The following is a 144,179-nucleotide window of genomic DNA, read 5'->3' on the forward strand; positions in this document are numbered from 1 at the left end:
TTTCTCACTTCTCAGGAGCTCTCACCAAGATCACTGACCACGTTAGGAAGTCACTTGCTTTCTGCTTTCCTTATCAGTCAGCATGGCTCAAACCCAGGCTCTCAAGAGCAATCTGGTAGCCCCAAGCCTAGGCCAAGGTTTCTGCTGGATGGTCTCACACAAGACCCTGTGCTTCTTTGCAGCCTTTTATATCCGCTCACAAAAAGGCTGCAGGGGGTCTTCTTGTAAAGCACTTAGGGTCTATCAAGAAAAAAATCTATTGTAAAGAAAGCTATTAGAAGAAAAGTAACATTTCTCTTTTAGCCAAGAAAAGACCCTGTTCTCACTGGAGGTGCAAAGCAATATTCCTAACACATCCTGAGGTGTGAATACCAAGGGAATCCAGACAGGGATGCTCTAGTTTATCTTTGTGGCTGAGGATGAACCACCCCCTGCCCAGGAGCCAGAGAGCTGCAGCATCGCGGGAGCGACATCAGCCCCTCGCATGTAAAATGAACATGGTGCTCAGCCTGCCCAGTGCAGTGGTTGATGTAATGAACCTCATGAGCAATCTACATCAACCTCCACTTTGCAGTGTGAAAGCCCGACAGGAGCAACTTTTCACTTGAATCATTTCCCCTGGCCGAATCCCTGCAGGCAGTCACCGTCGGCGCTCCCGGCTGCGCCTCAGGAGGGCCGCGTGCCATCCAGGGCCAGTAACCCCGCTCAGCACGCGTGCCACTGCCCGGGCTCCAGCAGTGACTCCTGCCACTCGACGGGGGGAGCAAGCAAACCACGAAAAGAGCGATGCGGGCTCCAACAAGCGCCCAGGCTGCTCCTGTCTGCTCATGCAGCCCTGAAGGCTGCTCACAAGCTGTTTTAGGTGCTATCTTTATACTCTCTCTCTGTCTGTGCAAACCACTGAAAGGCTTTCGGCTGTGATGTGGTGTTTTTCCAGGCTTACTTTAACTTGAACCAGAAAAAACAAGCGGTGCTGTGCTGATCACTGTAAGCCGCAGAGCCTCCTTGAATGGCAGGATTTAGACGTGGTGCTGGGCTGTGTTGGAGGGAGATTTAAGGCTGGTAGACGTTAAGGGAAGTACTGCTGGCAAACTGGATCAGAAGAAAAACAGAAGATAGAAATGGAAGACGGGAAAACAAACAAGAAAAGAAAATGAAAGCACAAGACACATTTTGCCCTAATAACATTCAAAGCAGTCAGCTGGAGAGAGCCTTCAGTGGACTTCGGTACAGGGAGCCTTTGCCCACAGAGCCATAGCTTCAATAAAACAAGAAATACCTGAAGCACCTTGACGTTCCCTTCCGTCCGGAGCGCAGCACAGGCTGCGCCGCGCTGCGGGGGTGACTGGAAAGCCTGTTTTCTGCATCCAAACACCGTGTCAGCCTGAAACGCAACCCAGGCGGCTCCCGCTTAACGAGCCCCCCGGGACGGCCGTACCTCGGAGGCACCATGTCCCGCACCAGCAGCAAGGTTATTTGTTTTGAAGCTTGTGAATAGCCCTGAGACTTCATTTCCAGCACCGCAGGCAGCGCTGTGACTCAAAGCCTGCTGGTCTTGCAGAAGGGCGCAACTGACTACGGTTTTTCCATGCAGTTTCCGGGCACCCTGTGAGGGATTAGTAGATACTTAATTTTATTAACTTTTATTCTCTTTTATGAAAGAACAGCTTTGTTATGGCTTGAATTCCTTCATGTTTGTGACATACTTTCTTAGTGTCCTATCAGTGAAGTCTCTAGGGAAACAAGTAGAGATAGTTAAAGAAAAAAACAATGGAGTGAAAACTAAGTGTCCACTCGGTTTCAGGTGATTTTCAATCTACATTCAGCCACTGGGAGAACTGTAGCATGAAAGCCAACTTCAGACCCGTGACAAGCCAGTTCTAGACAGCATCTCTAGTTCCTCCTATTTAAAAATGACCCATTGCTATGCAGCATTTTGTACCCGTCTCTTGAAGGGTCTGGTATGTTCCCCTAGGACGCTTCACTGGGGAGCCAACATTTTTCTACCAGATCGTTATAGCACCAGACTTACCTGCAAGCAACTAAAATGATAGCCAGGTATAGCAGCAATATTGCCAGATTGAAAATAGAGCCTGGAAAATAGAGCTAATAATTCTAAATGGGTCATTTAATGCTGGAGGTTGAGCCTCATTCAATTTACAAAACACAAAGCTTTAAGATTAAAACCCCAGAGGCAAAAAGAACCCTCCACTATCCTGGCTGCATTGGAATTAACACTTGTTAACAGTGTTAAACCAGGAGTAGAAAGGATAGGCACTACATAAAGCTGCCAGCCTGTCAGAAGCTGGGAATATTTCAGGCACACTCAGTTTATCCCATGTTCTCCCTCCTGCCGTGAAGGGCCTTTCCTACTAGAGCAGAGCACTGTTTCTGTCCCTAGCAGACTGTTCAGAAAACAAGAGCAAAGAGACTGAACTCCACTAAACTAGACCCTTGTTCAGAGCACAGAGCATTTGATGTATTGTTCTGGAGAAGGAATAAAAAGGAGCTGGAACGGTTGAAGGAATTTGCAGTGGGATCCAGGGACACCTCGATCCTGGAGGAATCCTGGAATGTCAGATCAGAGCATTTACTGTTTCACAGCAAGAAAACCTTCCAGTCCTTGGCCAGGAGCCTGGGCTCTCCCCACCACGCAGCTCGTGCACCTTTCTGCTGCACAGGAGGCTGCGGCTGTGTTTGCTCACCACGAAAGTCTTCGCACACAGTTTTTTCCACACACTGTTCTGGAGTCATTCAGTGACTCCATCACCACACACACACACACACAAAGTGCAACTCCTGAGTGGCTTATTTTTGTCTAAGCACTATGATGACAATAATGCAACGGGGTATCAGGTAGGGGGTAGTAACTATTCCTAAGACCAGGTTATTTAAGTAGAGTGGAATGAAATGAGAGAAATGTCTAGATTTATTTATTTTTTTAATCTTTATAAAAAGTTTCAAGTGTTAGGGTAGGTTAAACTGCAGATATAGGAAAGTGAAATCCTGCACAAGGAAACCAGGGACTAAAAGATGATAAAATTACCTCATGTATTTTAAAAACTTAAAATTTTAAAAGGAGCTACTCCTGGTCACCTTTTAACCCCTTTTGGCCTCCTAATCCTAACAAAAAAAAAAAGCCTATGTCTTCTGCCAGTCCATAGCTCACTGAACGGTATTTTTAGCCTTATTTTTACAAACCTGTTGTCAGAAGCAAAAACAATTGGAGGGAATCCACCCTTTTCGATGCCCTTTTGCGCAGCGCGTGGCCTGGCTGCCCGCTCAGCTGCAGGCAGGGAGAGGAAACCGAACAGGAAAGGTGGGAGGTGGTTGGGATGGGATTGGAAATAGCACTGCAGAGCTGTATAGCTCAACTCTGCGCTATGTTTAGCACAAATCCCAACATATAGGTTAGGCATCAAATTTTCTAGCCTTCCAAGAGATCATGATACCATCGAAGCTTGTTGAACACATCCTCCTCCATTAAAAGGCCCCCAAACGTGCAGTCTAATTCTGGGATTTTCCCTACGTCCCATGAGCAAAATGGAGACGGCTGCAGGAAGTATGTGGAGAGGTGGCTGCGAGAGCAGAGAGGCAGTTCATAGGTAGGAGGAAAAGCGAGTCCCCTGCACAGCACAGAGCTGTCGGACTGAGAAGCAAGAGCAAGAGGATTTGTAGAGAACGTGGCTGGAAAACAGCTTGGGTGAGGGTCACACAGGGTAGTTCCAGGTTTCCTTTAATCGTAGTCTGTCCCTAGCAAAATTCAGAGGGACAACAGAACAGGCAGGGCTGCGTTCAGTGGCTGCAAACTAGCTTTTGATGTTAAGTTATTGTACAGCAGCGTAGACATGGATCTGGCTGATACAGTAGGCTGATTAGTACAGCACTGTGCTCCAAGTAATGGCATTAAAGATGCAGTATGAATCTCAGGGAATTAATCATAGTGATGACCTCTTTTCAATGATGATGCACTGCTTGTTTTTTATAGCAGATTAAATGAACTGCTTTTACTATTCGTTACTACAACCAAGTGCATTAACTACACTCAGGAAGAAATACTTCTACTCCCTTCCTACAGATATTCTCTGGACTCACATGCTATTACTTTTTCCTCTCCTCCTTGCAACAGACAGTAGAGATATTAGAGCAGGAACAGCGTAATTAGCTTTCCCTCATGAAACCTGAGTAGCTTTTCCCCGAATAAAGCACAGGAACCTGCGTGCAATGGGGGAGATTAAGACCAGGTGGTAAATTACAGTTGAGCACAATGGATGCACGTGTATGGAAACATTGTGTGTCACTGCCAGGAAAGCAAAGCATCTGGCAGCCTTCTCTCTCCCCCTCTCCTCACATCCTTCCCCTCCTTGGAAAGGGGATACCTGGTTCTTTAATCTGGCCTGGGGATATATCCATCCCATTTGTAAAGCCTGTGGAGCTCCTGGAAGATGCACATGGGGATCCCATTGCCACAGCTGAGCTAATGCCCGAGCCCAGATGCTGCGAGACAGCCTCTGCGCCCCACGGGCTGGGCAGTAACCAGGCAGAGAGGAACTAAGGGAATTCCGTGCCCTCACAGTGCACACACCCGATACCAGGTAGGAAGGGAAGGGAGAACACCCAGGCAGTGGAACCCGCGCAGGTGGTGGCCTGGGGCTCATCGGCTGGAGGTGAGGGAGAAGCAGAGGCAGGTGGCAGCTGCGAGACCGCGCGCTCCTTCCTTACCTGCTCTGGGGCTTCTGCTGCTGCAGCCCTTGGCTGTGCTGCTCCAGCAGCCACTCGTGCTTCTTTCCTCACGAACGGTTCAAAAAGTCCCTTCTTGGGCCATTGCCCCAGAACTGCTGCAGTGATTCCTTGTGGGCCCGGACAGGTTCCTGCTCACCGCAAAGGCCTTCCAGGCCTCCCGAGAGCCCCGCGGCGCCGGGACTCGGCCGCGACGCAGCGGAGGCGCCGGCCGCTTCGCAGAGGCAGCGCGGGGCGGCGGAGGCGCCGGCCGCCACCGGCTGCAGGCCAGGCCCAGCTCGCGCCTGCTCCGACTGCCAGCGAGCTGGGATTGTACAGAGAGCGTCAGGAATCTGATGGACACGCCGCAAGCTACAAAATAAACATGCACTTCGCTACAAAATAAACACACATTTCAAATGAAATGGCTAGGACTTGGACACTTCTTAAAATATACATTTTATTGTTTTCTGGTGCTTGCTATGAAGGTTTCATTCAAATTGTGAAGGTACACAGCCTTTACAAACTTCTGGAGTTAAAGGATTTTGTTGTTTCTATGTTCAGTTTCTGTCACGGCAGAGGAAAGTACACAGGCTATAAAATGTTGAAATTTATTAGATGTTTAGTATTACCTCTTCATATATGCTGTGGAATGCTTTGTAGAAATACTATATAAAATAAGGCAGACTTTGACAGGGATTTTAATCATAAAATTTCATGGGGGAAAACAAAAAAATCTGACAATTTCTTTTTAGCCAAGGGAAGATCAGGTGGTCACCACTGGTTTGTGAGAGAATTACTGCCCTTCTGGTGCTCAGACAGTATACATTTCTTGTTTATTTTACTATTCTCAAATGAGACCTTTTCAATAAAACTTATTTTAATTAACATAAATCAGACAATATTTAAACATACACATCTATCCTTACAGTGCAATAAAAATGTATCATTGTATAGTATTTTGTATTTGCATTATGAAAATAAAAGGTCTGTACATCAATTAAATGTATATTAATGAGTATGAATCATGTAAATTTGTAATGCATCTAAAGTTGGCTTTGGCTTTTAAGTATTTATAAATTCATAGAAAATATTGAACATCTAACAAAATAAATAAAACATTTTAATCATAGATGCTAACGATCAACCTCAAAAAATCTTGTGTTATTTTTTACATTTGCTACTAAATTTCTTAAAGAGAACTCACTTTCAGTAGTGCTCAGAAGTGAATGATTGCACCTTCTGTGATGTGAAAAAATAGAGTACATCTATTTTTCATAGATCAAAAATTCCTTCATGGAGACTTGCATTTTCAATGTCTGATTGTTCTACGTAACTGTCTTAAGTGCTTATAAAAAGCATGTAGCTTTCCAATAAAAGCTGTGAGTCACTATTAATAGATATTTCTTTATTTCTCTTGCAGAATTGAGGATTAAGCAAAATCTTCTAATGAATGTCCTTCTTATGAGGATTCTTCAAGGTCTTCCAGCTTCACATACTGGTACAGAGAGAATGCAAAAATATGTTCACTAACAGACCCTCTTCAGTACAAGTACTGCAGCATCCAGTGTAATTCCACTCGACAGGTCAGTTTTGGTGGAGTCCACACACGTCGTCTGGGGGAGTCAATTGCTGACCTCGTGTTCGCTCAAATTTGAAAGCTCCCCCTGTGCATAGGCTCTAGCCTTACTGTAATACTGAAGAGACCAAAACAAATCTGAAATCACATGAACAGAAGTGAGCTTGAATAAATATGCATCGGGTTAGTAAATTACACACCATGGCCTAATTGCTATTCTGGTGGTGGTCGAAGGCTCCGCAGCTTCCTTTCATCTAGTCCTTTCCAGTATTTAAAGTTATTATCCAGATGCTGCATCAAATTTGGCAGGTCTGCAAATGCTAGGGAAGAAAGGGCAAAGCGTATTTAGTTTGCAGAATTGAAACAGTCATATGATTCTGCCTGCTGAAATATCACTTGAAATGTCTGGGCAACTGTGCTAAGTAGGAACACTCGAGTCTGACATCCTGATAGTTGAAAATGGTTCTGGCTTTATAGCTCTCATCAGTCATGCATCTTCCCAGGCTATGGAGCCAGTTCTCTGAGTCTACTTAATACTGGTATTGCAATACTAGCAAAGGGACCCAGTTTTCCAGGAGAGGCATAACTAATTATGCTTGTAATGATTCTATTTCATCCAATCTCCATCACATGTCACGATCCAGCATTCAGGGGAGTCACATTTCTGACCACTTTTACCACAGAGGCAGCGCTCGGGAGGAAATAGCTGCTCCCCCAAGCAGTTTCCAGACTGTAGAAATTTGTTTTGCAGAATAACTCATGTTAACATGGACAAAACGACTATGTGCAGTGTGGTATCAAAGCGAATGTGGTCTGTTCTCCAATTAGAGAGAAGCCAGCTTAAAAAAAAGTTAAAACATTGCCTGAAACTCATTTAGAAGAGAAGCCCTGGGAATCGTTCATAGCAATATCAAAATACTTCTATTTTAACACTATTATAATGCTATAATGAGGCTATTAGATGTACTTAAACTGCAGAAATTTTCCACTTTATTCACCTGTTCTTTTAGGAGTCATAAGAGAACAATTTCATATCACGGTAGTTTCAAATGCTTGCAAAATACTTATTGATAGGAAACATCTTTGCTTACCATCCCAGGCATCAAACATATCGGTGATGAAGTAATCAATAAATGATATTTGGGATTTGGGGATGCTACAAGTATTTCTGTCAAAAACTGGCATCACGACAGGTAAGCCTTGCCTCTTTTCTTCATCAGTCTGCAAAGAACAGTCATGGGGTTATTCATCTGAGATGCATTCCCTTACTCAGCTGCTTTTAAGCAACAGATTTTTTGGCACTGACCAAGGTGTGCAACTGCTAAACAAACAGAGGAATGAGAATAAATCTGAAGAACAAACAAGTAAATCCTAAGTACCTAATAGTGCAGGTTTCAGCCAAACAGCAGATAGCACTGAACCTTCCCGTGTTTCCCACAAAGCGAGGCAGTTATTTTCTGCATGTACACACAATTGGTCCTGAGGTACTTGACAAGTTACTGATTTAATTTATGGCTGCTTTGGAGCTCAAAGATGCTCCACCACTCCATCTCCAACAGCAGTGGCATTTTGTGCATACTAGAGGGGTGAAATATCTTTTTTTTTTTTTTTTTTTTTTAAATCCTCCTTTCCCACTTAGAGGTACAAAGGCCCAAATTCAGTATTTGGTCCATCATCTGTGAGGAAGACCCTGCCCTGGCCTTCCCTCCGGCTCTTCAGGCCCTCCTTCCATGCAGCCTGCTGGGAGACTTGCAGCAGGGCCGGGAGCCAGCGCTGTTCCCAGCTGGCAGCTGGGGATGCTCTTCTGCAGGCAGCACCAGGACGTGGGGACGCGGGCAGCCCCCTGCCCTGCGTCTCGTGATGGCAACGTGCTTGGCTAAGGGCCAAACTGAAAGCTTAAGTTTTTCAAAAACTGCACTGTAGAAGCCGTCAGTTTCCTTTTGTGTGAAGGCATCTAGTCCTGCAATGGCATGAGTAATAGCCCAACATGAAAAAAATTAAATCCTATTTTTACATGGTGTAACACAGCTTTAAATTTTCTGAGACGTAGACAGAGGCTGACAGTATATAAGCAGCCTTCTCTTGCCTTTAAAGGAAATGCTCGCCTGGAATTTAAGCAGCCCTTTGTAGGTACCTTACCTGCGCAAAGTACTCCTCAGAGATGCGTCCAGCCCACTCGATGCACTGCTGTAAGGGTCTGCAGGGATTGGAAATGTCCGCACACTTTATCAACATACGTTTGATGAGGATGCGGTTTTCGGGAGATGTGAGAACGTTTTTGACTGAGTCTCCATCACCGTTATTCTGTAACATTCAACAGAATTAAAAACAATCCATCAGCAAGATCTCTACACGCTTACTCAAAAGCTTTGTGCTTTGGGAATGTTTCTGCAAAGGAACAAGGCCTGCCTCAATGACAAGAAGAATTTAGAGCTGAACTTACAGGGAAATACAGAGCTTAGCTACAGCTCTGAACTAGCACTGACCTCTCTAGTTTCTGGATTCGTTCACTGTCTTTGTGACAGATCTCTTGCACATCTTTGGGCAAGTCACCTAATCCCTCTGTGCCTTATTCGCCTCCTTAAGAGCATGTTGAGGAGGTGTTCATCCCCGAGCACATAGTGATGAGTACTGTGAAGGCTGAAATCTGAGATTAATGGGCTTTTATATTAAAAGTGGAGTATCTGCTAAGAAAAGTGGAGTGCCCCAGGACGCACAGTCACCCTCTGCGCTCAAACCTGCTCAGCATAACATGGATCACGCCGGCAGCAGGCGGGCTCCACGCTGCCCCGGCCTGCGCCTCCTTCCCGGCCCCGGAGCCGCAGTCTGCCCCGAGCGGGAACTGCGCTTCCTGGGAGCTCATCCCTGCTGAGGGACGTTCCGAACATGCCCCCGGGCAGCCGCGTCTTGCTAGGAAAGGTTTCAGCCCACACGTGGCCTGTGCTGGGTTCCAGGCTGCCCTTGCTGCCGTGTGAACTGTACTGGGAGCTAACGCAAGGGAAGGCTCCGGGGATCCAGGGCAGAAGCTGTTTTTTTACAGAGCTCTGATGAAAAGTTTCCAAAGAGAAGGATCTGTGATTAAAAAAGCCTAAAAAAAACTCACTCATAGGGACCTCATTATTACTTGAATCTTTACCTGGATGGATGCAGACAGATTTATTACATAGTCTCTTATTCTCTACCTGCATTAGAAACTCTCTGATGCAAGGAATATACTACAGGAATATACCTACCAAGGCCTGGCTCTGTATTTGATGCAGCAAAAGAAGTACTAGGAATAACAGTAGTAATAATAATAATGCCAGCAGTTCCTGCAGTACTTTGTATCTAGAGGTAGATATTAGTGAGCCTCTACAAAGAAGCGGAAAGCCTGATCTTTCATTTGGACACGCTTTTCATTATGTGGAAGAAAGTTCTCTTCTGAAGGAAGAAACTGAATATTTATTAATCTAAAAATTATTAGGTGGTGGTTTCCTGGCTCAGAAGCAACAGCTCAACAGTTTCCACCAAAATGAGCCTATGGAACCAGTTCTTCCCCCATTTTTAATTATACAGCAGGGAAAATGCAAAGGAAAGCTGAATATATCCCCAGTTGCACAAAAGAAGCTGATTAGCGATCACTCGGCTAAGGAGGGCAGATAACATCCTACTAGGTAAATCACCAGGAATCAAGAAAGGATGTTTACTTCCGGGATCCATTCAAACCAAGAGCGCAGTCCTGCTTGCTGGATGCGGATGTCTTGGGAATAAAATGTGCTAACTGTGCTTAGTCCTGGCATCCTGCTCAGAGTGCAGAGGTGTCTCTGCATGTCAGATGTTGGCTTCCTGTCGAGGCTGAGGTGACATCATGAAGGGAAATGGGAGGATAAAGGATGCTGGAGCTGGAATGGATTTTTTTCAGTTTATGAAACAAAAGAAGAAAGGAAACAAACAGCAGCTTCTCAGCATGGCTCTTCGAAAAAATATGTATAAAAATAATAAATACAAAAAAATAAGCGGAGCTGTCCCATTTGGAACACACGGTTGGCAGCACAACCTGCAAACATCACACTGAGTCACAGCCATGCCTGGAAACGAGTCCAGGAAACACTTTGCCGCTGCAGCCAGACACACGGCCGGGCTCGGGAGAGGATCTGCCAGCGTCGTCCTGCGAGCAACGCGCACCGCAGATGGTGGCTTTGACCCCCTCAAGCATCACGGGCCTTTTAGTAGGAACCTGTGAACTGGGAAACTCATAACTAAGAGAAGGAAAACATTTTCCTTCCTGATCTGCATGAAGACCTAACCGTTGTTCCTAGCCATTTTTCAGGACTGCTGCAGTCTCCTGACTCCTGCTTTGGCCAGTTGGCTAGATGCACCCTTGGAGTTCAGCACTGCCCTCCTCGCTGGGACTCTGTGCTGCACCCGCCGTCCTCAGGTTCTGCAGCTCCTCTTAGTCCTCCTTTCTCCTCGCGACATCCATCGTTTCCTCCTTGCTTCTGTCAGACGTGCCCATTTCTCATTCTCCTTTCTTCCTCCAGCAGAGAGGCGTCCCTCCCTCCCACCCCTTTCTTTCCTAGCTGGACAGCCCTTCAGCGTGCCCGGGCACCAGCCCACACGGGGCAAAGCAGCTGCCCTCACACAGCTCCCTCGCCCGGAGGGCAGAGCAGGGACAGAGCCTCTGCCCGGCCCCGCAGCGCCATCAGGGCTCCCAGGAATCGCTCCCGCTTGCCCTTTTCTTGACTATTGCATTCAAGAAATTGAGCAGAAGTGTTTACCCTCACAATTTTCTATCCATTTTGCCAGCCTTATGTTTCTATTATAATCTTCTGAAACAAAAATGTCCATCAGGCATTCAAGTAAGTCTAATTATTATTATTATTCGCAAGCAAAATCTGGTTCTAGGAAATAAAATCACTCCATAATCATAAACTAATACAAATATATGTTTTGAAAAAAAGCATAAATCTGAATGAAAAAGTCTAATCATCTACAGCTATGGTTGTAGGCTGTCCCGGAGGCTGATACTTCATATTAAAAGATCTTGTTTAATACTGTTCCTAACTGACAATTTCAATTGTTTGGTTGAAGTTTCCCCACCAGGTCTCTGCCTCAGGCAAAGATTTTTTTTTTTTCCTGTGAAAATTGCAGTTAAAAATGTTTTTGTGCCGTCTAAAAATAAGGTTAGAGGAAATAAGCAGGTCGTGCTGATAACAAAAAATATTGCTGCTTCTTTCTTTTCTAGCACCTGCACACCTTTATGAGTGAGGAGTTGGAATTTAGTTGCACGTATAGTTTTGGGGTCAGGCAATCAGCCCTGTGCAAATCTGCTGGATGAGTTTCAAGCTTTGGAAAAAGAAACGTGTGGTTTGTGCAGCCTGGGGAGGGACTGCTGGAGCCTGCGTCTGCGCAGGGCTCTCCCTGGAGCTGCTCTTGGCTGTGCTGGACCAGGCATTAGCCAGGCCCGGGTTTTGTAACTAAGAACAGGGAGCCCGTCAGGGCCGCCTGACGGCAGCAGCATGGAAGAGGAGGTTGTTGTCTGATTTGAATGCAAAAAAGGAAATGAGAAGTAGGAGAGTGGCTCAAAGATCCTGGGAATGGTGAAGGAGATGGAGCAGCCTGGCAAGCAAGCAGAATGGGGCGAGGGGAGGAAGGCTGGAAGAGGAGGGGGAAGAGATGGAGCCGGTGGGAAGCCAAGGAGTAGCGTGGCGGGGGAGACTGGCAGGGGGCAGAGAAGAGGCTCTGAAAGCACAGAAGTGCCTGTGAAAACCAGAATCTGATGATACTTATATCTGACTGCATCGTTACATGCATGTATGAATGGAGCCTGTACGTTGAGGAGATGGTGTTTGCTCTGTCATTTACTAAGCTTTGAAGACGACTTTACAGTTAGAACATGTTTCTGACCAGCCTTTGGCAATAGGTAGGAGACCACCTGTGGTAACATCTAACTTATAAACAATCCATCCAAGAATCATGGATACTGAAACTAGTTGTTGTCTTCTCCAGGTTCTGGCAGCAGTGGACAGGCACTCGTTAAAAGGGGGAGATGTGTCCTGGGCAGAGAACTTCATCATTATATAAGATCCAATGCAACACCCGTAGGAATTAGTGTTACTCTCTCTGTGACTTTAAGCCACGTTCTGCAACGTGAGGCTGTCTGGGAAAATTACTTCAGAGCCGCAGACTTAGCCTTTCTCCTAGTTTAGTCAGTAAAACAGTATCCTACTGGGACTTTGGCTTCATATTCACATACTTCCCAATAGCATCACTGGGTGCCAAGAACAAGGCTAATTCTAGCATATGTTCCTATGGACAGAGATATTCTCCATGTAGCTCCAGTCTGCTTCTGAGGGGTGAGGAATGAGATCTCTGCCTCTGCTACCCTCTGACGACAGAAAAGCTGCTCTCCCCCGTTACACCCAGCATTCAAATATGTGGCTTTCTGAAAACACGGTAAGTAAACACAGAAAACCATTACAGCTCCTACAGGATGTCGCCACCAATGCAAACTTGGTTGAAAATCTTATTTGTAAAAACCATTCCAACAAAATTATACACTGCTCTTACTGGCAACAAAACTGCTGGTTGAAGCTGTTATTGAAGCTGGTGTGGTTTTTCAGAATGAGCTCCTAACAGGCAATTTCATTGTGTCCATGGAGTTCCAGATGGCTATTGATTATGTCTATATGATACCTAATGTCACCATCATCTATTTTAAAGATTAACAGAGAAAGCAGACAGAAAACGCATGGCTGCTGCAGGCAGTGCTGAAAGCCGAGGTCCCCACACTCTCACTTCCAGAGTGTCATCTGGCACTCAGTATCCCAACCCGGGGCTACGCCACCAGCAGTGATTTGGTTGTTACAGGATCCATGGCATTTTTAGCAGGAAAACACATGCCAAGCTTCTGGCCCCAAGTACATGCCTGGTTCTCATAAAAAATCACAGCGCTGCAACATTAATAGGATCCAAGTGTCTCCCACTCATCTTCAATTGTGTGATGACCATGTTAAGCAGAAGGGCATTCAGACCTGGAGGTTAAAGACATTTCTAATCCCTCTCCATGTTTCTAAGGAACTTTCTTGGAATACTACCTAGCAATTTCCTATTGCCAAGGGTTCCCAGGCCATCCCTCGTCATTTAGAGAAGACGTGCAGCGTTGCTTACCCCATTTTCTTCTAGCGCTGCCAAGGGTTTATTAATGCTGTTGACAAACTTGTTGACATGCTCAAAGTGCTTCGTCATTTCTGTTGCTAAGACCATGTCAATAATGGCTTGGCGAAGGGTTCGATACTCATTCCTGCATAAAGAAGGAAACCAGTAAGAATGCTTGCTGGTTCACAAAGGGTCACTTGCTGAAGGAGTCTAACAAAAATACTATAGACCATTTTGTTGCAGAGAGGTGCTGAGGAAAGAAGTAACAGCAAAAAATGCAGGGGAAGCTGCATCCCTGCTGGCTAGGGTACCCGCCGGTGTGCGGGGATGTGTGTGCTGGAGGCGTCCCTGGATCTTGAGCAGAGACAGTGCGAGAGCTGGGCAGCAGCAGAGGCACCAGCTGCGCAGCAGGGCTGCCAGGACTGTCACACGGGCACGTTCCCAAGCGTCCAGCACAGACACTGAAGCAGCGGCTCACGCTCCAGCCAAGGTTTCAGTAATGCTTTTCTGCTGTGTTGAGAATGCCAAGGCAATGGTCACATCCTCCTGCTAAAATGCCTTTCCAGAGCTGGAAGGCGAGCAACAGGTCCTTACATTATCCATTGCAATTAAGCTTTTAATTTTTTAGTGACGCTCCCCCAGTTTTCCATCCTACTCAGCAAACACCTATCCATCAGCCACAGCTTGTCCTCTGGGTCATGATACAAAATTATTCCCCTAGACTTGCTAACCCGAGAATCACATGGTCAGTTCCTTAGGCAAGGTCTGTCTTTCCATCCACAGGAGAAACCCAAGCTACAGGAGGACTCTGTACTCTTAGAAGCAAAAATTTCTGCAAAGGCTATATACAGTTGTCCACAAGGCACTGCCCTCCTCCAGGATGCTTGTGTTACACAGAACAAAGTGGGAAGTGTTAGGGGGTGGACAAGCACACGGGTTTTGAGCTTACCTTTCCATGTTTTTAAATATATTGCATTTGTCCTCCCGTGTGGTGAGCTGGAAAGCCAGGGCGGCGTGATGGCTCTCCAGCACCGCGGTGTCGTTGTAGAGAATTGCTAGCTCGCTGCCAGCATTGCACAGGAAGGAATTTGTTCTTCCTGGGTGATCCACGTCATGGACTGTGGCAGCGATGAGAGCAGCGACCTCGTCAATTGGATCCAAAGTTTGCTGAAAATAGAAGGATGCTTAGTTTTCCTGGCAGACTCTTTTGAAACCCTACTCTGTCCATAAAGGTTAAGCCAAGTTCCTGAGGGACGAAAGCCAGAATTCTGGAGATCATTGAGGGTCAGATGTTCTAGACAGAGCAATGGAAAAATCATTATGAGCTTCGCTGAACATTGCATGACATTTTTGGCCATTTTGTGCCCATTGAATTGTGCCTTCATCACGCCTTTGACAAAGTGCATCATATTAAACAAGTAGAAAATACCAGCCTGCCTTACGTTTTTTATAAGCACAATAAACCACCTTCAAAATTAGGGTATTTGGCTTGGAATAAGGACCAATACTGCTAAAAATTATTCTGTTTCCATCAGACATCTTCATTTCTTCTGGAAACTTAATGTGTTTTAATCACATTTCACTTCCATGTTTGGCTAGGTTTGTGATTTGTAAAGAATATTTCACATATATCCAGTTCTATAATAATAGTGTCCAGGAGTCACTGCTAGTATGACTTCTATGAAGAATTCTTGATGGTTTATATCCACAGAAAAATTACATGACATTCTGTTCTCTTCTGTTCTTTCTATATCAGATTCTAACTCTTCTAGCATGCTGTACTCTATGTCTAGTATATTTGTCATTGCCTTATGTCTACTTATACTATAATGAAATATAGAATTGTCTTTTAAGTTTTTATACTGTAAGTTTTAGTACAGCATTAAAAGCACAAAGGAGAAAAGGCATCCAGCCTCTCAGAAAGCTGCTGTATAACCTGGGAGGTTTCTCGGTTACTACGCTGGCTCATTCGGTTCCCTTCCAGCAGCAGCCGCAGCCGCAGCAGGGGGTTTTGCTGGCCCTGCGCTGCAGGAGCTGCCCCGTTGTCCCCGGGAAGGGCTCCCCTTCCCCCGGGCCCGGCGCGGCTGTCCGTGCTCCGGGGAGGCAGGATGCAGCACAGCGACCCCCGCGCTGCCCGCCCGGACGGCAGCCGAGGCAGCAGGGGAGCTGGGGGAAGGTCCTGCTGCTTGCTCCAATCCCGCTGTGCCTGCTGCTACCTTCTCTTCTCAGGGAGCAACACCAACAGAAATGCCAGGATTTGGCCTTAAACATTAGCTGCTAGAATAGTGCATAGTCTTATATACTCCTATACAACACCCTGAATACCCAACAGAGAATGAATCTTCCTGAAGAAACCTGTGCTGAGTTAGTCATGGTTCTGTTGACGGCTACATGCCCAGAGTACAACAAATCTGGAGCGCAGGCTTGTAAGTGCTGCTTTTGTTAAACAGATATTGCTTTAAAGGCTTGACTAACACTGCAGTGCTGGTGGCGTCAAAATAAAAACAAATTTTGAAATATTAGCTGTAATATGTGAAACTCCATTATAAATGTCTCATATGAATGAATCGGCATGTGCTGCCAGTGCAAACAGAAAGCCTCACTTGCACCCTCCTGGATCCATGGTAGGAGGCCCTCAGGCTACGTGTATCCTCCTTCTCCAAGGGTGTGTGGCTGCCTTTAACAACCAGGTAGTCAGGACTAAGAACGAGTGCCCAGGGCTGGGTATGATCATGTCATCCTGACAGCTCTTGTCTTCCTGCAGGGGAGCAAACCCACTTGGAGCAGCAGTCTGCAGCCTGCCTGAGAAAGCCCCGTGCCGATGGGAAGTGACCAGAAGCTGGAGACTATCTGACCTGTTGGATCACAGCAATGCGTCCCAGGCTCATTTCCTGAGTGTGACATTGCAAACATTGAAGGGATTTACATTTCCTTTTCCTCCAACTTCAGGTTAAGTATTTTAACTTTGTCAGCTTAAGTCCTACAGCACAGGAGTAGAAATGCTTCTGAGAACATTGCTTCACTTTCAGGGCAAGAAGCTTTCCCAGAAAAGAACTGAGTTCAGTTTACTGAAAATTTCTCATTGTAAACCTGGGTGCAGAATCTGCTCTCATGTATTTAGGTTAAGTTGAACTGTGGACAACAGAAGCACCTGGGCAGAAACATTGAGAAGGCAGAGAGAGAATCTTGAACTTTGATTTTGCTCCTTCCTCTGTTGCAACTCTTTATTTTCCTTTGCCTACAGAGGAATGGAAATAATATTCTGGGAGGGAGGAGGCAATCGTGCTTCTGTGGCATTGAAATGATTCCAGATCTTGTCTGTTTTTCATTGATACTCTTGGGAAGACCAGCTAAGCCTCTAGCAAACATAGGACTGAAAATACCCAGTGAAGTTCCTCTCCCACTTGGCATATAATATCTGCGCATCAGCCACTGGAGAACACACTAATGAGCTGCAGCTCCGGGTTAAGGGACTTACTATACTTTTAATGAGCTGTCAGAAGCTTGTTTACAGTCACAAATGTCTCAGCCAGGTGCCCATCACAAACCCTATCCTTTGACAGGCCAAATCAGGGCAGGAATTTGTATCCAGAAATGCCAGGCAGAAATAAATACTGCCACTCTACTACAGACACATGCGAGCACTGTTTTAATTCCCCTTCTCACAGCGCAGTCTGCCCTCTGGGAGCGTGAGAACAAAGGTTGCTCCAATTTGTTCTGGTTGTCAGTGGCTCTAACGAACCAAGGAGCACTGTGGTACAAGTAACCTCAACAAATCATCTGTTTAATGCTCTCCTCCAGCCCTTCTCCTCTTTAAGCATCCCCTCCGCTGGGTGACAGCTTTGGGAGCACCAAATCTTCGCTATGGCCCACACAGTCCTGGCAGTATTATGCAAAACCACCATCACAGAGTGGAAGACATGGCCATTTATTTGTCCAAGTCTGAGGGGTAGCTCACAAAATAACTGTGTGATTAGTTGCTCCATCTCACTAAGATCATCTATGCCAGAAAGAGCTCTGTTTTTCTTTCGAATTATTTGTTAAAATTTATTTATTTTTAAAAGGAAACTTTGATTCTCCCTTAGCTCAATTCCAATAGTACCAGTCAGTATCTGTCATTGATCTCACATTTGCTACAGTGGTTGGCACTAGGTACGTCCTTGGCATCTTTCCCAAGACATCCCACCCCCACCTGTACTTCCAACCCAGTGTGTTTCATGGAAATATGGACTCACCTTTACTCTTTCTTTAGACAAGAAATAAGCAGTGGCATGTAGCACATCGGCAGAATGCGTAGAATTATGGTAGGAGTTGGAGGAATGGTAGTTAGCTTCAATAAGTTGTAACCACGACCTCAGAGTTGATTCTGGACAGTTTAGGAATTCACAGATTCCAAAGCGAGCAAATATTTTGAGACCCAGATAAACCAAAGGTCTGCAGAGAAAAATAAACACAAATATTTAAAACAATGGAGGTTGAAAGAATATTAGATACTGTAAATAGTATGGATCTATACGGCATTTTTAACAGCATGTTGGATTGGGTATAAGCATTTAATTGCTACAGAATTATAGTCCAAATCCACCAAAAACTTTTAGCTAACTACAACCTGCTCGTAGTCAGCACCTGCCGGCTCCTGCTACTTCCAGGAATACTCACCAGGCTCCATATGCTGCTGCAGCACCCGCAGCAGCACGCGGGGAGCCGGGCAGACGGCAGTGGGGATAAATTATCACGGGCTGAGCTCTGTGTATGAGCGGAGGCGCTGACCTGCCCGGCTGGCCCGGGCCGGCCCGGCTCGCGCGCAGCCCACGGGCGCGTGTCCGCGCTGGCCGCCGCCGCGGCCCCTCCGCGCGCAGAGCCGCCTCCGGCCGTTCCCGGCTCCCGTTCCCCGCGGGGACCGAGGCGCTTCCTGCTCCCACCCAGATTCACTGGATGGGGTTAGAGCCACCCAGCACGACCACGCAAAGGGTCCCCAGGTTTCTGCGTCGGGGAATGGTCACATCTACTGCCCTGGGCTTAGATTTAATGAATTATCTTGGCCTGACTCCCCTACGTCTATGTCTACATGGATGAAAAGTAATTGCTAAGAACATATTCATAGTGGTGATTCATGCAAGATCACCTTAATTCCTTTAGTAAATGAATTGCCTTTATTTAAACACAGCAGGAAGCAATCTTGCAACCAAAGCAGGATTTTAGGCAATTAAAAGGTATTAATTATAATACTTTTAATAAGATAGGTGACAAAATACTTTTTTGTCCCTCTGTTGTCTCTCCAAATCAATAAGAACAGAGAAACCTGTCTGGTCATCTCATGCATGTTGACTGAGATAATCAATTCTTAAGCTATTGCAATCTGAGTATTAAATGCTACAAATACTGTTTTTTTGGGGTTTTTTTTGTTGTTGTTTTTAAAGAGTAACTATCTATAGCACTCACTCCATTGGCAATGAGAATGTAGCAAAGGAAAAAAAATAAAGTGATTAAATGTACATCTCTTCACTTACAATAACATCTAAAATTACATCACTATAAGGAAGAACAAAAACCTGAATGTCTCCAACTTGGTTCATAAAACTGAGATCTAAAGTAGAAGTGAATACGTGCAAATTAAATGCCTTGATACCTTGCTTAGACTCAGTTTTTGGTACACTGTACTTTAAAACCATAAATATTCCTTCAGATGTAATCTTATACATAAAATGTAGCCTTCTAAGATTTAGAATACAGACCTTCCTCCAATCTCAGAAGGCAGCAATGAGAATTCTGCCAAAAAGCCATATATGAAGATTTAAGAGTAAAAAATATTATTTGGAGAGAAAGTAAAGCATAATCTGCAAAAGTGATCGAATTAATAACAACATGGTGACTGTGCAAAGTTGGACATAATTTGAACTTAGATCCCCACAGATTTGATAAGTTTTCGATTATAAAGAACAGAAAAATAAGGCGTTTAAAATGGTGTGGCTTTGTTATTATACTTTATCAAAGATATCTAGTGTTCCCTGGCATCTACTGGAAATAGCAGCAAGTAGTGTGTTATGAAACAGAAGGTATTTAATTGGTTCTTGCATAAAAAGAAATGAGAACAAAGAGATGACAGAGAATTTCAGACAAGTTCCTTTGAAATTAAAAGTAATTTCAAATTGAAAAACAGGGGTAGAGAATTGAAGAGTCGATTACAGGATGACATTTAAGTCAATTTGCAGCAACTTCATGAGCCTTCCAGTTTACTGACCTTTTATGGGTGGCAGCCTCAAGTTCAAAGATATCAAAATCCCAGTGTTCTTCATTTTCCATTGCCTGTGTTATCCGGGGGGGTATGTCATGGAGGGAGATTGGAGAGATCAAACTGCTAGGAACCTGATGAGATTCTGTTGGGGAATACATTTGCAGATCCCTATTAATAATCCCAAGGTACACTAAATGTACGTGTTTTCTTTTCTGTAATGATGCCTGGCAGTAATGCTGTAGAACAATACTTATGAATAAATAATTTATGTAAATAATATATTTATTTAAAAGTTAACATTGTTTACTAAGAACAACATCTGATCACACTTTCCATGTTAAATTTTTACCACTTTTTAACATCTTAGTAACTTCCAAATTAAAACTTACGTTTTGCTGACAGTAAGTATTCGTTCCCTGATAACCGCCGTAAACCATCCTGTTCAATAAAAGGTGAGAGTTAAATACAGGGTATTGAAAAAGAAAATCTGTAAGAACAAGACAGGCACAATCTGGAATTGCTCAGGTGCAAATCGAGGTCTGCAAATCCGGCCTCACGTCCACCTTTGCTTGTGCAACACAGGCCCGGGCCTGGGTGTGTGCCGAAATCCTGGCGCTACAGGTCTGCCCGCTTCCCATCAGCAAGGTGGAAGGTGGAGGGAATGGATGGAAATGCTCTTGCGTTCTCCTCCTGCCTCAGCAGGAGCCTGGGGTTTGTTGCTGGGATTGCAGAGCAACAAATTACCAGGTTACTCTGGGACCTCCTGTCAATCCGAGAAGGACGTATGCTTGTGTATTCTCCAACTTGGGGCCTCCAAGGCTCAGTTTTGGCATGATGCCTGGATGTGCAGACTGAGCCTAAGAATTAAGACTAACAGAATGCTACACTTAATATTTACCTTTCAATTCATCACTCTAAAATCTGTGGCCCAAATCCTGCTTGCTCTTTTGATGTGCCCACTGCTAGTTACTGTGCATTATGTTTTAAAAAAAAGCTATTTGAAAAACAATCAAAAAAGCATTCATAATGCATTCTTCTACCTTGCTCACAATGTTTCTTGGCCAAAGAATAAAGAAGCAAATGTGGATGCTGTATTGGAACCATCATGAAATGATATTAGCCCAGAGACATCCCTGACATCTTATGAGCCTTTTGCATCCAACACATTGTCAAAATCCTTTTCCTGAACTGGCCATTTAGATCCAACCTACTACTGACTGGCACACGTATCCCTAGGGCACAGGTAACATTCAGCCAAGTTCATCTAGTTACCATCAGAACAGCCAGGTTCCAGATTTTGAAGGTTTAGGTTCAGTTCTTTCCTTTGCTACATGCCCTTTGTTCAGCTTCAGGTCTATCACTTTTTCTTTCAATGTCTCTGTTCCTTTTTTAAAAAGGTAATAACACTTTATTCAGTCTTCTTCTTGTCTTGTATATTTAAATAATAAGTTCTGTAGAGCATGATTGTGTTTTAATACGTGGACGTAGAATCATAGAATGCTTAAGGTTGGAAGGGACCTCTGGAGGTCATCTAGTCCAACCCCCCTGCACACGCAGGGTCACTTAGAGCACGTGGCACAGGACTGCGTCCAAGCGGGTTTTGAAGATCTCCAGAGAAGGAGACTCCACAACCTCTCTTGGCAGCTTGTTCCAGTGCTCTGTCACCCTCACTGTTAAATTTTTCCTTAAGTTCCTGTGGAAATTTTGGTGCTTCAGTTTGGGGCCGTTTCCTCTAGTTCTGTCAGCGGCCACCACTGAAAAGAGGCCAGCACCATCCTCCTCACTGCCTCCATTGAGGTACTTATAGACACTGCTCAGGTCTCCTCTCAGCCTTCTCTTCTCCAGGCTGAACAGGCCCAGCTCCCTCAGCCTCTCCTCACAGGGCAGATGTTCCAGGCCCCTGATCATCCTTGTAGCCCTGCGCTGGACTCTCTCCAGCAGCTCCACATCCCTCTTGCACTGGGGAGCCCAGAACTGGACACAGTTCTCCAGATGTGGCTTCACCAGGGCTGAGTAGAGGGGCAGGATCCCCTCCCTTGACATTCACGTTCCTAGCTCAAAGGACCTTTCTAGTCTCCAAATACTAATATCATGCAATGAAGTAAGAAAAGTATATTTGGCATTCTTTTGAAAATGCAGTCTCTTTATAAACTGAAAAGCACCAACACACGCTGTTCTAACACTAATGAATATGTTTAAACATCTAGTTGTCTTTTTATTTTCTCCCTCTCCCATCTATATCATCCTGAAATGAATTATATTGAAAAAAAGAAGTGCTTTTCCTTCCCTGTTCTAGTGAAACTAAAGTTTCAAGTGGACTGGCCAATTTCCTTCTATTTTCAGAGATACTTTAATAGCATGGAAGAAAAGCAAACAAAAATAAGTCTGCAATTTTTAATGAAAATTTGGCATTTAGATGCAAATTTAGATGCATCTATGCCAGATGATACAGACCAAGTAACTGGGAAAACTTGACCACTATGGAATATTAAGCAAAAGCTGTTTGTGGCAGTATGTACTTACTGTCATTAACCCTCCAACGAGGTCACTTGTATGTGGATCTTCATCTTTTGTCCCCAGTTGTGGAGAGTACAGCTCAGTGGTTCTTAAAATCTCCAAAACTCGGTCTAAAGCTTCTGCAACGGGCACAGGACTGCTTTCTTGTGCAGCATTGATGATGTTTATTACCTAGGTTAACAGACATGTTTCCAATTAGAAGTGATTAGAAGTGATTTAAGAAAGGACAGGGACTTTAATCAGCTATTATGGAAAACCCATAACAACTAAATGAGATCTACAGCTTTAACTCATGTGTGCGAAAATCAAAGTGAAATCTCTAAAGGGACATTAATAGCATTGATGTTTGCTACTGACTTTTGGAACAGGATCATGGCCTTAAAGACAGTAATTTTATTAGTTTCTTTCTGTCCTGATTGTGGCATAACCTCAGAATGCCTCCAGATGGATATAATACTACCTTCTTGTATCTCCTCTGTCAGTTTATTAGAGCTGACTCCTGCCGTGCCATGGTTTCAGGAAGAGCTTGCAGTGCGGAAGTGAAGAGGAAGAGCCCTATCCTTACAGGGGTCCTGAAAAGGCGTCAGGCCACGGCTCGCCCTGGGGAGGGCCCTCTGCAAGGCAGGAATACGAGCGGGATGGGAGCGGAACGGCACGGGAGAGGGAGCTGCCGCGGAGGCAGGAATATGGGTGGGATGGGAGCGGAAGGGCACGAGAGAGGGAGCTGCCGCGGAGGCAGGAATACGGGTGGGATGGGAGCGGAACGGCACGGGAGAGGGAGCTGCCGCGGAGCGCGGCGCCTCCTTCCTCGAGGCCGGAGCCTCGGCAGGGCCCAGGGCCGGCCTGCAGGGCCGGAGCAGCCGCGTTACCTTGGTGATGGGCGCTTCGATAGTCATGGAATGGATCCTGGCCATGGAGGAGTGCCGGCGCTGCGAGCTGCCTGCGGGGAGAGCAGAGCACAAGGAGCATCCCCGCGACAACGCACAGCGCAACCAGTCAGCCCAGAGCCGTGGGCTGATCCGCACACGCCGCGGGGCTTTTCAGAGGTGACACACGGCAGAACGTACACGCGCCAGCTACGCTGGGAACACACGTGCAAAGGATTCCTGGGGAGACATTGCTATTCCAGAATAGAGATACGCAGCTGAAACAGCCTGGCAAAATCATGGCTTTGTTTTTGTATTTGAAATAAAACATTTAATGAAATATTCATGTAAAGACTATGCAAGAATATGTGTGTGCATATGTGTATCTGTAAGCTGGCAGGCACATATATATATATATATATAACAGTTATACTTCATTTTTTGTAGGATATATACAATTTTGCTAGATAATGCACCAACATGACAAGTCATAAGTGAGTCACCTTCTAGGCTGAGGTAAATCAGTGAAGATCCTTTGAAGTGACACAGCTATGCCAATTAAAACAGCAGCGGTTCTAGCCTATTATTTGTTGGAAATTGAAAAACAAACATTTTGCATCATTTAGCAATTTAGTTTTTGTACAGGAAAAGCCAATGGATTTTTCTGAACAGCTATGTTCAGACACATCTCTCTCACTCCTGCTTTTGTCATACTTGGAGACAACTATTGCTACAGACCCATTTCTGCTTTGCACCAGTGCCTGCTGCCTAGACTGTACTGAGCTATGCTTTAACAAAACCATGCAAGTATTGACAGAAGTTTCCCATATGCAACTCATCTGTCTAGTTTGGGATGATGAAAGGAAGCACAATACAACACAGTGAAAAGAGAACAAACACGGTAAGAAAATTAACTTGAAATCCTTATTGAGAAAAGAAAGTGTTAAAGAATGTAATATTTTGTCAGGATTAAAACCTGCCATTTCTACTTGATACTTGTATTTGATACTTTCAAGTATGAAGTATCTCATGAAAGTTGAATCTCATGAAATGACCCATGCAGGATACTAGCTGATGTCTTCTACCCTTTGCTATTTGAAAAAAAAAATCCAATTTCATGAGATACAATGGGGTTGTTCCAGAAATGTAAAGTCATCCATGGACTGGAGACTTGAAATTACAGCAGCATATGTATATATACACACACACACGTACTTAATCTTATAGATATATATATACACACATGTGCATATGTACGTATACATATAAATAATAACAACTAAACTACTAATTTAACATACCATCACTCCCTCGAGAGGTTGTGGATCTGACATCTAGTGATCCTTTCCTCCTGTCTTTATGTCTGCAAGTCTGAATATCTGTGGAGAAATGATATTGTACAATGACATAACCCCAGCCTAATGGGAATGTTAAAGGAGACAGTCAGAGAAAGGCTGGCAGCCGCTGAGGGACATTCCCCACAGCACTTCAGCAAATGAGAGCCAGTGAAGGCTCCTTCTGAAATTCTTGCCCACTGACACTGTCACAAACCCGTTGATAATCTCTGGCAAAGACAACCAAAGCGTTGCTTTTTTTTCCTTTTTTCCCCAGAGGGGAGCAAATAGAGTCCTCATTTCTTTCCCCAGGCACATATCCCACAGTACTGTTACAACCAGTGCAAATATACCTGCTACTAGCTATAGACCAGCTTTGACAACATTCTTAATAGATGGTGTGCTTAATATTTTTAATTTTATCGCAAGGATCCATTATGTACAACTGAACTGTGACACTGAACCCAGCACAATATGAACTCAGAGCCCTAGCACTGCATTTTCAAGATTCAGTTGTTTTATATCACTCACTTCTAAAACAAATCAAGAGAACTTGCATCTATTTTGCTGCCTTCCAAACTGGATTCCTAGTTTATTGCTAACTATTATTTTCTGAGTGTCTGGAGCAACCAGTGGTTTTCAGCCAGATCACTAGCAACTGGCTTCATCTTTCTGTGGGCATGCTCTCCACTTCTTATGACCAAAGAGATGTGCATTACCTGTCTGAGATTCAGCCTGAACGCGTTCACATGTTTTTTCTGCCTACAAATCAGTATGAGAAATTCAGTTAGTTAGAATTTTCCCATTACTTTGTAATATTTAGGGCTCAAACTAAAAGAAGTGTATCATTATGTTCACTTACCTTATTGTTGTCATTGCACAGTCTACTAATTGACACATAGTGTCTAATCTTTCTGTAGGCAAAAAAACAATGTGTTAATTCCCATTTAAATCCCAGCTCTGATTCAGTGCTGATACACAAAACGGGGGATAACAACAAATCAATACAGGACAAACCCTGTTCTGGCAGGAAGGCTCAATAGGGAATGAAAAAAAACAAATAACCTCCCTGCCCAAACAACAAAAACACACAGTTCTGCTACACAGGATGGGGAATACAGAATTGGAAGTTTGGGTATTTTTTGGCAAAGACTGTTCCTTCCTCTTTCTTCACCCCTTCCATCCCTCCGTCTTCTCCTGGGCTACTCAAGGATGTTTCAGGATTTCAGGTATGATATAACTGAGAAATATGCAACAGTGCAGAGTGAATAGTCAAAACCTTCAACAGGGTTTAATGACAGAGCAGTCAGATTGCAAACTGCAGCCTTGATCACCAGAAAACTTTCTAAGTCAGCTTCAAATGGACTTAGATTTCTCCCCAAGCAACAATGCATGTAATACATACTGCTCTTACTAGTTTGGCATCTTAAGTTAAAAATATGTTTTCACTATACTAATGGAGAGTAGAGAACATGAGTTCCTTCCAAGGGATTAAATCAACTTAAAACACCACACTTCTGCTAATTAAAAACTGCATTCCCTCCTCTTAAAGTATGTAAACAGCCACATTCAGCTCTTCCCTCGTGATACGACACCTTTCTAAACAAACGTTGCAGCAGAGGAACATACACTGTAGAGGGGATTCTGGAAGATAAAGGGCAGTTCTTTTAATTAATGCATGTGTTGCCTTCGAGGGTTTTGGAACTCCAACTGCATGCAAGCTGATCCACTCTCTTTCAGGAGGTCTTATTATAAATCTACCCATAACTAATGTATTCCAGTGTGCTCTAAATGCTCTATTCAGGGGCCAAGTGAAAACTGCACAAAAATCAATACATGCTTAAATAGGATGAGATCTTTGCAGATGAATTTTGACAAGGATGAAAGCACCTAGTAACCTCATCACAGAAAGAGACAACAGCCTTGAGTAGGGCCCCATTGCAGGGCAACAGTGGGGCAGGACACAGGTTGATATGATGGTGAAGAACAGAATTAGAAGAATAGTAGTCATGGGTGAGCACCTCTATATCTTTGGCTTCCTTTTTGAAGCAGATTAGCAGAATTCCTTGGAAACAGCATGTACAGTTGATTTTGTCCCAAGGAATTAAATCCAGAGGTCTAAGTCTCCCTTCTTTGCATAAAATTTCCTTAAACTCAGTAACAGGATAATGCAATGCCTGCTGAAAGCAGCTGAACCAAACTGAGCCTTGAATCAAATCTAGGTCACAGCTTTAGCTCTCGCACTTACCCGCCCTGTCCGATGACAGGGATTATCTTCACATTTTGCTGTACGCTGTCTCCGTTTTTCTTTTTCACATAGTACATTCCTTGCCATTCCTGCAAAAGAAATACAAGAGGAAGGAAGTTCAAAACGCAATCAACAAACTCAGCATGGGTTTCTATACGTTCTTCATTTGGCATCCTCAGAATGGTCAGATAAAACAGAAATAAAATTGCAGCTTGCTATGTTTTTTCTTTGAACATTGCTTTATGATACAAAATCTAACATTTACCCTTAAGGGTCTCAAAGGCAAGGAACATATCAGAGGACCACATGATAAAAAACAGCAATGCAGTGAAGGTGATGCTGGTGCAGGTGTTACCTCAATGCAATTAGAGATCTCTACAGACTTCTTCAGAAATGTCTTCCTCCTAACCTGGCATTTTATTTATAAAACCAAATCATTTAAACTCCAAACACTCTACAAGGAGCAGCAGAACATTTGAGAAATGCACCGTTGTTCTTGCACAGAGCGGTTGTCCTTCCAGTTGCGGGTGCGACAGGCGCCGGGCTGCGTTCCCGAGCGGCAGCGCTGCCGGCCGCGTGGGGAAGGGGGGACTGTGGCAGCACGGGAGAGGGTTGGGACCGCGTAAACGGTGCTAATGCTCAGACTGCGCCCTTGCAACGAGGGGACTAGTTAGTGATGGTTAACTGTCATGTTGCTGATGCTAAGCCAGGAGCACCCTGGGCATGCAGAGCGCGGTCAGGAGCCGCCCCGCTACGGGACACCCCGGGGGAGGCGCCTTTGGGAAGCCTCCCTAGGTCGCCTCGTTGCATTCCCGGCCGCCTGTGGCCTCCCCACCGAGCTGCTCTCTGCACCCTCAGCCTGGCCTGCACAGATCTCCATCCCTAAAGATGCAGAGTTGTGGGGGTGCTTTTCAAATGGCTGCAGATTTTGATCTGAGCATCTAGTAAGCACCAAATGATTAATAATTAATTGATGCTATATTACATACACACTTAATGCAAAGTTTAACCAAGTAAATTATTGTCTTTCAGTTGAGTTCAGCGAGCTTTGGATGAGAACTTTTAGCACATGTGAAAACACCTTCTTGAGGCACATGCCAGAGATACGTCTGTGCCAGACTGACAGATCTCACAGTCAAGCAGGCGAAAGCACGGGTACAGAGGGAACAGGTTTGCATTTATTCCAATGGAGCCAACAAACAAAGACTGCAGCCCACAAAGAGCTGTGTGGTGACAGGCTGTGCAGAAAAAAATATGGAAGGCTTTTCCAAGGATCTGTCAGAGGAAAGGGCTGTGCATAGCAAATTCAGAAACAGACATAACATCTCCTCCAGTGAGCTGCATGAGGAATATAAATGAGGACAAAGCAAACATCACAAATTCCGATGCTCTCATAATTAAAAACACGCGTATCAATAGTTTCCTGCTACCCAGGATGAGGCAGAGATGAGTAATCGATCTCTGCAGGCAGGTGATAAATGGGGGTCATGCACCCAGGCATGAAGTCCTAAGGTGGTGCTGGATAATTCCAGCGCTGGAGGTGCATCCTGCTCAAGGCAGGTTGCAGCTATTCACTGATGCCTTCCCAGAGTCAACAGACAGACTTCTCAACTTGTGAATTTCTAAAACCTGTGAAACTGTGGCAGGAAATGTGTGAGGAAAAAGGTCAGCAGAATTCGAGAAAACAGGAGGCCCAAGCCAAACTCCTGCTGGTATATAAAGTTCTCACAGGGACATTACTTAAACGTATTTTAAGAACACCATATGCTCTCTCACAGAGCCTTGTCAGAAACCCAGCAGAGACAAGCTACCTCGCAAGACATGTCTTCACTCAAGCTCATTTTTATGACTAAATTGCAGCCACACACAAAAGTGCTCAGGCTCTTCTACATGAGCTGGTATGCTAGGATCAAACGCAGATTGAGAACCATGCACAGACAGTAAAATAAAACCTTCCAGGCTTTATACAGCATCCCAGAAATTAACACTGAGGTTAAAGACTTCGCTCAGCAGCCTGTGGCATTCATCTACCCACTGGCGTGATCCATTTGCGCAGAGTAAGGAACACCCCAGTTCAGCCTTCCTTGGAGATCTGGGGCTTCTTGCACTAGACAGCAAAGTCCAGCGAGCTACTTCCAGACAACAGAGCAAATGAAGAGAGATAGAGCACGTCAGGGAGACAATCTCACAGAAAGGAGCTTGGAGTCTGGGCAGGAATTGCCACAGCGCGTTACCACAGAGCTCGATTGCTCTCCCACCCCCTCTATAAAGATATCTGTCTCGCAGATAGTTCCCAAGGAGCGAGAGGAAGCGTGCGGCTCGTCTGATTTATCCAGAGCTATCTGTCTCACTTCAGAAGAAGCGGGACTGTGATGAAGAGCTTTGTGTCAAGATGCAGAGATCAGAGGCAGCCAGAATTCTAGCCGGAGAGAAACAGAGTGGCACAATTCATCGTAACGGATGTGATTTGAATCAAGAAACAAATGCATGAAGAAAGTACAACCCGTTTCTTAACTCCTCACGTATGGATTAGTGAAAATGCCTTTCAGTAATTCTGGCTTCTTGCAAATTTTAGCCAGCCACAGTAACAAAAAGTGAACTTGCAGAGGTTTTAAATTTTTTTGTTTGTTTTTTGGCCAAGAGAAAGAACATTCAGAGCCAAGCATCGCTGTGCTCCCTCCAGTTAGTAATTTTGGTGTATAATGTCTGTTAACTCTTGTTTGCATCTCTGCCAGCACAAGAAGGAAAATACTGCAACAGTTCATCTTCCTAAATTTTACTTCAGGAATAGATGCAGACTTTCCAAAGGTCACATTAAAAAAACCTACTTTTCATTATTTTTGTTATTTGGCACATCAGTATATAAATGAGGCTACACAGATTGCATACTACAAAATGTTTCAATGGTAAATAAAAACAATATGTAAATAGAACTGTCCACTTAAAACAGTTCAAGCTGCTCTAGACAGGCAGCTTTTAAGCAATATTTCTTTTGCCTTCGCAGTTGGAAGTCCTAAAGCCAGGGATAAAATATGGTACAAGGAAAGTGATGGATTAGGCTTAATTTCTATCATTCATAGAGTAAGACACTTCATCACTATTAAAGACAATTTATCAGCACACAAAAGTACCAAAAATTTGATCACTTCATATCTTGAGAATTGATGTTGTGGTTTTAAAGTCTGACGTGTGCAACGTATTTGAATTATATCTTAATAAGCACTCCATCCTCATGTTAGCTACATATTTCAGTCAGGCACCAGGGGTGTGAAGCATCAGAACCCAAGCGATGGGTCTCTTCCAGGAGGCCGATACAGGCGCGAGTGCCCGACGCACCCGCGTTGGAACGCGCACCCGCTGCCCCCGGCTCTGAGCGCTCGCGTGAGAGCTCGCCGTGACTCATCCCGGCTCCGCACCGCTGCTCTCGCGCCCCTGCCCGGCTGCGCCAGCGCCGTGATTCATGCGAGCGTCTCCCCGCGCCGTGTCAGTACCGCGGTGCTTCCCAGCAGACAGGCAGGACGGCCCAATTAGCTGCCCTGACTCAGGCCTGAGCACAGGCCATGACGCATCTGCAAAGCCACCAATTCCCACATCTCTTTGTGCCACCTCCATAATCCATCTTCCTATAGGGGTACGATGACACATACATTTGGTGACATCAGGAGCATTTATACTCTGTTGCCAAGATGGAAATGGGAGCTCCTAGATACACCCTCACGCTGGTGCCACGCCAACGCTCCCAAAGGGACGTCACAGAGGCCAGGCCAGCGGCAGGGCCTCTGCAATGACACCCCTCAAAGCCAGCTGCACTTCCTGGGTGCAGCAAACGCTCCTAAGGGACACCCATTAGAGAGCTCCCGTGCCATTAAACAGTACAAGACGTTGGAGCGACACTGCCCACCACTCCCAATGACAGTGCAAATGTCTCCTCTGGTGCTTTTACAATCTGAACACGCAAATCAGCTTCCACATTTCATATTGAAATATTCCTAAGTGATTCATTTCTCATTTGCACCTCACTGGATATACTGTAATTTCCCATTTTCCTTAATATCCCCACACCTTTTGCAACATAGAGCATGTGATAAAGAAACACAGTAAGGCACTCATTTCAAGGAGTCCTTGAAAACAACCATTTTTGATTTCCTCTTGCTTAGGTAAGAGAGTTGCATGTGCCACACACCTTTGAAGTCAGTTATGTCACATGTCACCCCTGGAAAACATTAACTTTTACAGGTAGCAAATTATAAGTGAAATAGATAATACTATTACTCACCTTTCCTATCTTTATGCAGGAATTAATAGTGTCTAGGAAATCAGCTTTTTTTTCATTTACAGGCACTTCTGTTAATTCCTTTCCTATTAATTCACCTATTTGATAGCCCATCACTGTTTCAAATGCAGGATTGAGGTACTGTGAAATGAAAACAAGAAACATTCAACAGAATACTTCAAGTACAACTGAATTTCCTACTTGGTACACCCAGAGATCTGTTTCCCAGTCTGAGCTAAATCTCTGTATATATTGCTTCTAAGAGAGACGCCTAAGTGATCTTCATTTGCAAAGCAAAAACAGAAATGCTAGCACTCCTGCAGAGTCTGTGCATGTGAGCAAAAAGAAGGAAAGTATAGAAAAATCTGGGTATTAGACACCCACAGAGTTATGACAGACAACATGAACTCCTGAGAAATGAGCTCTGGAACTTCCCCAGCGTGCACACCTCAAGCCTACCTCTGTTCCTAACAAACACAGCTTAGATGCTGGGATTCCACAGGAACATTAGCCTTAACCACTGATCAATTCTTTATCTTCCTGCATACCAGGCCCCACTCCCCTGTCCAGGCCCAGCCCAGCCAAGTAGAATATTGTAGTTCAGCACAATTTTGTGGCTCCTGCCCTACAAAGCTTAATGCTGGTACCTGTATCCTACACCTTAATGACCTCTCACCAGTAGAGTCACAGACAGGGATCCTGTAACATCTGAATGCACCCACTCGTAATGTTTCAATGTGACAGAATGAAAAGGGTGTCACTGGATGCTCTCTACTCCTCAAATCTCCTGTCTAATCTACGAAGGAAGAAATCCCTGCCTGCTCCAGGACTCTTCCACACCTTGGTTTTATTCTTGAGCTACCTATGGAAGGGCAAAATTTGGTCTAAAAAAATATGTAGTTCCAAACACCTTCAGGACAAGCTACATTATTTTTTAAAAAGGGATGTAGGAGGCACAGCCTTTGAAGAAATTGTCACTGCCAGGATAAAGTCACTCCTCACAGTCTTTGCAGCTAGGGATGGAACCAGCTCCCTAATAAAGATGGTGTTTTTCAGGACTGAAAACATAGTTTATTTTGCCTTTTAAATGAAATTTGTAAAAGAGGACAACATGTTAAAACAGTTGGCCCAATAAACATGATGAATCAAACAGTATCAGATTAATACAAAAACTGTGTCCTACTTTTATTTAAATAGAGCACCAATTTGATTTGGTTTTGAAGAATATCAAATTACCACATACTATCTTTGCAGAAGAATGCATGCAAGCCAGTGGCTGCATTCATCCATGTTATAAAAGAATAATTACAAAAACAAATGAACAAAACAAAACAAAAAAGAGGGTAAATTCTTATTGTGCCAGAGAAAACATTCTTCTTTAAAATTGACTTGGTTTAGGCAAGATATTTTAAATGGAAGAAATTCTACTCTACCTAAATTCATTCTAATCGCTTTAAAACCATTAGGTTAGGTTCAGTTCTTGTACCATAAAAAAACAGTAAGTGTAATTGTGGATGAAATAGTCAGCCCACAGAGCAATTTTCTCTACTTATAAAAATAACCCGAACAAACCTGTATTACATGGTCTTCACTTGTGATCTCAATGGCTTCTTGACTTTTTTCTAATGCTGTAAATAATGAATTACAAGCCCTGTAGAAAAGACATCTGATCAGATTGAATCCACATAATTCCTCCTGTATATGATAACAAGTTATTTCAACTCCATTCTAAATACAGAAGTACTTTAATGACTAACATACTACTTTTGCTAATGAACATTTTATAATTAACTAGTGTACAGCAAAAGAAATATTATTTTAAGCATGTGGCTGATTTTGCATTTATAATGTTGATATTTTTGGTAAAATTACCTCAGTTTGAATTGTGCCCGCACCTCTCCATGTTCCAGCTGAATCAGCTCATTGTAACAGGCCATTGCATTAGAATTTTCTACATATCGCTGCAAATAAAAGGTTAGAGATGTTCATTAACACACATTTCGGCTCACAAGTGTATAAGGCTGTTTTCTTTTGCGTGTTAGATAACCAAAATATAGTAGATATGCCAAAAAATAACATTTTGTAGAGCAAGCCATGTGAGGTTATTAACTGGGTCTTCAAGAAAAGTCCTCAAGGTACTACATTTGGAAAAACTGACAAAAAAGGCATAGCAACAGGGTGCAACCAATCTGTTGAGTTTTTGCTACAGTGAGCATGATCAATATATGACACACCACTGTGAACAAAGCTTTCACAACAATTAAAAGTCATATTTGTCTCAAGTCATCAAATCTGTTATCTTTATGAGTTTCAAATTGCTCATACTCCAAGTGGCACAGACAGAAGGTGGCAAAGCTTCCAACAAGTATATTTGCCATGGGACAGTTGTTAATTCTGGGCCTTGTATAAGAAGCTCAGCAGCACTGACCTCAGCACCTTCTCAGATATTTTTCTGAAACATCTAATTTCTACTAGGAATTAACCTGCACGTTAAGTCTTTGTTCATGCTACACTGCTAAGGACAGTTATTTAGTTATGTGCCCACTGAAACAACTCTTTACATGTAAGTGCAGTTATTTTCAGCCTTTAGCATTTCCTGCCTTAGGATCTTACTACAAATAAGCAGATAGTCGCAAACAGACTGCGATGGCTCTGAATCACACTGTAAATCATGAACTTTTTTTCCATTGTCAGCTCAATGCAATGAGGAACCCACTTAACTGACGCACTAATAAGCACCTTTCCTGCTTAATTGGAATAGTTGCCAAGGAACAGACTCAATTTTAACACTTTTCAGGTGACTCTACACAGCATTTTGCTGTTTTATAGCAGCATTTGACGAGGTCTGAAGCCTGTATACAGACATGAATTGGCTTTTGATGGAAGAGATTTCCCACAGCACATTCTGTTGTTCACTGCAGTCTACCGTTTGCTCTGCTATCATACCTATCTACTATCTCTTTTTAAAGCAGACACTTAATGCATCAGATACTTCTTTTGAAATAAATATGTAATGTAGAAATATCTGAATAAGACTTCTTATATTCCTGAGAACCTCTGTCTTAGTCAGCATTACTCTATTTCTACCGGTGTAAAAAACTGAGAACTAGGTAACAACAAACAGCATAAACAAGAAGATTTACAGATTTGACTATTGGCACAAATGATCACCGACAGCTAAACTTCTGAGCTTCTTGCCTGAAAATTCAGCAATATTAGAGCAATCTAGTGGATTACAAAACATACGCACCCTTGTGAAGCCAGCATTGATCAGGGGCATTATTGACTCTTCGCGATCGCTGTGCCTGTTAAAGGATAATAAAATTATTTTATAATCAGCTCAGCATCAATTTCACAAGCAATTAACATTCCTGTAGGCAGGAAGCATACTATAGGCTCATATAGCTATATCCTTTTAGGATCAAAGAAATATACCACACAATATTGCTACTATGGATAATTTATTCTTTTTTTTTATTTTTTAAAAAAACCCTTACTTTTATTACTTTTTTTTTTTTCAAGTAATCAGCATCTTGCATCACAAAAAGTAGTAACACTTGAAGAAAAAATAATTAGCTAGACTGCTGAACTATTCTTTCCTTTTCTGTATTGGATTCTTTATTACGTTGTCCCTAGTTAGAGATGCAGCACTTCAAAGTCTCCACAGCCAAGGTTATCCGAGCACATCGAATCTCAGGTGGGCAACTCTGGATGCTTGAATGAGGATGGAATTTCTACTGCTGACCCGGTGCTTTCTATTAGGCCATTTTGTGATGATACTTGCTAAAACAAGGTACCTGACAAACTTGGCTATTCTAATTGTTAGAAAACACTCCAGCATATGTGAATGTATGGATGGGACCTGGAACAAGGTAATTGTATTCAATTTCTATAAATAAGCAGGTGGAAGCTGGTCAATCCTGGCAGGTGGCACAATAGCTTTTATATACTTTTACCTTAATTTTCAGATCTTATGACACCTCTTGTTTTTGTTTTCCATATTTTTTTTCCTCATGCATTAAGAGGCCACTGCTTAGACAAGCACAACGTTTGCCCAAGATCAAGAGGGGAGACAAGGGCAGCTGTCAGAAAAGTATCCCCATTCCTCATGTCAACTATCTGGTAATGCTGCCTCCTAAAAGTACAGAGGACACAGAGGATACTGTCAGGGAACAAAAGGCCCAAACACACTGAAGAGCAGGAAATGAAGGAAGATAACCACCACAGGGGAACCTCCACATGCTGTTAGCTAAACGTTAGGCTTTTCCACAAATACACTTCTTGCAGCCAGAAGGGAAATGCTATCTCAAGATAGCTAATACGGCCCTCTGGCTTTTTGTATTACTTTAGTGAGAGGCAATTCTGGCTCTGGAAGTAGCGGTTACCTTAGTCATAAGACTTTCTGACACAATAAAGATTATATTCCCAATGGAATTTCTTGAAATGTTTAATTCATACGCTATGAAATTTTGAAATGTTTAATTCATACGCAATGGTCATTCATATGCTATGGACAGTAGCGGAAAATAAGATTTTTAAAGAGAAATTTTAACACCTCAGAATCGGCTTTCTTCTCTTATTTTTTCTCTGAGAAACAGAAATTTTGAAAACTGTCCCACGAGGAAATTATTTTGAGTTATTTTATTTCATTCCAAGCTAACTTTAACACATTTATTACATTTATAGTATTCTATGATGTAAAGGTTACGTTTTTAGTGGGAGCAGGAAGAAGAAAAACATGAAGTGTTCTACTGACATGTTGTAATATAGTTTATTTGACTTCATTTTAAAAACCTGTAAGGTCAGGTGCTACTTAATACTGATAAAATTGTACCATATTCTTTTGTGAATCAACAGATCTATTTGTGCTTGGATGAATCAGATTGAGACACAAACCCAGAAAGGTTCAGAAAGTTATTTCCAAGAAGGCCAAAATATAAATCTATGAGGCAGTTTCACAGTTCAGAACATGATGCTGTTGAGGTTGCTTGAATCATGCTCTTAAAATTTCCAACGATAAGTAGGAAAAAAGAAAAAGCAAAGTGTGACCTATTTGATAAAAAGGTAGAAATCAAAAATCCTGTCCCTGTCCTGTGGCCATGGATGGTGAAAATATACACGGCATGAACATATCATCAGCACTGTAAGAGACGTTAATATGAAATTTCTAATATAATATTTGCTTTTACAGTGATAAAGTTCATGCTTTATTGATCACATGTGCAAGTAAAGATGTGAATATTTACCTTCGAACTACACCAATAATGACTGTATTTTCTGAGGGTTTAGTTGCTCTGATAGACCTTTAAATAAAAAAAGATAATTTAGCATTTTTTAAGTTCACATTTCAGCAATCATGACTTTGCAGAATCTTCATACGATATCACATCAAAAAAAAGATTTCTCTTTTAAATGCTTTAATACAAAACAAAACTCAAACCTCAAGCCTGCTGGATCACTAAGACAGAAGAATTAATTTAGCAATGTCTGAGACTCATTGGGGAAAAAAAAGGGGCAGAGGAGTGCATATTAATCTAAATTTTAACTATTCTCAGTGGGGAAATAGAAAAATTCCTCCTCTCTGCAACAGCCCAAAGCTCACTCTGACATTGCATGAGCAGCAGAGGACTCATTTGAAGGACTTGGCCTCACTTGGTTAACAGCGTTTTACTTCATTCTGGGACAGTGTGGTAAAAATGTAACAGGAGGAACACTGCTATCTAGTCCTTGCCTGACAAAGATCTTATCTTACTACTTTATTTTAACAAGGAGAAAGCCTTTGTCCCAGTGCCCTGAACCCACCAGTCACCCACAGCACATAATCCGCCCCCACCCCACAGCCTGCTATTTAGTCTAGACACATTCCCAGGGGATATTTCACTGGAAAGTCATCGAAAGGAGGCTCCACTCCCCGTCAAGTCTTTGTGGAGAGGCAAAAAAATAAAAAAATAATAATAATAAAAAAATCCTTTCCCCCTTTTTCATACTTTCCAGCAATGCTGCAAGCATTTTTGGAGTCAGTTTGCAACTTGGCTCTTTATAGCAGATATCTGAATGCTGTAGACACAGAAGTGTGAACGCAAAATACTGCCATTTGAATCTGGAGTTATTCAATAGCAAGACAAATTTCCAAAAATTCGGAATGCAAAGGGCTAACAAAGGGAATGTATTCATGAAACTGTTTCATAGCACATTTGATCTTCACAGATAATTAGATGTGTTAACATGGAACAGGTATTTGAAAAAAATTATGGCAACAAATTTGTATGCTGAGGTTCAACAGTACCATACATACAGCCTGAAACATTCTAGCGCCCAAAAATCTGTATTCTATTATTTATAGAAAAGGTCATATAAAAGCAACAGACCTTTCATGATGTGTTAACTATATAAGCTTATTAATTACACCAAAATGGCACTTACCTGCATAATGATTCTGCATCAAAGTATCTGGAATGTCTATGGTCAATAATGATAATTTCATGGTGTTTCTCCAGAAAACATTCTAGTGCAGATTCAGGGGTCCTGGCAATATTACACCGAAATCCAGCTTTCTCACATGCCCAGCAGAACCCATTACTCTGGTTATCTTCTTTGGCAAACACTAAAAGTACCTGGTTCAAGGCAAACAGTGAATCATTACTAACAAGTTTTATTTATATAGTAGATTCTATGATTTTGTCTGTTCTTAACATTTTTGTGAAAGCCACTTACAAGGCTTAACTCAGTTTTTAACAGACTTGCTTTCCACAGACTACTGCTTTATATAATGGCCTCTATACAGAGGTGTTTCAAGGGAACAAAATATTCTGCCTGAACCATTTATACCCAAAGGGGATGAACAGCTTTGGGAAGTAGATCTCTCTCCATTATCTACTGAGATAGCTCAGGCAACCAGTTAAGATTAGATGTCTATGCTTCAAACTGTGTGTAAAAAATAACAGAAAGTCCATGTTTCTCCACTGAAATTGTCTACCATTTTTGTTTGGCTTTTCTCCTCGTCAGAATCCTATTCCAGCACAGCCCCCTGCAATACTCACCAAAGCATGATTAACTTCACATGAATTAATTTTTAATAGTGCTTCAATGGCACAAAGTATCCTTTCCTTTGCATGTCATTCTAGTTCCCCCAAATACTACCCATTCGAGCCCATTCCCCTGAGGCTTCTGGGGACTACAGACAGGCTGGACAAGATGAACTCATGCCAGAATGAAAGCTTGCCATGGGATTTATACCACAGAGGGTGACTGCTATTGTTAAAATGGATTTGGAAGTCAGAGATCTATAACCCAGTATTTGCTCTGCTATAACTTGCTGTGTAATTGCTAGTCACGTGAATCTTTGTCTATTTAAAATCAGCACAATGCATACATATGCCCCAAAATACGACACAGCCCAATTTCTTCTGCAAAGTTTCAAATTCTAGAACAGAGTGTGCTAGAGAAATAAGGATGAACGTAAAGTCTGCTGATGAAGACTTCCACTGAAGTGACCATACTTTTCATCAGGGTAATATTTTATGGAAGAAAATTTCTTTTGTCTGAAAGAAAAGTCAGAACGGCAGAATATAGATCTATGTTAATGCTGCTTGTAGATGAGTCAGTATATGCAGTGTATTGGGAAAGACAGATAATTAAATCAGCATTTGGCCTATTGTCTCATGACACCAAACTTTCAGTAATTTAATCATACCACTTAGACATATATTTTGGTCAGACAATAATGCAGAGCATGCGTAACTCATGCCACATCCCACGGCCGTTTATCTTCAGGATAATTTTAGGAATGCCAGTGCTGGTTACAGTTTGGACCAGGTTGGTGGAATGTCTACCAGTAAATCTTAATGTTTCCATGTAGTGAATATTTTTGTAAGAACGAAGGACTTTCTACCCATTTAGTTCAGATTCCTTTTATAGCAACCTGCTAAACTGTTTGCAAAAACATATCACAGTTTGGGCTATATTTAGTAAAGTTAATTTATAACACTCTTAAGAGTGGAAGAATGGTTTTCAGCAATAGCACAGAACAGTCAGCAGGTCTGGGCTGGATGATCGACTTTGGCACGAATGTCATGTTACCTAACTACTACTTCCCGCAGCCTTGCCAGCAGAGGCTTAATTAGTAGGATTTGAGAGTGGGCTGTGAGTGGACAAAAACAGTAACACCATTAATAATGATAACAGAGGCAGAAATATTCAAGAAATATTTCTGATTTATAACTGGAGAAAATTTGGATGAAATGTATCTTAAGACACAATGTTTGATGGTATGTAATACTGTCTATTCTGGCAATAGTTCAGGAGGATGTTGAATTGCAGTTCAAGATAAATCTTCAAGATTTAAAATCAGCAGGACCAGATAATTTCCACTCAAGAGTTTCATCCAAGAGGGGAATTAGTGACTCAAGCACAGCCTGGACTGCTAATGGCTCAGTATTGCTTGGGATGTAAGAGAGTTTTCAGAGGCTGCTCAAAGGAGTTGTGTATGTACAAACCTGACACCTATCACAGACAAAGTAAGGGGACAACTGTCATAAAGCCTTTATTAATAAAGAGATAAAGGAGGATGTGAGTCAACAATGAAAAAAAATCATACTTTTCCAAGTTCACAATATCTTTTATGATGATATTGCAAAATTGGTGATAATAGTAACTACAACGATGTAATAGACTTTGACAGGACATTTGCCTTGGTATGATATGGGATTCTGAGAAATGACTACCTCTATGATACAAAACATGGCAACATTAAATTGATGACAAACTAAGTGATAGTGGAAAGCGCAGTAGATAGCTCTAATTTTATCACTTGAGATATTTGGTGTACATTTTGGAGGACAGTCACATTTTTTAAAGTTAACTTCTATGTTGTTTTAGAAATTAGGACTTCAGTTTAAACTGTGCAATGTATTACCTGAAGTTGATCTTGATGAAGTCTCATAGGGCCAAACTGCACATCTGTTTCTGGTGCCTAGAAAAAATAAAAAGAGATATTATGAACACATATACACACCTAGGGAAGAGAAAAAAATAGTCACATTAAAGAAGTCTTTTACCACTGGCTCACAGATACATTGTTATCATTATGAAGCTGCTGCTTCTTGAAGATCTTGTTCAGCTTTTGGAAATTTATATGCAAAGCAGAGTTAACACAGTTACAAAGCAACATGCTATATTCCAAGTCATTTTTTTTATTGTGACTTTAAACATAAAGTAATGGATTAGTCATTAATGTTTAGTAGACATATCATTATTTTTCTGTACCCTCTGTATTACTTCAACTGTTCAGCAAATCATGGAAGTGTTTAAAAATGCTTTCTTTTAAACAGCATTAAAAAAAAGATTCATTTAATGCACAGGAGAAAATACTTAACTCTACTTTTAGAATTTCACGTATATCAGGTGCCTGAGAGCAGTACCAAAACACACAAGTTTAATTTCTCCGGGGCTGCACGGCCCCCTTCCCGCCACGTCACGTGCTCCAGGCGCGCAGGGAGGGTTCCAGGACGGCGCCGCGCACGTGTCCAGCACGCGACTGTGCTTGGAAAACCCCGGCAAAACCGCCGCGGTGCTCACTGCGCCTTTCACGAGCCAGGGGTTTCCACTGTCCAAATAACACAGGCAAACAATTAGCTTCGGATCCAAGCTCTGGGCTGGGATCTTTCCCTCTCGTGTCCCACTTCAACCAATGGAGCTCAACGATCAGAGGTGCCTTTACCACAACTGGCTCTTTGATACCATTAATCATTAGCGACCAGGGGCTGGAGCGTGAGCTGGGCTGTGAATGACTCTCCAAGGGAATGGGAAATAGTCAAGCACATCAACACGGAGGGAGGCTCCAAAGGGATTTTGCAGGTTAGATTCCCGGGAAGCAAGTATCTGCACCTTTATGTGCTTAAGGAGGTTTTAATTGCTTTTATTTCAGAAATTAAAACCGAAAATCAAGAATAACAACAACGTTTGTGCTGCAAAAAAGCAAACAGTGGTCCTTACATGCACAGACTCTTCAAAGGTATCTGGAGTAAAAAATCAGGAGAAAATTGCTTTTGGCAATGCAGTACATAGAAGACATCTCTGGATTCATATGCACAGGGAAAAGATCTAAGGAGCACAAAGGTAGCATTTTTACATTGTTGTTTTTCAAAGTAAAACCACATCTGAAGAGCGGATTTATTCCTCTGCAGTCTAGATTTTTTCCAATAAGTAATTTAAAAGTACTGTTAGCACATCCCACATGCCACAGAAAAATCTCTCAAAATTACGTGCTTTATTGTTCCTGCAACCTTACTGCTCCATCGCTCAGCCCTCAAATTTACTTTTGCATGATTTTATTTATTTATCATCTTGGAATTCATCAGTGTAGCTTTAAATGAACAAGAAGCACGAGTCAAGGAATAATGCCAACGTTATGCCTGCAAAACAACCTAGAAACTGGTGTTTGCCGATGTTATTTAAGGGGCTGATGTCAAAATGCCATGAAGGGGGTTCAGATTTACTCTCCCAGGCAATTCTGGATTGGATTGGCCTAGTTTAAACACTCGTCAGGCAATTTTTCTAATTTCAAGACTGAAAATTGTTCTTCAGCAGGAAAAATCAAGCTGCTTTATTCTGCTTTTTGGCTCACTGTCCAACTATAAAACATCTCCACCAGAAAACAGCAGATGATGCACAGGGTCAAATTCGTCTCTTTCCACCAGTGTTACTGGTTTTGCAGCACTAACAGTACTAACCATTTAATGCAAATCAGTAGGATTTCTGCAGAAAAATCCAAAGGATGGAGAAGGAGCATATCCATTGAGCAAGAGACGCTATTTTTACAGTCACTCCTTTCACCATAACCACACTTTCAAATTAAATATTGAGATATTTATTTTGTGAGCTTCAGCTGCCAGCACAGAGCAGCCAGTGTTTTCAGATTCACCAGGAGATGGGTTTCAGATACAAGATTCAGACCCAGAACTGAATTTCACTTTTGGTTGGGGATATCTAAACCTACTGCATCCATTCTAGTCCACATGTAGCAATAATGAGACAAATGCAGTACTGCCAGACAGTGCATTTCAGATACCTTTTTTTTCTTTAAAAACTTTGTGAACGAGTACTCAAAGGATTAAACGGCTGGGGATCCAGCCCAACACAGACCTGAGCATCTCCCAGAGGCCCAGTCCTACTGCAACCACTTACCATTCAGCCAGGCTGGACCCCAAAATCTACACTTTGAAACAGGCACTGTCATGTGCAGCCTTGCTGAGGCTAACACCATGTTCCATCATGTTTTGAAGGGCTCTTACACACAGCCAAACCTGCTTTGGCTGAACACAAAACCCAGATTCATGGAAGCAACAGGCTGCCTCACCGCAATCTGAAAATTAAGATTTGCTCTACACTACAGAGTTCACATACTCTGGAAAATACCTTTATGCCAGCGACCTGTGGCCATTTCTGCACTGAAAGTACCTGTGTATGCACCATTTCAACTTAAGTTACAAGCTATGCCCAAATGAGATTAACTGCCTTGTTACATGTTAACTCACTGTCCTGAGCAAAAAAAAAACCCTGTCCTGCATCTCAGCTGGAAAACTTGGTGAAGTCCAGTTAATTCTTAATCCTGCTGAAATCTGCTCAAATAACTTGATTAACCATTTCAGCCTTATATTCGCAGCTGGTAGCATTGAGAAATAACCTGCTCATTAAGTCCTGTGTCAGAAATCATGTCACTGTCAAGGCTTCAACAAGGATTAGCAGAAACTCTTGACTACTGGGGAACTAAATGAGCTTTAAAAATACTGCTAATGGTATCCAACACCTCTATTGCAAGTTCAAAATAAAATCAAATCCAGCCAAAGCTCACACATAGAACAACCGCACAAACACAACTTTAGCCACTCGCACATTTTGCTACTTTTCCCTTAAAGAGCATCACTACTCGGAAAGACATGCACACACTTCCTCAGGTTGTCTGGTACACACGCCAGCCTTGCCAGGTGGGCACAGACCCCCAAGAAGGAGTATAGGAAAGCAGGGCTAGAGCCATGTGTGGGTTCTTGGAACTGAGGACAACTGAGCCGAGTTTCTTGCCCAAGATGCACAGTGCAATGTGCAGGAGTAACTAGAGCATCTGCACATGCTGCAGCCACCGAGTCCACAACACCCCGACCATCCTGACCAGAAAGTCTTTAAAAACTCCCTCTTCTCACAGCCTCACGGGCCAGCCTGTCGCTCGGGGCCAGGGACCGAATCCAACAGGGTAAGGAGGGCCCTGCTGCAGACCTGATTGCTTTGGGAGCAAGGCCTGCGCTCGGCACAGCCCCGCTGCTGCTCCGTGCCGAGGACAGAGGGTGGCACCAGGGCTCATGGGCACAACAAGATAAACGCTAGAATAGGCTACAATAGTAATTAATCCTCAGCCTTTTGCAAATGCAGTCCACGGGCTATAAAACACGCCAGAAAGGGACTGCGACTTCAACCCAGTTCTTCTGGATTTGGGGAGCGAGAGCTGACACACAAGGACCCTGCAGGTAGCTTAGACTGCATCTGGGTTACTCCAGCAGCAAGTGTTTAATCCCTCTGCTGAGAGAGAGGGCAGATAATCAAGTGCAGGCTGCTCTAAAGGCTTGTAACACAGCAAGCGCAGCCATTTCACGTTCTCTCAACACACTCAACCACGGCCAGCTACAATTGCTTGTTCTAAAGCTTTGCCTTTCCTATTTGAACAGCATCTTTTCTCTCCTGTCAAACCAGGCCTGGCCGTGGCACAAGGCGAGAACCCTCTCGAGGCAACAGGAGCTGCCGCGTACAGGACGTGTGCCAGGGTGGAGGTCTTGCTCGGGCTGCTGCGCCCAGCCTAGCACAAGGCTTGCTATGAATGAGCACTGCAGCCACCACATCACAAACATGAAACTGCTGATTGAAATACTTCATGTTTCCAGTGTCTGCAGATAAGTGAATGTTTGGTAAATAAAAACAACTGGAATAAGCTTGAAACAGACAGACCCAAACTACTGTGACTGACCTGATTAAAGTACAACCAACTCAACGTTGACCTGACATAACCTGCTAAAGTACTTCTCACTGCAAGTCATTTCTCACATCTTACCAGAACTGAATATACAGGAATGGTCTCTTCATGACTGCTGCATTTTTTCCTCCTTTAGTGAGGAAAACCTTAAATGAGTTTGCTCAGTGAATAAATGTAGTAGGGACTAAAGGGTGGAAATGAAGCCAGTTTGATCCACACACTCACTATGGTGATGAACTGCTCGGTCAGAGTGTGGGATACATCAAAGAGGTGGCATCCCGCAGGTTTCCTGTTTGCTGGAATTCTCATATCTTGGCTTGCTCCAAAAGGTCTCTCTTGCCAGGACTAATTGGAGTGGAGAGCAAACCTCCTAAAAGGGCAGAGTCAGCCCCCCACCCCAAATCCTTCGTTGTTAACTATCATGCTCCTGCTAGGGACAGGCAAACCCACTGCATCCTGAGGCTGATTTTCTTCGGTCGTTTCTTTTACGATGTTTCTGCAGGATGTCTCTGCACGGCCCACGCTCGGGCGACCCAGGGCTGCCGCGGGAGAGCCCCTCGCACCGGGGAGCGGGTGGGCTCCTCTCCAACCTCCTCCCCAAGCCACGCCGACAGATCCCGTCCCCCGCGACGGGCAGCGGGAAGGATTTCTGCTCCTGCTGCTTCTCTCCCCTTTTCCACCTTAGCATTTGCAGGAGATGTGGCCGCCTGTTCTCTGCCACAACTGACTTGGACAAAGCGGTGACATAAACTCTCGCCGAGCGGATTGGCAATGGAAACTCTTGCTGTGCGGCTGCTATCTGCCTTGTGCAAGCAGACAACAGGAGGAATATTTCTGTTAATAGTTTAATGTTAAGTAACTGCCTGCTCCAATGAAGACTTCAGGCTGAAGGCTCTGACTCATCCTCACGTGACATGGATAACTGCAACGATTAGACGCAGGGCTTTAGCACTGCTCTCAATGGACTCCTGCCAGCAAAATTCATTATTTTACTCAGATCAGTATTTTATCACAACACAACAATGTGTTTTGTTTTGTTTTAAAATATATACTTAAGTTGTATATACCAGTTGCACAACATAAACCAGCAAAGGTAGGAGTTGACGCAGAAATATGCAGATAGTTTCAATCAAGATGGACTAGGAGCATTAGGAGTGTTAAAGTAATCAAATTTTGGTTATTTGGAAAAAAAAAAAAAAAAAAAGGAGGTGAATTTTACAAAGGAAAAAATACCCCCTTTCTTAATTTGCTGTTTTAAGTGCAGATTTATTATCCCAGAGAAGGAAAGCTCAAATGGACTCTCAGATTTTAGACTGCACCTTGAACTTTCCCTGATTCAGGATCTCTTCATCGCAGAAATTTGAATTCCAGATGATAATGCCCTTTCCCAAAAACCTCCAGCAAGAATACCTGGATGTTAAAGCTAGGAAATAACCCAGTGGGTCCCAGCTGGCCCCACAACGGCGTGGATCCGCTCTACACACTCAGATCAGCTCACAGCTTCTCCCTGAACAGAAGGGACTTTGTGACCTGATGGGGCCAACGTTCCTGCCCAAGAGCAGCTCTGAGCTATAGCTTTTGACTATTCACATTCTTCTTTCTTTATAACTTTTATCACTTTTGACATATTTGAATACTAACACAACTCATGGTCATTTACTTATTTCTTTTTCAGTGGAAATCTACCTAAGAGGACAATTCAAGACTTCTTAGTTCATAGCTTCCTATTTTCCATGTATTTTCCTAGATTTTGCTCCATACTTAACATCATGTTCAAATGCTCACAGCCATATCTTTCACGGTATCATTTTGGTACAATACACAGCAGCAGTGCAAGTTACATACAGCACTGGTTTAGCAAATCTTAGCACAAACCACAAGGGTTTATTAGAAGGGAAAAAAAAATATATATATATATAGTCCATGGGCTGAATTGTGACCTATCAGCAACAACGAAATTTCAGAGTAACTCCACTGAATACAAAGAAAATATGCTGGATTTGTTCCAGTGTAAATGAAGTGGGAGTCTGTCCCCATGCAGTTATCCCTCTTGCTGTTTGGAGGTCACAACATGTTGAAGAAAGAGGGAACAAAGCGTCCAAGGTTATCTGCCTTTGCTCAACACATTCAAGGGCAAAGGTAAGCAGAGCTCTTAAAGACCTTAAACTGCAACTAGTCAGTTTACGTCTTGCAGAAATCCAGACAGAGTTCAAATGGCAGCTAAATTTTACCAAAACTGCCATTCAGCATAAACAAAACCTGTTAATTCCAGCCTTTGACATTTTTTTCCTATTTTTGTTTCATAAAAGATGCAGACAAATGTCAGGCTCCATAATTTACGTAATACAGCATTCTGACTCAGAACAATTTGCTTTGATAAAATCTAGCATGTACGTTAATTTAAATCTGGTTCACACTGGTGCATCTCTGTCAACAACACAATGCAGATTAAGATCTACATCTACAGGTACGAAGATGACCTGAGGTTCTATTCTGGTATCCTTTTTTCTTTAATCTATTTTCTATTTTAAATTCATTCCTGTAAGATTTTCTCTGCAATGCTGCCATTTAAAGACACAACAGGCAATGCATGCAAGCAGGTTACATACACTCTGTTTCTTTAGTCCATTTCTTAAGTTTAAAAACAGTGGTGAACAGTTTTATACAAATTGGTTCTTGAGAGACAAACTCTGGCCTCTGTCACTTCACTAGCACCACAGAATTTGGATGGTTTGCAGTTTTTCCAGACGAAAACCTTTACTGAACATGAGATGCCAGGTGCCCAGAGTCAGCTGTTAGACCCACCCATTAGTCCTGAGCCCCTGACTTCAATTTATCAGTCTTAAAGTCCAACCTTTTTTCTCCTCCTCCACTAGTCTGTCTAGAGAAAGGTTTCAAGAAAACCAAATTTCTCAATAAACTGATCAGAGGATTAGACCAATCTGAGACTAGATCACACCAGGAAGGTTCTACTGACTTTCCTGGAGATCTGAAGCAAGCACTTGATTCCAACCAATCCCAAGGGCCTACTGAAAAAAAGGTATATACTTTAAAAATCAGTGAGCATTTTGGCTGCTCATCTCATCACAAAAGAACAGGGCTCAGCCTTCACAGCGCAGCCCATCTCCATGAGGACGACGCAGTCCTGAAGAGACCCTTCCGATATTTGGCTCCGCTTCCCTGCAGCCTACATATGCCAACCAGCATTATATATGTTTGTTTGCTTCCTTGTAATCTGGATCTAATTCCCTACTGCATTTCTTCAGTGTTATTCCAGTGCAATAAGTAAAGCTAAATTAGCACAGAGCTGGAGAAATACTGTTATGAAATCAGGCCCCCTGCCTTCTAGCACACTTAGACACAACTGTGAACTCTCGTTTTGCCTCTTTTATAAATTCTCCCTTTAATCGTTATAGGAAATTTCTGTTATCACACTGCAGGCATGGTGTTAATAGAAGTGAATCGCTCCATTTTTGTTGAGAAAAGCTAATGATGCTGTCCCAAAGTGACTTCTCCAGTTCTTTGTGATGTGGTAAGGCCCGGGTGGCCTCTGGCCCAGACCGGTGGCCCGCTGTGGTAAACTGTGCAACTACAGCAGTAAAAAGCAGTCAGCAACCTCTACCATTGTTAAAGCTCAGAACTTTAACACACATCATGCTAATAATTTCGATGATTTTTTTCAGTTCTCAGTAGGATATTTAAGTAATAAACTAAACATTATCACCGAGCATGCCTACAGTACTCTTGTTACACAGATCTCAATGCTCACAGAGGTAGGAAATTGCAGCCGTTTCCATTTTGGCAGACGGGGAAAGTGAAGCACCAGGAGAGACAGACGGTCGCAGCCCCTGGAAGAGCCGGAGCTCACGGTGCTCCCTGACTGGCTCCACATCTCTCCTCATCCCCTGCGTTTCCCAGCCCATGGACAGTAGCCACAAAGGTACCACTGGCACAAAAATGCCCAATACCTGCAAAATGCACACTGATTTCAAACATCAAAACTGATGTTTTCTGATAAGTCAAACCCAATTCAGATTACAACTGTAACCACAGCATTAGGTGTTTCCAAGGCATGCAGGTAAAACTCTAGCAAAGCAACTATGCAAATCTGACACCAAGATTCCTCACTCTTAATGGACCATACACAGAAAAGGGACTGAATAAATTGCAAACAAGCCAGAAAACGAAAGTCATCTACTCATTAAACCACACTGACTTTTTCTATCCAAGGAGAATGATGTCAAATGGAAAACAGTCTTCTCACAACACTAAGTTCTCAAATCTAGCAGGCTGTTTTTGCTGTAGCATCTACCTGACTCAGAGATCCTTCTTGGATCTACACCCCACACACTGCTGTTCATGAGGATACTGCCCTTAATCTACTTGTCTGTTCACATTAAAATATAAAAATTGTGAATGCATCTCAGCAACCCTGGAAACACGAATACCCTTGAAACTGGTCTGTGCCCCACGGGCATCATTTTGTCAGATGCTTTTATAACTAATCAGCACCGAGTTTGAAATACTCTAAACCGCCAGTCTTCAAACACAGAGGGCTCACTGAGCTCTGCCTTCAGGCTCTGCTCTGACTGAGAGATTTTTCACCTTAGGCCTAAGCTTCTCCATAGAGGCCACATAGGCACAAATCTTCCTCGGGAGGCCATGAGCCTTCCCCCTTCAAACGCTCCCGAAACCACAGCCAAGCTTTTCTGTGTGGTAAGGCCAAGCTGTAAAGCATTTGTAGTTATATCTTGCACTACAGAAAAAAACAGCATCTTAAATGATCTAGTACATACTTTAGAAGAAATCTTTAAACCCTATAATAATGGTTTTCTATACATAGGTTGCAGAAATAGCTGCCTTTATCAATGCAAAAACAGCAGTAAGAACATTTCTGGTTCTTCAAAGTCAAATGCAGCTTTTCCGGGTATGATATCTTTTTAGAGAGCCCAGTTCAAGGGCAACAGCAATGGAATCCACAACATGAAAAAAAAAAATGAGTCACTTCAGATGAAAAAAAGACTTTTTAAAGGTGTCAGGAGCTAATTCTGTGTTTCACATTGACAAAATTCAGCTGGAACGCTCTGCACATCAGAGAGAAAATGCCTTCCAAAGCCAGGCATCCCCAGCGCTTTGGGCATTCGTGTAAATACGGGTTCTTACCACCCTTGCTAAGGTACCTTCTGGGCAGCTGGACAGGACGCACACGTGGCGACTGCATCTTCCTCCCTCCCTGTGCCTGTGCCAGGCTCCTCCAGTAACTCAGCCTGCTCTGTTCTCCTCCCTGCAAGCAGGACCAGGCGCACTCTGGATCTCACAAAAGCATCTAACAGATGCCGCAAAAAAAGAGGCCCACAGGAATTCCCAGGAGCCTTGCAGGCCCACCCTTGCTCCTGACAGGGCCTGCCTATCCCACTGGCTGCGCAGCTGCAGCCAAGCTCTGGGAACCAGCTACCCCTTTATGGGGTCAACTAGCGGAGAAGACAGAGAAGAAACTGGTTATTCCCCTGGCTTGCAGGCTCCGAGCACAGGCCGGAGGGAACTGCTTCCCGCCTGCATTTTGACAGCTGAGCTGCGCTGCACTCAGGGAGATTTAAATACAGCACAGTAGTTGTATTGTTTGGTATTATTAAGGCTGCTTGTTCTCTTGCAATTCTGCAGAAGATCCTGGAGTACAGCAATAACCTCCAGCTGTTTCATCTACCAATAAGTTCTCTTTCTAGTAGATACCACTTGCTAGTTTAGTTTTGGTGATGACTAGAGATGTACTGGGATACTACAGAGATCACACCACTGTCATTAGGTGCCCAATTCTTTTCTTTACACATATGAATTTTGGTGCCATTTTTCATTAAACCACTTGGACTTGACAAGGCTCAGCTGACTACAAGGAAGTTCCAGTCCATCAGGAAAATTTCCATTTACTGTTGCTTTATATGAAACAAACTTCTCATGGCTTTGTCTATCAATGCTGCAATTGCCACACACAGACCAAGCAAAGCAAGAAAGAACAAAAATAGCATGAACCAGTCAGGGGAGCTGCTAAGCTTTCCAGTAGATCTTCTTTATTTGCCCTGAGTGTCCACTGGTTAAGGAACAAGCGTGCGTTTTTATTGCCATTAACATCCTATTGCTCACCTTGATGTCGCGGAAGTCGTGCACCCGTGGCATTATTTAATAGCTGAGGGAAAGCACTTTAGAAGCAGAAAACAGATAAAATCACCTGGGCCACAAGCTGAGAGCCTGAACTGCCTCCTGAAAAGCTGCAGGCTCCCAATGAAGCAACCAAGGAAATTTTATGAGCAAAATCAGTGTATAAAATAACTCATTAAAAGGCATAACCTAAAGTTCTGAACTGGGGGAACCAACAGATCAGACGCCTTCGCTGACCATAGACATTTTTCCTATCTGCTGTATCCACTGGCAGAAACCTGCAACTTTGGGAGCAGAACACATTTCCCAACAGCCTCGAACGGCCCCCAGCAAACTGTTATCTGAGCGGTCAGGCAGCGAGGGTTCCTCCTCCCGCCGGCGCGCTGCACCCTGTGCGGCCTCCAGCTATCTCACACCGCCCGGCCTCGGCGCGCGTGGGTGCTCTGGAAGATTACGGACTCCTCTCAGACTGTGGTGAGCGATGGAGCTGCCTCCTTTTCCTTCCTTCCCCCATCCTCCCCATTCCCTGGGCTTGCCTGGCGAGCCAGGGAGCTGAGGGGCACACAGGGCTGGTTCAAACGCCTTGTGCTACCTAGAGCAGCTCGGGAGGACAGCAGAGACGCAGACCGCAAGACCTGGAGGTCACACTTGGAGTAAGTGCAACGTCAGCGGGACAGAGACCAACAGAGAAATGAGAAATGTTAAATGGCAATTACAAACATTTCAGCATTTGTCTTTATTGCCCTGTGTTTTCCAAGCTAAACGTGTCTACTGATATTTGAGAAAACCAAAAGGAGCAGTTCCTGGCACTCAGCCATTTTCTAAGACGACATCTTGTCTCCACTAAATGGAGGAAGATTGAGGACTGTGGACACATTTAAGCCATCTTTTACAGAAAATACCAGGAAATTCACAGCAGTGTGTTCTTCTCTACTCAAAAATGCAGGGCTATTTTTCTCTCACACCGATGACCAACCCAACAGGGTAACTCTGGGTTTTGTTATAAGGACAAAAACAGACTAAGACATTTAAGGCCGCTGGGGTCCCTTCCTCCTCTTGACTACAGGCAACTCACTCACTAGCTGAAGGGATGAGAGAGCAGCTTCCTCTAAAACAGATGCCTCTTCATTTCTGAGGACCTACCAGGGAGTTTGAAACTTGACACGGGTCTTGTACCGAGTCTAGGTCAGGGCTTGTGCCAGCCCACAGCACTCATTAAATCTTACACACTCAGGAGATGGGATTATGCTTTTTTTCTTAAGTACAGTAGGACCTTTTTACAGTTGCGCCAAGCCTCCACACTTTGCATGTCTTTAGTAAAGCAGGGCTTTCATTATAATCAGATTTGCAATTAAACAGAATTTGATGCTGCAAGACAGCTTTTCCTTCTAGTTCTCTTGTAAACTGAATTCCCCTCTATCTGGATTTATGCTAGAAACACTCTATTTTGTTTAATTTTGCTGAAAACAAAGGTTTTTCATCTGACATTAAACTATATTGTTACTTTTGATGCAATCACTTCAGGCTCTACCTACAAGGAACATTTATATTAGAAAAGAATTGCTGAATCTATGAAAAAAAAACACCACTCGCATAAAATACACTATACTAAGGACCAGGTTTTCTCTAGAAATGCCTAAGTGGCCAATACGCCTAGTAAAGTTTCACAGGACTAAGGCTATAGCAACTGTGGTCTCAGCAGAGCAGCGTCCCACTAGGCAGCTCCTTCTTCATAAACAACCCGTTCACAGGGAAGCTCTTCCAGCGCTGCCGTCACAGTTGCTGAGACACAAATTCAGGTGGGTATCAAACATCCACCCTGGGTGAAATCCTGCCCGCAGCGAAGTTCACTGACTTCAGCACTCCCCCAAGGTATAACCATTTGCATTTCCCAGGCAGATTCAAGTCATAATTGTGCAAATAATAATCTATAGAAGCTGAAAAGCATCATAGAAATCTCTATATTAATCTGGAGACTTCCAGGAAAGAGGCATTATCTGGAAATAGCTGCCTTAGATACTTCTACGAGTTTCATGCTGACAGTGAGACTTTCACAGGCTCTTGCTGCAGTTGGACTTTGAAGGGAAGACCAGCAGCACAGAGCAAGGAGCACATCGGGCAAGAGAAGAAGATGCAGAAATACTAAATAACTCCAGAATTTAAACAAAAGCATTCCCTACACAGCAAATCCACAGAGAACCACAGCATAAAATCATTAATCCCTGCAAGACAGAGCTAGCAGCAGTTAAAAAGTGCATTTGGTCAAGCCTATGCAGGGCCTTCATGTGTTGCATGGACAGCCCTTTTTGAGGGGTCCTTCCCCATCCTCACAGTGTGAGGAGGATTCGGGAATCTCCTTGCTAGAAGCTTCATCTCTCTCCTCTGGGTGCAAGATCATAGCAGAGTCAAGGCTGGTACAGCAAAACAGCTATGCAAAAAGGTGACTGGTGGGCAACTTTCACATTCCTGCACAATTTTGTCAACACCGAAGTCTCCCTAGCTCATCTGTAGAGTGCTGATCTTACAGCTGGGGTTCCTACAGACTACTTTACAAGGTAGGAAATAGGCTGGGAGGGTGTCAGTGCTCCCACACACGAGGAGCCTCAGGTCCACTAACCACTGAGAAGGGCCTGGGCTGTCTGTCACCTGCTACCTGGCTCCTAGCTGCAGCATTTCATCAGACACTGGTCTCCTCACTTCACTTGAGCAACACCACTGAACTAGAAGAGGGAGCTGTATAAAACAAAGAGGCTCTACTTAGCAGTTATATAACCAAACAGTGCCAAAATAACCTATGCAAAAAAGGAATCCAATTAGTTGCAAGGCAAACTGACGTCTGTCCAAAACCCACCACTCCTGAGATGCAACTGCTGGCATCTGATGAGATGGAAGCTCATTTAATCCGTTTTGCAGCTATGCAAAATACATTTCCAGCCTGAACATATCTGCTTTCTCACTCTGCTGACTGTGCTAAGAAAGGATGCAATGGGCCCAGGCCTTCTGCTGTGAGTGGGAAAGCTTCATGCCAAAGAACAAGAACAAACAAGAGAAAATAGACATTAAAGTCCTGTCTGGCGACACCATTAACAAGTTCACAGGCACCATTTCCTTCTTCCTCCCCTGCACCAAGTGTTTCTTCCCAGACAGTGATCCAGACTGCTGATAGCTCTGGCAGGGAGCTTTTACCAGAAATTCGAGCAGGAAATGTTAATTTGCAGACCTCCATGTCCTCCCTCCAGAAAGACGGACGCTAGATCTGCACAACCAAACTATGGGGACTCGGAACAACTCAGACCTGCTTGCAACACGCAGCAGATGCACGCCCGGATATCTCTAGCAAAACTGAATAAAACACCAACTGTTCTCATTTATTTTCTTTCCCTTATTTCCTCCAAGCAATGAAATACTAGAAGAGTGTCCAAAGCAAACAGAACAATTCTATTAATGAAATATCCAATTTTGTACAGTTTTGTGGCATGACTCTGAGCTCTGCCTGATTTCTAGGACACAAAACCTTACTGGAAGTTTGTAGGGTTGAATTAAAAATACACCATTGCTGAATGCAAAAATTCTACTACCTTTCTAAAATCAGTCTAAAAGTAAAGATAATTGGTGTAAAACACTAAATATAACACAGAAATTACTACTTCAGATATCAGGGAAAAATAAGAGTTTTTAGGACTGAAGTCCAATGTCTCAAGTAAAAAAAAAAAAAAAAAACCTGAAGATTTACTTTATGAGCAGTTCCAACAACTCTACAGTAGAATTACAGCTTACTTGAATTTAAAAATCAAAATAAACTATAAGGCTTGATAAAGAATGACATGACTCCCTCAGCAAGTTTGCTGATGACACGAAACTGGGAGGAGTAGCCGATACCCCCGAGGGCTGCGCTGCCATCAAGAGGGACCTGGACAGACTGGACAACTGGGCGGTGAAAAACCTCATGCAATTCAACAAGGCCAAGTGCAAGGTCCTGCACCTGGGGAGGAATAACCCCAGACACCAGTACAGGCTGGGGACCGACCTTCTGGACTGCAGCTCTGCAGAGAAAGACCTGGGTGTCATGGTGGATGATAAGTTGACCGTGAGGCAGCAGTGTGCCCTCGTGGCCAAGAAGGCCAATGGAATCCTGGGCTGCATTAAGAAGAGCATCTCTAGCAGGTCGAGGGAGGTGATCCTGCCCCCTACTCAGCCCTGGTGAGGCCGCATCTGGAGTACTGTGTCCAGTTCTGGGCTCCACAGTACAAGAGGGATGTGGAGCTGCTGGAGAGAGTCCAGCGCAGGGCTACAAGGATGATCAGGGGCCTGGAACATCTGCCCTATGAGGAGAGGCTGAGGGAGCTGGGCCTGTTCAGCCTGGAGAAGAGAAGGCTGAGAGGGGATCTAATCAGTGTATATAAATACCTCAAGGGAGGGAGTGCAGAGGACGGGGATGGTCTCTTTTCAGTGGTGGCCACTGATAGGACTAGAGGAAATGGCCGGAAACTGAAACATCAAAAATTCCATAGGAACTTAAGGAAAAATTTCTTAACAGTGAGGGTGACAGAGCACTGGAACAGGCTGCCCAGAGAGGTTGTAGAGTTTCCTTCTCTGGAGATCTTCAAAACCCGCTTGGATGCAGTCCTGTGCCACATGCTCTAGGTGTCCCTGCGTGTGCAGGGGGGTTGGACTAGATGATCTCTAGAGGTCCCTTCCAACCCTAAGCATTCTATGATTCTATGACTCTTCAAAAGCTTTACTACTTACATAGATCACCTAAAGTCTTTTTCTTCCTCTACAAACTTTGCACATAAGGCTGTAATTACTCCCTACTGGAACAGGGGAGAACAGTGTTCTTGATTAGGAACACTTTTATCAATTATGGGAAGTCTCATTTGATTTGTTTTATGCGTTTCAGTGTTCCTTTCAACCAGGAAAAATGTCCTTTCCACATTCATATTTGTGTGGTTAGCAGATTTCTCTGCATCTCTTTTGTCCTTATCCTCCAAAGACAAAACAAATGGTGGACTTTACTTAAATATTCAACTTCACAGTTTTAGTTCTACGTTGCTAGCAGTGATATATTTTGACTAACTGGATGAAGCACTGACATGTTCACCCTAGGAAGCTGCCACAGAACACCAATGTTCTTCTACTAACATTTTTTTTTAACCATTGCTTAATTTGAAATGAGATGTTGTACTCTGGATGACTTCAGAATATAGTATGAGGTGCATAACTTAATCCAGTTATATTTTGTAATCTAATTTTGCTAAGAACATTCAAATGTATTTCAGCAAAACAAACCTTCTGTAAAACAGCAGGAAAATATTAGAGGTAGCATCAAATCACTACTCTGCTAGACATAAATTACTCACAGTGTGTTCCCCACAAAAAGAGTAACAAAATCTGCAGGCCACAATATGAGCTTGTACCCAGAAATACTTTCCAGATGAAGCAAGCAAGACTTGCAGTGGTTTTGTGACACCATCAACCATTTCCTTCTAGTGGAAGTAAGATGAGCTCATGTGTTGGGTGCCCTTATTCAGTTGCCTCCTGCCTGAGTTTAACAAACATGGAAACACCAACAGGGCACCTGAACAAGCGTAAGCGCCAACGCGGCTCGCTGCGGCCTTTCCTCCCTGTGCAACCAGCTCTGGACGCAGAACAAAGTGATCATCTGTTCATTGCTTTTGTCAGGCAAATTCACAAATCTACCTTGACTACCAGGTGCACGTCCTGCCCTTACTCTTAAATGATACAACCCCATCCTTGGTACCGATGGGCTGTTCTTGCAGAGCTTGCTTGGACCATGAACTAATACAATTTAAAGCATTTAAGACTTTTTTTTTTTTTTTTGGTAAGAGAAACGCATATATTAGCAAATAATATTTTCTGATACTGTAAATAGAGAATTATGGGAATCTAGGGTTTTTAACCCCAATCATAGTTAATAGCATCTTTAAACAACACGCACAACATACTGTATTGCTACTTCAGATGGGGTTTTAACACAGAATTCATAATGTTTATGACAACTTAATAGCTTAACTGATGATTTTGTTTCGCAATTCTGCTTTGTATTTTTAGTTTTTTTTTCTTTTTTTAATTTTGCATAGCATACAGATTGACTAGGACTACCATTTGTATGGTTTGTTATTTTTTCTGAAGTGAGAAGAATCTTTTGCCTCTGAAACTCAAGAAAAAAAAAAACAGATTTTTTTTTCCAAAATTTGATTTTGGAAATTTAGTTACAGCCCTTATAAAGCGTAACTATTCAAATTAATGTTTCCCACGACAGGAGCATTTGACATAGGTTGTACTAAGAAACACCTGATAGTCCCATAGTGTGCAGTAAGAAACACCTGAGAGTCCCAGACCTGTTTTTTAAAGTCCACAATGGTGCAATTTTCTCCCTGAAAAATTCCACTATGACTTCCTGTCATGCAGATCTATTTTTATAGTCTTTTCAATTTAGCTGCTACCATTCCACCGCTCTGCGGGACCCAGTGGTTGTGTTCTTGACACATCTCTGCTAGTTTCGAGTTTCACCAGGCTGGAAAAGCAGCTCTGCGCGAGGCGGGTGACGCCGCTGGCAGTGGCGAGAGCAGCCATTTCCCTCTCCCTCTTGTCACAGGTCACAGAGGACTGAACAACTACAGCCTCAAGCAGATGTTATCAGCACTGCAGGAGGCAGTGGCAAACATCTGGAATTTATTTGTTAGAAACAACGTAAGTGACATCTCTGCATGAGTTTTAGTTCGCACCTGTACTTACAAATCTCCTACATGACAGCAAGTTATGAATAAATTTAATCAGGAAAAGGAGGCAGAAGGCTGTGATCTGGAGCCCTTTGGAGGGCCCCAGGAAGAAGAGTGCCGTGATGCCCTGGAGGCACAATTTGTGCAGAGCTCCTTCCCACCAGAGGATAAGGAACACAGTCCTGCAGGCTGTGTTGACAATAACTATTTTAGTTGTTTTTAATGTCGAGTGCTTCAAACTCCAGCAAGAGCTGCGAAGGGGAATGGAGAGGAGGACCCAGGTCGGACTGTGAGCAGAGAAGATGAGGGGGGAGACGGCAGCAGTCAGAAGCATCAACCACCACCGCTGTTATCAGATGGGAAGGCACCGGGGTACAGGATGGACCTTAGAAAATGCATAGCGAAGTGAGGAGGGAATTCGCAGAGAGGAAGAAGGGCAAAAGAGAAACAAAGAGAGGGACGGCCCAGCCAGCTGCTCGCCTCCAGCACCACCTTCGCTGCGCTCCGGCCTCATTGTGTGCGGCCCTCTCCTTTCCTGCTTCTTTCCTGCGCCTCCCGGAGCGCAGACGGGGCTTGTTCCAAATCGGAAGGTGACTGATGTGGGGCTGGTGTAGACAGATCTACACGATGGACTCAAGCAACCACTTTATTTTAACTTGGGCAGAGTACAAGGGTTTTGCTAAAAGCGTTGAAGTGACTGAAGCAAAAGTTGACTCTTTCCTACCCAACTGGGCCTGGCAGCCTCTTGGAAAGTGTTCATATTTAGGGATTGGTATGATCATAATGGGAAAACTGTGTTGCAAACGAAACTATGCACCTGGAAAACCAAAGCAAATTCATTTTCTTTTCATGTGACCGTATTACCACGGGTATGACTAGGAAGGCAGCCAGCACATTTCGCTCTCTGTGGTCCCTGCTCAGCAGCTGGTCATGGCAACCAGCTCAATTCCTTTCTGACCATACCGGAAGGTACTCAGAGGGAAATAGTAGTTTTGTTTCTGCACAGAACCCAACACGCCAGGATGACAGAAAACATGAAGGTAACTCCTCATTGCAATGAGGTGACAGCCTACATGCTGCAGCCTCAGTAGTTCACATACTCGAACAATTTCCCATTACTGAAAACATCACCGAAACAGTGCCGCAAAACTGAGTTTAGTAGAGAAAGGCAACAGACAAGATATTCTCTCTATACCTTAAAAAATCCTAAATAAAAACAAGGACTGATTCAACCCTGCCATTGCAGGTCATCTCCTGTGTACCTGGGGTTGTAGGGGATGAGTTTTGGGGGAGTAATTGTTTTTTTGTTTTTTTTTTTGATTCCTCTTGCTATGAATGATGGGGGCTAATATAGTGATGTTGTTAATTTTACTGATTAAAGCTGCCTAAAGCTCTGTCTGGAAGAACTGTTGAACTAACGTCTGCTCCGCTCATCACTGGTTCTTGTCCAAGTGGAAGTTAATAACCTTGTGGCACTGACCAACAAAAAAGCAAATCAAAAACGTAAAGGGATCAGACCCCTGGCAGAGTTTCATGCGCCTGAGGTCAGCGATCACAGGCTGCTGGGCTAACCAGGAGGGAACTATTGATGAGCGCAGTGTTGACCGTGCCTCTCTACAGAATTACACCACTACCAGCCTCCAGGTCAACGGTTTGTAAAATGTTTGCAATACCTGCAGGGAGGTGATATCACATACACATCAATAACACCAACTTCTAACTCAGAGTGCTCTGGGAAGGAAGCCACTAATATAATGTAGCAAAAAAAAAAATCATTAAAGAAAAACATCCAAAAAGCCATTAAGAAACATCACTGAAAAAATGTGGGGTTTTATGACTGCTCAACGTTTAGAACTGGCAGCTGATCCTCACAGCAAGCAGGCAGCTCTAGTTCACAACCAAACACCTACTTTATTTATTTAACTATGCTGCATTTAACCTTACATCCTGTCTGCTGGGTGCATCCGGCTCCACAGATCTCTGTGCCGCAAAGCTTTAGCATAAGGTGGGGGAGTTACTTTCCACAGGCCAAAAAACAGGAAATTTGATGACATTGTTCAGTGAGCAGACGTCAGCAGAGAGTGATACAAAAGAGTAAACAACTTCCTAGCAGCAGCAGACAAATGGGCCGGAACTACTGGAATTCTGCAATGTCTGGTGTGTTTTGCATGAAAATTACTGTCTCAATGGAAGAGGGAGAGATCTTCATCTGGTGGAAACTGGAGCTGCTCCCTGGAAATCAAGGAACTACAACAGTTGGCTCTGCTAGAATCTGGACCAAAACTGTTACGCCTGTGACCCTGAAAACATCATTTCTGAGAATTCACTTTGTTGATATTCTGAATATTTTATGAATGTTCTAATTCCTGTAAAGCACAAAAAGGTGCTGTGAATAAAAAGGCTAAATTCCAGTGAATGCACGGGTGATGGTATCAGAAATGTAGGTACCATTTCAATATGATCACATTGCCATAAGTGAAAAGTCTTACATGTCTAATAAGAATAACACATATGTCTAATAACGTGTGTGCATATATATTCTTCTTAAAATACTTTGATTATCAAGCAAACTCAGTTTTCTGCCTGTGAACAGAGCAGTAAATAGGACATCGCCTTCACGGATTTCAGTGTTTGCTTTGTGAAATCTACTGTCACGTTTTCTAGCTATGGGCAAATGTCAAACCTCTCAGCTAGACTTATGCTGAATCAAAGCAGTTAGAAAGGAAACATGGGAAAGACAACACATTTGCCCATACATGTTCAGTTTAAAATCTTCTGAACTGTAACGAGTAAGATTTGACCACAAATATGGAGCTTCACTATTGCATACCAACTGCAATAATAACTGCATCTAAAAAGTATCCTCTGGGAAAAGACCTGTTCCTCTGTCCATCTGCTGGTAAAGAGACAACTGAAACAGACAATTTTTCTGCCTTTTTTTAGTGCCTTTTGACCTATTCCTTTCAAAGAGGTGCAGAGAATCAGAGAGTTAAGTTCTATTCTAAACAGGTAAGTACTTTAGAGAAGCTCAGGACAAACAGTGAGACCAGGACCCTGCTGGGTGTTGAGGGGCTTGGAGAATCTGAGCATCTTCAGCAAACGCGCAGGGACGTTCCCTGAGCAGACTGGAATTCACTAAGTACAATTCCAGGACTCTCCTGTCATCTAGGTATTTCTCCTAGCCAGAATCTAAGCAAACAGACTCCTAAGACAAAAATCATCAGCTAAATTTAGAGCTGTCCACAAGACTGCCTTACTCTTAGCAACAGAGAGAGGGAACAACAGGAAAGAGCCAGTGCTTCTCAGCTCTCCTTGCCAAGCTCTCCGCTCCGCGTGCCGTGTCACGCTGGGGAGGAAGACACACCGATAGCCGTGTCGACACTGCAGTCCAATGACAAGGCCAACATGCTGGGCCAAGGCCATCTGCCGTATAATTCCCTATAATCCTAGTGCCTTGAAGAGACTTTTCATTAATACTGGCAAGTAGTCATAGGCTGACAAATGGCTAGACGAAAAAAAAAAAAAAATCAAAGAGCAAAAAAAGCTCATAGAAAAGCCAAGTCTACAAAATAAAACAATGACAAAACTGCTTTCCATTCCTCCCTCTACCTTCATTAGGATTCTTCTGGTTTCAATTAAGTTGTGATGAGTGTTCTTCCTGAGTAAGGAGACAGGAGATTATGTCCCTTCAACTTTAACCAGAGCTGTGGGTCAGCAGTGAGGATAGGCAGGAATGCTGTAAATTCACGACTGGGATAGGCGGGAATGCTGTGAATTCACGGCGTTGGCTGCGCTTGCCAGCCCCTCCGGACTGTGAGGGAAGATCCTCGTGGACCTCTGGGATGTCTGGCAGATGCTGCATCATCAGCATGGCTGCACAAGCCCCGTTCTCCTCAGCTGGGCCACCTTCCCAGCCAAAATAGTGGGCACAAACAGTAACTAGCAATGGAAGGGGAAGCGTCAAGCGACCTTGGATGCTGGAGGTACCTGTGCTTGTACTGGCTGGTGGCCTAAGCTGGGCTACCTCCGACAGCACAGCATGTTCTAATACAAGGATAGATGTCGTGCCCATCACCCACAAGATCCGACCGAGCTTCTCCCATGTGAATCCAAGGCTCCTTGCACTGCTCTGTGTGCTCACAAGGCGCCCGTTCACGCAAACCGGACTGCACAAAGGAACCAATCCCCCCACCCCAACACTGGTTTCATACAACATAGTCCATAGCTTGTAGAGATAGTTTTGGGGATCTGTAGCAAAAGAACTACTCTGCCCAGGCATATGAACACACTCAATCAATACCCTTTGGAGACAGAAACAGCCCTGTGATAGCTCTTGAGTTGCAGGAGTTCTCACCAGGTCGGTCACCCCTCCTCGACACTCCGTTTTGAACACAACAAGCAAGGGCTTTCCAAATCTCGAGCAAGTTCCTGGATAAAACCAACTAAAGTTAGCCCCCGTCTAACTTTATTTACCTGACAAAATTAAAAAAAAAAAAAATCCAAGAATAAGCAAATTGGCCCGGAGGCCTGGATAATGATACTCACTTGGGTGTGCCCAAAGTACCACAGAGTTAACATTTTTTCAGGAGACCGAGTTCCTGCAAAATCTCCATTGCTCCATGGAGGATGAAAACCTTATTTTATTACAACTGTCATTTCAAATTTTTATTCCATTTGTTTCACAGAGGTGTGTTGTGAGGTTTTACTTCTCCAGCACATAAAGCACCTTCTTAACAGTTTAAATGAGTAATAAAAAAAATAGCTGAGGTTTTATGGTAGTGCTAGCAACTTGAGGACCACTGACTACTAAACTTCCTACATTTTACACCTATTTTGGGTCATTTTACCTTAAATTAGTAAGTGAGCTATAAAAATCTCAGCTTTAATCATCACAGAAACAGATTGAAATGTTTTCTGATATAAAAAGAGCGCTTGTCAGGAAAAAATGAAAGCTACAAGGGTTAGATGCACCTACCAGCAGCCCATCCACAAAGGGGAATGTGTTTCTCAGGGGCTCCCTGCACAGTGGTAAGCTTTGTTTCTGCACAGATTTTGACATATGGCTGAAGTTAGACCTTAAATTAGAATACCCCTCTTTGAATTGAGAAATGATCCTCTGTGCAAATGAATAGTGTATTCAGGGTGAATAAAGCTTCTGCTATTGCACAGTTCATCTTATGTCCTGATGTCATTTCCTCTTAGCTGCTTCTGTAATATTAATAATCACCATATAGCTGAAGAGGTCATATACCAGGAATGTATACTCTGAAATTATTTAGCTTTTAAGAAGAGCTTGGGAACCCTGAACAAAATCTATATATGTTCCTGGTGGATGAATACGCTGAACCATCATCATGGAGGTGACGGTTTGTCATTTAAAGAGTGGTGTTAAAGGTGTCTAGTGAAAAGGCTCCAGCTTGCAGGAGCAATGCAAGAGTCTGGCACAGAAAGGAAAATCACTAACAAACCACAAACACAACCTTCCTACTAAGCAGAAAAAGGTCATAAACAGCATAGCCATGCTAATGTGCCCAAAGAATCACACAAGAATCACAAACATTTGGTCTACGTTATTATTTGGTGTTGTTTAGCTTTATGCTATCCCCAGAACACATACTTTATTCCTTCACTAGTAACAATATTACCAGATCTAGAATCTCTAGAAGAAGCGGGTCACAAGTCCTGAAGGACTTTGATCTGAGCAAGAAAGGCACTAAGTACCCAGCAAAACAGAGTAAAAGGGCAAGGATCAGCCTGATTAATTCTTGCATGTGAAGCCAGGGCCTGAATCAATATTCAGATAGTTGTTTTCAGCACCCAGTTCTCCAACAGATTAGTACCCCTTTCCCTTTGCGGCAGAAGGGATGAGGCACACAGGGAAGCAGCTGGAGAAACACAGAGCATATTTCAGAGTCATCATCTGCACTGACTGTATCTCCGTCTCTAGGAAGCACCTAACAAGGACAGGCATTGAATTCCGTGGAAATGGAAGCTACTGTATGGCAAACCAAGACCATTCCCCTCCACTAGGAATGTCCCATGGCCAGGGCAGCACAGAGGCACCTGCTCACATCTCATTGTATGAAAAGAATTTTAAGTTAAGCTTGTGCTCAAGAGCGTTGTTGAATCATGTCTCAATGTTGTACACAAGGAAGTCTATTAAATACACTCATTTTCACGCAGACAACCTAGACCTGATATGGATTACATCTTGCTCTCAGGACCGCAGCTGGACTGATTTTGACAGTCCCCAAAAAGTAATTTTGCTGGCTGTTTACTCCAGCAGCTGGGATTAACCACATGCAGCACTCTAGCAAAGACACCAGAAATCCTAGCAGGAGGCAGCTCTGTAATTAGATGCTTCATAGATATTTCAGAATGAAATACAAATCGCAGTTAGTGCTTATCGACATCTCCACAGCACATAAACCCATCAAAGAAGTTTTCATAGCTTTATAAAAGGAAAAACTTACTGGAAAACAACAAACTCACTACACTTATCTTTCTTAATTTGAATGAGACTCTGCAGACCAACAAGCATAAAAGCAATAGTTGTGTGAGGCCTCATGACTGCTTAGAACAGAAATCTGCTGCTTCTTTAATCTTGGCTTGTTATAAATGAATGGGTCAGAGTATGACACAGCTGAAAAACAAAATGATGCCTATGATCAAGGAAGGCTTTTAAAGGCTTTGGGCACACATTGTACAGGACCAAGGTTAGCTGTGAAAAATGCTGAAACAGCATAATCTCTATTTGATATGAAGCTGCAAGTTTACCTTTATAGCATAAAGCCAACCAATTGAGTATTAATCTTCCTTGAAAGTAAGCCAAGGAAGGCAGAGTAGGTATCTTAATGAGACTAGGAAATAAATGTAGCAAAACCTATTTGATACTGATAAATCCATATCCTATTTCTTTGTTCTCTGACTCCCCACACATTAGACAACTACTGTAAACCACAGGGGTCGTTACATACTCCCAAAGCTTCCCATTTCTGCACAGCTCAGCTTCTGAAACGCACCCGCCTTGGAGCTTGCCACGAGCATGGTCTGTGTTTTACCAAGGGCAAAACACGGCTCTCTGTAAAGCCGCTTCAGCACCACATCCCAAATGAACCCTGTGTCAAGGCACCTCCAGAGGTTTCTGTTCCAGTCTCAGCCTTGCTCAGCAGATGAGAGAGAGAAATTGTTTCTCTAAGCAGCTTCTTTGAGGGGGGTAATAAATGTATTATAATGTACAAGATCAAAACAAGGAGATAAACGCAGTCCTGGTCTAAACGGGTATGGGTCCCTTAGTCTGCACCAGCAGGAAACCATACTCTGTACCATATAAACAGACTTCAGGTTTTTTGAAATGCATTGTTTTTTTCATGATGCCATATATTTCCATATTATGCCATATATTACTACTTCAGACATAAAAGTGAGGGTAACATTTATTTCAAGATTTTAAAAACTTAATGCCAGGAAAAACACTTCCAATGTTTTTGGTCTTGAAGTCTTGGATTACATGTTAATTAACTTCAATACTACCTCTTCTGAACGAAAAGTACCTTTGATGCACTTACACTCTATTGCTACTATCACTGTCTGTGGCCTTATCTTATAGCATAATATTATGTCAATGCATATGTGCTTTGGGCAGCATATTATGCTGCTCCCTAGAGCAGCAAAAATACTCTGTGAGGAACTGACCCTTTACACTTAGAGTTGCCCTTTCCACAGCTGCACCTGCTTGAATTAAGTTTCACTGCCAACAGCTCTGGACATGTATCAGAGAGTTAAAAACTCAAGGCTCCCTAGCAGAGGACACTAAAATGACAGATTTTAAAAGCAAGCAAAGCAGCAATGGCAATTCACAGGCCTGGCACAAAACTCATCAACAACATCAGTAGGGATGATGAGGTATCAACACTTTGGCTCCTGCTGTGTAGCACCTTACTGCTTGAGAAGTCTGGACGTAAAATTGCAGTTGCAATTTGGGAGGCCGAGCAGCAGGCTGACGTGCCCCTGGGTTAGGTGTCCATGTGGCCAAGCGCTCGCTCCGAGAACGCCCCGGGAACTCGGAGATCCAGGAGCCCCAGGCACAGAGGAGCCCCGGGACGCCGACGCGGCGGCGATCCCTGTGCCCGCCGGGAGCTGAGCTCGGAGCTGCCGGGCAGAGCCATCCCCCGGGGAGGGAACATGACGTGAGGAGCTGGGTCCAACCAGCGCTCTACAGAGCACACGCAATTCCCACAGGAACAGAGCTGCTGGCCAGGAACGCTCGTGCTCCGGGACAGACCCAGAGCAGTTAAGTCTGAGTCTTCACTCCAACATTTCACAGACATCTTTTATAAGGTCTCAGTGCTTTGACAAAGGTAACAGGGGTCTAAGGTTGCCCTGAGGTCAATACATCCCTCCCCAATTTGGCATATTCTCCACCTGGATATTTTTCCTGTGACAGCTGAAACCCATCCCTTTTGTTTGTGTGTGGTTTTTGTTTTTTTCCTCTCTCCTCAGACAACAAAGAAATCTCACATCGGGTCAAAATCTATCATCTCTATTGCCAGCTAACAATTCCTTATCGCCATTACTCATTTATGCTGTTTATGTTTTCCCATTGCCATAGGAACACCACAGACAGTTAGAAGAGTTGCATGAAATAAATCAATGGAGTCTGCAGACCAAAAAGCTGCTCAATTAAACAACAGTTCCTATTGAGGGAGGAAGGTGGGGGCTGAAACTTGTAACATATTATCACTGGGCAGTTTTTTTAATCACTCATATGCTAGTAATTGGCTAACGTAATGTCTAAAGAAAATTGGATAGTATGAAATTAACAGTACTTACAATACAAGGAAGACTCGAACTAGAATAGTTTTGATTATTCACTCACAATATAACATATTAATTGTTGATATTACATGCTAAAACCCCCCAGATTTGTCCGCTACCCCAATGGCTCTGCATTCTGCAAGACTGAGTCGGCTCTTCCTTGTACTCACGTCCTGGGTTTGCATGAACAGCCCCAGCACACAAGATGCAAGACGGGCACCATCCAACTTCTACGTAAGAGGAAGCACAGTGAGATTGTGAAAACAAATTCTGTTGATGGTAATTTGCTTTAAGGAGAGTTTAAAGAGAGCATAGGGCTTCTTCTCCACAAAGGACATCCAGACAAGTTTGAGTTGGTTTAACAGTTCTTAGCCCTCATCCCCGAGCCTCACTAGAACTCACTAAATGTATTTAGCATCAGTTCCTGTTCTTCAGCTACCAAGGTAAGAACACGGACAGACTAACGAAGATTCCCAGAAAGAGAACTTCTCAGGTGCACAGAAGCAGAAGCAAAGGTGTCTTGTGCCATTTGAGATGCTCTTGTATCACCCACACGCTCGTCCCTATGGAAGATGGATTACAAACCCTTCAGCAGAGGAAGGATCTGGAGCAGCCTTCCAACAGGAACAGGGAAAGGCAGAAAAGTTATTAGCTTTGAGATGGCACAGGATGCATCTGTGAGAGACTCAATGCTGTGGCTGCACAGAAGAGCAACGGACTGTCTTTCATGACCCAGCTCACCCCTCCTGCTCCAGTACCTGCGTCTTCCCACAACACAGAAAAGCCCCAAACCTCTTCTGCTTAAAGTGCCTCTGCTGATGTGCTTGTTTTGCGCTCCATCTTTTGCTACTCTAGCCAGTGTAACTGGGAGCAAGCAGCATGGAAAAAAATGTTAGTCCATAAAAAGGTATTTAAAAAATAGAATTTATGAATATATAGAATATATGAAAACTAAATTGTGCTCTGTCTGAAATTAAACTTTTTAAAATCTGCCATCCTTAACTCCAAAGCAGAAAAAATGCAAGAGTGATTGGGGAATCGAATCTTCTGGTTTTATGTTTGGCATTAAACAGGTCATAAAAATTATTGACTTTGGCTCTTTAGGCATTTAATACATTAAAAATAATTACAACCATGCCCTGACTGAAAAGTAATCTCAAAAGTCTACATGCGAGTTTAGGGCTTTACAAAAAAAGGCACCGCTCAGCAGCACAGCCCAGGGGAGGGAGGACGCGGGCAGCCTCACGTGGCCGCGCGCACGGCCCGGCCCCAGTAAAACCCCTCAGCGCTGCCGTGACCTACCCGCCTGGTCTCCCCCCAAGGCAAGCTGGACACCCGCGGGGAAAATCTGCCTTCAGAAAACTAGCTTCCTTTCTTTGCTTTTTCTTTAGACTACAGTGAGTGCCTAAATGTACCAAAATTAATGTTCTGAAACTGGACAGAGCTAAATACTAGGAGAAAACACCACAAGAGACCTGCGGGCCCAGGTGCCTCCTATTTGGAGAGGTACACATGATGTTCCTACACCTGATATTCAAAAAGGGCTGTAAATTCATCATTTCTTCCCTGGCAGACAGCAGGATTTTCCATTTTGCTGCTCCTCCCGCACAGCCCCGGGCACTCGGTGAGCGCCTGTGCTGTGGAACACGCTCCCGCACAGCGAGGGGAACGCGCAGACCTTGAGCTCCCTTTCTGCAGGCTAACGGAGATGCTTTGCATCTATTACACTCGAGTAATTCCCTTTAACGCTGCGCTAAAGACAAAATTCACCTTAATGAAAGATGCTACTGAAATCAATGAACTGGGTACTATCCACCTATAGAAAAGGCTTTATTTGTTTCTGTTTACTAGTTGTGTAAAGCCCAGTTAAAAGCCAGCTTCCACACTTCACCCAAGTGACATTTCAAAGATTCTCTCTCACCACCTTCAGCACCGTTAGCATGCTCAATGCTGAAAAGATGTAATTTTAAAATTTTTGTGTTCCTCTTTGGTGTTTCATGTTCTGGTGTTCTTTTTGTGATAGCTGTTAAGAGGGTTCATTATCTAGACCATAAAGCAGCTAAGCAAATGATACAATCTCTTTGGCAAGGATTCTCATTAATGTCATCCTTTCTTTGCAAATGCATTAATTTGATATTAACCTTATCAAACAGTGTTACAAGATCAAAGACATACATTTGTTTATAGGGCAAAAATACCAAAACGTCTGATTTTGCTACAGAACAAGCATGTCTGTATTACTGTCAAGCAAGATTAAAGGGGGCTTTCTGACAGCATTGTGTCACTAAGACCATGAACAGTTAAGAGAGGAACCTTTTTGTTTTTCAAATCTACTTTTTGCAATCCCGGAGCGGCTAATGGCCCTTCCAGGCTGGAGCCCTTTGGAGGCCTAGGAGCAGCGGCCATCCCAAGGGGGCAGGGTGCTGGCCAGAGCATCTCTGCTGATCACTGGCCTCAATTCATTCCTTTGCTCCTCTGAAAAACGATTGCGTCCTACTCCAGTGAGGTGGCACGGCCTGGGGGACAGGGAGCATCTACAGGGGAGCTTGGAGGCAGATTCAGGGCAGATGAGGCGGCGGCTGCTGCTCCTCCTCACCAGCTGCTCTGCTCCCGCTTCCTCTTTTCCTTTTTTTCTCTCCTGCTGCCTCATGGCTCAGTCATCCTCTTTCCATGTTTTCCTCTCCTACCTCTGTCTCATCTCCCACCCCACACACTTCCTGCCCTATTTATTCATTCCCCTTCCCAAACACTCAGTCATCTTCTTGTTTCCACCACACAGAGGAGGATGGAGGCCGCGCGGCCGCCCGTGGCTCGGCAGGCCGGGGAAGGCCTCAGAGCGCCCCGGCCTCAGCGCGGCTGCTGCTCCCCTGCTCGCCCCACCACGAGGGCGAGCGCTTGGCCTCGGCCTGGCCCTGCCGTGCGGGAGGAGCTCACAGGTGGAACAAGGAAGGGGTGACTCTCTGGGAAGCCTGTTGCACTTCACTATTTTCAATTTTTGAACGAATTTGCTGCGCAGCTCCAGCAGTGCAATTGGGGAGGGCTCCAGCTCCCCCATCCCTACCTGCCCAGGGACCTTCTCACACCCTGGGCAGGGCCCAGAGGAGCTCAGGCAGGAGAAGCTACCAGGGACTGACAGGGATTTTCCTTTGCAATGGATCCCATTCCCCCTTCCTGACCCGCCAGACGGTGACACTGCCACAAACGTCAGAGACCTGTCATCCCTTTCCATGCGACTGGCCCACCGTTGGTAATCCCTCTGCCTGACAGCCTCTAGAGCCTCTATCTTAGGCACCAGCCCACTGTGCCGCTTTAGCTGTGTGCATGGAGCAGCATAAAACTTTGCTTTCTACGTCAGTAGTTGCAATGGATTACAATTCTGTTAATCTAGAAAAGGCGATGACGTTTATGTCCTCTCTAGGCTTAAAACTGAAAGCTTCCTCCCTCAGCTTTTCACAGCTCCTTATCAAGGTTTGGTCCCTGGAAAAGTTTGTTTTATACTTCTCTGCAGACAACACTAAAATCCTGAAAGATCTGACTGAAGAAGTCAGTCTCAGAGAATCCTGACATTGGGATGTGGCAGAACACAGATTTTTCCACATTATTCCACATGTACAAGTCATCTGCTCTTCTGGACATCAAAGGAAGCCACCAAGGTGACAGGAATCTTTACTTTGGCTGAAAATGGCATGAAGCAGATAAACAACATGAAGATTAAGAGAGGAGTTGGCCTATTGGGATTGTATTTGCTAGTTGTGACTTCTATACGTGGTTGAGTACTATCCTGATTTTAGTTTAGTTACCTTAGCTTCATTTTTATGGATTTATTTAGAAAATCCTATAAAGCAATGAAAAAATGCATAGCTCGGGAATCCGAAAAAAATGAACAAAATTGCCTCACTTATATATCACATACTGACTCTTGCTGTCTACTGTGCGTGATTGCTTGTTAAATCATATAGATGCTGAAAGCTTTTGCTACGCTATTTAATTTGTCCAACAGAGCCTGTCTTGTTGACCTCAGGGGCTCCCAAGAAGGCTTCTTTTCCCAGCCTCTCCAAGGGGTGGACTGAGCTGGCTTGAATGAGCAGTGTCAAATGTAGTGTGCGTTGAGAAAAGATGAGGGCTTTGCTTACTGCTGACCTGTGTCAACCTGTAATAAGTGCATTTTTAGAAGCGGGATTGTTTGTGTGCTTTTGTGCAGAGCTGGCTGTGTTGTGTCAGCTGGATGGGAGAGACGTGAGTGGCTCAAGGGGTCACGGAAAACTGGATTACGGCACTGAACTGACCGGGCATTAGGAGTAAGCTAATTAGAGGGTTGGAATCTGCAAGTCCGCACACATCTTGCTCCTCAGGGACCATGGGAAGGAAAATGTGGAGAACATGGCAGATAAATAGGATTTTAGCACAGTATTAAAGAGACAAATAGTCCCTTCCTTCAAGGATAAATAAGTCCAGGAGCAGTCAGAGGTGGGTGAGGGGAACTGCCCTGTCCTGCGGCGCTAGTGATGCCCCTTGCACAAGCAGTGTGGCTGAGCTCATCTGAAGCTTGGGGAGACTAAGGGCCTCAGTCATCTCAGACCCTAAAAAGAGCTACCACTGAAGTAGTGGTCCTTGGAAATCTGCAGGGTTTCAGGCGCGGTTACCACTGCAGGGCAATGCTCTGCTGAGCAGACATGACTTCACACTCATACGGGATAACTCTTGGGGACAGCCAGGGACCCAAGACAGCTCCAGAGAGCCACTGGCACCATGACTTCCTGAGTGGGTCATGCTAACACATTAAAGGCAAAGAGGGAAAGAATCCTTGCCCTGTACAAACACCCCAGGCAGGGAGCTACACCCAGATTTCCCTGCAAGTCTTGTGACAACTATACTACCCAATACACTTGTTTAGACTTCTTTTTCCCTGCAAGGTTACCAAGTTCTCCCCTCAAAGGCACAATGTCTTTGAAAAATCTGTGTAAAATTTCTGTTTTATTTTTTATTTTTAAATGGATGAGGATAACAGACCCTTGAAGGACAATACTAGGCTTTAAAATATTTCTTCCAGGCTACAAAAGGAGGCTTCTTAACATGCAGAGCAGCTCTAAGGGCACATTCCTGCACACGACAATAGCCAAAGAACAGGAAAAGAACAACAGAGCTAACACAGGCTATAGTTCAGCAACTGTAACATTTAGCACCAGCAAAGCTCGTAAACTCTTAAACTGACACTTAGCACTAAGCAGCTTATGTTACCTTCCTCAGCTAGAGCCTGGGAGCACAGGTATAAGGCAGTGCTGTACTGCAATAACAAGAATTGTCCCAAGAGAGAACTCGACACTCGTGGCCTCGGGCTGTTCACAACCCGCCCGAGTGGTGCTGACGCTCACGCCAGCAGCCGAGACCCAGGGGTGCGTTGGCTCCAGGGCCTGTCTGCTACCCCCTGCACAACCACCGCTGTCAACCGATCATCACTGGGAAATCGCTTACTCAAGACTCTGAGTTGGTGATTCTCCTTGCAAAAGAAAGCTGTTGCATGAGCACAAGGATGCATCTCCAAGCCTCAGCATTCAACACTTGCTTCCCTGGATATCCCAATTCCTTCTTTTTTAAGATCACTTCTTGTGATATAGACTCTTATGATAAACAGCTCGCTCAATAATTTTTTCTGGTCTTGAATAGCCCTGATTAACAGAAAGATCAAATTAGTGCTTCCCAAACTCAAAGGGGGGCAGAAAAATGGAAACACTCCCATGCATTGGGCTGAGCTATATTTCGCTTTAATGCCGAAGATTCACTACCCCTTTCTCGTGTTATTCACTAACACGAGGCTTTTTGTTTTTGCATGGGCTGGGGCCCTAGACCTCACAAAAAGTCACTGAGCAGCACACTTTATCTCGGTAGGACTCATTCACAGATACAACTTTGCAGAAACGAGGCCATGGCTCTATTACAGAATGCTATGAGAGCGTAAAGACCATGAAAACAAAGACAGTGTCAACAAAAACTCAAGGTAAAGCAGCTCCCTGCCTGCTGACTGCGCTGTGCATCTCTACCACACTAGAAATGATGCAATCCCTCCGTTTACGGCAGCACTTCTAACTGGAAGGACACAGGGGCAAAACCAGATTCAACGTAAGCAATGTTCCTCAGTGCCCCTTCAAAAAACAAAACAAAGCCAAATAAACAATTCAAGATAAAATGATAATCTGAGCTGACTTAGCAGTATTTGACTTGCTTTCAAAACCATTTTTGTGTTTTTAGAAAATCCTGTGGGTTCTGTACTCGCTGTGGTATTTCCAGCGGACACAGCTCTTCCTGTGGTATTGGAGCTGGCACTGCCACAAGAACTTTGCCCCTGATTGTCTCAATGAAAACACCACAAAAAGCAGCACTTTCCATGACTGAAAACATCCAAACTATACGTGCACACTGAGGTACATTATATATATATATATATACACACATATATATATATAATCAGCAAGGGGAAATGGAGAGAAAAATTTGGAAAAATAGATGAAAAAGCAAAGAACGATTATAAAAAGAAGAGAAGAGAAAAAAAAGAAAACAAGGATTTGGGGAAAGATTTTTGTTTGTTTGTTTTGAGAGATTCCAGGCAGGCTCAAAAGCTTTGCTCATTTTTAGCTGGTGGATTGGAGCCAGAGCCTTTCCTTGGCTCTGGTTCAACTCTGCTCTATAGCTTCGATTCACTGAAATCCAGGCCTGGGCCAGGGAGGGGAGAGTGGCTGGTGCTGCTGCCGCAAAGGGCAGGCGAGAGCCTCTTGGTCCCCTGCTCCCGTGGCCATGGGGTCCCTGCTCACCTCCCCTCCTCTCCAGGAAGGGCGACTGGCCCACCCAGCCGTGCCACAGCTTTTCTGGTGTGTGAAAGCAGAGCCAAAGGGACAAACTAGGCTATATATAAATTATTACGCGCATTTCAGATAGGTCCCGGTAATGTCACGCTACTCCGGGCACAGGTGAGGATGCACCAAGCCAGGACAGATCCCCTCCACATGCTGACAGAGCAGGGCACTCGCCTACATTTCCAGCCTAGAGAGTAGCATTTTTTCACTGTGTACAAAGCAGTGCTTGGCAGCGCTGGGTCCCGGGCACAGTCCTGGCAAACAGTTGGATTCGAACTGATGTTTGAAAGTCCACAGCTTTCATTCAAACACTTAGTGATCCGGGTCACGAAGTTGCCTCTGTGAGCTCAAAATCATGCCGCAGAGAAAGAAGAGTTTTAATGGGAAGCAGGTCGGCTCTGGAAGGACACGTACCCCCAGGGCACGTGGCAGGGATGAGACGCACCGGACTCAGGCAGCTGCTTGGAAATTCCAGCCCCCGCCATGTTATTAATGCAGCACAAGTGCTGGCAGGCAGTGAGCCCCACGGACACCCTCCGATTCCCCAGACAGCGCCAGGGTGTGCGGTGGCTAAAGGCTGTAAATCAAGTGTTGGCGCTTGATAGAAACACGCCACAGTCTGCGGGCTCTACTGAGCATGGGAAACGGCCGTGTTTCAGGTTACTGGGAGAGCCCTGCATGGGACACCCGGGGGGAAGAGACGGCCGCCGACTGGCTCTGTGTGTAGGAGCCACAGGGGCTCTTCCTCTGGTACAGAGTTACCAACGGGTAACACTCCTTAGCCTATTTTCCTCCTTTTGGTAGAACTCTTGAGCAGGGACTACAAGGCAAGCAAACTGCCCTGGAACCTCAGGGCAGGGTTTTCCCCGCAGCGCAACTCGGCACTCCCCATTGAGGAGACTTCTCCCGTTCCCTCCGCCGTGCTGCACGGGAAGGGCAGAGCCCGGGCTCACGCTCCCCTCCACGGGAATAGCCCAGAGGTTTCTCTCCAGGTTCCTTGCTCGCCATGTAAATGGTCAAGCCAGCTCCGTTTTGCTGTGCTCTGAAGTAATTATCAGGACTTTTCTAAATGCTAATTTATAGCTCCTCAGCCAAAGATCTTGAGGAGGATCAAGTCAAATATTCCTTTTTCTGTTACTCCTCATCCAAAACAAATCTTTTCTTAACACAGAATCCTGCAGTAATGACAAGGACATACAGACACTTGCACCTCACACGAGGGCTTTCATTGGAACAGCACCATCCCTCAGCCTACAGCAACTCATGCTCTCATTTCTATAAGGTTCCTGCTGGAAGACCTGTGCCAGTCCCCAGCCACGTTCCCTTCTATAGTCTTAAACCAGCAGCCTGGGCCATGCGGCTCCTGCAGATAAACAACTTCCAAGAGTGTCTGCACAAAGCCCTAGCCAGTAAAAATAGACTGTAACAAGTGAAAAATGCAACATTAAGATTTCAGAGTTGCAAAATGGTGAGAGAACATCACACCAGCCTAGTAACTAAGCAACAACTTTTGTTTTGTTTTGAAATCTATATGAGGAATAAAAATACCATCAAGCATAAAGTCAGCCCAGAAAAAATATTCCTTCCTCTGAAGAAGTACCAAGGCAGTTTCCATGTAGACACAAGCTGGAAATGGTAGAAACCAGCTGTCTACCACACTGGCAGGTTCTGTTTCGTGTGACTGAACACAGACCTGTCACACCAAAGCGCTTCCTCAGACAGCAACATAAATAATGTTCTACCAACCGCACCGTGGCCAAAGGAGACGGACACGGGACCCCTCAGCTGCCCTCCACACCACTGCCTTCAAAATCTCCAACAGCGACACCGTGGCTATACAGACTGCAATTTGCAGATAGTTTACGTAAGATGGGTGTCCTGTTTTTGAATAACCTGTTCATAAGTCTAAAAGCTTCTAGGCTAGGTGGTTCTGCTAGCAGAAATAAAACCTTCCTTGGAAGTGATAGGAGCTTATATGTCTTGAGTGGCTTAACCAAAGGGAGAAGGTTAATTAACCTAATGAGCACTGCATTAAAACCCTATTAGGCTAGGAAGTTCCAAACATGCAGCAAAGGGAACACTGTCCTTCCCAAATCCCATGTTCAAAGATGAGTCTGCTTTTCTATCCTTGAAGAACCAAAATAAATCGGTCCCCACGTAAATTCTGAGAGATGAAATCTACAACTCAAACTGAGATAAGAAGCTTACAACATCCTCTAACAAAGAAGTAAAAAGTGCTAGGTAACTGTTTAACATAATATTGAACACTTTTAACATTTCACATGACACCCATCAGGGCAGGTTCTTCCCCAAATGTTAGTAAGTCTGAGACAAGGGGCTGGTCACAAAGTCAGAGCAATGTTCCCTGCTTCTTGACCCTGACATCTTTAAAGCTGATAGGACTGACGATGGACATGGGCAAAGTCTGCCTCTTTCATCAGCAACATATCAGGCTGCTCACCAGGCCAAGCTCTTTTGTGCTGTTAAAGCCACACGCAACAACTCAGTAAGAAGATGAATCCCAAGCGGTGGCAATCCCTAAAAGATCCCTCACACCCAGGAGGGGAAAGGCCGGCGCTGCCCGCAACGCTGCCGCGGTGCCGCACCAGCACAGTGCCTCTGCCACAGGGCTGAGGAGCCAACGTCTACCGCAGGGAACCAGCTCCTTTCTGAAATGGCCATTCACACCTCCCAGGTCCCCCAGGACAGCTGCTGCCGCTGAGCAGGCACTTCTGTTATAAGAGATAAAAGGTTTCAGCGAAAAATAACACTTGGATGGAAGAAATTGGCTAAACTCTGAAATTTCTGCCTTTCTACTGATACTGGGTTAATACATAGGTGACTTCAGGGAAGTTTCATCAAGTAATTCTAGGCTGACATTTTCATGCTGAACAAATACAGGGCAATGCAAGACATTGCAAAGAGATTGCCCAGTTCCTGTAAACTCCTGATGGTGCCTACAGCATAAATCCTCTCAAACATCAAGGGAGCTGGAAGGAATTTTCCAGTAAAAGAGCTTTAGAGGCAGAGAGAGAAATACCTTGGAGGAGGAAATTTCTGAACAACCAGTTTCCAAAATGGACCGTAATGGAGGTGTTGCAATGCTCTTCACACTCAACCCAATGCTATACAACACATGGAGTCTGCTGACAGCGGGGCAGAAAATCTGCCTCTTTCTAAGACCCACTTCTGCTTCCTGCGGAGGTCGGACAGTCCCTCTGCACTCCAAAGGGAGCAGGGCTGGATCCTAAGTGATTACTACCATACATTCCCAAGTACTTCAGCCTGGCTTTAAGCAGGTAGAGTCGATGCTTTAGCACCTTTGACATAATTGTTACTTCTCAGTGAAAAGAAACTTTTTGACCATCGAGTACAGCAGAATAATGTCAAGTCACTACTGCTAACAGTGGTTAGACTGACAGTCACAGATGAAGATACATCCACTTGCTTAACATTCATTAGTTATATTGAAAATAAAATTTCACTGGTGAATCTTCAAACAGGCGGCCATTGGGGCTATGCCCTTCTCATTCCAACAGATGGAGACAGAGACCTTTGGGCTTAAGTGTCATGTCTCAGTCCCAAAATCTACAAATTTAGCTATTCCCCACTTTATCCATGTGCTTTCCCCCAAACAGTAGGCTGTCATGTAACTTGCTAGTAGAGGCACAATAACAAGGGAATCAGATCAGCTTATAGGATTAGTTACTGAAAGAACATGGAGTAGAAGACAAAAAAAAAAAAAAAAAATGTCTTTGCCTTCCCTACCCAAGACTACACACAACCATAGTCCAAAAAGAAGCAGCAAATGAGACGGACAGGCTTGCTTACACTGCATCTAACCAACCTCTCTTAAGCTTTGGGAAACAGTCTGCTAGTTAAGGAGAAAACACAGGTCAAACATTTCCACCATTCACTGTACCTTAAAGCTCTGGATGTCCTTTGTCCTTCAGAAGTGCTGACTATGCAGAGCCTGGGAGAGCTCTGAGGTCTGTTGTACGTCAGAAAAAACACGCACCAAAAATGCTGGGCTCCCAAAAATAACTTTGGGAAGTTGTGCCTTAGCACTTCAGCAAAACATGTTGCACCAGGCCCTGCTGACATTGACTTCTTATGGACACTAAGGAGATTATTCTTTTCAGCAGCACAGAATTCAGGGAAAAAAGTGTTTGTCTTGTTATTGACCTCAAGATAGCTTTTAAAGTACATATACTTGATATATTTAATTCAACTCCCCTTTCCTTCTCCTGGGAATACATACTGGATTTGCTATCCTTGCCTCTGAACCATGAGGCCTCCCCATCTTTCCTCCATTCTGAGCTCACCTATCTAAACATTTTCTGAGGAGCTACAATCCACAGTTTTTGCAGGTGCTATATTTTTCCATATGCTCCTAATGCTTCTGGCTCATGACGTTCAGTGTAGCAGCTAGCACTCCTTCCTGCCTCTAAACTGAACCATTTCACCTTCAGGAAGTATCCCAGGTCCTCTGGCCAACAGGAAAGGAACTCAAGTTGGTTTCTGTCCTTGATTTTACTCAACGGATGGAAAATATTGCCCTGGCAATATTTAGGCTGGCCATTTCAATTTGAATCCAAGTACTAAATACTATGTAGTGACCTACAAGGGAAGACAGTTCTCCTTTAATATGTGTATTACTTTACCTTCCGAGAAAGTTTCTAATCATTCTGAACATCTGTTGGATTTCACTCGAAGATGGCAGAATTAAAAAAAGAATTACTTTGAATAGCTAAGCCAGGACCCCACTTTAAAACTGTTTGCTTTGAAGATAAGAGCAAAATGTACAAATGTTTACCATATTGGTTTTACAAACAACTTGTAAAACAAATTCAGTGTTTAAATGTGCTGTTTCTCCTTTTTCTTCAATAGCTCCAAGCTCTGCTCCTTCCTTACTGCGAGAACTCATTACCACTGGTCGGTCCCGGTGCTCGTCCTGACTCTTCTTCGCCCAGCTTCCCTATTCCCAGAGCCCTCCCGCCTGGAAGCGGCCTCACATCCTCTCTGCATCTCTCCAGTGGCTTCCTGTCATTACTGCCAACTTTGAATGCTCTTTCTTAGTTGTAAACCTCTGTGGTCTACATGCCATCTACATCTCTGCTCCTTCTGTCAGCATCTCCCCATCCCTTCTCCCCAATTTGTTTCCTTCCCTCACACCCCGAAAACTTTCTCACCTCTCAGGCACCTTTTCCTTCCAGCCCCGTCAGCAGGTCACTTCTTTTCTCCCTTTGCTTTGCACTCACTAGTCACCAACACCCTAATCCTTCCTTGAAGTACTTCTTCATGGCTTGATGCTGTCTTTATTAACCTATATTTACCTATAATAACTTCTATACTTTCCAATGTAAGAATTGCATCTCGCTGTACGCTTCTTGAGTGTGACTTCAGTATACAGGGAGAAGGAAAGTTTGGAACAAATAATGAAAAAGCCTGAGGAGTCTCTGAAAGATGAATGCATTGAATCCAATGGAGAGTGCTAGCATTACATTAGCACACACAAGCAGCTAAAGAAAAAAAAAAAAGTTGCTCTCTAAAAGGCAATCGCTAATGCAGTTACACAGATCCGAAAAGAAACTGGGACTGTGGAAATATTTTTATTAGTGTAGCTAAATCAAAGATATGCATGGCCTATGTTTATGAGCCGGCACGATGGTGCAGGGCTTTTCTGCTCCGTGGAAGGGGCCCAATACCAGACGGGCCCCGCGACCACTCCACATCCTGACCCGGGGGCACTAACGACCCTTGCAGCTGACTACATCACTGGGAACACAGAGAATATAACCTAATAACTTCAGTTTAAAATTAGCTCCTCATTTGCAATTTCTACCATGAAAGTCTTATTTCATTTGGCAAATATTATCTAATTTGATGCTTCTTTACATGAAGCAACCACAGAAAGCCAAAGCAATGGAAACAGGCTTGAGCAAGACTCACTAGTGTCATGATCAAACACAGTGAGTCGGGCAGTTCAGACTATTGCTTTTCCCAGCAACTTCCACCTTCGGTTTGTTAACCACACTAGGATTTCACTGGCAATTCTTGCTTGCTTCCAAAGGCATGGATAAAACTGAACTTGCAAAGCTGAATAAAAGACAAGCTCTGCATGTAGCCAGGACAGCTGCAATGGCCCTAACCCGCACTTGCTCTGTGGTGCTCTGTGAAGCAACGACGCTTCACCAGGACTTGCCCTCAAAAGCGTATTTGGAATTTTCTTCTGCACTTTATTTCATGACAGAAAGTAGTGTTGATTGGATGAATCACCCAACACATGGTTGTCCCCTTTCAAACCTAACACAAACTGCCCAAGCAGGTCAAGCAGTCAAACAAGCAAAGCAGAGACTGAAACCATGTTGACCACTTCCAAACACAACCAACAAAGTTAAGCTCAGCAAACTTGTAAAATGTGCAAGATAACAGGCACACTGAAGAACAAGCAGCAGCTCATAAACACAGGGTTTGTAACACGCTAACTTCAAAATTTTCTCTAGAAGAATGAATTGTAATATGCTCCATCCAGCCATTCATGCATAGAGAGACTACAGCACTATTAAGCTTTCACAAACCCTTTGCAAACCTCTGGAGAACAGCTCAGGCAACATTTGAGTAAGGCTGCGGAGCAGAATCAGTGATATCAAGCTGCCCCATATGCACGTTAAAGACACTGAACAGGTTGCTCACAGGCAACCTTCTAAAATGACAAATAGATCAAAAGCAGCATTTTATACTTTACTCAAGTGAAGAATAAATAGGTAACGAGTTATACACATCATAAACACAGATGACCAAATTAGCCTTTGTTTTCAAGTAATAAAACACTACACTTTCTGCACAGGAAAGAATTTTAATCCAGATTGAAACAACGTTTCCAGAGTCAGGAGGCCAAGTGAAGTATGCTGGGGCCAGAAGGATGAAAGGGAACCTTCCACCTATCCCCTGGTCACTCAACACACTGTCAGCCCTTGGCTGCTTGACAAACTCCGGACTGACAGTAAAATACAGATAAAATCTGGTATTCTGCATGGAGACGCATCCTGCCTCCCATGCAGGACATTATGCAAACAGCCTCCAACACCATGGGCTTCAAAACGTGTTAGAGACACATCTGTGCCCCCAGGAATGAGGGCAACTGCTTGGTTGTGAGCCCCAGTTCACCTTTAGCCATGTACTGATGACACAAATATGTTGCACAGGCATTGGGGGTATGAAATATAAGCCTTTTTTTTTTTTTTTTTTTTTTTTTGAAATAAAACACACGCCACTCCAGCAAGTAAACAAGCAGTCAGGGAAGCACATCTGCCTTTCCTAGGAAGAACAGTGAGCTTAAAAAAGTAAGAAAAAGAGTAGTGAGGGAACTGAGGAAGGCAGGGTTCAAGTCCTTGGTCTACCACAGAGTTTTTGTGTGACCCCGGTCAAGTTGTTTATTCCCTGTGTGCCTGAGCAACAGCTCTGTGGGTGGCTCCGAGGAGAAATACGTTGAAGACTGAGGTATTTGGATACAGGAATACCCAAGAGCTCTGGAGTTGGCATATTTATACATACAGAAACCACTTGGAGACAATAACTCAGGAAGCAGTAAGTTCCAGAATAATAAATGCATTCATCTTGACAGCAAATGGTAAAGAAAGGATAAGCAAAGGAAAATATTAGGGGACGTAAGAACTGTGATGATTTCCCTCAGCTAATTACATGTCCTAGACCTTGAAAGACGGGATTTTCTTACAAATGTAAACTTTGGGTTTTGTGAGAGATTGCAGCTGCGCACAGCCAGCGAGCACGACTGCCTGCGACGGCCTCGCGCCTGACCTGGAACAACTGGAAGCCGCCGCCGTTCCACTGTAAATACCGGCCGACGCATCCCCATTTATGCAGACTATCAAATGGTGCCGTAAAACTACATGGCTCAAGTTTAGCTTACAGCTTAATGGAAATATAAGCTGGCTGGATAATCTCCATGCAGCAACTAACAAGAAATCATAATTAACTGGAGGGAGAAAATTTGCATACTAGAATTTAGTTGCTTTTCAGGGCACATCCAGCTGAAAACGAACCCGATGTTTTACCAAATCATAATAATGATCTTAACTTTCTAAAGCTTTTCTTTTAAATGATCAAGATTTTTCTGTTTAATAATCTAAAATATTTTCAGTTTAAATTGCGCAGCTTCCACAGTATAAAGAACCTGCAAATAATTTGCTTAATAAGCTAATTCTAACTGGCAATTGAGAGATCTTGCTTTAAAGTGCACTTCATTTCTTTTATAGGTAGATAGGGGCAGTTCTAAACAAAAATCACTATAGATAAAATGAGCGTGTGACTAACTTTTGCACCTAGCCAAACATTTTTTGTTAAAATGTATACTGTGGTGCTAAAGAAGAGGGTATTTGCCTTAATATCTTCATCTTTGCTCTTAAGCCAAAGGGACATGATGTTAAATTCTGTGCAAATATAGCACAAACCACAGCCCTTTGTGCATGTTCTTGAACTGTTTCAAGAAGCCCTAGAGATATCACACATTATCCCATGATTCAAAGCTTTAACCTTGAGGGAAAATACACAAAACAGCTTCAGATTTTTTCTAAGTCAATACAGCACTGTAAATACTATAACAGTTATTTGATAAACACAATAGAAGGGCTTTAGAGTAAATGCATCTCATTAGCCATGTTTATAGTAAATGACTCAGTAAAAACTGTTTTAAAATGCAAAACACCATTAACTAATATTTTTACTGTATCTACTCCTTTGTGTTGTCTAATTTTGTTTGCTTTAAGATAAATCTAGTTACGTCTCTGTTCTAAGGAACGCAGTTACTTACCAAGAAGCTGATTGATATTTTCTCAAACGAAACAACATTTTTTCCAATCATCTTTGCCTGATACGAAGAATATTTTTTATCACACTCACTGTTCTAAGTATCTGAAATAATTCTGAGGGCTACTAAGGTAGAAAAGTTCCCATTGCACAAAGAAAGTGGGGACAGAATATTTTTTAGAATATTTTTAGATACCGGTTATTTCTGTAAATGATGGAAACGGAGTTGAATTTTCAAAGTTTTACTTTGCTGGGAGATTGAAGAGTCAAAACATGTTAATGTGACCGTAACTTCTAGGAGACTCTTCCTGTGGCATCACTGTTTTTGCTACCTCAAGCGACCATCCAGGCTCCACGTGAAGAGGAGCTGCTGAACTCAAGACAAGAGGGAAGAACTTTCTGCCTCGCCCAAAAACCTGTCAGAGTCAGCAAAAAATCACAGTCTTCTGAGTGTCTCGGTTGTACAGACACTCACAGCCCAGCCATATTTAGCATGGTCCAGACTGGGACATTTGCTTTGCTGCAGCTCTTCACCAGATAAAGATTCAGCTCTAGGAGATACAAACCCTTCGCTGGCAAATCATACGCTCCTAACCACAAGAGTAGTCACTTCAAATTAAGATTTTAAGCTAGAAATTCAGTTATGCATCCCAAAGCATTCAGATGGACCAGAAATAGAGCAGAGCTCCCCTCAGCAGCATCATAAATACTTGGGTTTAATTCCCAGCACCGCATCCCAATGTGAATTCCAGTTCTGACAGTTGGAGCCTTCAAAACTGTTACCTACAAAATCTCTCCTCCTTCTGCAACCGCAGTTTCCCACACAAGTTATACCCCAGCAAAACAAGGAAACTGCCAGCCAGCAGCTTAGCGTAATATTAAGTCCTAGAAGGATTTTCTAGTGCCTGTCTAGGCCATGGAAATTATTCCACAGGGGAGAACATGACCATGGAGAAAGCAGATCCCATCTATGGAGCAGTTCAGAAAAACAAGAATGTAAATTGCAGAGCACAGACCTCCCAAGTTTGATCTTCACCACCTTCCCCAGCAAATGCCTGGGGAGCTGCTGCAGAGCAAGCGATGACGAGTCTCCTTGGCCTATGGGAATTGCAACCCTACCAAAATCACAGCAGCCCCTCTGGGAAACAGCAGAATGGAGGTTGCTAATGCTGTACTGTGGGAGGAACAGGATGGACATGTAATTCAGGAGGAAAGATCTGCTGTAATAGCTCAGCACAACTGGGGAAGAAGCCTGCATAAATACACTGCACTTCAGAGCAAGCCAGACATTGCAGAACCACTACCATACCCATTTCCTCCTTCAAGTATTAATAATTTACCATCTTATTTTAAAAAAGCAGCACTGGAGCTCCATCATCGCCTTCCAAGCAAATTCTAGGTATTCCTGCAGCTGTTTGTTTTCCTTTGTCTCTGAGCAAAATCCTGTGTTTCAGCCCCATTGGCCTTCTGTAAATCCCTGAAGCAAGCTAGTTGGAATGAAACACAAGTTTTTATTAAGCTACAAAAGAAAATAAATTATGCTGAAGCTTATATGAATATTTAGAAACTTTTCCAAACAAGAGGATAAATGTTCAACTCTCATGATGAGATACAGGAAAAAATAATTCCATTAAAGGGTCATTTATGCCCCAAAAGAACATTCGGAAAGTGATGGAAAAAAATAAATAACAGAAAGAGGGTAGCAGTGTCCGGGCCCTAGACACCACCGTGCCTGTCCCCGGGCACCGCACGGAGCTCTCCCGGGGCTCGCTGTCACCTCTTGCACAAACGGAAGCGTTTCTCAACCCCGAGCTGTCCCCTCCCGGCTGCAGAGCTGACGCCGCTCCCAATCCCAAATCACGGGCAGCCCGCGAGGCAGGAGCGCCGCTGCCCCCGGCCCCGCGCGCTGCCCAGGGCGCGGGGAGCGCTCGGTGGTGCCCGCTGGCGATGCCCGACGCGGTCGCTGCGGTGCCAACGAGGCCTGGGAAGCCTCTTGTTCTGCTTGCCTTGTTCTCAATTTTCTTGAAAAGGATGGTACATTATCACTACTTTTTTTTCCATTAGAGCGAGCGTATATAAGGCAGAATTGCATAATAAGGCAGAATTGACATTAAATATTATATTTAGCTAATGACATTAAAAGGGAAAGTGATTCCCCTTTCACTGGGTGTTTTTCCAATTTAAATCTTTTTTTTTTTTTTTTTTTTTTTAAACTTCCATCACAGGCCATGAATGAAGTTGATGAAACACAAGCTACATAAAGAAGACGGGTCAATCGTTATTCCTGGTGACACAAAACTGGACAAGCTTTGCACACTCGTTACCTGCAACAACCCCGACAAGATTTTAAGTGAGACCGAGTCTCGCTCTTGGAGCCCCTCTGACTGGCTGCACTCCTGCAAACGGCCCTGGGAAACGCGGCCACCTCGGTGCTGCCATCACTGCTAAACCAAGGGAGAAGAGCTGGTATTTGCAATGCTGGGAACCTTGTACAAAGTTTCTGTAACGCAGACAATGAGTTAAAATCTCTGCAGTGCAGGAGATATTCCTCCAAATTAATTATTTCCTCTTGTGAGATTTTTTCTTAGCAAACATCAGAACTATCTCATTTGCAAATATGCAAGTCTCTAGAGGGAAGCTTGAACTTATCCTTAAATTACTGAAAGTTTATTATTCTTTTCTCATGGAAAATGTCACGGATGTCTTGTAATCCCTCGTGTTCCCATCTTCTAAAATTGAATGCATCTTGACCCAGAGAAAAACTTGGGAGCAGTGAAAGACAATTCAGAAACAATTTAGATATTTTTTTCTCGCAAACATTAAAGGTTATGAGTCACAATTGGGCGCTGGAAATCCCTTAGCAGTAAGAAGAAATCTATACATCCACTTGATAAAGTTCAGAGCAAGAACAGGCTGTTTCTGTGTTTTGTAAAATGACGCAAAATACTTTGTCGTAACAGAGCTGCCCTCCCCGTAGGTTGGTGCAGCTGCCCCAGCCTGGGCTTTGACCCTCACAGCACCTTCGTGCTTCAGATTCAAAATATCCCTGGGCTTTCAGGGGATGGAAAAGGGAAAGGGTAGAGAATGGAAGGCCAGCTGTCTGCCAACAAAAATCAAACATGATTTTAGTCTGTTCTGTAAAGTGTCTCATGTATTTTCCTAGGACCTTACCCAAAGCCCATTAAAGCCAATGGGAAGCCTTCCAGGCTCAGGCTTTAGCCCTTACACTACTGTACATACATTTTTATCATTAACTGTAATTACACTCCCGTAACATCCATGGCCAAAAGGCAGTGAAGACCTAACAGGTAAAATACACCCACAAATGTTCTGCAGCAGGACTTTCCGAGCTTGCTTTCCTGACCTCTCCACGTTGTGTTCATCTTGGTTAAGAAAGTAATGAGAATTCTCACTTTGGAAAATGACTTTGGAGCAGAAAGAAGTGATAAGATTTCAGTTACACATTAAATCTGGTCAGACCAAGCATTTTCTGTACCTGGTGGCAAATGATTTGTTCATCTCCCAGTAAAACTGCTCATGATTCCCATGCACAGCACTGATACCCCTATCCCTATTCCCCTGGAAAGGGAGGGCAAAGTCTGCATCAGCCTACAGAGAGATGCTCCTGCCTCGGTACTTGGGAAAAGGCTGGCAATAAACATCATAGAGGAGTTCAAAGACCAAATCCTCACAGGAACAGGCAAATACACCCGAGAATCTAGGCTACGGTTGGATTTCTCCTGCATTCAAAGAACAGCTTCCTCTTTGGGAAATCCTCCTACCAGAGTACAAGCCAGAACTTCGCCCTTAGAAAAATGATCTTATTTTATGCACTACTTTTAAGCAAATACAACATGCAATTGTTTTAAAAATGCATGACAGACTCAGAGAAGCTGGGTTTTTTTTGGATCTGGGTCGGTGGAGCTGGTACAAGACCGAGTCCCAGGTTATCACTGAGTCTACCCAGGTGCAGCGCAGTCCCACCAACACCGGGGTAAATATCACCCCTGCACCTGGCTTGGGCTCACCATCATTAAACTACAGACAAGCCTGCTTAGAGGCTTGGAATTATCATCAGAGATTATTGGCACTATGTAGGTGAGATCTTATCTTAGCAGTATTACGTCTTGTGGAAAATATGTAAATACACCAAGTTACCATGTGCGTACAAAAGCATTTCACAATTACACTAGATATTTAGACAGTTGATCCCTCATACAACAAACATAAGTGATACAAGCTCTTAAAACTGCATGAAACAAGGCTCTGTTTTTTTGTCAAATTAGCTGGTAAACTAACTCAACAAGCCTTATCTTGCTCTTATCAGCCCACCTGTCTTTGCCCCTTTAATCTAAGACTTAAAAGAGGAAATGAGTACTTTACAGATAGTGCTTCTTCAAAGGAAATATTTGCTTCAGTTGCCTTGCGTTTTTAATGAGATTATTTAGTTACAGCTTGGCATCAATTCATAATATGCACCATGTCAGAGCTTTCAGGTTATTCAAAGCACAACAGCATTAGAGGTAGTTTGAGCCGGCAGCAGAAGGTTGTTCCTGGTTGGCATTTAATCACACACAAGATGTTTACCTGCCTTCCGCAGCCAGGGCAGACACAGCATTAACAGAGGCTACTCTGAGCATTTTCCTCCTTTTATTCTTGTCCCTGGGCATTTGGTGGAAACTACTTAGAGGAAATTCTCTATAACTGAGATTCAACCAAGGGATGAAGCTCAACCAGCTGCCATATGCCCTCTGCTAAAACGAGGAGCTGCTCAAGCTGTCTCAGGACACAGGCAGCCCTTGACTTACTGTTACATTATGCTACTGAAAATATGGGAACACTGTGCCTCTGGCTGGGCAGCCTGCTTGTCAAAGCGGAGGATAAAAAGCATTTCTTTCATTGGCTCTTTGCTCGTTAGTAGGTTCTAGATCACATGTATTTTATCTGGCCTGGCTCTCACTTAGCATGTGGCATGTGCGTTTTTGACAAGGAGGGCATTTAATAGGCAGAAAGACAAATGAAATATCCTTAGCATAATTACAGCCTCCAAACACAACCACAACTCCCACCACCACCTCGAACCCTCCTAGAGCATACAAGGCCAAGTGGGTTGTAGCTGAAACTACAACTGCAAAGGCATTTGAATGTCTTTTTAAAGAAACCACTCCTCAAACTTTTAGGGCAATACTAATGTTCAAAACATATTTCTGCTACATTTGGTCATTCAGTGAGCACCAGCAGGGCACAAAGCCGATGGCAAAAGTCACTGGGAGCTTTATGGCACCACAAAAGCATGGCCCTGCTTTTACATCCCGCTACTCAAGACAAAAGCTGCACTGGCAGCTGCAAGGGGACCTTGCAGTGTACCCAGAAGTATCTACTTTAGCCTTTTTGTCCTGCCACCAGCTCTAGTCTGTATTTTGTCCTCCCAGGACAGTGAAAATATTCAGGATAGCACCGTAACTGTTGCTTACGACTGAAGCCAAGAGCAGGGGCACCAAGTGACAAAGCTGAACCCCAGCCCTGCAGGGCACCCCGTCTTCAACTACTGTGGCAAAAGATCGGACACTTTCACCTTACATAAATCACTCACCCTTGAGACTCTCAAGAAGTTCATCTGAAGCAGCACCTTCTCAGAAGCAGAAAGTGAATGTTGGGGGCATCTCTGTATTTTTGTCTCTCATTCACAACAGAGGAGGAGGAGGGGGGCAGAAAAGAAAAAGAGAAAAGCAACATACAGGCAGTGCCCTTCTTTCTTCAGCTTCTATCAAGGTATCCACCACAACTCTACTGCCTGCAAGGACAGCAAATAGGACAAAGGAATCAAAAGTCCCATGTTGAAGAGAGCAAGGAAGCAAGGTCACACAGCAGGACCCCAGGCACCTCCTTGAGGGCAGCTGGAGATGAGGTTATGCAGCACCCACCGGAAAGCAACCAGCCTTGTGCAGAATAAGGCCCTTGACAAGGACAGAATTCTTGGACTCAAAATAGATTTGACCTCAGGATTCTCTTCCGAAAGTCCAGAACAAATGAAGTCATCATACACAAATTCTTCTGCCTTGTGAAGGCCTCCAACATTCTGCCCTGGTGCTGGGCAATCACTTGGCCTCCCTCATCCTAAACTGCTCCCAGTCAAAGCCTGGCACCCCCTCTCGCTGTGTCAGTTTGCGGCCCCTCACTGAGCGGGCAGAGCGACACAGGTTGCCATTTGGGCAGCCTCACACGCGCTCATGGCCAGCAACTCGTAGGTGGGAGCAGGATCCTCCGGGAACGAGCGCCAGCCCTGCCAGAAGGTGACCTGCCAGCAGAAGCCCAGAGCAGACACACGAACCCAAGAGCAATTAGTCCAATTAGCGCTGACTTCTCGAGGAGGGAAACGCTGCGGCACCGTGGGGGCAGCGGCCAGGGCTGGCGCCGACGCGGAGAGCAGCGCTGCGGAAGATGCGAGAAGCCGTATGCAAGAAAGAGCTGCTAAAGCAGCTTTCAAAGACAAAGTAAGGGCACAGGTGGAAAAGCAAACACGAGATTCTTTAAATGCAGAGCTGAAGGAAACAAAAAAAAAAGAAAAAAAAAAAAAAGAAAAAATATCAGAGGCACTACAGTGTCACCTGGGGCTTACGGCAGTGAGTAACAGACGAAGGATATTTCCGAGAAGCTACATTTTTTGTTGCTATTGTGCTGAGGGGAAATCCCGACTTTCTCTTTCCTGGTGGTGGAGACAATATTCCCAGCAACTACTGTGTTAGAAGAGGTGCAAGGAAAGACAACTTGCATTTGAATAAGATGCCTGAGTGAACCACTATGTCTAAAAATTCTATGTATCAACTGACCTGCTGACAGTGTGCTGACAAATGGCAGAGCTGGTACCAAATTATGCAGTCTCTCAGTAAAATACAGCGACCATTTCAGTGAACTAGAGTATAATAATTATTGTAAACACATATATTTTTAAATTCTATGGGCAATCCAGGAAATTTCAACCAAAGAGCCCTGTAGTTAGGCCCAGCAAAGAGTTTGAAATGGTAAAACCAAAATAGCACCAGGCCTGGAAGAAGATTATACACACACACGAAAAGAAGAAAATATTCCACAGAGAACCCATGTCCCTAATCTATTAAAGTCCTTTGAACTGGTTAGTGAACAGTGCATAAAAGAAACACAGATATTTTGATTTATGTAAATTTCCAACTTGACAAGACCCTAAATGAAAGATGGGCTAGAAAGTAATCATGGGCTAAATGAAAGTAATACTATAGACCAAAAATGCAGGGAAATGAGCCAAAAAGAGGATAATACATCCAATTTTCATTATCTAAACAAGAAAGTTTTATACATCATTCCACGGCAGTATTTGTTTCCATTCCCCATTTACCAGTGGCACCGTTAGCACAGGCTGGCGCTGAGGAAGGAGCCGCGTGGCTGCACCGGCCAGGCCTGCCCACCACACGGCCCAGGGGCTGCGGTGGCAGCTCCCGTGTCACTTAAGACACTTTCTCTTGTCCCTCAAAGCTGCATTAGTTCCTAATTCCTAAATCTCCTTCAGCTTGTTTAATGGTGTGCAATGGAAAAACAGGGAAAACAACAGCCAGGGACACTCTCCACCACAGTGCGATCTGCAGCTGAGCTCAGCTAGGCTGTGCAATCGAGTTTCCATCAGCTGAAACAGCATTTCAAATTCCTACCTGCTTGTAGAATACTTTTCATTTTGCTTTTAAGGCTGACCCAAATAAAAACTTGTTTTTCTTACCACTTATGCTAAAAAGCAAAGGCAAATACCTTTGAGGCCCAGCCCAGCATATCTTTTTATAATTGCTTAAAATTAAAAGTAATAATATGTAGACAAGTTCTGGATACCAAAGAAAAATAAGAGGCAAACACGAAGTATGGAAAACATTTTGTAATAATTTATAAATCTAGGTCTGGATTTCTAATATGTTTAGTGGCAACCACAGCATTTGGCTTCCAAAGCCAACTCCTCTGAGCACTTGCTCTTGTGTAGCCTGTGTGAGATCTCAGACCCATATAGTGCAAGCAATTGAAGCAGAACTCCTTGAGGAACCAGAAGTACTTCATTTTGGGGCTCATACAAAAGAAATTCCAGCATATATGTCCACAAAAGAGGAGTTAAAGATCTCGCATGGCAGCCATCCAACACAACTGCCACTTACTTATTACAACTTCTCCTGTGGTAAGTCCAAGGACTCCAAGCCTACAACAGAGCTCCTTGTGCTAGACACTGTACAAACACAAAATAAAGAGTCTGTAGCCCAAGGATTTCATAATTTTATCTTCAGTTAGTCAAATTACTTGACCAAAGACCCAGCTGTATAACCCTCCTCAACCAGAAGCTCACCTTTCCCAGCTTTCTAATAGCCCTTCTCCTGCAATAACTGAGTGGCTTCAGGATTACAATTTGGATAAATAAATTTAAGAGCAAATCAAGAACAAATTAAAGCCTTGACAAGTCACCCCTAATGACAAACGTATCTGTGAGCACAAAAGAAACACCACCTTGAAAAGCTCCCCATACTTTGTGTAGACTAGACCTGATAAAATTCTGTTCCCTAGCTCTCCTCAGGCAACTCTTCTGAAATGCAAGTAAATTAGCATCAACTGGCAGGATGAAGAGAAGGAAAATTCAGGCTCCGCTCAGCCCTCTAACTCTTGGTGACTTGCTTGCAGAATGATGTATCATGTGGTTATCAGTCTTCTTAAGGCTCTCTTAAACCCATGCCGTGCTGAGGCTTTTGCGCAGGAGCCCCTGCACTTCCCGCAGCGCAGGCGAATGCTGGTCCCTCTTCCTGCCCCCAGCTGAAACTGCTCACTGCTACCTGACAATTTGCTTGAAGTTTTCAGAAGTTTCTTTTAAAGAGAAAATTTATCTCTTTAAAATAAAAATCATGAAGCAGAACTATTATTCAGCTCTACACTGAGGGGCTTATTCTACTGTTTTTCCACAGAAGCAGGCTTAGAAGTCAAGCAAAACAAAACCACGTTCACTAGAGCCTTCATTTGTTTCGAAATGAAATCTCCACCGTGGTCAGTCCACAAAGAAGGAAAAGGTTCCCCATGAAATACTCAGAAGAGCAGGGGACACCAGTAGCAGCCAGAGGAGACGGAGCTTGGGGTCTCCCCCCAACCACAGCCAAGACAGACGTGTTCAGATGTTTTTCTTTTAGCAGCTGCCAAATCCCTGGATATTTTTCACATGAGGTGTATCACACATAGGATACATTCCAGGTTTCTCCCTCCTCTGACTCCCTTCTTACCCACCTTCCTCATTTTTTGATCCTTTTCTTGTCTCTCTCTCCTCCATGCTCACACTCCCATTTCCTTTTTCCTTTCCTGCTTTGCCTACTTGGATTTCCTTCCACCTTCACACCCGCAGAGCTCCCTCTTCGCTTTTCCTGCTGCTTCTCACATTGCCAAGCTTGTCCCGTGGTCTCTGCTCATACCCACATCTTTACCGGTCACCCTAGGCGATGCGGGTGCCTCCCGGAGGGGAGGGAGGAGAGGCTCTTGGTGGCCGACCTGCTGACAGAACAAATTCAGAAATGTCCCTGCCCAAACAAGAGGCGACTATGTTTCAAGTGCTGCCCTCAGATATCCGCCAGCCTTCCCTTCCCCAGGCCTGCCTCCTGCAAGGCTGAGATCTGCATCTTTTAGGGTTGTATAGACTGAAAAACCTCAAATATTTGCTGTGGGATGGAGCCCTAAGTAAGGGCTCTATTCACCTGAAATGTGATGCCAGGGACTTCCAGAGCCCAGCATGTAGGCAGACTACGTGTGATAAATGTCTGTTTATCATAACTGCAGAAGTCAGCTCTGCTTTTCCAACCTCTCCCTCCCTTGAGATTAAGGAGGTAAAGGTCAACATGCAAAAAAGACAGGCCCTTTGAAAGTATTTTTTAAGTGCTAGCAACTAAACTCTCTGTGTGAAAATATCCCATCCTTCTCCATAAATCAGACTGACCTGAATCAATATATTCTTCTCTAAAGACCTGATACCTTACTGATAGTGACCTACCCAGCAGTTAAATTGATGCATGGGAGGAAAAAATAAATAAATAAAAACCGAAAAAATAATAAACACTGAAAAATAAAGCCACCAATTCCTTCAAATTCCAATGCAGAAATGCATCCGGATGATATCCCAAAAAAAAAAAAAAAAAAAAAAAAAAAAAAATCCTGCTAGGCAAAAGGCAAATTTATAGTTTCTTAAGAACATATTTCTGCAGTTAAAATGCCATCCTAATCTGTTCTTGCTTTTTGCTCCGTTGAATATCTCTGGATTTTCTAGGCAAGGAAAATACAGCCAATAACCGTGTCCTCTCGACCATCCCATGGGCTCTGGCAAAGAGTGATCGAGAAGAAAGGCGTTTTAACATCTTTATGGTTAAGAGATGGCTGATGAGCAGGGTGCAGATGCGGGTCCGTGCTGGCCAGCGCACAGTGCCATCATTATTCCCTTTATAGATGGGGATGTCGCCCTGCCTCTCTCCCCAGCAGCCAGAAGGTCTTCCACAAAACGCTCAAGTATTCTGCAGCGGTGCGTTCGACACAAGGGCTGGAAAGGGAATCGGCCGTATTTTTGCCACAATTATTGCATTATATCAACTCAGAGGCGGGCTGAGGGCCCAAGGGCTGGGCAGGAGAGGGGCGAGCACAGCCCAGCGCTGGGGCAGCGCCCGCGGCTCCTCCAGGCCTCATCGGCAGCCACCGGCCCCAGTGACAGTCTGGGGACACTCAAACTCTGCTCCCTTCCAGCTTGACTTGGGGGGGGAAAAAAAAAAAAAAAAAAAAAAAAAAAAAAAAAAACCTCTGAATCTGACTTTTTAAAGAAGGTATTCGTATTTTGACCCTGAAGTTCTTGCAAAGAGCAACGTAGTCAAAGCCTAGAGCCCCTTTCATGGGCTTTTGGTTGGTTAGATTTGGGGCTAACAAAAGAGATGGAATAAAAGCAAGTGAAGCTGAAAGACAGAAGGTTTTCAAAATACCAAATATATAAAAAATGAATATAAAAAAAAATTCTCTTACCAGAGGCATAGCCAATAGTTTTGAATAACACATTACGCCAACTTTAAATGTTCAACATCTGGCATCTGACTAGAATATTTTGATGGCTTATTTTTATAAATTGTCACTTCAAGAAATCCAATTGGCATTTACCACTATCTAGCAATACATTTTGATAAAAAGGGTCTGCAAAGCCATTTAGGTAAAACAGGTTAGAAATACTTGAAAAAGATACAACAATCACTGCAGTGCCAAAAATTCAAGTCTGAAAAATATAACTTGAGTCTTGCTCAGGTGCCACATGCTGATTTCCAGGAGCCCACCAACAAATGATTTTCTTTTAGCTGTGGACAGGAAAAATGTATATGTTGTTAAGTCATTGTACACATCGCTTCCTTTGGGTATTTCTGTGGAAATGGGTATTTTTGGGTATTTTTGTGGAAACAATGGAAAAATAGAACTTACTGAAGTTTAAAAATAACTAGCTTCAGCTTACTACTTACAAAATATCCTTCTTGCAGCATTAAAATCACTATATATGTAGATTTATGTGCACAATAGCTTATATTTTATTAACCGAAATGAAAAAAATTATGAAGATTTAGTTGCGTCTTCCATTTCACCTCATTTTTGTGGCTATGTCATGCGTGCCACTGCAGTTTGAGTGGAACCTGATATAGATTTGATTTCCTCAAATTCTTTTGCATTTTCTCCTTTTTCTATGAACAACCTCACAGTTCCTGAAACGTGAAATATGCAGCATAATTGGTTAAATAATCTGATTTCTAGTTTCTCCTCCCATTGTAAACACTGTTTGTTCCCATATAACATCAACATTGCTTATACGATAGGAAAATATTTACAGTCAGGTAATTTAAACAAAAAATAATAATAAAGAGAACTACCCATCCAGAAGAAATACTTCCTCAATGTATTTGTTCCTTGCACGGAGCCTCATAGCAAATTTGATTCGTAAGGACAGCAGTTTCACTAAGTCCCAGAGAAGGATCTAGTTCCTCACCCTTCAAAGCTAAACAGATTTCCACAGGAAACATTTCCAGAGTTTTAACATGGGCCAACAGTCTTGGAATCAATGGAACTTTTTCAGCCAAAGGTTTCACACACAACGAAATGCAAATTACCCAAGGCAGCCACCGAATACATTTACAGCAGGGAAGCATTTACAGCAAGTGACTTTTGCAAGTGACTACAAACCCCACTAGAAAATAAATTCCTACAAAATTATGTTTGTTCTGGTCTCTCTATTAATGCAGCAGCAGTTGAACCTTACTGGGTTTAACTTTGGAAGCTCTACCAGGTGCTTACCCAGACTAGGGAACTGTATTGACTTAGATGAGCAGCACGAGAGCAACGCAAGGCAAAACCCAGTTAGGGATCCAGGAGCACTTCCCGTGTCGCCGCATCCTTCCCACACACTCATTGCATTAACAAAAGTCTCTTCGTTCAAAGAAAAGTGAAAAGCCAAGCAATATGTAGAACATAGAAAAGCAAAGATATCCTTCAGTTGTTTTAATTGTAAAAGAATAAAAGTAAAAATGGACAAAATCATTCCCCATATCGTTTTGTAATGAGGTAAAATCTTTTGGATGCAAGACATTACAAAATTGTCTCAAATTATTATTTAAGAAAAAAAAATCTCATTCATTAGCTCATTTCCTAAAGACAGTATTTTCTGGATAGCTCTATTTTCCTCCTTTTGTTAACACCATTTTATATGGGTAGTCATTGTTGGTTTTATTTGAGGCTTAGAAAGCAAATTTCTGGACAGCAAAGCAGACGCTATTAGCTAATTTAATGGCAAATTGTTCCAAGAATAGTCATTTCATTTCAGCCGTTTTGCAAATTCACAGCTTTTTTACTGTCTACATTTGAAGAATTACGATTTAAGAAATTATTTTTCATTTTCAAAACGTCCATATGAGAAAGATTAGGTAACATTCCCTATTTAAAAACCCAGGTTAAGTCAGAATTCTCATCCAGATATGCAAGCCATCATGATTATTATTTTAATTGAATGGCTCTCAAGTCTCTAAGATAAACAGAGTTGTTAAAAACATCAGCAGGAAGACGGTCATTTAAAAACAGACACTAAAAGTATCACTGCTATTAAAAATTATAGTTCTGTTGTCCACATAAGATTAAAGAATATCCCAAAATACAATAAATCTCACAGCATTGTATATCAAGATGTTGTATTTCCAGGTCCAAAAATTGAATTAATATTGAAAGAGGGAAATAAGCAGTCTGGGATTTGGTTACAAAGCACCAAGTCTTATATTACATATTCAGCTGGATAGCTACAGTGTTTATAGAAAGTCAGTCACTTAACTGAAAGTTCTTAAATCTTCCCTGCTGACAGTTCAGAAGATGAGTAAGAAAAAAAAAAATGTGCCAGAAAGCACCGTCTTGAAAAAGCAAGACATTCAGCCACTCCAATTCTTGCTAAAAAGCTACCCAAGTTTGACTAGACATACTTAATGTTATACAATATAAAAAAACATGCAGTAAATGGGGAGAGAAATAGGCAAAGAAATTAAAAGGAACTTAGAAATGCTCTTCTCATCTAGGTAGCATTAGCTTCTGTCCCTGATCTCATACTCTAAGTAACATAAAAATAACACTGGCTTTAAGGGTCTACATCTAACCAGATAAATGAAAAACTTACTGGTCCTGCAGAAAGTTTAATAAATTGTACTCTTCTCAAGTACTTAATCTTTGTCTTTAAATGCAATTGCTGCTGTATAAATTAAAATTACCTTTAATACTCTAATGCTTATTTGCACAGATAGATAACTTCTTTCCAGGATAACTTCTTATCTATCAAGGAAAACGAGGCGCTTTGGGCAGCTCCCGTGTGCCTCGCGCTGGGGCTGAGCGCCCACCAGCCGCCGGCTTTGCCTCAGGGAGCGCCCGCGGCCGCGAGCCCACCCAGCCCGCCCGGTTCCCTCGCATCCCCCCTTCCCTATGCCGCCCCACAGTCGCTTCCCGTTTTGCTCCAAGACGGGGCTGAGCACCGATGGCTCCGGATGGCACCATGCAGCACCCGCAGGGCCATTTCCAAGCCTGCTCACGTGAAAGCTCAGCTCGGCTCTCCAGCAAACCCCCGATTCAGCTGGTTGTTGAGGGGATGCCAAGGGCCAGTTTAGCCAAAGCGCTGGCAGCTCCTGCTCCCGCACAGCCACCCTCCTGCTTCTTGCTGTCCCGGGCCCTCTCCTGCTGCCGCCTTTCGATGCATCTGAGCATGGAGATTTTCTGGAGACTCCTGTTTCCACACATCAGGAGCTTTAAAATAACGCAAATGACTTATCTGCAGTGCAGGCTAGCTGCAAAAAGCCACATCGAGGCACTACCGTTCAAAATCTCCTCTTCCAATAAGATAGGGGAAAACAAATGTATACTCACATGGAGGGATGCTGATCGTTCTTAGTTTAGACACAAAAAAAATCCAGCATTTTATCAAAATTAACCTGGTTTAAAGCTTGCTAATGCTGACTGTTTGGAAAGAAAGTTTTATTTGTTTTTTTAAGTACAAAATACTTCTCAAACTATTTTGCTTAAGAATCACTTTGCTTTAAATCTCGGGCCTATTATTAATTTTACCTTGTTGCACCAGAAAAAGAAATGTCTTTTTTTTTTTTTTTTTTTTTTTTTTTTGCAAAAATACACCAAATTTGCACACTCCTTTGCTCCGCTTGCTTTATGAAAAGGCAGAGCGCCGCGTTTTCCACAAACGGCTGTGGTTTCCCTGTCTCCAAAGGGCACATATCTTGGCTGCCTCGTCCCACGGCGGGTTTCAGGAAGCGGCCTTGGCTGCAGGACGCCGCTTTCGTGCGATCCCCAAGCGACTGACACAGACGACAGTCTTGGGCAGAGGGCTCATGCCCTCGGCCATGTACACAAACAAGGAGCTCAACCCGCATAAGTTCATGCCGTTTGTAAGGGCCATAAAACAGCCTTCCTGTCCTCAACGGGCATTCCTTAGGAGCACTAACTATTCCCTCTTTCTTTCTTCTTTAAAGGCTCAAGAGCTTCAAGAGTTTATGTTTATGACCAGAAACACCAAAGAAGCTTTAATTTAGCAAAACCATCTTCTCTCATAACCTAGAGTTCACCACCATTTGATCAATGAGTTTGCAAGGCAGCTGGCTTTCAGTCGAAGTTTCAGATAACTTTGGAGCCATGACCGCTTTGTTTTTCTGAAGACACAAGTTAGCCAGCAGCCTTCTTTCCCTCTACTGCAGATGATCCTACTCCTAACAAAACAGTCGAATGTCTAGGATATCTTGTTAGTAGTGTGTACATCCCTAGAGCTACCTAAGGTACAGCAGAGCTTTGAAAACGTGCCTGTGCTCTCCATGTCCTCCACTTCTCCACGTTTGGATTACACCGAAAGCACCGATGTGTCGGCTGAAGGGAAAGACCCATTTTCCAAAGGAAGGGCAGCAGCAAATGGAGCGTCATGAGGGAGTCTGCACAGAAGCATGAAGCAGCCTGTGCCAGGAGGCTCCACTGAACTTCAGCTCTAGCTAAGCCATGCCAGAAATACACAGGAATAAACAAACAGATTAGGGAAAAAAGGCAGAAGAAAGTAATAATCCTCACTATGAGGAATAGGGCAAATGTAAACTGAAAGGGGCTCCGTGCGTAACAAACGGGCTATAAAAGGAAGACTGTGTAGTGCAAAACCTGTTTGTGTGGGCTTCTTAGGAAAAGGGAAAAGTCACACCAGTCATCACAAAACTTTACACCTGGCACACGAACACATTTGGTCCAAGGAACATAAAAGAAAAAAATTATCTCCTCTATAACTTCAAAAATAGACACTTCTAGGTTTACAAGTTAGCAAGAAAACTAGCAGCGCTGGCAGGATTGCAACAAATCCTGATCCCCTGCCAAACCCGGAGCAATCGCCACGCCGAGCCCAGGGAACTGTGCACTTGCCATTGGTTCACAGATCACTGTGGCAACAGTCGCCTCGATTCACAGCTTGAGCCCAGGAACCACAAGGGCCCCACAGAGGGGAAAACCTCAAACTGGCAGTGTCTAATTTGGTTTTGTTTATGTTCCTGTGCTCACTATTGATCTGCCCAGGGCCTAGGATCACCAGCAAAGACTAACTACCTCTCCAGGTCAGACTTCACAGGCAAAATAATCTCCCAATGATGCTTCCTGCTCCAAATCGAGAGAGAGAGCTGGATCCAGCAGCGGGCAGTTGGGAAGTGGTTTCGGAACCAGTTCAGCACCCGGCTCCCTCCACAGATAAGTGCCTGTCCCCGTTTATCTCCTTGCTGCAGACTGTGGCTTCTGCTGGACATGGCAGTCCTCACAATAAAGCAGAACGAGCAGCATCCGTGGAGGTAGCACATCCATCCCACAAGGAGCTGAGACAGATTCTTAGCAGAACAAAGGTACCAGGGAGGAGAAAGAGCAGAAGAAAAACAACATGGAAATAACCCTTTGGGATCAGCTTAACCCTCAAATGACTGTTAGCAGAATTGCTAATTAACAGATACACTGACTCCAAAACAATAAATACATTGGTGTCTAACAAACCTAGAGGCTAGATGGGTTAGACACTCCAATTAATAAATATTTGGCAGCCACTGAAACACGTTACTGAAGTTCATCTCAGAAACCTTCACTAGTTTTCTCAGGAGACCCCAACCAAAGAGCATCTACAGAGCAAGCCAAAATTCTGTTCACATCACAAATTTACATCCTCTCATCTGTTCCCAGGACATTTCAGACACTGCTCTCTCTAAGTTATGACATGGAGGGCAGGCTACATGAAGCTGCTAAAGACCCTTTACACTGGGTTAGAGGGGAAGAAATCGGTTAGGAAACATGACCCAAAAGACACTGATGTCCTGTGAGCAACAGAGATTCGCTGGAACCGCCCTCAGCTGGGACCAGGCACCAGCTCCACCAAAAGTTGCACTACATTTTGGAAGCCCTTGCTTTGCTAAACAAGGATACTGCGGATTTCAGCACTGTGAGGATAATGTGCAGAATACAGACATATTTGAAAACAAGAGCCCAAGTTTGCAAGACATCCCCTCCATGCTTTTTAGCCTACAGTGAAATCAGACTAAGGGCCTCCTGGAAGGCTCTGTGCCTTCTCCTGCAGTACGAGCAGAAATTCATTTATTGCGGAACAAAACACCAGCATCAGACACCATGCACTGCAGGCTGTGCTCCCGGGTCTGCTGTAGGAGCTTCCATCACCTACCCCGGTGCCCCGTATGCCCCCCGCTGAACAGAAGCACGTCCAGCAGTTTGGCATAGGCACGGGGATTCACAGATAGTGAGAAATTACAGTAGTCTTTCCTGTTTGTACATTTGTCCCCCCATTAAAACTCGCTTCCATTGCTAATAGCAATTTATTTTCAAAATCAGAAGCAATGTAGGATGCATAAGCACTCCTCTTGCATGGGTTGGAATGGTTAATTCCCATGCTTTCCACTCCAGTAGGAGCAGGAATAAGCATTAAACAGCCAAGGAACTTTGTCAATGGCTGGAAAAACCCTGCACAGAGAAGTGCTCTTAACCAGAAGATCAAGGTAACTACCAAGGGCGGGCAGCATCACTTTAATGTGGCTAAATCCTTTTCCACAACTGATATGTATCTTCAAAGACACTATCTCAAGTCATGAATATTGATACTGTTTTATAATATAATATGTGCCTTGTTCACATCCGAAAGTTAACAGTGAAAGGAAGATAACAGATTCTTGTTAACAAGATTGTTGCATAAAAGATTTTGAAATTACTTTCCTACTTCAAAGGGGCATTTGTATGTTGATATAATCTCTGTAACAGGAAAAAAAAAAAGACACACAGCAGGAGGCTGCAAAGACAGTTAATTCTCATGACAGACTACAAAGTAAACACACAAAAATTATGCAGATGTATTTCGCATTTTTCCTTTTTTTTTGAAATTGTCACTTCTACAAAAGAATGAGATTTAAGAATAAGGAAGGTTTAATTTCAGAGGTCAAATGTTGGTATTAAACCAAGAAAGCAGAGGGAAGCATGCCCTATAACACAGAACATTTGGTCACAATCACCAATCATACCTAGCAAATTGTACAAGGCTCATCAATACTTCCAAAAGATCTATCTTCCTTTACCCGAAGAAGGGAGTGGAGAAAGGCTGACAGAAACATAAGCACTTACTTGGTTCTGTAATCTTTGGTCCAAAGTAAGCCACCAGCAACAAAAAACAAAATAGCACATTCCTATACATCTCATTTTGGTCATCTCTTAGACTTAATCTGCTAACTTTGCTGACAAAAACAAGCTTTTACTACTGTCAGCTCTGCAAAACCAATAACTATGGCTGAACGAGCTGGAATTTTTATTGCGGGCAATGAGGTAAGATTCAGGCAGAAAACAGCTTGATTGTCAAATCCAAATGTGAGAGCTTGAAATATTGGCTGTTTAAAAAAATAATATAAATCACCTTTTGACCTGTAAGTTGAGCAAAGTTTTATCCAAATGCGATCAAGGGAGAACAAGTGTGGAGCCTCCCGCTGTTGTCTGACAGCGTCACTTGTGGCAGGGGCTCTGGGAGGCCTCCGGACTCCACCTGCACGTGCGCCTGGAAGGGGCAGCTGCAGAGCTCCCCCTGCACTGACGGTTGTCAGAGCACACGGCATCAGCTGAACATAAGAGATGTGGGGGAAAAGGCATGTGGCTTCCCGCAGCGCCGAATCCCTGCCTGGCTCCGCTCTGCGCTCTGCCCCTGCTCAGCTTGAGTCAGTTTTTCCCTAATGTGCAAAACCAAAAACCGCAAGCACAGAAAGGACCCTTTGCCTTATGGCCTTGTTCACCTCCCTGCAGGAGTCCATGCAATGCACTCCTCGGCCTTTCAGATTCGAAGTGTGCCTGCCAGGAATTGGAGGGACAGTCTCTGCTTCTGCCTTGCCAGGGACCAGCTCCAGCACCTTGCCAGCCCGCAGGCCACCTCCCTTTGTTCTGCTTCACAGAGCCCTTGTCAAGACTGAATGGGGAAAAAAAAAAAAAAGAGGGACTTTGAGCTCCTTCTCCCATCTTATTAACACTTGTTCTCCCCAGGTTCTTGTGAGGGTATCCGCACAGCGGGACGCAGGGCAGGCAGCATCCGAGGTAGCTCTGACTGCAGTTTGCTCAGGTGCTGGGGTCAGGACAGCTGTATCCCCACAGTCTGCCCAAACGCGTCTTGCTGTTTGCACAGCTCTCGTGTGCCCTGACCAAGGCTGGTCTGCTCAGTCTAAACTCATTTATGTTCCTCTGCATATTATTACTGTACCTCTGCCCTTTAGAAGTCCACAGGGGTTTTTGGTTTTTTATTGGTTCATAGGAAGAATGATCAAATTGTAAAAAGCATCGCACATGAAAAAGAAGATCCCCTGCATCCCGATAAGACACACACGCCTCTCGTGCTTCCTTGGTGTTGGCTTCTTTCTACAGCCCAGGAAACAGTTACTTAATCTCTATGCAGCACCCAACTGAGCTGAATAAAGAACAGCATAATCATCTTTTACATGTCCAAGTTCATCCCAATTTAATCATTTAAAAGCTAAATAAGAGACATTTCTTCCCAGAGCATTAGGCCATTCTCAGGGCAGCTCAGCAATGAGGCGCCCACACCCAGAGCTTCGGGAGCTGCTTTCTCAGGGCAGACATTGCCATTGCCCGTTCATCCAGGAATAAAAAATAAATAAATAATAATTAAAAAGGAGAAGTTAAACTACCAGCTTAGACCATAGTGCTATAATCCTGTTGAGACCTTTCTAGAAAGGGACAAACCAAGCTGCTGAGGTAGCTCCATCTCCCCATCCAATCACACCCGCTTCCCTGGAGGGCTGCGTTTCTCCTCCTGACGCCAGCCAGGGACCGCGGCAAACTGGATTACGTCTAATTGCACGTGCAGCTGCTACACTTTTAAACATACATGAGTATAGAACAGATCTTAAAAAAATAAAAAAGAAATTAAAAAGCAGCATATCTTTACAGAGGGGAAATTAAAGGAGAATTTACCTCCCAAGATCATCAACTCTTATTATTTGTACTGTGTCAGCGCTGAAACATACAGCAGCCCTATAAATGCTCAGGAGAACATCATTCCTGCCTGCTTCAAAGAGGTTGCATTCTAAAATGGGATTTTTTTTTTTTTGTTAGTGCTAATGCAGTTCTCTTCATTTTTTTGGACTGGCTATCAAAAACTTTTATAAAGATCACGCAGACTATGCACTCAGTACCGTCACAGATGGAGAAAGTGTCATCTCCTGTTCTTAGCCTACCTTCTTCAGCACAGCACAACCTACCCCTCTGGCCTCCCAGCTGACTCCAAGAGCAGCATTTACTCAGCTGAGCAGACACACTGTATTTGCAGGTGCAGCCTGTTGTTCCTAAACAAGAGCAATGACATCTGAACCCTCAAGCTAATGGAATGTGAAACAGTTTTCAAATATCTTAAACGTATTTTCCCCACTTTTTAAAAATAACTCATTAATTATGTCTTTGATCAACACTTTTCTTCAGCAAGATTGAATATCATTTGTATGCAAAAAGTAAAAACAAGAAAAATAACCACAGCTCTAGCCAGAGAATAAAACTCCTTTAAATTCAGAAAAAAACTCCCCTAAATTAGACAAAGCTAACAAGGATTTTTAAACTAACAAACATGTGCAGTCCTTGCAGTGCAGTTGCGCAGTTGCTTATCTTTCACAAAGCAGACAAGCTACACGCTGGCCTTGACTGACCAGTATACATCATTCAAAGTTAACAATTTTCTGTTTGACCATCTTATCTTCCCACCTGAGCAATGCAAACTGACAAGTTACTAACTAAAACATCATTCTACAGCCCCAAAATTTCTGCCAAGGCACAATGTGATCAATCCCAAGGATTTTTAAAGAAGAATTTAGTGGTTATAAAGCAATTGCTGAAATGTACTGAAGTCCTTCCCCAGAGAAGGCTCTTTGTTCATCTTTGCGGTGTTTGCCATCGCAAAGTGAGCTTCCTTTTGTACCCGGGTATTTCTAAAGCTATGATCTTTGCATTTGCCTGGAAAGGTGCTGGAAAGTTTAGAAACATCTGTTAATTGGCCCTAAAGAGGCTGTTATTTCAATGACAGCACTTAGAATTACCATTTCTGAGAAGAAAGGATTTTTTTTAACAAGGAAATATTGACCCCAAGTGTGTACTCCACGTGTGAAACAACATCATATGAGTGACATGAGAACAGACCGGGGACTCTTGATGCCAGGGCCCACGAGGACTTGGCACAGCACAGCCTTGGGCCTGCCTGCTTTCTGGTTGCAGGGTGTTTGCCCTGCAAGTGCCAGCAAACGCAGCATCTACGGAACAACCTTGTCATGAGCTACAAATATTTCATAGACTAATGTTTATGGAGGGCAAGGCGTTTTTGGATATAAAAAAAGGCAAAGAAAACATAAATTATGGACAGTAAATTAGACTTCAGGTTTATGTTCCACAAACTGAACGGAAAGACCATGAAGTGTAAAAACACAACTGCTGACTCAATGAAGAGCTCCATGACATGTTAATCTATAGCCAGCCCAGGTAACGATACCATACTCATCATAGCAGCACATCTCTGGACTAAGCCTAACTTTACAGGCTCTGCTATGGTTCCATAACAAATTTATTTGAATTAATTCATGTTATTCTATACTTGCCTTGTCATTTCTGGGGCTGGCTATATGTCACATTAACAGCAACCTGCTGATAAGCCATGCTCATAACACGCAGCTCTCAGAACAGCCCTGAGGTTATTGAAGGATGTAAAATAGCAGAAACCATAAATGATATTTTCTTTAAGAAGTGGAAACGATTGCTACTATTTGGAGTGTGCCTGCAGGAGAGGTAATGATCTTCCCTGTGTTTGTCAAAAAGAAAGATGCCACAAAACTAGCTGGGTGTTAATACTTTGGGAAAGCATTTCACAACTCCTAATAAGTGGAAAAACAATTTCCCGACATGGAAACAATTTCTAAAAGGTCCCAGCAATTTACCTCCAACCTGCAGTTTAACATAGGTGAAAGCCATCATCACTAGGCCACAGCAGTATAGCACTTAACTCCCATTTTACATTTTGGATCAAATTTGATTTGATCAAGCTATTGGTGCAGGGATTCCTCTTTGTATAACAAATATCCGTATGAACTGATATGTTTACAAAAATAGAAGGAAAATGTTTAACTTTGCAAACAAACACCTTTTAAACTATGCTATGAAATCTGTCAGCACAAGCTGAATCACACAGAACTAGCAGTCCATGCTTAACGTCATTTATGACAGCCTCCATTCATATTTAAATAACTAAACTCATATGCATAAACTATAATTAAGTAATTTACACATGAACTGATTATTTATGTTTTGTGCTACAAAAAACATAACACAATTTTCTCCCACAATGTGTTACTTATTTTGGTTAAAGATGAGACCATACCTACAATTTAAAATGTCAGCAAGAAAAACATTTTTAAGCACAGAAAAACATTGCAATTCTGGAAGATGATGAAAAACATTTTCTCATATGACAGCCTAGAAATAAGTTTACTGGTTTTCAGCTGAAGTTAAAGGAAAGCTAATTTTTTGGTTTATTTGATCTTCTGTATGCATCTAGGTAAATACTCCTCTACTATTACATTGATCTACAACAACAGCATTTTAAGAGTTATTGATGATTAGTAGTATATTCTGGGTACTAAATAAGGAAATTCAGGGAGACTTCCGTTTACTACTGTGCTTCTTTGTAACAGAAAGTTTCTGTCACTCCTGGGATGGTGGGTTTGTGTCAGTTGGTGAGAAGAGGCTAGACCTTTCGCAAAGACCTTAACCCAACAAAAGCACTTTTAAAAAAAAAAATGCCCAAATTGACCAAATTGTCACCAAATCTTAACTGGTAAATTGATACATTGTGTATGATAATAATTTGTCCCATACTCAAACACAGATCTAGCATAGAGCTAATTAATAATGTCATACTGGGTATTTGACAATGCAGTTAATCAACTGAGAGTTCAACTTCTCAATAACCTGCACTTGCAGAATGAACTCACACACTCCAAGCAAGCTCTGAAGAGTATTAAGAGTTTGCCTAAATGAGAAATATTTAAGTATAATTCCACAAGTTAAAAATATTGAAAAGAGCTGTATCATTTTCTTGATACCCTCAAACAGCATAAACTCTACTGACACAAGCACATCAGTGTAGTGCTTTTATGCTATGTAAGAAATCACAAGTGTAAAGAACAGACCATCACGCTGTTAGCACAGGGGACAACTGCTCACCAAAGGCCCTAGGTATGTGTTTGGTAATGTATCTAACGAGATCTTCCAGAGTAGGCTCATGGACAGCAGGGACACCGAAGACTGCTCACTTCTTCAAGGGAAGAGTTACTCATTCTCCAAGGCCAAGCTGAAGAAACCCAGCTAGCTAAACTGGAACCATCAATCCTCACGACCTTCAGCAGGTCTTGTACCACCTCTCAGCAACACTAAATTCTGCATTTTCTGTATTCTCAGAGCAGAGAGGGAAAATGTATAAGAATAAACCAGATTTATTTATAAAGAAAACAGATAAAAAATAGTATTCTCTATTTTTAAGTGAGCCAAATAGCTAGGAGTATATATGTGTAATTATTAAAGAGAAAAGAAGTTCAAAAAATATAGATCTCTTTGCACTCTCACACAGGAGCTGCAATCCATGATACCCTGCCATGGCTATAATCCTCACTCAATATTGCTTGACAGCTTATAAAAAACAGCATTGGCTCTAACTTACAAAGTAGTATCTGCGCTTCACAGCACTATGCAGAGCCACACTGCAGACCAAAGTATTTTTAATATCTGTTAAAGGAGGCCTTAACTGGTTGTAGAAGAAACAGGACTGCAGTAATAAATTTGCTCTTGTGAAGCTTGAGTTGGAAGTTGTACCCTCCTGTCAGCAGGTTCCCTGTATAATGTATTGCCAAGCTTGGCTGCAGAGAAGCTGTAGCTTGCAGTTAATGAGCTGTTCAAAGTGTCTGGGAAATTGTCAACTTAATTAAGCCAAGTTTAGTTAACAGTCATGTTTTTAAAAATTTGTGTGAAGACACAGGCTCTAAAGCACCCAGCTATGCACTGTAGCAAACCGCTTTGTATTTTTCTGAACCAAGAAATTAAGAGTTCATGTGACAGAGAATTCTGCTTCACAAAGTGTCTTAAGAAAGCCCCTGGTTATCTCAGCTTGCCTGGGAGCATCATACTTTGTTCTAGCTTCAGAAAGTATAAGCATTTGAGAACCAGCAATTGCCAGGAATCACTTCCAAAGGTATCCTGACCTCTGGAGAGGAATGCATGATTTGGAGTGAGGATGGAGAGCTGCTCAGGAAACCTTTGGTGCAGATCCAAACTTCCATCACTCTGCTGAGTTCTGCAGATGGGCGCACTGACATGACAGCCACGATGAGAGGCATGTCCTACGCAGGTGAAGACAGAACACTTCAGAGAGCATCAGGAGGAACACGCTGCTCTACAGGACCTAAATGTATGCAAGATGGAACAGAACCAGTCTCGTCCTTGCTGTTGTTCATGGCTTTGAACAAGGCACTTCAACCCATACCACTGTCTTTCCTGTATCTTATACCAGGTTAAGACACATTAAGGACCTTGCCCACACCAGATAAAAAACTTTAAGAGTGCATCAATTTAGCATTTTGATTTTTATTTAAATTAACTGCTAGCTAACTGGAAAACATCTTGTACATATTCTTCTGGGCAGCCTGTTCATATCTGTTCCAGAACAAAAATATCTGTAGTAACCAAACTGAGTTATAGCCATCAATTAATTTGAGTTTAAGAACCTGTGTGTAAACAAACCATTAATCACTGGCCCCAGTTCATTCCTCAGTACAGAGTTCAAGGTTTCCCAAATGTGACTTGGACTCTTAACGATACAAAGACCTTTTGCAGCACCAAACTACGGCAGGAGTGCAGTGTTATTCCAGCTGCAAGCCCTCCAGCCTGGCAGTCCCCTGTCATGCTTCCTTCTCTCCAGGAAAAAAGTTTTGTTGGTTTACCTGAATCATAGAATCATTATGGTTAGAAAAGACCTTCAAGAAATCATTATGTTATCTCAGAATGAGCTGTGGAGGCTCCTCCTTCAGGAAAATCTCTTAAGATTTCTACGTGATGGCTTGGGACCCCCTTATGTTAGAAAAGATGACGAAAAAAATGCCAATACCTTCACTCACATCCACCTGTCTACAAAATGAAAAGAAGAAAAAAAACACAAGATGAATGAGGCACTGTACAGAACCTAGAAACTCTTACAAAGCAGCATCAAGTGAGTATTAGTGGAGCTTTTAAAGATCCCCATGATCAACAGAAGGCACTTCTTCCTTGCTGCATTCGCCCTGAAATAGGATAGCACTGTTGCAGTACAGCGTAATCCGCAGATGCAGCTGGGTATCTCTCTGATCAGTCGGCTGGAACGCCAGTCAGCTGGGGAAAACACGTAAGGAGCCAGAGACCAGAAGGATCGGATTTCCTGGGTGGGGGGATAGCAGGTCTTCCTCGCAGGCCAGCTGTGGAGAGAGGGCAAGAGACCACCCGGCCTCATTGCTAAACACACACTTCAGGAAACACACATTGAGACAGCGTCTGCTCCAGCTAACTACGGAAAAATCCAGGAGTTCTCAAACTTCCAGGGCAAATTAATACCACTCTTCCATGACTAGGTAAAGATGCCTTGTCACGGTTCTGCTCTTGAGAAGCAGTGGAGCCCTTATGTAAATACAGAAAATGCACAAAACGCCTGGGAAGTCAGAGGAGCCCCTGCTCCGTGTTCTCCCTGTAGAGACAACTGAGGCTGCAGCAACCTAGAAGCAAAATCATGCGCTGCCTTGGCCTCCGAGTGGAGCGCAGGACCCCTCACTTGTGCTCTGCACTGGTCTCTATTCCTGATCTCAAAGCTAAATTTAGCAGGCGGCGATACAGTGGTGCAATATATCAGGGCAAGGACCTACTAATCCAAATAACTTCTGTACATAAAGAGCTGAACATGGCAGCTATATCTGAACACCTAGAGCCTGCAACTTTCCTCTGCAGCCTGAAGGCTCACGGTAGAAAAGCAGGAAAAGCCTCTTTTTACTGACTTTGTAATGGGTTTATTTCACTTCCACGGTCCTCAAGCTTCACTAGTCTGTTCTTTGTGTAACAGCAGAGCAAGCTTACTCCATGAAGCAAAATTTGACCCATGAACCACGTCCCACAATCCTAGCAGAGTTCAACAGAAGAAAGTTCACGCCGCCAAAGGGGCACAAGCAAGATTTGGAACAGCCCTCACAAATCAGACAGCCAAGAGAAAGTTAGGACACAGCTTCAGAGCTACCTAACCCCCAAAAGCAGCCCCTGCAGCTGAAGTGGCCAAATAAGAGCGAGTATAACCAGCACACTCTTTGGACAGTCCACCCATTAATCTCACTGTAAGCATTTCACAACAAGTTGAGCTCTTCTGAAAATCTGAACTAAATCTTGCTCCCCTGAAAACGTGGTGCCTGGCAAGTTTCCCATGGTCACACGGCGACTCGGGGCTAAACCCAGGGATTAGCAAACCCACAGACTCACTCCAACCCCTAGGCAGGGCTGGCTCCTCCCCGCACCCACCCTGCAACACTGAGGTTTTGCACTACTACCAAAAAATAAAACTAACAAACAAAAATGTTGTAAATGTATAAACAGTGACAGCCAATTTATGGGGGATTTTTTCAGTAAAATATCATAAACTGACACATATTTATCTATAGGAACCAAGAGTAAAAGATGCCTCCCAAATTCCAGTTTTACTTGTTACCAACAGAACACTGAAACTACTGCTAGTACCTCAGGAACCAGCCCTTCTTCCCAGCCAATGCCAAGGGAGACAGGGACACATCAGCTGCCTCACGGAGCAGTTTCAAACAGTGACAGCAGCGCAAATGAAACTTCCACCATGTACACCAGGAGTTTCCCTTAACCCTCCGGCATTTTTTTTTGAGTTAATCCTTTCTTTTTTTTTTATTTTTTTATTTTTTATTTTTTATTAACAAGGGTCATACAGGCTGAATTTCTCTTATCCCCAGAAAGCTAGTCTTGCTTCTCAGTACTGCTGTCAAAAGCAGGGTGCTATGAAAAGGCTACACTTTTTTTTTTTTTTTTTTTAAAGAAAGAAACTTGGTTCCAAACAATCTTTCTACTAAAGTAATTTTAAAAAAGCTGTAATAAGTCATAATATTTCAGAAAACACAAGCTGCTCCTAAAAAATAAATAGCTGCCCCAAAATGAAGCTTGGTAAAGGCAAAACTTCAGCCACATGATTCATGGGGCAGCAAAGAAAGTCTCATTCTTCTTGGTGGGTTTAAAGGCTGTGACTGACAGCATCACCACTGCTCTAGTGACACATCTCACGTTCAAGGCATTAAACAGCAAGGAACAAGACTCATCATTTCCAGAAGTGACAGTGTGTGATAACACAGCTAAGTGACAGGATAAGCGGAACAGCCCTTTTATCTGAAACTCTGCAGAATAGTGGTCATTTCCACAGCAAAAGAGAAGAAAACAAATTCTAAGCAATTAGAAGTTACAGCACAATGAATGGAAGCACGAAGCAGGTCTGAGTTCATAGGACTTGCTCTTCCTCTCTCTGCATTCCCTAACAACACAGAAGCTGTTTGGGTTTGCAAAACCTCCCTTGCCTGCATTCAGAAACCTTTTGCCCCACTAAAATAGCAATGCTACCCTCAGCTTTCCTGCTTCAGAATATTCTCTTCCTTCATGAAAAAAGCTTCTGTGGTTACCAACATCTTCCTCAAAATGCAAACCCATACTTGGCTTGTTTTCTTTTAAACACCTTGATCAGCTGTTTGTGGTCCCTGAAACAACATTTGCAGAATCAAATACATGTTCTCCCATTGATGGCACATCAGGGCTAAGTATTCTCTACCACAGCAGAATAGGCTTTGTAAATTATTCCTCCATTTGAAAATTACACCCAAATTGGATTTTTTTTTTTATTGTACATGTCTTTCTCACAACTAAGCCTTAGTTACAACTAAAATATTACAATATTACATGCCAAAACTGTGAAAAATTAGATGTAAATCAGTATGTCCAGACTAAATCCAGAAGAGGAACATGAAAAGCTCTTCTCATTTTTGTAGCTTTAAATAGGTTCCTGCATCTTTCTCCACAGTACACTTCGCTGACCACTGTTAGAGGCAAAGCACTGCATTAGACAGATATGAGCTCGGCCTGAGAGCAACTCTGATGTTCCCAAATACATGACAGCCTTGACCCCCTATGACACACAGTTAACATCAAGCCTATAAGCAGAGTTGTACCATGAGTTGTCCAAAGCTGACACGCGGTAACCAGTGCAGTCCACGTCCTCTAATTTTGGTTCAGTACCTCTAACCCGGGCCACTCTGCTCCACCATCTGCAACTGCAAAACGCCAGGCAACACAATACACCCCAATACACTCCAGGTGTAGGTGGAGACCTACACAGGTGCGGTCACTCAAAAAATATGTATTTTCAAACTCCCAGAAACGTAAGGTTTTTTACTTTGAGACACACCACTCAAGAACAGCAATAGACCGGCACACAACTTATGATGTAAAGCCACAGCAATCTGTATTCTTTACATAGCTCCTGCCCGACAACAACTTTTGTTGAGACTGAGAAAAAAATACATCTATTTACCATCCCATTACTCTTGTCATTAGATAGTTAATAATATCTGTTATTGGTAGATTTTTTTCCATTATATTATGTATCCAGCAACTAAAAAACACAGGATCTACCTGTCCTGTAAAGACAAAAGGATCAAAACCAGTTGCACTAAAGAGAATCCACAGAAATTCTACTCACAGCCCAAAGAACAAATCCTGCCCATCCTGAAAACTGGAGCAACTTTGCCCCTAATTTCAGCACAGTCAAGAATTTGCCTACTGGAGTTAAGCTGATGTCCTTTTGGAATGACAGAAAGTAACTTAGCCCTTAATACCCTATCACCACTATTTTGATTTTCAAATCCTGCATCCAACAGGGAGCTATTTTCTACAGAAGCGAGAGGTAAACACAGCAGTCCAAGTTCTGACTCACATACACCCCTCAAGCACACAGATTTTAATGAGGCTGAAGGATAGCATTTTGGACAGAATTTGGACCTCCAATAAAACTCTTTGTTATTTTTAAAGTATTTCTTCATTTTGCTTTAAAATAAAGCACAGCTTTCTTGCCAGCAATCCCAGAGCCATCCCCACTTAAGCAACGGCCACGCTTCCCCGAGCCCAGCCCGTGCATCCCTATGTCCTGCTATCCACGCCAGGCCCAAGTTACTGACCAGCACGATCCAGCTAATGGAAAAGGGCACCTTTATCGGACAGCTAAACAGCAACAATGTAAGGGGAAAGTCCCTTCTGCGACAAGTTACCAAGTAATACATGTGGCTGGCCTCAACCATTTGCGAAATTTCTCATCAAACTTTTATAGAAGAAAAAAAAAGTCTTTAAACCCGAAAGAAATGGCAGGCAGAATATTAGCAAAGGAAGAATTGCACAAGGGCAAACTTGGACTTTATGGCTGAACACAGGTATCGATCCCTCCACCTGCCTCACAGACCCACAGTGCTTTTAAAAACCTGAAATTAAAACCTCAAACCTCTCTTCCAGAGATAGATTTCTGCACACAAACGTTAAAGAGAAGCAATCTTGTTAATTCAGTATGAACAAGGATCATCTTATACCTGATGGTGCAGATAGCGCAGCTACTCCTAGATACTGAAAGATCGTATTCAAAGCAGATTAAGCTTCTTTTGTTCAACTTTAAATAAAATACACGCACAGATTGTTTCCAACAAGATCCTTAAGCTCACATTGCTGAGCCCTGTTTGAGTTTTTTTCTCTGATTAATCTTACTAAACATGACAGCATCACAAACCTAAAGATGGAAAGCCATGGTAAATATGTAACTTTTGAAATCCATTTTCTTTTAGTGGCAAGTAAGATGGGGCCTCCAAGTTTCCACTGTATCCCAGTAGGGAGCTAAAGGTCACTGCTAACTCAAAGCTAAAAACAATGGGAAGTAAAGGATGTCATTTTTTTATATTTGCCCAGCGATTCTGTGTTTTCTTTGTATGGATTTACTTAGGAAACTGGGAAATCTCACAAACAATGAAAACGTCTCAAGGTTACCATCTTTCTCCTAACAAAGCCATATATCAGGAATCTCTTCATACCACTATGTTGGATTTATGAAGAAAAATCCTTTTAACTTAAGAAAGTTTGGTCTTTCCAAACACACAAAATGTTTGAAATTTTACAGGGAACATGCAAATTAAAATGCAAAATAATTTTGCTTTTGCAAGAAGAGTGAATTCTCATTATCAATCAAAAAGCAGACAAATCTGTTAAAACCATTATTTAACAAATGCATTAACTTCTATCACGATCAATGAAAGCTTGAAATGTTGTACAGACTCAATTGGCTCAGGAATGAAGTAGGTATCTGAGCAACAAGACCCCCCTTTCACCAACAGAACCTGCCAGCCGGACTCGCGGGGTCTCGAACAGGCTGCCTTTGGACACGCGTCCGCAGGAGACGGGGCAGCTGAGCAGGATGTGGCTTTGAGGTCTGCTCCTCTGCACCTCCCGGCTCCGGAAGACGTGGCAGGGCTCCCTGGGCTCTCCTTTCCTGTAGGATTTTCTGCGTCGCTCTGCCCAGACACACAGGGAAGCGACAACCGGCCCGTTCAGAGCCGCTGTGGGCGCTGCCGTGTCCCGTGGCGGGACAGGATGGGCACCAACCCGCACGGGACTCCCGGGAGCACCAGCATCTCCAGCCCGAGAAGGGCCGCATGGCAGGGCTGGCTCTGCGAGCCCTCCCGACTGCCCAACGAGAGACAGAAGTCACCAAGCAGCTACTCCTGTCCCTCCCTTCTGCAGATTTGTCTGCCCCGTTAGACTTCACCATGACTAAGACACACAGAAACCGCTGCTGATATCTGGGAGCATAAAACAAAGCAACTAAATGGGGGACAAATCACTGGGGGGAGCCTATGGGGGAACATCATTTTATCCCTAATACTGCTTTTATATCTTGAGTATTCTTTTTATTAGCTTAATACAAGGTAATTTTCTTTTTCAAGTATCTCTCTCTATATATAGAAATTATTTATTTATATATGCAGCACCAGTTAAAAGACTACCAAAAATCATCTCAAATTACCTTGTGAACCCCACTCAAAATAGATATAACTTATTTCAAAGCATTTCCGAGACAATAAAAGGTATAGCCTTCACCCTTCCTTCTGAAACAAAGCCATATGTATGGAAGCTGGTTTATAAAACACCAAGCTTTTTACATAATGTAGAGTGACATATTTTCAGATTTTACCAAGAAGAGGAGAAAAGGGCCTGGAAGTTTGATTTGGGGCCAACAGTTCAACCCCTAGTAAGAGGGGAGAGTCTGGAAGAATGCACAAATTAGAGATTCCACTATTTAATTTCACAGCATGTGTACCAACATCAGTTATTATGTTTTGGCCTTAACTGAGATTTTAGAAAGGAATCTAAATTGGGCTGGGATGCTGAAATCTTTCTGCAAAACAGAAAGGCTTAAAAAGAAAACTTTCTAGAAACCTTTGAAAACTTAGAATCTGACTCTGAGCAAGCAACCTATTTAGCATGCAACGCATATTAAAGCTATTCAGTTTGCATCTTGTCATCCCATGCCAATTTAAACCATAGTTAAATTGAGATAACCTGATTGTTTTATCCAAAGGACTGAGAGCAATGAGTAGAATGTCACAGGGCAAGCAAATTCCTGGTGAAATACCACTAAAATTAATGGACCTGACCTAATTCACGCACAAAATTACACACTGGACATGAAACCATGTTGTATCTGCAATCCTGGGAACGTTACTAACAATGTTTTAATTCCATCCATGGCTGGTAGAGCTGTTCACAGTTGGGACATATTATGTACATGCATAGCATCAAAACAGAATACAGTGCTAAACTGTTCTCATATGCAGGCAGGTGTTTATATGCTCCCCTGACAAAATGATATCTTATATAAAGTTCATATAGAAATAATTCTGCCTTGAGGCCAATCTGCTCATTTTTTTTTTCATATTTTCTTTGGGTTTCATTCACCTTATATTGGTAGCTAATAAAAGCTTTAGTTGTCCCTATCCCCTAAGTATTTATTTCTTCTTTCTGGACTTACTTTGGTTATTATGTCAACGAAAGTAACCAAAGTAAATAATAACCAAAGTAAAATATTATCACTGTTGATAGGATATTGTAATTTCAATGGCTGTTAAAAATAATTCTCATTCTAATACTTTTTTTTCTTTTTCTTCATAGGGATATTTCTTCAAACATAAGGAACAAATATTAAAACATGAACTCATGGAAGCAAAATAGTTTCTAAACTATTTTTTCTAAGTTTCAAGTGAACTACAAGCAACATTCTTAATGAAATATTCCTCATACTCACACAGACCATAAATATCTTCTAATATCTTCTAAAATTAATTGACCACAAAGGATCTGCAAGTGGATGTAACAATTTCACAGTGATCTTTAACTTATATTTACACTTAGCATTTCAGATACTAAGAACTGAACTGCTGGCACCTGGATACTGAGGAAATGCTGCTCCCTCACATTGGGATTTCACACTGCCTGCAATATTAGGATTCGTGGAAAGGGCCAGGAAACTCATCACTAATAATTATATCACCTAAAGCTTTTCTCCTTGTCCTATAAGCAACTACATTTTACCACTAGAAAGTTTCCCACTGTAGATAGACTTGCAAATTGATCTAAGCAATATAATTAAGAAAACAAAGAGATCAACATCACAAATACCTAGAACTGTAGAAGTCAGGTTGTTTTTAACACTTCCTTTTTGACCTATTCAGGTGGGGTGGGGGGGGAAGCTTAGAATTTTTCTATTAAACCTAAAATGGCCAGGCCACAGACACAAAGTTCAGACTGGGCCAGGGAAGAACAACGCGGAGGGCAAAGAGAAGACCGTGTTTCATGCCTTGCAGCCGAGTTTGAGCGCTGAAAGGAGCCTCGGTGCAGTTCTTCCTGGCAGTAAGCACTTCAGATATTCAGGGTCAAGTCCTGCTCGTCTCCGTCACACAAGAAATTGCCCGGAGATGCAGTGACACATTTAGCATGAGTTGGCTTGCATGACCAGGGAGGGGCTACTAATACCCTTTTAAAAATCAAAAACTCATATTATGGTATCTTCATAGGGGAGGAGTGATCTATATGTCACGAGTGATTTAAAGTGTGTTCTGTTCCACTTTACATTACAAGCAAAAGGAAATGAAAAGGTAAAGATAAAAAAAGATGTAAATATTAACCCAACCATGAAAACAAAAAGCTCACATGCTATTACATCGGTTTACTTCACAGCTTTTAAAAATGAGTCCCCTATCTCCTGGAGAAAAGGGTTCGTTCATTCCAGGAAAGTGCATTAAAAAGCGAGCCTAGGAGCGTGGCGCCATAAGGATTGAGAAAAGTTAGTGTGTCAGCGTGGGAAGGATCCTCTCGGGGCAGCGAGAATCTCTGTACGTGAGGGCTGACGTCAGTGGAAGTGGGAGGGAAATGGGGATGGGGAGGTTTGTCAGGGAAATGATTGAGGATGGTTGCAGTGGGAATGGGGAGGAAGGAGGAGAGCGCGGGACGGCCTCAGTGGAAGCAGGGACAGTACACGGGGGAGTTGGAATGGGAGGGAGGGCTCGTGTGTTCCAAGGGGAAGGAATTACCAGAACAGGCAGGAAAAAAGCAGACAGCTTAAGAGGCTAAATAATGTGCAGCTACATGCTGAAATGAGACCCAGTTCAGCACTGAAGATACAAATTAACACACAGCCTCCTATACACAGAATTATGCAACTGCTGATTCACAGCGACTGCAAAGTTAACTGGCAATTTCACATGTTTGGAATGAAGAAAACTCACTAGCTGTAATGCTGTGGATTTAAACTGGTTGTCCCATACCAGCTGATAAATCCAAAGGCTATTCCAAATTTAGCCCTGCTGGCTTAGGCCAACTTTTAATCCAAAATAAGGGAAGTTTGGATTCACTCTCTGATCTCCTTGCACCCAAATGCACAAATTTCTGTTAAATATTCACAAGAAAGAGTTATGTAAGAGGAGGAGGAAATCTCACACACGTAAAAGAAAGACAGGGTAAAATAAACATAAAATATTTGTGTTACACAGTGTGTTAATGCTCTGTAGAAGACTGACACACAGACATGATGATGGGACGGGGTTTGCCCAGGAAGCCTGAGTCTGTTTTACACAAATGCTCAAAGTTCTTATTCCACAGCAGCATTTGCTCTGCTTATGCCATAAATCAACCACAAATATTACCTTAAAACTATTTCAGTGGATTTCTGGAAAGTTCAAGTACATTGAACTACACAGATACCTAAAGATTAAAAACTTAAGACATGAAAAAAAAAAAAAAACCAGAATATAACAATTCTGAGTCTGCTTTTTTGAGACTCTTAGAGACTAAACACCCTGGAAAGCTCTCCTTTACTGTGCAAGTTTCCTTTAATATTCCCACCATAGCCCTGTGCAACCAGTCACTGCTATTGAGAATAAGTCTTGCATATCTTTCACTACTGAGAGTGCAGATATTTAGCTGTGGATCTACATTTTGAAAATTAAAGGCAGGTTTCCCATGGCTGATTCTCTTTTTATGTATGGCATTTATCTCAAGCTGCTCAGAAATTTTCAGCTGAAAGCCAGATATAAAATTACTACTTAAGGATAAAGATACAGGTGATGTTATCAAACATGATTTATTATGAAGGTCATCTGTTAATTACGTACTATCACCATATCTATATATACACCCAGATTAGGGATTACTGCATACATCTGTGCGCACACACGCACTTTTGGAACTACTCTGCAAGTTTACTAAGGCTAAAACTAGTTTTTTCAGTGGTAGAAAAGACCAGGTGACTTATCCAGCTACCTTTTGTGAATGATGCAAATCACAGACTATAGCGTGATGACACCGCACATTCAAAAAAATGATTCTCTGCCATTTGATTAGAGGAAAGACGTAGTAACACATAAATATAATGCCAGAATAAACCTGGGGGCTAATTAGCAATATATATACTGACATTTTACAGTTAGTATTGGTTATATATTTTTAAAACATTGAGTGAAAAATTTATACTATAGCTAACAAGCTGATTCTGTAAAAGTCCTTATAATACCTACTACACCTATTTTAACAAACTGCTAATTCCAGCTGAAGCAAAAATTTATACTTGGGCCAAGCCTTGTTCTTAGCTCTCATACAGGACTTTCTTGACATTAACCTCTGCATATACCACAAAAATAACATGCATGATCTTCCATTACAATGCCCTGAACTGAAGTAAAAATGCCACTAAGGCAGATGACTGGTTACCCACACAAGTTCTGATTACAGAACCAAAGCACAACAGGTATGAAGCATCTTCTGTCTGAGGCACCAGAAAGGGCATATGTACCACTTTACAGAGTAGCAGTAATTTGTAGCACCACACTGATTCTCCAGTTCTGTCACAGATCAAAATCCTTTCAACTTCGAAACTGCACAATATCCTGCCCAAGGCTACTTTTGGCTTCAATGATTTCAGGCTCCTGTCCCTTATCTTCAACATTTTCATACCTTGGTTCTTTCTAAACAACTTCACCGTACTGTGAAGAGAGAAACTGCAGAAGTGCAGCTCTCTCCAGCACAACTTCCGAGACAACGTGGTTAAGCTCTAGCGCAGTAAATATCACAAGATGCACATTAATTATAAAATCAAAGAATAAAGTAACATGCTGCTTTATATCTGAGGAGTATTATAGGATTTTGCACATGTAAATCATACAGATATGATGTTTCATTCAGATTTTGCATTAATCACAGATTCTACTCTCATTTTTCAAAATCCACAGTTTTGCAGAAATGTTTTTACAGTAATGACAAGAGTGGACTATACCATTCAATAATAAAAAACAGAATAACTGCCAATGAGATCAGAGTACACATATAAACCAAAACCATATAGCATCTGGTTGAACCATACACAACTAGTAACAAGATGTTTTTACAAAGTTATTGACATCAAACAACAAAACATAATAAAACTAAGTTTGCTTCCCATGCATGCTTACAGAAATGTTTTTTTTTCTTTTCCTCCTCAAGAAGCACACAGAAGGCAAAATCATACGGTATAAACTTTAAAAATATTTTCATTTAAATTTGTTAATGTACAATTAAAAATTAAGCAAGCAAAACAACTGTTATTTAATGGTAACTTAAATTTCCCTACTAAGGTTACCAAGATTTCCTAAGCAAGTCTTTAGCGTGTGAACTCGCTGTAAAGTCCAGTTTCCTGAACTGAACAGTCCTATTAACGTGGACTTTCAATTTAATGTAACACCATTCACCTTCACGTCCTTTTTTTAGGTATTGCTAATTCCTTCTTCAACTCATTATTTACAGTAAGTATCCACATTTTCTATAGTTTTTTGAAAAATCCTATGAACTGAAACTACTAAATCTAGAGGAAGAAAAGAGAAGAAAATCACTCACGGTACTGGAGAAAATTGCTCCAGGCCAATGCCTTAAAACTGCCTTAATGAGCACATAAAAATCCCAAGAAAATTGCAAATTATTAGAGTTTCTGTGAGCCTGCAAAACAGTTGACATTTTGGTACTTACTGACCACCTCTTAAGCCTATATCTTATATTGACGGCATGTGGATCTCAGTTCTTATAGTAACCCAGAACTGATCAGCCATGTTATATAATATCCCTACGAAGCTACATTTTTTTTTAAACAATTGCAATTACTTGTTTTTGCAAAAAGAGACAATTCTCAAAAACAACACTACAGTAGTAGGAACTAAAATACAACCCATAAACAACCAGACCACTAGTGGAAAGTAAAGAGACCAGCAAGCACTCATCACCACCAACTCCTGTACTTGAAAACCCCACAGGTTACAATTTCTTTTCGGTCAAGGTCTCTCTACAGCACACAGGCCTTATGTTGCACCTCTGTGCAAATGTACCCACACAGACACGTATGCACAAATATGCTAGAAAATGTCCTATGTGCAGCAACACACAAGGTCAACAAGTTGTTAATGAAATGAGTACCCAGAACAAGAACTGCTGAACTGCTGTCCTCTCGTTTCCACCTCCCCAAGGGAAGAAAGGCGCACGAATTCCCCAGCCCATCTAACCGACTGCTCCGGACAGCGGTCGGCCAAAAGAGGCGAGCACGAGCAGTGACCGGGAGAGCCCGGCGCAGACGGACATGGAAAACACGCGCTAGCGGCAGGGCAGCTCACCCGCACCGCAGCCCCAGCACAGCCAGGCCCTCTGCGCTCCCAACACCCTGGCTCCGGCCATGGACCGGGACAATTAACACCGCTCTCCTTCGCGGCGTTAAGAAAACTTGTTCTGAGGAACGAAGAACGAGGCTCGGGAGCATCTATAAAGTCGATTCATGAGGCTGACCGGTTTATAAACGAAAGTAACAGCTCACGCCAGAAAAAGCTCTCCCACAACGTACGGCTCAGGCAAGGAGACTCCTCGGGTTCAGTCGCTACAGCCAGCTCCTGTTCTGAGAGAAACAGTGCTTACGTTTCGCACCCTTTTTACCTTAACACTGGATCTGCTGGTCTGAGTCTCTGCCTCCATGCTCTGGCTGTTCTCCCTCTTGTCTTTCTTAGAGGAATTAGTCCTCACCTTATAAGTGGATGTGTTGGAGGATTTAATGAATAATCCTGGGACGGGGTTGCCTTGCTGCTGTTGAGACATGGTTGTGTTGGTCTGGTGAGGAGAATTGCACTCCTCTGACTCTTTGCTACTGTGATAGACCACTCTGCTGTCAGAGATGTGGATGCTTGGAGCACAGCCCATGCTTTGTGGCCACCTGGGGAATATTTCTAAATTGTATATATATATATATATATTTGGGTGTGTATATATATATATATAAAAAAAAATTCTTTCCGTTGGTATTTTCCCTCTGCTTAATTTTTTGTTAACAGGTTGAGTATCTTCCCTGTGTCTCCGCTATACTCTGAAGCATTGTCATCAGTCCCTTCTACACCACCAGGAACGTGTCTGTTCTCCAGGTCCTCCAGGAAACGGATCCTTTTAGCTCAACCTCAGGAGTGGGTTGGGGAGGGGAGGGAAATCAAGAACTGGTCGACTTCATATTTTTCACAGATTAATATTAATTTTTCTAAGCCATCTGAGAATCTTGGTAGGGTTTTTCTTTCCTTCTAGGGTAGAAGGAGGAAAAAAAAAAGGCAAAAATAAAAAAAAATTAAGAAAACCCAACCCCAAAACCACACACACACCCCAGCGTCTTCTCGGGCTAGGCGCTCAGCGCGGCCGGGGGCTTTGCACCATCTCCTCCCTGCCAGTCCGGAGCGCGGCGCATTTTCCGCCGGGCTTTGCTCAGCGTTACCGATTAACCCGGGTGCGGGCCGGGGGTCGCTCCCGCCGCCTCTTCCGCGCTCGCTCCGCGCGCTGCCGGCCGCGCTCTGCCCGGGGCCAGGTGGAGGCTGGGGGTGCAGGGGGGGGGAGCAAAGTAGTGGCGGCAGGGGCCAAAAATAAAAACTAGATATAAAAAAAGGTAAGGACGCCCGGCCGCCCGCGGAGCCGCGTGCGCTCCTCACGCCGCGCAGCGCACGTCCCGCGCCGCCTCCTCCTCCTCCTCCGTGGCGGCGGCGGGCGGCCGCCGCGGGGGTGACATTCACGTCGCTGTCGTCGGAAGGAAGAGCCCCCCGTCAGGCAGCGCCGGCGCCTCCCGGCCGCCGCAGCGGCATCGCGGGCGGGCGGCGCAGCGCAGCGCGGCGGGGCCGGGCCGCCCGCGGGGAGCCCCCTCGGCGCCCGCGGCCCTCGGGAACGCGGGGCACGGCGCGCCGCGCGGAGCCGCGGGAGGAGCCGGCGCGCCCGGCCGGGGCATCAAAGAGCCTCCATGTTGGGGGGGCTGCTGGTCAGAGAAATGATGCGAAACGGAGAGGGGAAAAAAAAAAAAAAAAAAAAAGGAAATTTAAAAAAAATAAAAAGGAGCGAGAAGTAGACGGCAGCCGATCCTAGCGTCCCATCTGCGGGGAGTGGATGTCAGCGGTGAGAGCTCTAATCCCGTGGCCGTGGTGTCGGTGCCTCGCAGGGGAAGTGCCGCTCCGCGGAGCCTCCTGCGCTCGCGCTGCGCCGCGTTGTTATTATTGATGTTCCCGGGCGGCGGCGGCCCCGCGCCCCCTCCCTCCCTCCCTCCCGCCCGCCCGCCCCGCCCCGCCCGCGCGGCTTCCCCGCCGGCGCTGCCGCCGTTTGACAGCGGCGGCGGCGGCGCCAGCAACGGCCGCCGCCAGCGCTGACCTCCAGCCCGCGCTGGCGTCAATGCAAATGAGGCGCCGCGGGCCAATGGCGCCCCGCGCCGCGGCCCCGCCCGAGCGGACCGCTTCAAACCGCCGCGCCGCGCGCGCGCCCCGGCCGGCGGGAAGGGCCCCGGGGGCGCGCGGGCCCCGCGCCGCGGCCACAGCGGCCGGGCCGGGAGCCGCCGAGCCGGGGAGCGCAGCCCCCCCGGGCCCCCGAGCTCAGCGCCCTGCTCCTGCCCCCCGGCCGAGCAGGAGGCTCACGGCGCTGAGGCACGAGCACTGCCCCACACGAGCCACGCGACCAGCCTTGGTCAGGCGCCCCGAGGGTAAATTGTGCTTAACTGAAGTGCTCGGGTTTCTTAAAACTAGTCCTGGAGTCCTTGGTTTGGCTACGCTCAGCGTGGGGTTAATTAAAGCAGCTCTCCCAAGTGTAAGAGTTGCAGGGGGCTACAAATTAACACCTGCCCAACAGGAAGCCCCAGCATCCAGCTGACAAGTGCACCCCAAGCAGACAGTGCACACACAAGTGACACATCTCAACAGCGGGATATGAAGTCTAAGACACTGTTACATGGGTACCTCATTACAGCACACCTCCAACCAGTTCAGTACCAATCACCTCCTTCTTGACTGGAAGAAGAAGGGGGTGGTGGGGGGAAAAAACACACCACTATGTGGAATTCTTAACCTGGCTCCATTTGCAGGATCAGAAGTTCAACCACGCTGCACCATGGCTTGTCAGTACAAAGGCTAACCTGAGCAAGCCCAAGAGAGCCAGCAATGAGCTTTCTCATCAGGACGCTCAGTTCTGCTCTTCAGGAAGAGAACAACAAGCCAGAGCCCCAACTCCACTGCTCTGTTTCCCACGGTCTTTCCTTTTCATAGTTCTGGTCATGCCGATTTTCCTGGAAATTTTTCTGAAAGTAAAAGCTATGCAGAAAAGAATTGTGCCATGAGGAGCGCCAGACCCTAAGCCTTAAGAAATAACTACAAACTTTTTCTGTAACATGGAGCTAATTGTAGCTCCCTATAATACAGGCGAGTTAGGAGACTAGACAACCTGGAGATTAGGGGATAGTAAGCTGAAGTGATATAATACATGTTTTATGTACTTTGAGAGAGAAAACTGTGTTTAAAGCACTAAATACTCCAAATGGACCAGTTCAATTCTAGTTCAGGTTTGATGACAGACAGACAACTTGCTGTAAACATCTTACTGTAACACAGACTACATACAACCAGGGGGCTCACGGGAGCCCTGGTGTTATTTTCCATATGCTTTGCACTTTTCTAGGCAGGTCAGTTTTAGCTCCTGCCAAACTTACTCTCAATTACTTATAGAGCTGCTTCTTTAAGGCACGGCTTTTTTTTTCCCCCCACTAGTTGAGGAACAGCTCAGAGGTGACAGCAGTCTAGGTGACAGCCAGATCAAACTTTAGAGAAACTTAAGAGAAAACCAGATGTCAGGCATGTGCCTTCTGTAAATAAGCTCCAGTGTTTGAGAAGGAAAAATGAAGTATCACAGGAGGAAACTGTTCAAATTACTCCAAGTTTAGATCACAAATGCTTTTTCACTCCCTTGTCAGAATTAGTTTCAAGCGAATCCAATTCAGCATGAGGACTTCAGCATGTTTAAAAACAGTCAACCTTTGAACAGTACCCTAGCTACATGAGAAATGCCATCAGCTAATAATTAAAAGCAAAATGTACAGATAAGTAATGAATATGAGCAAAAGCAGCAAAAAGCAGCTCTTTGTCCATTTAAGTAACGGCAACATTTGATGTCGACGCAAGTCCCATACGAGATGAGGAGATGCAAAGCTGATAGCCAGTGCTTTTGAGACATGTGGTTTTTCAGGATGACCACAGTACCTGCACTGTTAAATTGCTTTTATTTACTTCTAGTAATTGCTAGGGTCAAAGGCTAGAAAGCAAAGCCTGCCTTTCCCTGGTCTCTCGCCCACTGTACAGTTTCAGAGTCTAAGCAATAGCCACATAAACTTCATCCACCCCATTAACTCAGCTGATCTATAGAGCCTATTAGGGCCAGAAAATGACTGTGGCTTCCTGTGCTCTCTCATCACTTTGGATACCTACTTAAGATGAGCATTTAACAAGAAATGAAGGAAAAGGGGCACATTAAATATACCTGCTTTAAGTAGTGGAAATTTGGAGAGGAATCTTGTCCTCACTCTTTCTCTAGATTTAACTTATTATTTACCACATTCCTTTGCTAAGGACACACTTAAGTGCAGCTAGAAAGAAGTTGTATAGGAAAGAAATGCCACAACTCATACCGGTGTCATTAACCACACATGTGGGCTCTCCTCTTCAGCCTCAACATATCTGTCAGCAAAATTCCTATTGCACATTATTTCTGGTGGCACTGGAGAAGTCAAAGACAGCAAAGCATCTTTTTCAGAGTTTGCCATTCAGTTTGCAGTGCTGACACCTAGAGTTAAGCTTTCTACTTGTAAAAATAAACAGATTTGATTTGCAGCTACAGAGAAATAAAATGTATATACATATATATTTAGTATTAGTATGAAAAACAGATCTACACTTTGTTTTGGAAGTAAAAAAGTTCCTATTCAACCAATACTGCAATTTATCAAAATAACAGACAAGCAAATATTGGGGGAAAAGCTACTAAACACAGTGCTGCATAACAACAGTATGAAAAGACAACAAACTTTGCACGTAAATATGCCACACATGACCTCCTTGCTCTTTTTTGAAAGCTTTTCCATACTGATCCTAAGAAAATAGTATCTGATGAATTCAACTTACAGTCTAAAATATTTAATTATAATTAATGTGCAAGTTTTTCATGTGATAATTCCCACTGCCTTGAATGAAGTGATCACAAAATGCCCAAGTTGTCCTTAGCAGTCTAATAAAAACTTGCTGAGAAATTACTGGTTGTTGCTACCCTGATGAAAGACAAAAATTTGTATTTGAAAAAAATATTGGTGCAGGTACTGGCACATTTCTCTTGAATTCAAAAAAATTGCTATTATTTTTCATTGCCAATACAAAAATACTGTTGAAAGCAAGACATTTACCCACTGTCTAGAACCAGGGACAAGAGGATTGAGAACATCAAAATTGCACACTAGTTGTAGTCATTTTTGCCTGTCACACATTGAACCCATTCTGTTTGGGGAAGAAGGGTCTTTTTCAAGCTTATTTGAAGTGCAGCTCAGGAAATGGTGGATCCTATTACTCAAAAAATAAAATAGGGCAAAAGATCATAGGAAGAATAGGAGGGCACGCATGGGCAGCACGGCTGGGGGTAAGTGCAAGGTCAGTACAGAGTCAGTGAGTGAGAGGTCGGGAGAGAAGTGGCTCGAGGAGACAGCTGGGGAATGAGAAAAGTTATTTATGGAGAATAAGGTTCAATTTCATTCAGGATTGCAGAATAAGGGCTGGAGAAATCTTGAAACAATTGTTATCAGCTTGCTCTGTAGACAAGTGAGCTGTAGAAGATCCAAGTATTTAGTGAACAAATACCCAAGCTTAAATAAATAAATAAATAAAGCATCCAGCCAGTTCCCCATCCAATTCAGAGACAAATTACACCGAGTCCTGCATTTCTGGACAAAACAGTGAACCACAGACTGACTTCAGGACTCCCTTCATCTGCCCTCTCTCCCCATGTTTCCATAACCGAAGGCACTCTTCTTCACTTGGTGTGTCTGGCCATTTCCCTACCGTTTCTAAGGGACCACTTGCCCTTGTGCATCCTGACACTGTGCACAAACAACAGGACAACTCCCTTCCATCGGATAAAGAGAAACATGTATGAAGACCCAGAGCAAAGGTCTGGTGCCAAAATCAAATTCTGGGAATACGTTAGCACCCATAACTCTGGCAAGCACAATTACACAGCAAAAGTGAGAGACTAGTACCTGTGGGCATCACACATATCAGCGTGCTGTGAAACAAGGCCTGTTCAGTGACACAGAGCAACGAGCCTGCAGTTCTGTGAGCACAAGCCTGCGATCCTCATATGAGATTACCGTGTGCTGCATTACTTACTTCACCCCTCAACCCATCCGCATGTTCCAACTGGGTCTCCTGGCCTGCTAAAGAGTGAGGCAACCCTGCTTGTCCCTGCGCCAGTGAAAGCAGCACTGGGGGGAAGGAGGAGCAGTGGAAAATGTGCCTGGACGTAAACAGCTGAACGGCCTCTACACCGGTGACTCCTGACACATGCAAGCTGCGACAGACATTGTCTTTCCAGCCCCAGGAAAAGACACATGGACCATATTCTGCCTTTGCCACAGGCACCTAATGGTATCGCAGTCCATGAGCGGGCCAGGGTATCCCTGCTTGCTTGTGTACTAAGGGACAGGATGCCAGAACCAGAAATTATCAAACAGAAGTATAAAATTTGACCCAAGAGAAACCAACCCCAGGTCCCAGAAAATACTGAAATACATTGGCTTCATTTTCTCCATTTCCCTCATGTTCCAAAAAAATAAAATACTCAACAGAAACACTGACCTGAAGGTCTGGCAGGCTGACTGACTTGCAGTTGTTGCATAATTCAGATTACAGAAGAGAGACAATGGTATCGCTTGGAAATCAGTGCCATAAAAAGAGCCTAAATCAACAACTTTTTCAACTCTAGCACCAATATAAAGCCCTGATATTTCATGCACATGCAAGCTCCATCATAACTGATGCCATAACGGCTTTACATTGCAGCTGCAATTTACCCCTCACACGCACTGCTCCCTGGTGATCAAGGCAGGTGGGATAGACATAATGTTTATTAGAGTAAAAAAATACTCCCTTTCCACTTGCATTGCACTTTTTCCTGCCCCCAAGATGTGCAAGCCCCTTCCCTGGCCCCATCCTTTCTTAAGGATTTTTCTCCTTCTGTTTTCTTGCTTACAGTCTCTTCTAGTTCTCACTACTTTTCCCAAAAATCCTGTGCTCTCCATCTCTCTAAGCATTCCTTTCCTCACCTTTCTCTCGTTGTTCATCCCCTCATCAGATGAAAATTCTCTGCTCCAAAGTGATTTTTCTGTCATTTCCCAAAAGCTGTCAGCACGCAAAACCCACAAAAGCTCCCAGTTGTTTTTGCTTTCTTCATTGTCCATTTGTCCAACACCTCTCAAATATTCTCCAGCAAGATTTCTTCTCTTCTGCTTGTTTTCAGGTTACCCAAGAGAGCACCTTCCTGCCTAGCAGATGGAGAGTGCTGGGATCTCTCTCACCTACCTTATGGGCCACATATGGAGCTTTTGATGCTGCCGGCTTGCAGCAGGTCTAGCTCAACGCCCGTTTGCAGAAGAGCGAGACACGTACAGGGAGAAGCAGGAGAGCATGGTCCCCCTGAGTGTCCTCTGCCCCTGGGGAAGCTGACTGGGGGCACAGGACACCCATGGTGCTGCAGGCACCACAAGTGTATAGGTCCTTAAACTGATCTAGCAGCAAGGCAGGTTCCAGAGCCCTTAACACCAGGTCAAGTCTTGCAATTTTTCCTTTTCTGAACTTTTCTTCCCAAGTATCTCAGGTCCTTGTCACCTAGCGCTGACCATCACCTAAACCCTGCCCAGGAACACACCGCACCCACTGGGCACAGAGGCTGCACTTGAGTGAGCGGCCGCTCCAGTGGTGCCGGCCAGGGAGCTCGGCAGGGAGGAGGGCCCGGCGAGCCGCCATGGCCGCCTCGGCAGCTCGGCGGGGAGGAGGGCCCGGCGAGCCGCCATGGCCGCCTCGGCCCACCCGGCCGCTCACGGGGCAGCCGAACCCGAGCAGGGAAGGGAGAAACCAGATGCCCTCATCCCACTCGCTCCCCTGCAACCACCCTATGTGTCTCAAGCAGAGGATCTATCCATGTTATACAGGCCCGTGTCACCAGCTGCAACCACAGCAAATTAGCTCTGCCCCTCTTTCTCCCTGACTAATTTTTAGTTAATATACATTAATTTAGCGTGCAACCCATTCAGGTCCCAGATTTTTAAACCAAGGATGAGAACTGTCTCACAAAACTGCATTAAATGTACCCATCCCCAGCCCTTACCTCCGAAGGGACTTGCTGCCTCCCATCCATGGGCTTTGCAGCCCTCCCTTAGCCTCTGGCCACCCTACCAACAGGGGCAGTTTCAGACCCATAAACTGGATTCCCATTCCATAACAGCCAACAGCACATTGTTGGATTTTTGTTGGATTCCAGGCCACAGAGTAAAAGAAAAGCAGTAAAAGAAAAAAAGAAACAAGCCACCCAGCTCCTCCGCGAGTAGATGGTTTTATTTGGACACTGACTAGCTTTTAGTCCCTGCAAGCCTGCCCCAGCAGCTAGTCAGTCCATGCACGCTCAGGAAGGGCTTTCAAATCCACATTCTTGTTTCCCTCGCTCTTCAGCACCCTCTGCCCAATGTCTCCTGCCCAGGAGTGGGTCCCCACTGGCTCCTGCCCCGCAGACCCTCTTCTTCCAGCTGCTCCCAGCTGCCGGGCTACCAGCCACGGCTACTCCTGGCTGCAAAACAGTGCAGAAGCCTCTGACCTCCTCTTGCCAAGGCACTCTTTTTTCTCCCTTAAAACTTGTTAAAGGGGCACTAGTGTTGACCTACCTAAACATTTTACATAAATAAATGGCAGAAACAGACACACAAAAAATAGGCTAGAAACCAATCCCTGCAGGACGGCAGCAGTGGGAGCTGGAAAAAAAATCTCTCAAAAATAGCCCTCTAAGGCTGTGCACCTGCAAGACAGACTGCTTTCATTGATTGCTGAATTTATTATTTAAGGAGCAGATCCACCATCTGTGGTCATGCTGAGCAGTAATTTATTTCATACTCACAACAGCAAAAATCCCATGTACTGGCAGTGAGGTTTATGTTCCTAGATCACTCAGACATCTAAAAAATTTGCCCTATAAACAAATGTTTGAATATAAAAGAGAGAGCTGGACCTAATCTGAACACTTACCCAACTATTAAATGTATTCTCAAGACCAAGCTATTACCTTAAATACTCAGTCCTATCCAACTATACAGTATCCCTGCCCCTAACTATTGGTCTCTCTGTTGAGCTAGGCAGTATTTTTACTTGCAATATATGCAAGAAGCTGAACCCACATCTAAGAGAACCACACTCCACCATCACGCAGAAAAGCCAGAGATGGTTGTGCAATTTATTATCCCCTTCAAATGTATCCGCTTTTCCAGGAATGTTTCACATCCAGTTCTTACATTGCAGTCAGGCTCTGAGTAATGTTTCATTCATGCTTCATATGATTTTTCCAACTGTATTTTTGTTTCTCCAAGCTCTCATCAGGGAAGTTACTCTCCCTGCCCCTCGCCTGCATGCAGCTCTGCGTGCGGACAGCTGTAGGGAGGAATGCACAAGAATCCCGGGCGCTGCAGTGCCACAGCACAGCGCTCATAGATCATGCTTCTTGTAAACTCCATTTTACAGTTGTCTGCACATGCAGCAGAGCAGTGGGAAGAGCAACACCACAAGAATTGCAAGAGGAGATGACAACTTAGGGGAGAGAGATAAGAAAAATATATATATACATTGAGGGCAGCTAGAGAAAACAGTCTGCAAGTTTTCAGGGGGAATAGAGAAGAAAAAAAAAGAGAGAGATAGAGGAGAAAGTTTCTCTCAGGAAGTGTGGGGAAGATAAATCTTTGCAGTTTTTAAAAAGGGGAAGGCAGCCCTCGCAGGTTCACTCACCACAGCCCTAGCAAACATAAATCATATCCACATGGGCACCATCCTTCCCAAGGCACTCACCAGGGCTGGCTGCAGCACAGCTATCACGAAAGGATCTGTCATATTAAGCAGAACAGCACTTGGCAGTTTCTCTGAATTATGGTGAGAGCCAGCACAGCTGGGTGCTGCAGCGGTTGACAGGCTCCCTAACACAGTCACAATAGCAAGCACTATAAAAAAAATTACAGCAAAATGGCTTGGGAACAGAACTGAAAAATAGTTTTAAAGCATGTCCTTTAACCTCCTGAGAGGTTTCCAGGCAGATGGAGAGGGGGAGGCGAACTCGGCGCTGCCGGGGAAGGCTGATCTCGTGCTTTATATTCACCTTGGCAATGTCCTCCCAGGCATGCACCTACTCTGCAGGTGAGAGTGGGTTCCTCATACGCAGTCCACAGGATTTTAAACTCCTCTTACTTAAATAAGCCCTAGTGCCATCTGTTACCTTTACACACCTGTAGGGCACAAATCTCTGCTTCCTCTCCTGTCACCAGGACGCAGCCTCGTGCTTCAGCAGGTGCCTTCGCGCAGGAGCAATGCAGCCCCTCGCGCCAAACGCCTCTTCCCAAAGCCCCAGTCTGCTTTGCGCTTGTGGTGTCACAGAATTTCCAGGGAAACTACTGGACACATTAGCTTTATAAAGAATGAGAACCACCAAACCAAACTCTCTTAAACCTCTACCACAACAAATATTCACATCTAGACAAAACCATAAAACATTCTAACATCTGCTTGCATTCTCAGAAGTCTGTTAGGCAAGTCTCAAAGTCATGCGAGAAAGTCAGGACCATCCACTGCACACAGCTTCTCTTTTGACCCTGAATCTTCCCTCTTGCTCAAGTCTTTTAAGAACCCAGAAATCACTTTTTTTTCCTTTGAAAATCTTGGACACCAAAACACTAGTCTCATTTTCAAACAAGCTCTGAATCCTGAGAAATTGAAAACCTGATCTGTTAAAGAGAGATCACCAATCATTCAGATTTACATGGGAAAGTTCTTGTAACATTGTGGGGCAGGCAGGAGGGAGGAAAAAAATGCCTAACATCTTATATCTGCTACATAAGATGTTCCCTAAAATGCTCAAAATAACCTCACTGCCAAAGCCTTTTCCAAGCCCAGCAACGCTTACTTTCAGCAAGAACAGCAAATCCCAGCAAAGCCAGTTTTCCACTGGGGAGAAATACAGGTATTCAAGAAAAATACTACAAGAACTAGCAGTCTACACTCTGCTTATCCAGAGGGGGTTCAACAACTGGGCACGCACGGGGACTTCCGTGCTGCAGAGCCATTTCAGCTGCGTGGGGCCTGACGACACGGTGTGGGGCAGGCCCAGCCCCCCAGGTGGGCAGCACGGGGGTCCCGCCAAATTCCTGCCCCAAGGAGGGGCTGACGCCGAGGCCCTGGATGCTCCAGGCAGCGGGCACAGGGCCACAGCCTGGGCTGCTGCAGGCAGAGCATCTCCGGTCACAGCAAAGGACAGCCCTCAACACCTGAACAGTTCTGAAAGCAACACCTACACCACACACTGCATGTGCAGAATGGTGACAATCAGAGCAGGTAACAGGGATCGCTCCAGGCCGCTCTGCCCCAGCTCAGGGCAGTTTCTAGGAAGGTCTGGGAGAGGGACACCAGGAAACCCTCATCCTGTGTCCAATTCCCCAGGAAGCAACATGATCGCTCCACCGTGCGCAAGGCTGGACTTGGACCTGCTCAGGCCAAGTGACCGGTTCTCCCTCCCTGAAACTTCCTCTCACCTCGCTCTGCAAAGGGCGAGGAGGCCCCTCCGAGGTGCCGCGGGAGCAACGCAGTCCTGATTTTCCACAGAACTTCCATCAGCAGCGAAGAGAGGCCACGGGACCAGGCCCCATTCCCAAACAATATTTCACTTTTGATTTTTAAAACCGCTTGTCTGTTCACCAAAAAAAGTTGGAGCAATCTTGCAGCTGAAATTATGCTTCCAGCTGTGAGGTGTTTTGCTCATTATGTAACACCAAAAAGAACAATAAATTAAAGGAGAAAAAGCAATATAGCAAATTCCATCCCTTATAGCACTTCCTTTCAAGGTTTTGTAAATTTTATAAATAAAATAAGAGAAAAAGCTCAGTATTTCAGGGTTGTTTTGAAGTGCTGTGCTAGGAGAGAGACTGTAGGTGTACACGTTAAGTATAATACAAAGCTTCTTTCATGGGATTACTGTTTTTACAAAACAAATCAGAGAAACGCATTCTCCCAACTGGTAGCACAAGTTGCTGCACATTTAAGAAAGGAAGAAAGTGCTAACCTATAGCCACAGTTTAGAGATATTCATCACTATACGAACTCCCTGCAACATTAGACACTCAGATAAAAATCACTGACACACACAGCTTTAGATAAGCGGAAACAGACCCCATTTTTGCATTTGCTTTGTAAAACATGTTGTTCATTATTCCTTTGCTGGCAGATTGTGTTGACCATTTCTTGAATTTTTGTTTGTTTGTTTGTTTAAACTGTGGAAGAGAAAAAAGGAAGCCTCACCAAAAAGTTACTCTCTGGGACACAAATGGTCTTGCAAAACTGCTCCTTCTGCCTTGCAGCAAAACAGCTTTCCTAGCACCCTGCCAAGGCATCCTACAAATCTGGTAGAAATACAGTCCTGGAAATCATACTTCAGTTCTATTGCAGATGACAACGTAGTTTATCAATTTCTGAGCAACCCAGTTCCCTTTAGGTGTTTCTCTTGAGACATGCAGACATCGCTATATTTTTCCACAGAAAAAGCTTTCTTTGGACTTTTGCTTTGTCAATACTATTTTCTTCTGTATTAGGTTGAACTTTTTGTGGATGGTGGATGCCACTAATCCATATTAAAACACTTGATCACACTGATTACTATATATAAAATATATATATATTTAAGCAAAGTCAGTTGAAAATATGGTTTTCCTCTAGCTCACAGCTGAGGCGTCCAAGGTCTGCTTAGACTTGAGAGGTATTTATGTTAGAGCTTTCATGGTGTTAAAATACAAGACTGAGAAGTTGAAAGTCATCATAAGTAATTAGGCACAAGTTGGCGCCCAGCCCAGCTCTTGTTCTTGTGGGGAAGCCGCGGGAGACCAGGGAACAGCAGGGCATGAGCGCCATCCCTCCCAGCCCCAGCGCCCCTTCGTGTGCTGACATCCCCTCCTTGCTCCCCTCAAAAGCGTTTAAGCTTTGAGGGCCCACAAGCACTATTAGAAATTGGTGGGGAAGGGGGTTGGGGGTGCAGGCAGGGAGCAGCAGGAGCCAGAGGACAGGGCAGCACCAGGAGGAGCCGGCCGGAGCTCACAGGACAGTGCAGGATCGATGCCCGCCCCGCCGGCCGCCTGCTCGCCCCACCTGGGCAGCCCCTCGCCTCTCAGATGCATCAGAATGCCTATCGAAAACATCCTGTAAGCACCTTCTCACGAGCACCAAAGCAATACTGACCTATATGAGGAATACATAAATACCCAGTGAAGAGAGCTGCTCATTTTCTCCTAAGATTTTTACTATTTCCGCCCCCCCCCGCCCCTTCTCACTATTTTGCCGCATGACAACATCTGTTTTACTGCCTTGATGCAATGGCCTATACACAACATCAGTATGTTAATCATTACGATTGCACCTTCCCATCAGGGGCCTTTATCTGACATAGCTATCTGGTCTGCCCCAACTGGGGCGACGGGGCCAGCACAGCCCTGGCCGTTGGGTCCTCGCGTTCACCCAGGTCACGCAGGCAGCGCCCGCAGGCTGCTGGGCCACCCGGTGCCTCTGGGGCCAATGTTTATTGATCTTCCTCTTCTTACCACTTGGATTTTCTGAATTTGCTGCATCTGTACCCCTGCCGTGAACTTAAAGAACTGAAGCGGTTCTCGTGAAGATATAAGAGGAAGAGAAAACAAAATAAGACTTAGCTAGGCATACACTGAAACAGGAATAAAGGCTTCTTTGCAGAGCTGTAGGTTTCAGACAAAAACGAAGTATCCAGGCCAGCTTCCTATCAGAGTATAAACTGCACGTGCTTTGGCTGCATTCTCATCAATTTAAAGCCAGCATCATAATTGTTATAATAAAAGAGCATCTCTTATTAGTGTAATGAGTGCTACTGAAAGGACTCTCTCAGACATCGCAGGGAAAACTGTACAATTTTATCAGACTAGATTCACTTTCCCATCCCAGAAAATGGTCATTTAAATAAGGGTTTTTGTGTCCCTTGCATTATGAAAATAAACCTGAGGTTTCTTCCATATTAGACACTACTTTAAAAAACAAGAATTACACAGCTCATCCTCCACTTGAGGAGAATGTCAGCTTCTGAGATAAAAAGTTTATTTTTGCTGCTCTGCCAAACACAGGCCCAGAATTGGGAGGATTAATAACCGGAGTAGGCTCGAGACATGTGATTTAGCCAGCCTTGTTTGCAGCTCAGCTCTCTAGCAAGGTACAGCCTGACCTTAAGTGACTGTGGCTAAAAGGAACAATTACAGAGCTGAGCAGTGGAAAAAAATTGGTAAAACAAAAAACAGCCAGATGGGAGCCATATAACTAAAAGAATTTAAAGTGCTCAACTAAATTATGCACATCAAAACATACTACATCCAAGCCTTATTAAGTACTTCAGTTGGAAAAAAAGGAGCTTCAGAATAGATTATTATAGAGACCTTGCATTTCTTCTAGGAGAGCTGCTATATTACCTCCTTATCTCTCTTCCTCAAATAAAAATAAACTCTCATTTATCTAAAGTTTACATATGGCCCTATCATAGGCATACTGGAACACATCATAAATATTGGTTTATTCACCACTGTACACTCCTTAAGGATGGTAAAATATAAATTGAGTGACTCGTCCTAGGTAGCATTTGTCATAGCTGAGAAGCATTGCCACAGTATCTATCTTTTGAAATTTCAGTAGTTTACACGTAATCATGTTTGAAATAGTTAATTAATAAAATTCTTCACTTTTTGAAGTACTTTAAAATAATCTACAATTCCATAGCACAGCTCTGACTCTCCTTGAGCTAGATCATCACAGTGAGCACCAAAGAAAGAGCTACTTAGAGACAACAAGAAGCTTGAACCATCTAACAATCACCAAAAGTCCTTCAAACACCTGAACCTTCTCACAGTTACTTAAAATTGCACTTCTCATACACTAAATATATCAAGAAAATACTAACTGTAATAAATTAAACAAAGTGGCATTTAGTGTAGTAGTTTTGACCCTAAAAAGGAATGTCTCCCAGTTTGGCTGTAGATGGAAATCAGCGCGCTTAAAGGAGCTGCTGCACCCAGGGGTTGAGTGCTGCAGTTTCCTCAGTATCTGACTTGTGTAGGGGCAATAATGACACTTGTGAGGAAGCCCAGAAACCTGCTGTGAACCTCTCCACAGCTATACCAGGCACCTGTCCTCATCTTCGTGTATTTTCTTAACTCTGCCGGTTTTAATGACCCTCAGATTTTTTGTTTGAGCTTGAAATTGGTGATGTCCCCTGGATAACAGCCTGATTCCTGAAGAGTAGTATTTATGGTGGGAAGCTGAGCAGTGGGCACAAAGGAGAGCGCAGGTGCTGGGATCCAGGCAAGGAGCTCCAGGATCAGGAGCAGCTTCACTGAAGTCCTCAGGGCTAATTTTGTCCCTCTCTTTGATGTCTTTCAAATGTTGTTTGTGGGCATGGAAACACAAAGGCATGCCTTTGGGACGCTGTCATCCAAACCCAGGCATTTTGGGACACTTGCAAATGCCATGGCAAGCCACAGACCATAGGTCTGCTGCCTGCTGATCCACTGTGGAGAAAATTGCTAGGGTTGAGGGAATGTATTTTGTTCTGCACTTCAAGGGCCTCCTGGGACCAAAGAGAAGAGCCAGAGCTGTCTGAAGCTTTTCCCTCCTTGCCGGGGGTCAGCACAGCTCAGAGGCCCGCGGGCCGCGACACTCGCCGTGCGGCCCAGCACATTCCCAGCACAGGTCAATACCCCAACTCCACTGGCTGCCAGGGAGCCTGCGGTTGGCATCCACAGCCACAAACCCATCCCGCTTCTTCCCACTGCAAGCAGCTACTGAATCCTCCTTTAAAGTGCATTCCCGCGTAAAAAAATTGCCCAAGTGCGAAACTGGGCCTCACTAGCTCCTTGCACTGGTGTGACAGGTTACTGACTAAATAATTCTCAGACAATAGGTCCATCTAAGCATAAAATTTAACACATTTATAGCAAGATTTAGTGCTGCCTATAAAGGCAAGATGACACTATGTTACAGCAGGGGCTGGGTACCAGGCTTCCAAAGCACATGCCTCCCTCCTCACATAACGGGCTCATCCTCCCGGTGTCCTTGCCCGCGGTCAGACAAGCGAGCTTGTGACCTGGTCCAGCTGGGCACTGGCACCAAGCACGAGATGCAAGGCACAGGGCTTCCATATAAGGGGAGAAAGGAGTTAGAAGAGTTTAGGTGAAAAAGAGGGAGACAGTCGTTCATCTCACACCAACACAGCCTGCATAGCGCCACCTTTGGCCCATCATCCCATAGCATAAGAACAAAACTAAGTCCAAAATCACAATTAAAAGGTAGCCATACTAGAGCGTGACCAATACTGGACAGGACATCTCTTGTAAAACCCTTGCAGTTCACCCATGGAAACCGCAGTCATTTCTTGTTGAAGTAACCAGAACAGCGAGACGCTACAGAGCGTTAGCCTGAACTAGGAACATGCTCTGGCAGACACACTGGGGGTCATACAGGGAACTGTTCAAGCTTCACATAGTAGATAACCACAGGCCAGGTGTGTTACTGTATTTTAAAAAAAATTTTAGCTGCACTTTAAGCAAAAGAGAAAGTCCTGCGAGATGACACTCAAATGCTTATTTGAGTATGCCTGGAAAGTGCTGCTCTGTTACCAAGGCAGCTTTGTGAGCCATGTGATGAAGGAATCACTGTAGTGCAGTTTTAGGGAGTGCTTTAGGAAATTGGAGCAAGCAAGTTTATGAAACAGAAGAGTTTGAGCTTGGGCTGCCTTTCCAGAAAATGTGAGCTTTTTTACTGGAAGTAGTTTGATACTTGTCTGAGCAGCAGCCCGCTGCAGAACACTGTCTCGTTAGCCCACCTCTGGGCATAACAGAGTTGCCACTTATATGAAAATTAAAATAGATGTTAAAGAACTAATTCATTCACTCATTGTTTAAAAGAAAAAAAAAATCCTTCCTACCCTGCTCATGTGCTCATGACTCCTGCAAAACAAAACAAAAAACAAACAAAAAAAACCAACAACAAAATCCTCTGCAGAACAGGGTCTATTTCCACTACGTCTCTGGCTTCAAATGCTCCCTCTTCATATGGTTATCTCTGATGTAAAGCCGCTGCGTGCTGTGCACTAACTCTATCTAAACCCATTATAGGCACCCTTTGTGCAATATGCACCTTGCTTTAGTGTGCAAAACATTTGGTTCCCAAAAACATGATAGGATAGCTAGAGTAACCACTAACCAGACATACTGGAATGCCTGAAAGTGTCCAAGATTAGTCATTTGGCAGCGGTCCTGGGGAAATGTAGTTTTACATATCCTACTCTGGACAGAGAGGTTTAGTGCTCAGGGCCTACTGGCAGGCCTCGACCCAGCTCCTCCTTCCCATGCAGAGCACAGCACAACGACAACAGCTCGAGTTAGGATGCAAATGCCATAAAAACCTGGATCTTGCACTTTGTTTTGGATTTCTTTTTTCTGATGAGAAAAAGAATTTGCTGGAGACAGATTTGACAAACTCTTTCCCATGCTTGGTCTCAAGATTTCTTTCTCCCCTCCCAATAATTTTGGCTGGTGTATGTGTCAAATGAAAGGAAAATGCATGTGTCAGACATCGATCAGAAGTCTGGTGGGTGTTTGTATATAACAGATCAGAGGTCAGATAAATTTCATTCTCATGTGAGGTCAACAAACCAATATTACGTAAGAGTAGTACAAATTGAGGTAAATGTAGGATTGCCTTTAGATAATACAGAAATGGTGGGACAGAGAAGCTTTTTTTTGGTCACTGAAACTCAAAGGACTGCATGGACACAATTTGTAAGTAAGGCCTGTCCCTGTACCTCACTCTGTACTTTTAATAGGGAATCCAATCACCTAAACATACTCTAACCTCTTACGCAGGCCACATGAACACCAGCTGAGACCAGCAGAGGCTGTGACATGGCATGCGACAAGCCAGCACCACCACTTCACCAGCGCCCCTTAGTCTGACCCTTAAAAGACCCATTGACTTGAGCTCAGTGTCAAATGGAGACAGAGACGGTTCCGCATTTGGGAGCCAGCCTGCTCACTGTGAGACTGTGGACCCGGGCATCAAGCTCACAGCAGCCACAGCCTCAGTATTTCTGCTCAGAGCTTCAGAAAACAAAGCACTGGAAACATGCAGGCACTGGCAGCTGTCCTCAGGTTTTCCCCACATGAAGCTGCAGAATTGGTGCCAGGTGCTCCCACACTCAGGCCTGTGCACATGATACTGGTCCTGCAGTGCATGACATTTGTGCAGCACTCCAATGGGGAGAGAAACCAGCATGAGCAAAGGGGTGAATGGAAAAACAGAGTGCTTCGAGTTGATTTAAAGAAGATATATAGTCATTCATGGGGAAAAAAACAGGTGACTAAAATGGAAGGAGGCAACTGGAAACAGCTGATGTTTGATGAAAAATGGTAATTTCTTGGTACATAAATCTAGAAGTCTTGAGTATTTTGACAGGTCAAATTATGCAAGAATTTTCAGTGCTCTAAATGGCACAAGGTTATCTAGAATCCACTTCACAAAGGTTTACAGAAGAGTTGAGCCTAGATCTAAGCAAAAAGCCTCAGCCAGCTGTAAAAGACCTGACTTAGAATCAGATTTTTTTGAGTTTATGTCAATGCTGGAACATTGCTCCAGTTGAAAGCATGAGGGAATAGTTTTCAAAAGAACCCCTGAGATTTATTTATTTATGATTTGCAAAAGAAAAGACAGAAAAGGAAACTAAAAAGCTTGATAGAAAAATTCCAAAGGCAGAAGTGTTGAGTTGTATTGTTACTGTCTTTACACCCTGCCATAACAAGCCACAAGTCTCGCACTGGCATGCTCAGAATACACAGGGGAAAGGTTCTTCCTCAGTCCTGTCCACAGCCCCTCATGATCACAAACCCCCAAAAAACAATTTACTGCTCCTGTTGTATTCAACAATTACAAAAAGCTGATGTCCAAATAACACTAATTGCAATTAAAAATCACTGCCTGCCTGGCAGCTCAGCTACCTCCCAGCTAGGAAGGTTTCAGGGGCAGGGACAAATCACATGGAGCCTAGTGACAAGCCTGTCCTGGGCACCACCAAATGACTTCCCCAATGCAACTTTTTTTTTTTTTTTTTTTATTAAAGTTAGGTGCTGTGTAAACTTCCAGGCATTTCCACTTCCAAGCCTAAAATCCAGAAAGGCCACAGCCATTTGTACTTCTTGGTCATTGGCTGTTCGTTATCTACTATCGGTTGTTCACTCTCTCTCTTTTTTCTTTTTAACCTGGCCAAAACAAGTTAGTGGCTAAATGACAGGTACTACCTTGTCCTCCTGGCAAATTGTTGGCAGACTTAGGGGAGCATATTCGGATGCAGGCACATAGGTAGGAAGCCAGCTAGACAGCATAATCCCACTTTTCCTTAATAAAGGCTGCTGTTTTACTTTCATGAGTGTCCCCATCTTTTTAGGTACTAAAAAAAGTGTGCTAAAACAGGTAAACACAACATCAGCTCTTGGCTACGTACAGTCATGGGGATACAGAGAAGAGAAATGACTGAAAACCATGACATCTAGATAGCACTTAGTTGTTTATATTTTGCAGGTCAGACAGCAAACCAAAAAACACTCACCATTCATCCAGCTCTGCTCCCAACCCCTGTTTTCTGATTTCAGAGGGGAAAAAGCCCTGGTTCCTTTGGTGCTGAAGACACAGAGAAGGTGTCTGCATCCAGCAGCAACAAACACTAATGCAACAGAAGCCAGTGCTGGGCCCCCGGGACCTCCTCCTTCATCCACAAGCTCCTCCTCTCCCAAGGCACCCCCACATCATTCCCTGAGATGCAGGAGGGGAAACAGTTCTGATACACCTGGTGCCCAACAGATTTTGCAGCTAGCCATCCAAAGCAGGGTCCAGGGGTCCAGTCGTTGGTCCTTTCTGCAACTGCTTCTCTCACCAGGGTTGTTTGCTCATCCTGCATTAACCCTGGGGAAAGAGCAACTGCGGGCCTTGGAGCAGAGGTCACGCAGGGTGCAGCACTGCACAGGACCATGTCTCTCATGGTGCTAGGGCAAAGCACAGCAATTATCTCCTTTTGCCATCAGAGACACTTGCGATCCAAACCTCATGCTTTGAGCTGCTCCCGAAGAAATAACCCACACTGAGTCGGCAGATCACACGTGCAAGAGGCCAGTTTGAACACATTTTGGGTAGGGAGGAGCTTCAGCCCGCGCCCACGTTCCTCTGACACCCCCTGCCCAGTGACAGGGACCGAGTTGTTCCCCGGGGCCTGAGGAGGCCTCCCCCATGAGGGCACGCCACGTCCTTGGGCCTTCCCCACACACAGGTGCTCACCTTGCCAGGCTCACAACACCCAGCGACCTGCTCCATACCCATCACTCCCCCACGACAAGCTGAGCCCCAGGACCCTCTTATCTGTTTTAGTATTAAAGGTCTTGGGACATCAGCTAAATCTCCAACTTCTCCTAGGATTTGGATCCCTGCCAGATAGAAGAGTCAAACGTCTCCATCCAGCAAGCTTTTCCTGAAGAAATACTGTCTTACTAATACTTCCATTACTGCTCACTGGGAAACTCCTATGTCAATACATGTTTTACCAAACACAGAAAGAAAAAATATTTCCAGCCTTTCTTTCAGGCCCCAGCCCGGGCAAGCATCAGGGGAGCCCCTCACGCTCCCCACATGCTGCTGCTAGAGCCCCAGCTCCACTGCTTCCCTTCCTTCAGCAGGGCATCCCAAACTGCCCAGCGGGGAGGCCAGGAGGGGCACAAAGGAGGGGACAGGCAAGGAGTGAGGAAGATGACAGCCCTAGGGAGAAGAGGCAGGGGTCTCAGCTCATCACAATGGCATACTTGAGCACAACGATATGCGAATCTCCCTTAAAATCTCACATTTTTGACTAGGCTCCTGTATGTTAATTCTTATCAATTGACAAGTAGAACAGCGCAATTTGATGATCTTGTTAATCAAGTATTGTTGCAGCAATATGTGACGCACTTGGAATAAGCCAGGTTAAGTCCTTGTGTACACAAGGAAGCTATTATAAGAAAAGAGGATGATGAAATTACATTTTGCAAGAAGTAAGCAGAGATGGAGCGCTATGTATGTTTTGGAAATTCACTTCGTTTATATCATTTTTCATGACTTTCTGCCTAGCGTGACATGATGTTGTCTCCCTAACCAAGACCGGTTTGGCTTGAAAGGCAACGTTTTGCAAGCAGGACCATACGAACAGCAAACCCCCCAAGCCCTCTGAGATGGCAAGGCGCTTGGATCCTGTGCCCTCGAAGGAAGCACCTCCTTTCTATCATGTGTATTGGTCATGGAGGCTTTTACGGCTGAAGCATAAATCCTGACTACTTTCTTATTATCTGTATTGCCTGCACACACAGTGATTCCTAGCACACAAGGTTGCCACGTTACAACAGCCCCACAGCGCACGTTGCAGAGAGAGGCAACTCCTTCCCTAGGCACCAAGGCAGCCGCTGTGCACAGGGGCACCAGTAGGGAGCGAGTCTGCCCAGTCCCACCTGCCCTCCTCACTGCAGGGCCAAACGCTACCCAAACCATTCAAGAATGTTACGTACAGAAAAGCACCTAACTCCCAAAAATGCTCATCAGGCCCAGGTAATACTAACAGCAGCAACACAGTAAGCCCCCCAAAAAAAAAAAACAAAAACAAAACAAGCAAAAAAAAACCCCACACACACCATGGAGCAGTATCACTAGCCTGTGCCTCTTTCACATTTACAAGAACATGGCTGTGGTTCAGCTTCTGCAGGAAAACTAAATTTTTATTAAGCCCATGGATGAGTTTTACTGCAAAGCAAAGCTAAGAATTGACATGTGTGATTACACAAGGACAATAGCCCAAACTCAACAATTGCTTCCTGTAATTGTTTGGGGCAGCCTGTGTAACAGAGAACCATCTCATGATAAATCCTTGTTGGTCATTTACTGTCATTAATCTATACTGTCAGAATGAATTGGGTGCAGAGCAGCATGCTAATTACAATGTAGATGGCACTCTAGCTTTAATTATCATGCCTTCAAAGTAAACAGTGAGATGATTGAGCTCAGCCACCGTTAGCAGTTACTGGAGGAAAATGCTGTTCAGCTCACAGCACGGGCGTCCAGCTTGCAGGGTCTGCACTACAAGTATAACATTATATCATTGCTCCTCTAAATTACTCTCCCTTTCTATCCACATTAGTTAGGTCTATGGACCACTTACTCCATTGCCAATGACGTGCCTTAAATTAGGGGTGCCCAGCTTTGCCAGAATCTAGCAATCCAGCTTTATTTATAGAAGCTCCCTCTGTCCTTTTACACCTTTTTGTTTTACCTTTAACAGCTACTTACTCATTTTATGTACCAGCTAGAGTTATGTTTTCACAGCTTGTGGTTTCCATTTCAATATTATTTTATGCCATTTTCTGGAGGGATAGGATTACAGAATAAACCTGGGCAGTGCTCAAGGAGCTGGGGAGAACAGCTAGTGGTAATACACAGGCCTCCATATCCCATCAGTCATAGATGTAGCCATTTTGGTACAGTAGGAGTAGGATTAAAAACTCCCAATGGAACAAATGTACACCAGAAATAAGGTTGGTATAGTTGATTACAGCTACAGACCTTGGTACTTCACTTCTATCCTGTTTTCCTATGCGGTGGCAGAGCCCCAGTGTGGTACTAGTACCTAAGAACCCTAGATGGGACCCAGAGCCTCTCTGCATTTTACTTTCTACTGTTACAATACATTTATTTTGAGACTGTAAACGCAAATGTTGAGATAACCTAGTCAAGGTAGAGATTGTAGGAAAGAGCTGCATGAACAGCCAGTCAGCCACCCCAGGTGACACCAAGGAAGGAACCAGGCTGCCGGTAGAGAGGACAGCAGCACTGGGCTTGGCAGCCCCCAGGAACAGGTGGCAAGTGCTGCAGCAGCTGCTGCCCATCACAGGCCACCCAACAGCTCCTAGCCTTTCCCAAAACCCAGCAAGCAAAATACAGAAACACTACCAGGCACAACTGGTCTTTGAAACACACTGCTTCACTGCCCACGGAGAGCCAACCAAGGAAATAAGGAGTTACAGCAATAAACTAATAATGCAAAATTGAGGTATGGAATTTAATCACTCCAGATATGGGAACTTCAAGGCTATGGTACCCATGGCAACTATTATTCATCCATAGTGTATGGAGCATAAGCTTAACTCCATATGTATAAACAAAAAAGTTACGGGACATAGCACATATGAATGCATCTTTCATGTAGATGGGCTCTGCCAGGGCTGCTGTGGAAGCAATAATTAAACTTCCTGCCTGCGCAGTAGGTAGGATCACACACAAGCCCTTCTCCCAACACAGCAGCTAATGTCTCGGGACTGAGCTCCCAGCTCATCCCCATGACTGGGGAAGGGGGGATTCAAGGTCTCACATTAGCCTTAGTGTTGAGGCCTCCTCATGAGCTTCTGACTGATGGTCAGGTCTGGTTTTGAAAACTGCCAGCTGTTGATTTAGGGGTGTTGTGAATTTCATTTGTATGGGAAAACAAGGATTTTGCAAAATTACTGTTTTCCTTTTAATCAAGCAACAACCACCATTCGACAGGGCAGAAAACCAGTTCCTGCTGGGTGATCACTTTATTTGAATGTGAGAACCAGATTATTGCCAAGTTGTGCAGCAAACAAGCTTTTAAGCCCTGAGAGAGCTTTGCACTTGTCTTGAGCTGACTTTGAACCTCAGTGTGGGTGCTGAGGAGTCAGATTGCTGAAGAAGATGTCAAGATCAAAGCCAGGCAGATAGGCAGGAAACCTGTGGATGAAAGTCATCTTAAAATTCATTTTTTTTACATGATCTTGGATAACTGCTGATCAGTATATCCATTTTTGCTAAAAATTTAGCAATTTATGAAAACAGAAAGCAATGGCAGTAACACAAGCACTGAGAAGAGTGCATTCCGGAGCTTTCTCATGAAAAAATGGTGTCCCAGTACAGAGCAGGGTTTAGCCGTTGAGCATCCCCACAGCCGGGCACAGCTCTGTGCAATGGCTGTGGCAGGGTATTTGCTTGGCTTGGGCTGCTGGCAGAAAGGAAGAACTGAGCAGCATAAAATGCAATAAAACTCTTCCTGAGCAGCAAAGTCCTAGTGCAATATTGTGCCAGAAGGCTTCCATCCAGTAGTTTTGGACATATTTTACTGAGTCAAGGCCACATTTATCTAGCAGCAATTCAAAGCAAGGAGATCTTCTGCTGCAGAGGGGATCAGGGTTTCATTCACCTGCGCTTCAGAATAAAAGTGCTCACATGAACACCCGGCACCACGAAGCCACCACACGCTGCAGCGCTGGGGGCAAAGCCACACTGCAGGCACCATGGAAATGGCTGTTCATCACTTATAGTCAGCCTTGCCAGCCTGAAACACCTCTCAGGACTGTAAAGTCTAGAAAATTTTGGTTTGTATCAGACAAAAGGAGAATAAGTCTAGCTCTTCACAAATACCTGCAGAGCCCCAGACAGGTGCCTGGCCCAGAGGAGCAGAGCAGGAGCCCAGGCAGAGCACGGGCTGCCTGACCCCAGCATGGGGAGGATGCCCAGCAGCAGCAGTGCTGCCTTCACGCTCGCACAGGTGGGTGCTCAGCTCCAAGGGCTTCAGACAAAGCCCAAAGGAGATTCACAAAAACCAAGCTGAAATTACAGCCTTCAGTCCCAACTTCAAAGCACTTTTGTAAGTGTGAAGAGACCTGCTCTGCAAGCTTCCTAAAATACAAGCTCTTGCCCACTGGAAATAAGTCAGTATGCTGCACTGCAGCATCTAAACAAGCCAAATATTGAAAAATGCCTACATACATTTTCAGAGAAGTCAGAATATAAAATACATCAAGTTCAGTAGTCAAGATGGCCAGATGCCACCACTACTACTACACCGCTAGGTCTGAACCCTACTGAAGAATCCCAGCCTCTAAACAATTTCTCATTTCCGAGTTTCTGACTTGCTGTTTATGAAAAGGGAAAGTACATTGATGAGGTAAGTGTATTTATGATTGCATTACTGTTACCTTTCTCCTCTAGCTGCTTGCCGTAATGACTTTACTACCCCTATTTTTTGCTAATCAAGATCAGCACCAGAGGAGGAAGATTTCTTCTGCAAAGTTTGTGCTAAGCCAAGACTTTTTTGGGGCTGGAAGGGGCTGCAGGGGAGGGCCTGATCAGATGAAAGCCGCCATCCCCAGTAGACTTGTTTGCAGCTTGTTAATGGCTTCAAGGACCCTTTTTCTAGGGGTTTGCTCTCATGCCTCACAATTCCACAGGTTTTACCCGGTGCTTCTGTAAAGCAGCGAATGCTGCCCGAGCTGTAAGCG

At 43.8% G+C, this 144,179-nt stretch overlaps 1 protein-coding gene across 3 annotated transcripts; it reads right to left on the reverse strand.

Annotated features, from left to right (window-relative positions):
- Positions 1 to 5,154: 5,154 nt before the first annotated feature.
- Positions 5,155 to 119,703, reverse strand: PDE8A (phosphodiesterase 8A). Of its 3 annotated transcripts, XM_088540035.1 has the most exons (23): positions 119,090 to 119,703; positions 39,823 to 39,879; positions 37,332 to 37,522; positions 36,155 to 36,211; positions 34,159 to 34,213; positions 32,781 to 32,869; positions 32,481 to 32,559; positions 30,912 to 31,049; positions 26,636 to 26,724; positions 25,250 to 25,301; positions 25,107 to 25,149; positions 24,355 to 24,432; positions 23,057 to 23,127; positions 22,194 to 22,358; positions 20,060 to 20,108; positions 19,677 to 19,812; positions 17,671 to 17,869; positions 14,385 to 14,602; positions 13,448 to 13,580; positions 8,438 to 8,602; positions 7,390 to 7,519; positions 6,499 to 6,618; positions 5,155 to 6,416 (listed from the first exon to the last, which is right to left on the reverse strand). In XM_088540035.1, exons 1-22 carry the CDS (start codon positions 119,348 to 119,350, stop codon positions 6,512 to 6,514), a joined length of 2,562 nt encoding a protein of 853 aa, XP_088396161.1. In that variant the 5' UTR covers positions 119,351 to 119,703; the 3' UTR covers positions 5,155 to 6,416; positions 6,499 to 6,511. The 3 variants fall into 3 exon arrangements, with proteins under 3 accessions (XP_088396161.1, XP_088396172.1, XP_010220178.1); XM_088540046.1 differs by lacking the exon at positions 6,499 to 6,618 and having other exon boundaries at positions 5,155 to 6,436; XM_010221876.2 differs by lacking the exon at positions 5,155 to 6,416 and having other exon boundaries at positions 6,418 to 6,618.
- Between the last annotated feature and the right edge of the window lie 24,476 nt (positions 119,704 to 144,179).

Source organism: Tinamus guttatus, unplaced genomic scaffold, assembly GCF_059628265.1.
Source record: "Tinamus guttatus ecotype Peru unplaced genomic scaffold, ASM5962826v1 Tinamus_guttatus_pri_ptg000004l, whole genome shotgun sequence".
NCBI lineage: Eukaryota > Metazoa > Chordata > Aves > Tinamiformes > Tinamidae > Tinamus > Tinamus guttatus.

What these genes read in the sequence shown, in the direction of transcription:
- PDE8A (XM_088540035.1), bottom strand. Translation starts at nt 119,350, where the DNA reads ATGGGCTGTGCTCCAAGCATCCACATCTCTGACAGCAGAGTGGTCTAT. An exon ending in TCAATGCTGGCTTCACAAGG is followed by an intron (nt 32,870 to 34,158) that starts GTGCGTATGTTT and finishes TTTTATTTGCAG; the next exon opens with CGATATGTAGAAAATTCTAA. An exon ending in CCTGCATAAAGATAGGAAAG is followed by an intron (nt 26,725 to 30,911) that starts GTGAGTAATAGT and finishes TTTCTTTTGCAG; the next exon opens with GAATGGCAAGGAATGTACTA.